The sequence below is a fragment of the Ranitomeya variabilis genome, chromosome 5, assembly GCF_051348905.1.
Source record: "Ranitomeya variabilis isolate aRanVar5 chromosome 5, aRanVar5.hap1, whole genome shotgun sequence".
Lineage (NCBI taxonomy): Eukaryota > Metazoa > Chordata > Amphibia > Anura > Dendrobatidae > Ranitomeya > Ranitomeya variabilis.
Genome location: NC_135236.1, coordinates 37,341,233 through 37,485,411, shown reverse-complemented (window position 1 = coordinate 37,485,411; position 144,179 = coordinate 37,341,233). Strand labels below are relative to the sequence as shown.

The following is a 144,179-nucleotide window of genomic DNA, read 5'->3' as shown; positions in this document are numbered from 1 at the left end:
TAGTTGACGTGGACAGTTATGCCACAAGGGGCCCAAAATAGTCCCAATCAGTTTGCAAAAAAAAATGTGGATGATCTTTTGTTGTGTGCACGAACAGAGCAGGAAGCCATTGCTGCCACTGTTAGCCTCCTCAAGTATCTGGCAGGTCTGAACTGTCGGGTTTCGGCCTCGAAACTTCAGTTCTGCCTTGGTCAAGTGATATTTTTGGCTCACTGTCTCCTTCAGGGTGGCAGACAGCTCACAAAAGAAAGAAAAATAGCCTTCAGCTCCCTTCCTTTCCCAAAAGATGAGACTGAACTCCAGCGTTTTCTTGGACTATGTACTTATTGTCATCAGTGGATATCGGACCATCCCGCATAATGCAACCTCTCTACAATGCCCTGGAAGGCGGTTTAAGATGTGCTGATGATTTGGCAGATTCCACACCGGATACGCTGTTACTATGGAAGATACTGTAGTGCACGGAGCTGCACTCCCTCCCTCACAGTCAGCACAAGAAGTAGAACTTCAGGCTCTGTCTACTGCATGTGTTCTGGCCAAAGACAGGCGAGCTAATATATACACGGACTCACAGTATGCATTTGGTATTGCTCATGATTTTGGAGCCCTCTGGGCCACTCGAGGGTTTATTACCACCGCCGGGACTCCAGTGAAGAATGCTGAAGCTGTAAAAAACCCTCATGGACTCAATCAAATTACCTGCCCAGGTGGCCATTATCAAAATTAAGGCGCACGGTCCTTGGAAAAGTCCACAGACTGTTGGTAACGCCTTTGCGGATATGTAAGCAAAAGCTGCTGCTCTCCTACCCGTTGAACAGACTATACCAGCTATGGTGGCCACACGCTCTCAGCGTAAACAGTTACAAGAAACACTGACTCTACAGGAACCTGATGATCGACGACAGACTGAGGTTTTCTGTCGGACCCCGCGAGACCGCTTAATGACGATGCAGAGAATGTCTCCAAAGGAAGAAGTGAAGCGGTGGAAGGCTGATGGAGCACGTATGGACATGGGCTCTGGAAAAAAGGACCAACTTGTGTGTCTCCCTAAGCGGATGTACCCTGCTATTGCCACGTGGGCACATGGGCCCACACATCAAGGAAAAAAATGTACAAAAATTCTACTGGGCTCCAGGTATTTCTACTGTCCTGACAGCACTCAGCCGTCCATGTAATATCTGTCAGACCTGCAATCCCAGTCAACTTCAATGTGTACCCCCGAAGCACCTTGCTAAGCCCGACTATCCTTTCCAAAGGCTCCAAGTGGACCACATCACGTTGCCTAAGTCTGGAAGGTACGAATATTGTCTGGTGGTTGTCGACATGTTCTCCAGTTGGCCAGAAGCATTCCCCGTTACCAACATGACTGCAAAAACCACAGCGAAGAAACTGGTGATAGAAGTTATATGCAGATATGGTGTTCCAGAAGTCGTCGAAAGTGACCAAGGCCCGGCCTTTTCTTCTTTTATGTATCAGGAGGTTTTGACAAGGTTTGGATCCACTGTAGCCCTCCATACTCCGTACCATCCACAATCCAGTGGAAAAGTTGAGAGGCTGAACGGCACACTGAAGGGACAATTGACCAAAATGATGCAGGAGACTACGGCTCCATGGCCAGAGCTCCTACCCATTGTACTGTACCACATTCGTACTACCTCTAAGGCAAAACATGGCCTGTCCCCATATGAGATATTATTTGGTGCTAGGCCCACAGTTGCAAATTTCCAGCCTCAGTAGTTATCAGAAGAAACTGACAGTGCTGTTCAATATGTTATTCAGCTTAGTAAAAATCTTGCTAACACCCATGTTTTAGTTTTTTTTCTTCCCTTCCAGATTCAGCAGAAACTGACTCTTGTCACAACTTAAAGTCTGGTGGTTTTGTGGTCATGAAAAGGCATGTCAGAAAACACGGACTAGAACCCTTGTATGAAGGTCCCTACCAAGTCCTCCTTATCACTCCTATGTCAGTAAAGCTGGAAGGAAGGTCGACGTGGATCCACGTATCGCACTGCAAGCTGGTTAAACAGACTAGTAGCAAATAAGGGGACATAATGTTTTGGTTTTTCGCTTTGGGGAGACAATATGTAGTAAAGATGGGTATAGCCAATAAAATTGTCAGTTCTGTTTTCATTTACCCTATGATTACACAAATGTGGGATAAATTGGTTAGGGCCACAGAGTAGATGATCAAATTTGGGATATATGGGATATACTTAATACTACTCTTGTTGTCCAAAACCAACTTATCATAGTCACTAATCAATATACTGTAGTACTGTATTACTTAACAGCAGCACAGGGTGGTATGTGTCAGGTTATTGGACCCGCATGCTGTCATTATAAAGATCCCAATAGCACTATGAAGTTAAAAAGTTAGAAGATATTCAAAGACTCAGAGACTAATATGACAAAGACAATGACCGTAATAAGGACAGTTGGTGGGCAGACACCTTCTTCTTTCTCAATCCAGCCAATTGGTTTGAGGGACCTGGGGGCTGGATAGCTGAAATCTTTCAAAGTTTGTTATATATTGTTGCCTTTATCCTTGTTATGTATGTAATACTAAAACTTGTTCTTTGGTGTATTTCTGTATGTATTAGGAAATTCTGCACTGAGACAACTAATGATGAAACCAAGAGCGTTGCCACTCCTGCTCTTCTCTACACCGATTTCACAAAGTTACCTGATGAAGAAGTTGAAGCCAAGCACATGGCTATCTTCAAAAGATCCACACTACTGTTATCAGTAATTGTTATTTGTAAATTCTAGTATACAGGGGGACGGGTGTAATGATCCCAGTGGCTTAGGATCACAAATCTAACCAACTAATTCAGAGATAATAGGACAAGCTCTGGGGATGTGGTAACTGGACTGACCGCAAACCTGATTCTAACCAAACACACTAAAGGTAGCCGTGGAACTTTTCCTGAAATCCTAGACGTCTCTTCACGGCCTGAGAAACTGACTACCCCTAAAGAGAAAGTAAAGACCTCACTTGCCTCAGAGAAATACCCCAAAGATATACAAGCCCCCACAAATAATAACGGTGAGTTAAGAGGAAAAGACAAACGCAGAGATGAAACAGGTTAAGCAAATGAGGCCCGCTAACGCTAGATAGCAGAAAATAGCAAGGGATCTGTGCGGTCAGTAAAAAACCCTATGCAAAAATATCCACGCAGAGAATGTGAGAACCCCCACACCAACTAACGATGTGGGGAGAGCAACTCAGCACCCCAGAGCACCAGCAAGCAGGGAAATCACATATTAGCAAGCTGGACAAAACACATCATATACTAGGACACATCTTGAACACAGATGAGCAAAAATAAGCAAACAAAACTTAGCTTCTCTTGGAGAGACTGAAAACGGATGTAGACAGGAGCAATCAGAATAGCACTGAATACAACGACAGCAGGCAACCACTGAGAGTCCAAGTGAACTAAATAGGAACCAGCTAACAGATAACGAGACAGCTGATCCAACCTCAGACCTGCAGAATGACAAAAGAGCCACCAGAGGGAGCCCAAAGACAGAGTTCACAACAGACGGGTACGCTGCAACAGCCATGGCTGGTAACATGGCACCAGTCATGTGAAGACAAAGTACCCCTTGAGCTTATAGCTTGGGATAGTACCTCTGATGCTGGAAATTAATTAACAAAATTTATCTAGGGGGGAATGTGAAGGAAGAAATTAAGAAAGATTCTCCATTTTGTGCTTTTCGACTCCATTTTCTTGTTGCTTAAAGATAAATTCTGTTATTTAATTAGGTAAAAGGTTACAGCTGCCATGAAATAATTTTATCTTGTTGTTCACAAGCCTGGTATTCATCTAGGCTATGGTTTATAATTGGTATAAAGACCTTGAGTCGGATCACTTTAGATCCTCCCTCAACAGCGTGAGCGGTCACATGAGCCAATCACAAGCCGCGACGTCATCGCAGGTCTTTCACTCGCTCATTCTTAGGAATGGAGGCTGCCGGTTACAGCGGTTACTACCAGGGCGCGTCAGAGGGTGAGTATATCCCTATTTTTTTTTTTTATTCTTTATTTTACACATTAATATGGATCCCAGGGCCTGAAGGAGAGTTTCCTCTCCTTCAGACCCTGGGAACCATCCAGGATACCTTCCGATACTTGTGTCCCATTGACTTGTATTGGTATCGGGTATCGGTATCGGCGATATCCGATATTTTTCGGATATCGGCCGATACCATCCGATACCGATACTTTCAAATATCGGAAGGTATCGCTCAACACTAATAATAAACCAAATGTGGCTGTAGGGTTCCTGTGTCGTTTTTTATGTGTCTCCAAAGAAGCGGGAGAGGATAGAGATCCGTCGGTAGTTTATTTCGGTATGCTGCACAGGGATCCAACGTTGGTGGATTGGTGGGAGCAGGCCGACACAGTCCGTGTCTAGGTTGTAGGACCATACCGAAATAAACTACCGACGGACCTCTATCCTCTCCCGCTTCTTTGGAGACACATAAAAAACGACACAGGAACCCTACAGCCACATTTGGTTTATTATATTTCCCATATGAGACAGCAATACCTTCAAATCCTAAACTAACATTACTGTGTACTTGGCTTGAGCTACATCAGCAATACACTGGTTCATACAACTATGCCCATAACAAAATCATCACGGCCTCACAGTATACCTAGTCTAGTGAAACTTCTCAATAGGCGATATTGTGATCAAGGCCACGAGTTGGCCGAAACGTTTTTGTGCCTATCGCTTCACCACCACTATTGTCTAAATAAACTTTTTCACTTGGAGCAAACAAAAAAACATACGAGTGCAGTGATTATTCTACTTTATACAACATTAATAGACATTCTTTTTCCATAGACACTTCCAAAATCTTGTAGAATAGCTTCACAGAAGTTACCATATTTTTCAGACTATAAAGATCCACAAGACACACCTAGGTTTTAGAGGAGGAAAATAAAAAAAATATTGAAGCAAAAAATATGGTCAATTCTGTACTAATATCCCCCATCCTGGTATATATTGTATATGCCCCAATTCCAGGTATGCATGGCCCCCTCATCCCCATCCTGGTATACATGGTTCCCTCTTCCCCACCCTGATATACATGGTTCTCTCATCCCCATTCTGGTATAGATTGTCCTCTAATCCCCATCCAGGTATACATGGTTCCCTCATCCCAGTCTTTGTAATCATGGCCCCCTTATCCCCATTCTGGTATATATGGTTCTCTCATCCCCATCCTTGTATACATGGCCCCCTCATCTCCATTCTGGTATACATGGTTCTCTCATTCCCATTCTGATATAGATTGTCCTCTAATCCCCATCCTGGTATACATGGTTCCCTCTTTCCCATCCAGGTATACATGGTTCTCTCATCAAAGCCCTTGTATACATGGCCCCCTCATCCCCATCCTTGTATACATGGCCCCCTCATCCCCATCCTGGTATACATGGTTCTCTCATCCCTATCCTGGTATAGATGGTCCTTTCATCCCCATCCTGGTATACATTATACCCTCTTCCCCATCCAGGTATACATGGTTCCCCCATCCTTCTATATATGGCCCCCTCATCTCCATTCTGGTATACATGGTCCTCTCATCCCTAACCTGGTATTCATAACCCCTACTCACAACCTGGCATGCATGGCCCCAATAAGAAAAACAAAAATAAACATAAACCATTCTACTTACCTTCCCTGCTCTCCTTCGCAGTGTCCTGTTCTGATGCCAGCAGCTGATTCATTCTTGTAAGCATCCCAGTGATGCCATGCGCTGCTTACAGGAATAGGACAGCTGCCAGAATACTTACTGCTCCCCATGCCAGTGACTATGGACATGTGGAGCATTAAATATCCATCTTCTTTAATAGCAGGCACACTGTTAGCTGGGCGATCACTTGTGCCTGCTACTAAAGAAAATGAATATTCACTACTCTCTACGTGCATGGAGTGAATATTCATTCTGTTTAATAGCGGTCATACTGTTAGCTGAAGCCGCCAGCTTCCTGAAGCAGCTGGTTGATCATGTGTGCCTGCTACTAAAGAGAATAAATATTCACTGATCTCTACTCGCATGGAGTGAATATTCATTGTTTTTAATAATGGGCACACGTGATCACCCAGCCACTGCAGGAAGCCGACAGCTGTGGCTAACAGTGTGCCCACTATTAAAGATCAATGAATATTCACTGCTCTCCACTACTATAGTCCCTCCCACCTTGCAGCTTTGGCATCAGTGCATACTGTAGATTTGGGAGGAATTATGGGCATGGGGAGAAGTGAATATTCATTTCTCTTTAACAGCAGGAACAGGTGTTAGCTGCAGCAGATGGCTCCTGCCTCCTGTGACCTACTCTTCCTCTGCTGGCGCTCTCGCACGTTCCAGTCCACAGCCACAGCCAATTCATCCAGACTATAAGATGCACCCCCCATTTTACTCCAAAATTTGGGGAGGAAAAAAGTGTGTCTTATACTTGTAGTCCAAAAAATATAGTATATCTGTAGGGAGGAGAGCCAAACTAACGATCTCTCCTGCGTGTCTGGGCCGGGAACTGTCGGGGATGTCACCAGAGTTTCAGGGGGAAGAGATTGCTGACTGGAGCATTTCAAGGCACCTGACTGATGGGGGCGGGTCCGACATATATAGCAGTTTGAGCGGGAAGATGGGACACTTGGCAGGGAATGAGCTTGTGAGTAGCAAGATGGTTAACTCCCTCTCCACGGAGCCATGCCTGCTAGATGTGCCTATACTCCAGCTAGCCAGACTGCCGACACATCCTACCCTCAGCCCAGAGAGACTCCTGCACTGGGTAGTGACCAGGATAGAGTACGTACCTTGGCTCCACTCATCACCGTGGAGGCACCGCTTAGTCCCATCCTTGGGTGCCTGCTAAGGACCGGTGTTGTGAATTCTGCTTTTGGGCTCCCTCCGGTGTTTGTAGGTGGTAATGCAGTTGCCCCTGAGTTGCAGTCCTGGTCAGGTGTATCTGCTGATTGCAGTTCTGACTGGGGTATTTAGGCATGCAGGATTCATTAGTCCTTGCCAGTTGTCAATTGTTGTTGGGAGGTGTTGGACCTCTGCTTGGTTCCTCCTGCCTTTCTGCCAAATCAGCAAAGATAAGTGTCTGTTTTTTTTCCTGTGGCACACATGCTATGTGCTTCACAATTCAGTGCTATTCTTTGTGTTTTCTTGTCCAGCTTAGATTGTGTCAGTATTTTCTCAGTCTTGCTGGATTCTCTGGAGTGGCAGATATACATTCCATGTCTTTAGTTAGATTGTGGAACTTTTTGTATTATCTGCTGTGGATATTTTTGGAAGGGTTTTAATACTGACCGCCTAGTAATCTGTCCTATCCTTTCCTATTTAGCTATAGTGGCCTCTTTTGCTAAATCCTGTTTTCTACCTGCGTGTGTCTATTCTTCTCCACTCACAGTCATTATTCGTGGGGGGCTGCCTATCCTTTGGGGGTCTGCTCTGAGGCAAGGTAGCATTCCTATTTCCATCTATAGGGGTATTTAATCCTCTGGCTGTGTCGAGGTGTCTAGGGTATGTTAGGCACACCCCACGGCTACTTCTAGTTGCGGTGTTAGTTCAGGATTCGCGGTCAGTACAGGTTCCACCGACTCCAGAGAAAGTTTCATGCGGCTCCAAGGTCACCAGATCATAACAGACCGGCCCGTGCCTGTGGATGTGTCTGCTGGACTGTGTCATGGTTCCCAATGGCAGGGACTCAGGCAAAAACGGACTAGCTCTAGGAATGATGGAATCTCAGATGACCGCGACGCTGAACCTAACACGCAACTAATAGTAGCCAGGGGGTGTGCCTACGATTATCCCTAGACACCTCGCACCAGCCGGAGATCTAGTTACCCCCTAGTAGAGGAATACACAGACCTGGCTTGCCTCCAGGGAAACCCCAAAAGTGATAGTAGCCCCCCACATATAATAACGGTTAGGTAAGAGGAAAACACGTACGCAGAATGAATATAGATTCAGCAAAGAGAGGCCCTCTGACTAGATAGCAGAAAATACAAAAGAGGACTTCGCGGTCACCTCAAAACCCTAAACAGCCATCCTGAAATTACTTTAACTCCGTTATCAACTCATGACACCGGAGTAGTAATTTCAGATCACTAGAGCTTCCAGCAGCAAGAGAAATATAAATGCATGCTGGACAAACAAACACAAAAAATGCCAAAGATCCAACTTAGCTGAATTGCAGACTTGGAGCAGGTAGCAAGCAACAGAGGTGCTCTGGTAACATTGATTGCCGGCACTAGAATGACTGAGAAGCCAGACTAAATAGGAAACTCCCAGTTTCCTGATGGGAACAGGTGCAAGACAAAAGTCAGCCAGTACCACCAGTAACCACCAGAGGGAGCCCAAAAACAGAATTCACAACAGTACCCCCCCCTTAAGGAGGGGGCACCGAACCCTCATGAGAACCACCAGGGCGATCTGGATGCGCCCTATGAAAGGCGCGAACCAAATCAGAGGCATGAACATCGGAGGCAGTCACCCAAGAATTATCCTCCTGACCGTATCCCTTCCATTTAACCAAATATTGAAGTCTCCGTCTGGAAATGCGAGAGTCCAAAATCTTCTCCACAACATACTCCAATTCACCCTCCACCAGCACAGGAGCAGGAGGCTCAACAGAAGGAACAACCGGTACCTCGTACCTCCGCAACAACGACCGATGGAAGACATTATGAATGGTGAAAGATGCTGGTAGGTCCAAACGAAAAGATACAGGATTAAGAATCTCCAAAATCTTATAAGGACCTATGAACCGAGGTTTAAACTTAGGAGAAGAGACCTTCATAGGGACAAAACGAGAAGACAACCACACCAAGTCCCCAACGCGGAGATGATGACCCACACGACGATGACGATTAGCAAACTGCTGAGTCTTCTCCTGAGACAACTTCAAATTGTCCACCACATGACCCCAAATCCGGTGCAGTCTATCCACCACCGTGTCCACTCCAGGGCAATCCGAAGATTCCACCTGGCCAGATGAAAAACGAGGGTGAAACCCTGAATTGCAAAAGAAAGGAGAAACCAGAGTGGCAGAACTGGCCCGATTATTGAGGGCAAACTCTGCCAACGGCAAAAAGGCGACCCAATCATCCTGATCAGCAGACACAAAACACCTCAAATAAGTCTCCAAGGTCTGATTAGTTCGCTCCTTCTGGCCATTAGTCTGAGGATGGAATGCAGACGAAAAAGACAAATCAATGCCCATCCTGGCACAGAACGCTCGCCAGAACCTAGACACAAATTGAGACCCCCTGTCAGAAACGATGTTTTCTGGGATACCATGTAAACGAACCACATTCTGAAAAAATAAAGGAACCAACTCAGATGAAGAAGGCAATTTGGGCAAGGGTACCAAATGAACCATCTTAGAAAAATGGTCACACACCACCCAAATGACGGACATTTTCTGAGAAACCGGGAGGTCCGAGATAAAGTCCATAGAGATGTGCGTCCACGGCCTCTTCGGAATAGGCAAGGACAACAACAATCCACTAGCCCGAGAACAGCAAGGCTTGGCCCGAGCACAAACATCACAAGACTGTACAAAGGCACGCACATCCCGAGACAGGGAAGGCCACCAGAAGGACCTGGCCACCAAATCTCTGGTACCAAAAATTCCAGGGTGACCTGCCTACACAGAAGAATGAACCTCCGAGATGACTCTACTGGTCCATTCATCTGGAACAAACAGTCTCCCAGGCGGACAACGATCAGGCCTATCAGTCTGAAACTCCTGCAAAGCACGTCGCAAGTCTGGGGAGACAGCAGACAAAATCACCCCATCCTTAAGGATACCCGTAGGCTCAGAATCACCAGAGGAGTCAGGCTCAAAACTCCTAGAAAGGGCATCTGCCTTCACATTTTTCGAGCCCGGCAAGTATGAAACCAAAAAATTAAACCGGGAGAAAAACAATGACCAGCGCGCCTGTCTAGGATTCAGACGCCTGGCAGACTCAAGGTAAATCAGATTCTTGTGATCAGTCAAGACCACCACCTGATGTCTAGCACCCTCAAGCCAATGACGCCACTCCTCAAATGCCCACTTCATAGCCAAGAGCTCCCGATTACCGACATCATAATTTCGCTCGGTGGGCGAAAACTTTCGAGAGAAGAATGCACATGGTCTCATCACTGAGCAATCGGGACTTCTCTGTGACAAAACCGCCCCCGCTCCAATCTCGGAAGCATCAACCTCGACCTGAAAAGGGAGCGAAACATCAGGCTGGCGCAACACAGGGGCGGAAGAAAAGCGGCGCTTAAGCTCCCGAAAGGCCTCCACAGCCGCAGAGGACCAATTGGCAACATCAGCACCCTTCTTAGTCAAATCAGTCAGAGGTTTAGCAACACTTGAAAACCCAGTTATAAATCGACGATAGAAATTAGCAAAGCCCAAGAACTTCTGAAGACTCTTCAGGGAAGTAGGCTGCGTCCAATCACAAATAGCCCGAACCTTGACAGGATCCATCTCAACAGAAGAAGGGGAAAAAATATACCCCAAAAAGGAGATCTTCTGAACCCCAAAAATACACTTTGAACCCTTTACAAACAAAGAATTGGCCCGCAAAACCTGAAAAACCTTCCTAACCTGTTGAACATGCGACTCCCAGTCATCCGAAAAAATCAAAATATCATCCAAATACACTATCATAAATTTATCCAGGTATTTACGGAAAATATTGTGCATAAAGGACTGAAAGACTGAAGGAGCATTAGAAAGACCAAAAGGCATTACCAAATACTCAAAATGGCCCTCGGGCGTATTAAATGCAGTTTTCCACTCATCCCCCTGTTATGACCCCAATGGCGAGGGTCTCAGAGATATCAGCAAGTCTGCAAAGTACAAAAATCCAGCTCATAGGGCAGTGGTAACTGGGTTGACCATATATCTACTCCTAACGCCAACCCTAGAAGTAGCCGGGGAACATGCCTACGTTGGTCGCTAGATGTCTCGCGCCAGCCGGAGAGCTAACTACCCCTAGAAGAGGAAAACAAAGACCTCTCTTGCCTCCAGAGAAAGGACCCCAAAAGTAGGATACAAGCACCCCACAAATAATAACGGTGAGGTAAGAGGAAATGACAAACACAGAGATGAACTAGGTTTAGCACAGAGAGGCCCACTTACTAATAGCAGAATATAGTAAGATAACTTATATGGTCAACAAAAACCCTATCAAAAATCCACGCTGGAGATTCAAGAACCCCCGAACCGTCTAACGGCCCGGGGGGAGAACACCAGCCGCCCTAGAGCTTCCAGCAAGGTCAGGATACAGATAATATACAAGCTGGACAAAAAATGCAAACAAAAACGAATTGCAAAAAGCAAAAAAGCAGACTTAGCTTAATCAAGCAGGAACCAGGATCAGTAGACAAGAGCACTACAGATTAGCTCTGATATCAACGTTGCCAGGCATTGAACTGAAGGTCCAGGGAGCTTATATAGCAACACCCCTGACCTAACGACCCAGGTGAGCATAAAAGGAATGACTGACAACCCCAGAGTCAAATCACTAGTAGCCACTAGAGGGAGCCAAAAAGTAAATTCACAACAGTACCCCCCCCCCCTTAGTGAGGGGTCACCGAACCCTCACCAAGACCACCAGGGCGATCAGGATGAGCGGCGTGAAAGGCACGAACTAAATCGGCCGCATGCACATCAGAGGCGACCACCCAGGAATTATCCTCCTGACCATAGCCCTTCCACTTGACCAGGTACTGAAGCCTCCGCCTGGAGAGACGAGAATCTAAGATCTTCTCCACCATGTACTCCAACTCGCCCTCAACCAACACCAGAGCAGGAGGCTCAGCAGAAGGAACCACAGGCACAACGTACCGCCGCAACAAGGACCTATGAAATACGTTGTGAATGGCAAACGACACCGGAAGATCCAGGCGAAAGGATACAGGAGTAAGGATCTCCAATATCTTGTAAGGACCAATGAATCGAGGCTTAAATTTGGGAGAGGAGACCTTCATAGGAACAAATCGAGAAGACAGCCATACCAAATCCCCAACACAAAGTCGGGGACCCACACCGCGGCGGCGGTTGGCAAAACGCTGAGCCTTCTCCTGTGACAACTTCAAGTTGTCCACCACATGATTCCAGATCCGCTGCAACCTATCCACCACAGAATCCACCCCAGGACAGTCAGAAGGCTCCACATGTCCCGAGGAAAAACGAGGGTGGAAACCAGAGTTGCAGAAAAATGGCGAAACCAAGGTGGCAGAACTAGCCCGATTATTAAGGGCAAATTCAGCCAACGGCAAGAAGGTCACCCAATCATCCTGATCAGAAGAGACAAAACACCTCAAATACGCCTCCAGAGTCTGATTAGTTCGTTCCGTTTGTCCGTTAGTCTGTGGATGAAAAGCGGACGAAAACGACAAATCTATGCCCATCCTACCACAAAAGGATCGCCAGAACCTGGAAACAAACTGGGATCCTCTGTCCGACACAATATTCTCAGGAATGCCGTGCAAACGAACCACGTTCTGGAAGAACACAGGAACCAGATCAGAAGAGGAAGGCAGTTTGGGCAAAGGAACCAGATGGACCATCTTGGAGAAACGATCACATATCACCCAGATGACAGACATGCCCTGAGACACCGGAAGATCCGAAATGAAATCCATAGAGATGTGTGTCCAAGGTCTCTTCGGGACAGGCAAGGGCAAGAGCAACCCGCTGGCACGAGAACAGCAAGGCTTAGCTCGAGCACAAGTACCACAGGACTGCACAAATGACCGCACATCTCTTGACAAGGAAGGCCACCAAAAGGACCTGGCCACCAGATCTCTGGTGCCAAAAATTCCCGGGTGCCCTGCCAACACTGAGGAATGAACCTCGGAAATGACTCTGCTGGTCCATTTAGCAGGCACAAACAATCTGTCAGGTGGACAAGAGTCAGGCCTACCAGCCTGAAATCTCTGCAACACACGTCGCAGATCTGGAGAAATAGCTGACAGGATAACTCCTTCCTTAAGAATACCCACAGGTTCAGCGACTCCAGGAGCATCAGGCACAAAGCTCCTAGACAGAGCATCGGCCTTCACATTCTTAGAACCTTGTAAATACGAAACCACAAAGTCAAAACGGGAGAAAAACAATGACCAGCGGGCCTGTCTAGGATTCAGGCGTTTAGCAGACTCGAGGTACATCAGATTTTTGTGATCAGTCAAGACCACCACACGATGCTTAGCACCCTCGAGCCAATGACGCCACTCCTCAAATGCCCACTTCATGGCCAACAACTCCCGATTGCCCACATCATAATTTCGCTCTGCCGGCGAAAACTTCCTAGAGAAAAAGGCACAAGGTCTCATAGTAGAGCAACCAGGGCCTCTCTGCGACAAAACGGCCCCTGCCCCAATCTCCGAAGCATCCACTTCAACCTGAAAGGGAAGTGAGACATCAGGCTGGCACAAAACAGGCGCTGAAGTAAACCGGCGCTTCAACTCCTGGAAAGCCTCCACGGCAGCAGGAGCCCAGTTAGCCACATCAGAGCCTTTCTTGGTCATATCCGTCAACGGTTTAACAACGCTAGAAAAATTAGCGATAAAACGACGGTAGAAGTTAGCAAAACCCAAGAACTTCTGAAGACTCTTAACTGACGAGGGTTGAGTCCAATCATGAATAGCTCGAACCTTGACTGGGTCCATCTCCACAGCAGAAGGGGAAAAAATGAACCCTAAAAAGGGAACCTTCTGTACACCAAAGAGACACTTTGAGCCTTTAACAAACAAAGAATTTTCACGCAAAATCTTGAAAACCATCCTGACCTGTTCCACATGCGAGTCCCAATCATCAGAAAAAAACAGAATATCATCCAGATAAACGATCAAAAATTTATCCAGATACTTCCGGAAAATGTCATGCATAAAGGACTGAAAAACTGAAGGTGCATTAGAGAGCCCAAATGGCATCACCAAGTACTCAAAATGACCTTCGGGCGTATTGAATGCGGTTTTCCATTCATCTCCTTGCTTAATGCGCACAAGGTTGTACGCACCGCGAAGGTCTATCTTGGTGAACCACTTGGCACCTTTAATCCGGGCAAACAACAGGGAATCTCCATGAATTCCATGACAGCCCCAATTTGACACTGACATTGCCTTCCAGTCCAAGACTGGATTATGGGTCTGTAACCATGGCAACCCCAAAACAACCAAATCATGCATCTTATGCAGAACAAGAAAACGTATCACCTCCCGATGTTCAGGAGTCATGCACATGGTAACCTGTGTCCAAAACTGCGGCTTATTTTCTGCCAATGGCGTAGCGTCAATACTCCTAAGAGGGATAGGATTTTCTAATGGCTCAACAACAAAACCGCAACGCTTGGCAAATGACAGATCCATAAGACTCAGGGCAGCACCTGAATCTACAAACGCCACGACAGGATACGATGACAGTGAGCAAATCAAAGTTACAGATAGAATGAACTTAGGTTGCAAATTACCAATGGCGACAGGACTAACAACCTTAGTAAGACGCTTAGAGCATGCTGAGATAACATGTGCAGAATCACCACAGTAGTAACACAAGCCATTCTGGCGTCTATGAATTTTCCGCTCATTTCTAGTCAGGATTCTATCACATTGCATTAAATCAGGTGCCTGTTCAGATAACACCATGAGGGAATTTGCGGTTTTGCGCTCCCGCAACCGCCGGTCAATTTGAATCGCCAGGGCCATGGAATCATTCAGACCTGTGGGAATGGGAAAACCCACCATCACATTCTTAATGGCTTCAGAAAGGCCATTTCTAAAATTTGCAGCCAATGCACACTCGTTCCACTGGGTCAGCACGGACCATTTCCGAAATTTTTGGCAATACACCTCAGCCTCGTCCTGGCCCTGAGACATAGCCAGCAAGGCTTTTTCTGCCTGAATCTCAAGATTGGGTTCCTCATAAAGCAATCCGAGCACCAGAAAAAACGCATCAATATCAGCCAATGCTGGATCTCCTGGTGCCAGCGAGAAAGCCCAATCCTGAGGGTCGCCCCGTAAAAAAGAAATAACAATTTTCACTTGCTGAGCGGAGTCTCCAGAGGAACAGGGTCTCAGGGACAAAAACAATTTACAATTATTCCTGAAATTTCTAAACTTAAATCGGTCTCCGGAAAACAGTTCAGGAATCGGTATCTTAGGTTCTGACATAGGATTTCTGGTAACATAATCTTGTATGCCCTGCACACGAGCAGAAAGCTGGTCCACACTTGTAATCAAGGTCTGGACATTCATGTCTGCAGCAATCACAAACCACTCAAAGGTAAAGGGGAAAAGAAAAAAAAATGAGAGAGAGAAAAAAAACTCAGAACTTTCTTTCTTATAATCCCACTTCTGCAATGCATTTAACATTTAGTACTGGCCTGGCAAACTGTTATGACCCCAATGGCAAGGGTCTCAGAGATATCAGCAAGTCTGCAAAGTACAAAAATCCAGCTCATAGGGCAGTGGTAACTGGGTTGACCATATATCTACTCCTAACGCCAACCCTAGAAGTAGCCGGAGAACATGCCTACGTTGGTCGCTAGATGTCTCGCGCCAGCCGGAGAGCTAACTACCCCTAGAAGAGGAAAACAAAGACCTCTCTTTGTCAAATCACTAGTAGCCACTAGAGGGAGCCAAAAAGTAAATTCACAACATCCCCCTGCTTAATCCGCACCAAATTATACGCACCCCGAAGATCAATCTTAGAGAACCACTTTGCCCCTTTAATACGAGCAAATAAATCAGTCAATAGTGGCAAAGGATACTGGTATTTGACTGTAATCTTATTCAACAGGTGATAATCAATACAGGGCCTCAGGGAGCCATCTTTTTTACCCACGAAAAAAAACCCTGCTCCTAAAGGGGATGAGGATGGACGGATATGTCCCTTTTCCAAGGACTCCTTAATATACTCCCGCATAGCAGCATGCTCAGGCACAGACAGATTAAACAAACGACCCTTGGGAAACTTGCTGCCCGGAATCAAGTCTATAGCACAATCACAATCCCTGTGAGGGGGGAGAGAACTAAGTTTGGGCTCCTCAAAAACATCACAATAGTCAGACAAAAATGCCGGAATTTCAGAGGGAGTAGATGAAGCAATGGAAACCAAAGGTACTTCCCCATGAGCCCCCTGACATCCCCAGCTTAACACAGACATTGTTTTCCAGTCAAGGACTGGATTATGAGTTTGCAACCATGGCAATCCAAGCACTAAGACATCATGCAAGTTATGCAACACAAGGAAGCGAATCACCTCCCGATGGTCAGGAGTCATACACATAGTCACTTGTGTCCAGTATTGTGGTTTATTCCTAGCCAATGGTGTGGAGTCGATACCCTTCAGAGGGATAGGAACTTCCAAAGGCTCTAGGCTAAACCCACAGCGTCTGGCAAAGGACAAATCCATAAGACTCAAGGAAGCGCCAGAATCCACATAGGCATCCACAGTAATAGATGATAATGAACAGATCAAAGTTACAGACAAAATAAACTTAGACTGTAAAGTGCCAATTGCAAAAGACTTATCAACCTTTTTTGTGCGTTTAGAGCATGCTGATATAACATGAGCAGAATCACCACAGTAGAAGCACAACCCATTTTTACGCCTATAATTCTGCCGTTCACTTCTGGACAGAATTCTATCACATTGCATAATCTCCGGTGTCTGCTCAGAAGACACCGCCAAATGGTGCACAGGTTTGCGCTCCCGTAAACGCCGATCAATCTGAATAGCCATAGTCATGGATTCATTCAGACCTGCTGGCGTAGGAAACCCCACCATGACATCTTTAACGGCGTCAGAGAGACCTTCTCTGAAATTCGCCGCCAGGGCGCACTCATTCCACTGAGTAAGCACAGACCATTTTTGAAATTTTTGACAATATATTTCAGCTTCATCATGCCCTTGAGAGAGGGCTATCAAGGCCTTTTCAGCCTGAATCTCCAAATTAGGTTCCTCATAGAGCAACCCCAGTGCCAGAAAAAACGCATCCACATTGAGCAGCGCAGGATCCCCTGGTGCCAATGCAAATGCCCAATTCTGGGGGTCACCCCGCAACAAGGAAATCACAATTTTAACCTGCTGAGCGGAGTCTCCAGCGGAGCGAGATCTCAGAGAAAGATACAATTTACAATTGTGCTTAAAATTCAAAAAACGAGATCTATCTCCAGAAAAGAACTCAGGTATAGGAATCTTGGGTTCTGACATAGGAGCATGTATAACATAGTCTTGGATATTTTGAACCTTAGAAGCAAGAGCACTCAGGCCTGTAGCTAAACTCTGAATATCCATTTCTCAACAGCTGAGATCTGAGCCATTCAGGGGTTAAGAGGAGAGAAAAAAGCAGCAGATTGCAATTATGGCTAGACAGAACTTCTGAGTAAAAAAAAAAAAAAAAAAGTGTCAGAAACTACTTTTTTTCTCTCTTTCTTCAGCCAATACCTTTAATACATTTGAGGCCGGCAATACTGTCATGGTTCCCAATGGCAGGGACTCAGGAAAAAACGGACTAGCTCTAGGAATGATGGAATCTCAGATGACCGCGACGCTGAACCTCACGCAACTAATAGTAGCCAGGGGGTGTGCCTACGATTATCCCTAGACACCTCGCACCAGCCGGAGATCTAGTTACCCCCTAGTAGAGGAATACACAGACCTGGCTTGCCTCCAGGGAAACCCCAAATGTGATAGTAGCCCCCCACATATAATAACGGTTAGGTAAGAGGAAAACACGTACGCAGAATGAATATAGATTCAGCAAAGAGAGGCCCTCTGACTAGATAGCAGAAAATACAAAAGAGGACTTCGCGGTCACCTCAAAACCCTAAACAGCCATCCTGAAATTACTTTAACTCCGTTATCAACTCATGACACCGGAGTAGTAATTTCAGATCACTAGAGCTTCCAGCAGCAAGAGAAATATAAATGCATGCTGGACAAACAAACACAAAAAATGCCAAAGATCCAACTTAGCTGAATTGCAGACTTGGAGCAGGTAGCAAGCAACAGAGGTGCTCTGGTAACATTGATTGCCGGCACTAGAATGACTGAGAAGCCAGACTAAATAGGAAACTCCCAGTTTCCTGATGGGAACAGGTGCAAGACAAAAGTCAGCCAGTACCACCAGTAACCACCAGAGGGAGCCCAAAAACAGAATTCACAACAGGACTGTGTGCTTCTACTGCGGCCTTGCCTACTGAAATTTCCGCTTCTTCTTTCAGGCCGACTATCACCTCTACTCCACCATGTGCACGGATCAGGAAATTACGTGCCGAAGAACCTGGAGGATTCGTCGTCACAAGGAGAATGTGCATCACTCATCTGCGGGACTGGATCGGAGACATCTCGAGCCACTGAGGGATCTTCCAGCCACCTTCCTCTAGTGCACAGAGACTGATAAGTTAACCTGTTATATTCTATTGCATTTGACTTTCCCCCATCTTCCAATCACATCCTTTACCCCCCGGCTTGTACCATTACTGTTCCTATATATAAATAACCTGATAAGCCTTGCTCTGCCTCCTGTTATGATCCCAGTGGTAGAGGATCTCTGGAATTCCGGCAAGGTCAACAAAAACAAAAGAACTGCTCTAGGGAGGTGGAAACTGGGCTAACCGCAAAACTGATCCTAACACAACTAGAAGTAGCCGGTGAACGTGCCTACGTTCATTCTAGACGTCTCGAGCCAGCCGGAGAACTGACTACCCCTAGAGGGAAAATAAGACCTCACTTGCCTCCAGAGAAATTGAACCCCAAAGATATAGAAAGCCCCCAACAAATAATAACGGTGAGGCAAGAGGAAAACACAAACGTAGAGATGAACTAGATTCAGCAAAGTGAGGCCCACTAGTCTAGATAGGCAGAAAATAGATAGTGAACTATGCGGTCAGCAGAAAACCCTGCAAAAACATCCACGCTGAATATTTCAAGAACCCCCACACCGACAGACGGTGCGGAGGGAGAATATCAGCACCCTAGAGCTTCCAGCGAGCTAGAAAATCACATATTAAGCAAGCTGGACAAAAACACTGAAAAATGCAAATGATCCAAAGTATTCAAAACGGACTTAGCTTTTCTTGCATGAGACAGACGAAAAGGAATCAGGAGGAGACCTTATAGGACTGGATACAACGATGACAGGCAAGAGACTGAGTCCAGAAGAGACCTAAATAGGGAACACCCGCTGCTTAATGACACAGCTGGAGCCTAGGCCTGCAACAAGACATGCCTCACACAATACCGTTAGTGACCACCAGAGGGAGCCCAGAAACACAGTTCACAACAGTACCCCCCCCCCTTGAGGAGGGGTCACCGAACCCTCACCAAGACCCCCAGGGCGATCAGGATGTGCAGCGTGAAAGGCATGAACCAAATCAGCCGCATGAACATCAGAGGCGACAACCCAGGAATTATCCTCCTGACCATAGCCTTTCCACTTAACTAAATACTGAAGTCTCCGTCTAGAAATACGAGAATCCAAAATCTTCTCCACCACGTACTCCAACTCGCCCTCAACCAAAACCGGGGCAGGAGGCTCAACAGCAGGAACCATAGGCACCACGTACCGCCGCAACAAGGACCTATGGAACACATTATGAATAGCAAATGATGCTGGAAGGTCCAAGCGAAAAGACAACGGGTTAAGGATTTCCAAAATCTTATAAGGACCGATAAAGCGAGGCTTGAACTTAGGAGAGGAGACCTTCAAAGGAACATGCCGAGAAGACAACCAAACCAAATCCCCAACACGAAGTCGGGGACCCACACCGCGGCGGCGGTTGGCAAAACGCTGGGCCTTCTCTTGTGACAATTTCAAATTGTCCACCACATGGTTCCAAATCCGCTGCAACCTATCCACCACAGAATCAACCCCAGGACAGTCAGAGGGTTCAACCTGGCCCGAGGAGAAACGAGGATGAAAACCAGAGTTGCAGAAAAAGGGTGAAACCAAAGTGGCAGAACTAGCCCGATTATTAAGGGCAAACTCGGCCAGTGGCAAAAAGGTAACCCAGTCGTCCTGATCAGCAGAAACAAAACATCTTAAATAAGTCTCCAACGTCTGATTAGTTCGCTCGGTCTGGCCATTAGTCTGAGGATGAAAAGCCGACGAAAAAGACAAATCAATACCCATCTTAGCACAAAAGGATCGCCAGAATCTGGACACAAACTGGGATCCTCTGTCAGACACAATATTCTCAGGGATGCCGTGCAAACGAACCACATTCTGAAAGAACAAAGGAACCAAATCAGAGGAGGAAGGCAACTTAGGCAAGGGCACCAAATGGACCATTTTAGAAAAACGATCACACACCACCCAGATGACAGACATCTTCCGAGATACCAGAAGATCCGAAATGAAATCCATGGAAATGTGCCTCCAAGGCCTCTTCGGGACAGGCAAGGGCAAAAGCAACCCGCTGGCACGAGAACAGCAAGGTTTAGCCCGAGCACAAATCCCACAGGACTGCACAAAAGAACACACATCCTGCGACAAGGAAGGCCACCAAAAGGACCTAGCCACCAAATCTCTGGTACCGAAAATCCCAGGATGCCCCGCCAACACCGAAGAATGAACCTCAGAAATAACTCTGCTAGTCCATCTGTCAGGGACAAACAGTCTCTCTGGTGGGCAACGATCAGGCCTATCAGCCTGAAAATTCTGCAGCACTCTTCGCAAATCTGGGGAAATGGCAGACAAAATCACTCCCTCTCTGAGAATACCAGCCGGCTCCGAGACTGCCGGAGAGTCAGGCACAAAACTCCTAGAAAGTGCATCAGCCTTCACGTTCTTCGAACCAGGCAGGTACGAGACCACAAAGTCAAATGGGAGAAAAACAACGACCAACGAGCCTGTGTAGGATTCAGGCGCTTGGCAGACTCGAGATAAATCAGATTTTTATGATCAGTCAAGACCACCACACGATGTTTAGCACCCTCGAGCCAATGTCGCCACTCCTCCAATGCCCACTTCATAGCCAACAGCTCCCGATTACCAACATCATAGTTCCGCTCAGTAGGCGAAAATTTTCTAGAAAAGAAGGCGCATGGCTTCATCACAGAGCCATCAGAACTTTTTTGCGACAAAACGGCCCCTGCACCAATCTCAGAAGCATCAACTTCAACCTGGAAGGGAAGAGAGACATCCGGCTGGCACAAGACTGGCGCCGAAGTAAACCGACGCTTCAGCTCCCGAAAGGCTTCCACGGCCGCAGGAGACCAATTAGCAACATCAGAACCCTTCTTGGTCATATCCGTCAAAGGTTTAACCACGCTAGAAAAATTTGCGATAAAACGACGGTAAAAATTAGCAAAGCCCAAGAACTTCTGCAGGCTCTTAACAGACGTGGGCTGAGTCCAGTCATGAATGGCGCGGACCTTGACTGGGTCCATCTCCACAGTAGAAGGGGAAAAAATAAAACCCAAAAAAGAAACCTTCTGTACCCCAAAGATACATTTTGAGCCCTTCACAAATAAAGCATTCTCACGCAGAACCTAAAACACCATCCTGACCTGGTTCACATGGGACTCCCAATCATCAGAAAAAACCAAAATATCATCCAGATAAATAATCATAAATTTATCCAGATATTTCCGGAAGATGTCATGCATGAAGGACTGAAACACAGAAGGAGCATTAGAGAGTCCAAAAGGCATCACCAGGTACTCAAAATGACCTTCGGGCGTATTAAATGCTGTTTTCCATTCATCTCCCTGCTTTATGCGCACAAGGTTATACGCACCACGAAGATCTATCTTGGTGAACCAACTGGCACCCTTAATCCGAGCAAACAAATCAGACAACAATGGCAAAGGATACTGAAATTTCACCGTGATCTTATTCAGAAGACGATAATCTATACAAGGTCTCAAAGACCCGTCTTTCTTGCCCACAAAAAAGAATCCTGCACCAAGAGGAGAAGAGGATGGGCGAATATGTCCCTTCTCCAAAGACTCCTTTATATAACTCTGCATCGCGGCATGCTCTGGCACAGATAAATTAAAGAGTCGTCCCTTAGGAAATTTACTACCAGGAATCAAATCTATAGCACAATCACAGTCCCTATGAGGAGGAAGGGCACTGGAACTGGGCTCATTAAATACATCCTGATAGTCTGACAAAAACTCAGGGATCTCAGAAGGAGTAGAAGACGCAATAGACACCAATGGAGAATCGCCATGAATCCCCTGACAACCCCAACTTGACACAGTCATAGCTTTCCAATCTAAAACTGGATTATGGGCCTGCAACCATGGCAGACCCAAAACAACAACATCATGCATTTTATGCAGTACCAGAAAACGAATCACCTCCTGATGTACAGGAGTCATGCACATGGTCACTTGCGTCCAATACTGAGGTTTATTCACTGCCAATGGCGTAGCATCAATTCCTCTAAGAGGAATAGGAAATTCCAAAGGCTCCAGGACAAACCCACAGCGCCTGGCAAACGACAAATCCATCAGACTCAGAGCAGCACCAGAATCCACAAAAGCCATAACTGAGTAAGAAGATAATGAACAAATTAAAGTCACAGACAAAATAAACTTAGGCTGAAAAGTACTAATGGTGACAGGATTAACAATTTTTTTTAAACGTTTAGAGCATGCTGAGATAACATGTGTTGAATCACCACAGTAAAAACACAACCCATTTTGACATCTATGATTTTGCCGCTCGGCTCTGGTCAGAATTCTGTCACATTGCATAGAATCAGGTGACCGTTCAGACAGCACCGCCAAAGGATTAACAGATTTGCGCTCCCGCAAACGACGATCAATTTGAATGGCCAGAGCCATTGAATCATTCACACCTGTAGGGATAGGAAACCCCACCATCACATTCTTAATGGCTTCAGAAAGACCATTTCTGAAATTTGCGGCCAGGGCACACTCATTCCATTGAGTAAGCACGGACCATTTCCGAAATTTTTGACAATACACCTCAGCTTTGTCCTGACCTTGAGAGATAGCCAGCAACATCTTTTCAGCCTGATTTTCAAGATTAGGCTCCTCATAAAGCAAACCAAGTGCCAGAAAAAACGCATCAACATTCACCAATGCAGGATCTCCTGGCACCAGAGAGAAGGCCCAATCTTGAGGGTCGCCGCGCAAGAAGGAGATAACAATTTTTACTTGCTGAGCGGAATCACCAGAGGAACGAGGTTTCAGAGACAGAAACAATTTACAATTATTCCTAAAATTCAGGAACTTAGATCTATCTCCAAAAAATGGCTCAGGAATAGGTATTTTTGGTTCAGACATAGGGCTATGGATAACAAAATCCTGAATGCTTTGCACCCTAGTAGCAAGCTGATCCACACTAGAAGTCAGAGTCTGGACATTCATATCTGCAGCAGAGCTCCAGCCACTCAGAGTAAAAGGGGATGGAAGAAGCTAGGCAAACTGCAGCAACACAAAAAAAAACAAACAAAAAAAACCTCAGAACTTCTTTTAATCCCGCTTCTGCGATGCAATAAACATTTTCGTTTGGCCTGGCATACTGTTATGATCCCAGTGGTAGAGGATCTCTGGAATTCCGGCAAGGTCAACAAAAACAAAAGAACTGCTCTAGGGAGGTGGAAACTGGGCTAACCGCAAAACTGATCCTAACACAACTAGAAGTAGCCGGTGAACGTGCCTACGTTGATTCTAGACATCTCGAGCCAGCCGGAGAACTGACTACCCCTAGAGGGAAAATAAGACCTCACTTGCCTCCAGAGAAATTGAACCCCAAAGATATAGAAAGCCCCCAACAAATAATAACGGTGAGGCAAGAGGAAAACACAAACGTAGAGATGAACTAGATTCAGCAAAGTGAGGCCCACTAGTCTAGATAGGCAGAAAATAGATAGTGAACTATGCGGTCAGCAGAAAACCCTGCAAAAACATCCACGCTGAATATTTCAAGAATCCCCACACCGACTGACGGTGCGGAGGGAGAATATCAGAACCCTAGAGCTTCCAGCGAGCTAGAAAATCACATATTAAGCAAGCTGGACAAAAACACTGAAAAATGCAAATGATCCAAAGTATTCAAAACAGACTTAGCTTTTCTTGCATGAGACAGACGAAAAGGAATCAGGAGGAGACCTTATAGGACTGGATACAACGATGCCAGGCAAGAGACTGAGTCCAGAAGAGACCTAAATAGGGAACACCTTAATGGTGTCGAAGGATGCAAGAATTACCTCCTCCAAATGTAATGTCTCTATTTTTCTTAAGAAATCTGTAGTATCTTTTATATAAGATTTACTTTCTTTAGTAATAGGATTCAATATTTTATCGAGGAAGATACCCATTTTATTAAAAATCGAACCTACTCCTGAGACTATTGGTCGCCCAGGAGGGTCGACCAAAGTCTTATGGATTTTGGGCATTATATATAGCACCGGAGTGCGTGGGTTTTCTTCCAAAAGATAATCATATAATTCTTGATCTATTACAGAATTATCCAATGCTGTTGTGAATTCTGTTCTCGAACTCCCTCCTGTGGTCATGAATGGTACTTTGGCATTATATATAGCACCGGAGTGCGTGGGTTTTCTTCCAAAAGATTATCATATAATTCTTGATCTATTACAGAATTATCCAATGCTGTTGTGAATTCTGTTCTCGAACTCCCTCCTGTGGTCATGAATGGTACTTCGGCGAGTTCTGCCCATGGACTCCCTCTGGTGGCTGTGAGTGGAGCTGCTGGTTCTGAGGTTCCTTCCTCAGCTGACCTTGTTTGGTCCTAGGCTGGCTGCTCTATTTAACTCCACTCAGATCGTTACTTGATGCCAGCTGTCAATGTTCTCGTACTGGTTCAGATCTCTCTTGGATCCTTCTGAGGACCTGTCTACTCCAGCATAAGCTAAGTCCCTGCTAGTTTATTTGCTGATCTTTGTTTTCTTGTCCAGCTTGCTATCATGATATTGCCTTGCTAGCTGGAAGCTCTGGGAGGCAGAGTGGCACCTCCGCACCGTGAGTCGGTGCGGGGGTCTTTTTGCACACTCTGCGTGGCTTTTTGTAGTGTTTTGTGCTGACCGCAAAGATACCTTTTCTATCCTCAGTCTGTTTAGTGAAGTCTGGCCTCCTTTGCTGAAACCTGTTTCATTCTTATGTTTGTGACTTTCATCTTAACTCACAGTCAATATATGTGGGGGGCTGCCTTTTCCTTTGGGGAAATTTCTCTGAGGCAAGTTAGGCTTTATTTCCTATCTTTAGCGTAGTTAGCTCTTAGGCTGTGAAGAGGCATCTAGGCAGAGTTAGGTACGCTCCACGGCTATTTCTAGTGTGTGTGTGATAGGATTAGGCTTGCGGTCAGCAGAGCTCCCACTTCCCAGAGCTTGTCCTGTGTGATAGTTTAACCATCAGGTCATTCCGGGTGCTCCTAACCACCAGGTCCATAAGAGTACAGCTGGCCAATAAAGTGTTAATGCATCTTAATAGAGGGATAAGAGAAGTTCTGAGACCATTTTTTTTTCTGCAGTGTGTTTTGTCTTTCTTTTCCCCTTAATCTTTGGGTGGTTCAGGACACAGGTGTAGATATGGACATTCAAGGTCTGTCCTCTTGTATGGATCAACTCACTGCTAGGGTACAAAGCATTCAAGATTATGTAGTTCAGAATCCGATGTTAGAGCCTAGAATTCCAATTCCTGATTTGTTTTCTGGGGATAGATCTAAGTTCCTGAATTTCAAAAATAATTGTAGACTGTTTCTTGCTTTGAAACCCCGCTCCTCTGGTGACCCCATTCAGCAAGTAAAAATCATTATTTCTTTGTTACGTGGCGACCCTCAAGACTGGGCATTTTCCCTTGCGCCAGGAGATCCTGCATTGCGTAATGTGGATGCGTTTTTCCTGGCGCTTGGATTGCTTTATGATGAACCAAATTTAGTGGATCAGGCAGAGAAAATCTTGCTGGCTTTGTGTCAGGGTCAGGATGAAGAGGAGGTATATTGTCAGAAGTTTAGAAAGTGGTCTGTGCTTACTCAGTGGAATGAATGTGCCCTGGCAGCAATTTTCAGAAAGGGTCTTTCTGAAGCCCTTAAGGATGTTATGGTGGGATTTCCCACGCCTGCTGGTCTGAATGAGTCTATGTCCTTGGCCATTCAGATCGATCGACGCTTGCGTGAGCGCAAAGCTGTGCACCATTTGGCGGTATCTTCTGAGCAGAGGTCTGAGCCTATGCAATGTGATAGAACCTTGACCAGAGCTGAACGGCAAGAACACGACGTCAGAATGGGCTGTGTTTTTACTGTGGTGACTCCACTCATGCTATCTCTGATTGTCCTAAGCGCACTAAGCGGTTCGCTAGGTCTGCCACCATTGGTACGGTACAGCCTAAATTTCTTTTGTCCATTACTCTGATTTGCTCTTTGTCATCCTATTCTGTTATGGCATTTGTGGATTCAGGCACTGCCCTGAATTTGATGGACTTGGAGTTTGCCAGGCGCTGTGGTTTTTTCTTGGAGCCCTTGCAGTATCCTATTCCATTGAGAGGAATTGATGCTACGCCTTTGGCCAAGAATAAGCCTCAGTACTGGACTCAATTGACCATGTGCATGGCTCCTGCACATTAGGAGGATATTCGCTTTTTGGTGTTGCATAATCTGCATGATGTGGTCGTTTTGGGTTTGCCATGGCTACAGGTCCATAATCCAGTATTGGAATGGAAATCAATGTCTGTGTCCAGTTGGGGTTGTCAAGGGGTACATGGAGATGTTCCATTGTTGTCAATTTCGTCTTCCACTCCTTCTGAAGTCCCTGAGTTTTTGTCGGATTACCGGGATGTATTTGATGAGCCCAAATCCACTGCCCTACCTCCTCATAGGGATTGTGATTGTGCTATTAATTTGATTCCTGGTAGTAAGTTTCCTAAAGGCCGACTGTTCAATTTGTCTGTGCCAGAGCATGCCGCTATGCGGAGTTATATAAAGGAGTCCTTGGAGAAAGGGCATATTCGCCCGTCGTCATCACCGTTGGGAGCAGGGTTCTTTTTTGTGGCCAAGAAGGATGGTTCTCTGAGACCTTGTATAGATTACCGCCTTCTTAATAAAATCACGGTCAAATTTCAGTACCCTTTGCCGCTACTGTCTGATTTGTTTGCTCGGATTAAGGGGGCTAGTTGGTTCACCAAGATAGATCTTCGAGGCGCGTTTAATCTTGTGCGTATTAAGCAGGGCGATGAATGGAAAACAGCAGTTAATACGCCCGAGGGCCATTTTGAGTACCTGGTGATGCCATTCGGGCTTTCTAATGCTCCATCTGTGTTTCAGTCCTTTATGCATGACATCTTCCGAAAGTACCTGGATAGATTCATGATTGTATATTTGGATGATATTTTGGTCTTTTCGGATGATTGGGAGTCTCATGTGAAGCAGGTTAGAATGGTGTTCCAGGTCCTTTGTGCTAATTCCTTGTTTGTGAAGGGGTCTAAATGTCTCTTTGGCGTTCAGAAGGTTTCATTTTTGGGCTTCATTTTCTCCCCTTCTACTATCGAGATGGACCCTGTTAAAGTGTAGGCCATTTATGATTGGACTCAGCCTACTTCTGTGAAGAGCCTTCAGAAATTCCTGGGCTTTGCTAATTTTTACCGTCGCTTCATCGCTAATTTTTCTAGTGTTGTTAAACCATTGACTGATTTGACCAAGAAAGGTGCTGATGTGGTCAATTGGTCCTCTGCGGCCGTTGAGGCTTTTCAGGAGTTGAAGTGTCGTTTTTCTTCTGCCCCTGTGTTGTGTCAGCCAGATGTTTCGCTCCCGTTTCAGGTCGAGGTTGATGCTTCTGAGATTGGAGCAGGGGCTGTTTTATCTCAAAGAAGTTCTGATGGCTCTGTGATGAAACCATGTGATTTCTTTTCTAGAAAGTTTTCGCCTGCTGAGCGCAATTATGATGTGGGCAATCGAGAGTTGTTGGCTATGAAGTGGGCATTTGAGGAGTGGCGACATTGGCTTGAAGGAGCCAAGCATCGCGTGGTGGTCTTGACGGATCACAAGAATCTGACTTATCTCGAATCTGCCAAGCGGTTGAATCCTAGACAGGCTCGATGGTCGCTGTTTTTCTCCCCCTTCGATTTTGTGGTTTCATACCTTCCGGGTTCTAAGAATGTGAAGGCTGATGCCCTTTCAAGGAGTTTCGTACCTGATTCTCCGGGAGTTCCTGAGCCGATTGGTATTCTCAAAGAGGGGGTAATTTTGTCTGCCATCTCTCCTGATTTGCGGCGGGTGCTGCAGGAGTTTCAGGCTGATAGACCTGACCGTTGTCCAGCGGAGAAAGTTTGTCCCTGATAGATGGACTAGTAGAGTTATCTCTGAGGTTCATTGTTCGGTGTTGGCTGGTCATCCTGGAATCTTTGGTACCAGAGATTTGGTGGCTAGATCCTTTTGGTGGCCTTCCTTGTCACGGGATGTGCGTTCTTTTGTGCAGTCCTGTGGGACTTGTGCTCGGGCTAAGCCCTGCTGTTCTCGTGCCAGTGGGTTGCTTTTGCCCTTGCCGGTCCCGAAAAGGCCCTGGACGCATATTTCCATGGATTTTATTTCAGATCTCCCTGTCTCTCAAAGGATGTCAGTCATCTGGGTGGTTTGTGATCGCTTTTCTAAGATGGTCCATTTGGTACCCTTGCCTAAATTGCCTTCCTCCTCTGATTTGGTTCCATTATTTTTCCAGCATGTGGTTCGTTTGCATGGCATTCCGGAGAACATCGTGTTGGACAGAGGTTCCCAGTTTGTTTCAAGGTTTTGGCGGTCCTTTTGTGCTAAGATGGGCATTGATTTGTCTTTTTCTTCAGCTTTCCATCCTCAGACAAATGGACAAACTGAACGAACCAATCAGACTTTGGAAACATATCTGAGATGCTTTGTTTCTGCTGATCAGGATGATTGGGTGTCCTTCTTGCCTTTGGCTGAGTTCGCCCTTAATAATCGGGCCAGCTCGGCTACTTTGGTTTCGCCTTTTTTCTGTAATTCTGGTTTCCATCCTCGTTTTTCTTCAGGGCAGGTTGAGCCTTCGGACTGTCCTGGTGTAGATTCTGTGGTGGACAGGTTACAGCAAATTTGGACTCACGTAGTGGACAATTTGACATTGTCCCAGGAGAAGGCTCAACGTTTCGCTAACCGCCGTCGCTGTGTTGGTCCCCGACTTCGTGTTGGAGATTTGGTTTGGTTGTTGTCTCGTTATGTTCCTATGAAGGTTTCTTCTCCTAAGTTTAAGCCTCGTTTCATTGGTCCTTATAAGATTTCTAAAATTCTCAATCCTGTGTCATTTCATTTGGCCCTTCCAGCTTCTTTTGCCATCCATAATGTGTTCCATAGGTCGTTGTTGCGGAGATATGTGGCGCCTATGGTTCCCTCCGTTGACCCTCCTGCCCCAGTGTTGGTTGAGGGGGAGTTGGAGTATGTGGTGAAGATTTTGGATTCTCGTATTTCGAGACGGAAACTTCAGTACCTGGTCAAGTGGAAGGGTTATGGTCAGGAAGATAATTCCTGGGTTGTTGCCTCTGATGTTCATGCTGCCGATCTAGTTCGTGCCTTTCATTTGGCTCGTCCGGATCGGCCTGGGGGCTCTGGTGAGGGTTCGGTGACCCCTCCTCAAGGGGGGGTACTGTTGTGAATTCTGTTCTCGAACTCCCTCCTGTGGTCATGAATGGTACTTCGGCGAGTTCTGCCCATGGACTCCCTCTGGTGGCTGTGAGTGGAGCTGCTGGATCTGAGGTTCCTTCCTCAGCTGACCTCGCTTGGTCCTAGGCTGGCTGCTCTATTTAACTCCACTCAGATCATTACTTGATGCCAGCTGTCAATGTTCTAGTACTGGTTCAGATCTCTCTTGGATCCTTCTGAGGACCTGTCTACTCCAGCATAAGCTAAGTCCCTGCTAGTTTTTTTGCTGATCTTTGTTTTCTTGTCCAGCTTGCTATCATGATATTGCCTTGCTAGCTGGAAGCTCTGGGAGGCAGAGTGGCACCACCGCACCGTGAGTCGGTGCGGGGGTCTTTTTGCACACTCTGTGTGGCTTTTTGTAGTGTTTTGTGCTGACCGCAAAGATACCTTTTCTATCCTCAGTCTGTTTAGTGAAGTCTGGCCTCCTTTGCTGAAACCTGTTTCATTCTTATGTTTGTGACTTTCATCTTAACTCACAGTCAATATATGTGGGGGGCTGCCTTTTCCTTTGGGGAAATTTCTCTGAGGCAAGTTAGGCTTTATTTCCTATATTTATGGGTAGTTAGCTCTTAGGCTGTGAAGAGGCGTCTAGGCAGAGTTAGGTACGCTCCACGGCTATTTCTAGTGTGTGTGTGATAGGATTAGGCTTGCGGTCAGCAGAGCTCCCACTTCCCAGAGCTTGTCCTGTGTGATAGTTTAACTATCAGGTCATTCTGGGTGCTCCTAACCACCAGGTCCATAACACAATGCCTCTTGTAGATACAATTTAATTTCCTCATAGATACTAAACCTTGGATCCCTTTCTAATTTAGCGTACACATTGTCATCATTCAACTGTCTCAAAACCTCTGACACATATGCACACTTGTCCATGACGACGACTGCGCCCCCCTTATCTGCCGGCTTGATGATAATGTCGTCGTCATGGACAAGTTCTTTGAGGGCTTCAACTTCCTCCTTCAGGATATTGGAATATTTATATTGTTTAATACTATTACTCTTCAACTGTTCTAAATCTGCTTTAACAGCTTTTTCAAAAGCTTCAATCACAGCTAAATTTGTTGGTGGAACAAAACTACTCCCCTACTGCTGCTAGCACCTTGTTAGGCCGTCTAGGACACTTAGGACAATTGATCAAGAAGTGGTCAGACTGGCCGCAATAGAAACATAGACTTTCACGAAGGCGATGCTCCCGGCGCTCATTGATCTCGCGCCTCTGAACGGAATTAATTTGCATGGGCACCTCCTCCACCTCCCGAGATGTTTTACCTGCAGGCTCTTTGGAAGGAAGGGAAAATTTAGAAATACAGTTATATGCAGCAAACTTCTCCTGCCTACGCTCAGTAAGGCGAATGTCAATGCACACACAATGCTGTATAAATGTCTCTAGCTCTTGTGGTGACTCAGCGAGCTAGCTCATCTTTTACAATACTAGACAGACCCCTTTTAAAAATAGGCAATTGTGCATAACTGTCCCAATTAGTATCTACCGCTAATCTCCTGAATTCAGTAGCATACTCAATAACAGAACGTTTTGGCTGGCGTAAAGACAGTAAAGCAGATTCAGCAGTTGCACGGTGATTAGGATCATCAAACATTATTGCCATAGCGGCCAAGAAATCCAAGTTATTTAACCGTGGGTCACGAGACTCAATCATCGGATTCGCCCAGGCGAGCAATCGTGCGGTCAGCAGCATTATTACACACAATACTTTGGATCTATCATAAGGAAAACAGTCAGCATGCACATCAAAATATAGCATTGATTCACAAAGCCACGAAATTTGTCGCGATCACCATTAAATCTGAATGGGGGCAACTTAGGTGGGCTAGCTGGTGGCGGTTGCCCAGAGGGAAAAGTCGCTTGTGCAGCTATTTGCGTGCTTATGTCCTGAAAAGCCCATCCATACTGGGACTCTATGCCAGCAAGTTTGTTTTCCTGGGCTGTCATGCGGGTGCTTAAGTCCTGCAAAATCTGTCCAAACACTTGTTGATTGTGTTCAAAGCTTCCAAACTTCTTTTGCAGACCTTCCACATCTTTCTGCAGTGATCTAATTATGGAAAACACCTGCTCTAGTCTGCTTTCTGCAGTCATTGTTCCAGCAGTCTCGGTTTTTTTTTAGGCTAGAGTATCCTGTAATAATTATAGGGGATAACTCAGGAGACTCTTTGCATGGAACAAGACAACTACAGGACACAGTTTTATAAGTGGTAAAGTCTATATTATCACACGGTGATTCAAACAGGTGCAGAGAGAAACTCAAGTCCACAACACTAAAGTAAAGTAAAGTAAATATTAAATGCAGCTTAACAGTCTATAGGAAACGTCAGAGGAAAATGCAATCACGCAGAAATTCTATGAAGCACAATTATTCTTGAGGATACTTGACACGAATAGGTCCTTGCTTAGTCCAAAACACAGATATGCTTATAAGGCAGTTCAAATAATATCTTAGTTCAACCAGGGAGGCCTGGTTATTAGTCTCAGGTTTAAGCAGAGCAGCAACATGTCCAGCAAATGCAGATGGAAGTAAACACGAGCAGCAGATGAAGGAGGATTACTGGAACTGGTGTATGCAGCAGGAACTCAGAGCAGAGTAGCAGGATCACCACACAGGTTCACAGGAGCAGGTATATAGCCAGGGAGTAACCAGAGGTCAGGAGAGCTGGATGCAAGGCAGAATACTCTAGCACAGACTGAAGGTTGGGGTGGAGTTTTATAGCAGGAAGACACAGTGCACATGAGACCAAAGAAGCCATCTTGGAAAAGGGCAGTAATGCACAAAAGGTAGTAAAAAATGTTCAGAATCCTGACAAATGACAGGCGGGGGGCCCACTGCTGGCACCGGGCCCCCTCGCCTGCTCAGGGGCCCCTTAGCGGCTGGCAGCAGAGCAGGGAGATCAATTCTCCCTGCTTTGCAGCAGAAGGTAGCATAGCTCCGGGTGGTCCCCCTCTGAGCATTGGGCCCGGGGCGCCCGCACGCTCTGCCCCCTGGTAGCTACGCTACTGCTTCTCACTAAATTAGAATACCATCAAAAAGTTAATTTATTTCAGTTCTTCAATAAAAAAAGTGAAACTCATATATTATATAGAGTCATTACAGAGTGATCTATTTCAAGTGTATATTTCTGTTGATTATGGCTTACAGCCAATGAAAACCCAAAAGTCATTATCTCAGTAAATTAGAATACTTTATAACACCAGCTTGAAAAATGATTTTAAAATCCAAAATGTTGTCCTACTGAAATGTATTTCAGTAAATGCACTCAATACTTGGTCGGGGCTCCTTTTGCATCAATTACTGCATCAATGCGGCGTGGCATGGAGGCGATCAGCCCTTGGCACTGCTGAGGGGTTGTGGAAGAACAGGTTGCTTTGATAGCAGTCTTCAGCTCATCTGCATTGTTGAGTCTGGTGTCTCATCTTCCTCTTGACAATACCCCATAGATTCTCTATGGGGTTAAGGTTAGGCGAGTTTGCTGGCCAATCAAGCACAGTGATACTGTTGTTTTTAAACCAGGTATTGGTACTTTTGGCAGTGTGAACAGGTGCCAACACCTGCTGGAGAATGAAATTTCCATCTCCAAAAAGATTGTCAGCAGAGGGAAGCATGAAGAGCTCTAAAATTTCCTGGTAGACTGCTGTGCTGACTTTGGTCTTGATAAAACACAGTGGACCTACACCAGCAGATGACATGGCTCCCCAAACCATCACTGATTGTGGAAACTTCACACTATACCTCCAGCATCTTGGATTGTGGCCTCTCCACTCTTCCTCCAGACTCTGGGACCTTGATTTCCAAATGAAATGCAAAATTTACTTTCATCTGAAAATAACACCTTGGACCATTAAGCAACAGTCCAGTTCTTTTTTTCCTTGGCCCAGGTAAAATACTTCTGGCGTCTATTGGTCATAAGTGACTTGACACAAGGAATGCAACACTTGTGGCCCATGTCCTGGATATGTCTGTGTGTGGTGGCTCTTGAAACAATGACTCCAGCAGCAGTCCACTCCTTGTGAATCTTCCCCAAATTTTTGAATTGCCATTTCTTAACAATCCTTTCAAGGCTGTCCTTATCTTGGCTGCTTGTGCACCTGTTCCTACCTGTCTGCCTTTTTTCTGGGCAGATCATGTCAAGGGTTAACTTTTCTCTGCCTCATTCTGGGTTCAGGTTTGCTATTTATCTCCCATGAATCCTGCTATAGTTCTGCCTTCGGCTTGTGATCCTAACTCTGGTAGCTCTTGATTTGTCCTGCTGTGAACCGAGACTTGTCCCGTGTCTGCCCTTTTCCCAGCGTTTCCCTGTCTGTCTGTTTGATTCTCTGATACCTGACTTGGCTCGTATTTCGGACTCCCTTCTGTTTTCTGATGTTTTCTTATCCGCTTCTGACCGATGCTGAACCACCTGGCTTGTCTGACCATGTTTACTTCTTATCCCTTCTTGTACTTCTGCTTCCGATTGTATTTTGACCCGGCTTGTCTCACGACTCTCTCTTGGTTGCGCCTGTGCTGCTGATCTGTGGTGCTTCTCTGTGTACGTAGTCTCACTTCCCTCCCAACCTCCCTCTGGTGGAGGTTGCGTTATACTGCACTGCAGCAGCATGACACTACCACACTTTTTCCTTCCACTCAACTTTCCATTATTATGCTGGATACAGCACTCTATGAACAGCCAGCATCTTTAGCAATGACCTTTTGTGGCTTACCCTCCTTGTGGAGTGTGTCAATGACTGCCTTCTGGACATCTTACAAGTCAACAATCTTCCTCATGATTGTGGAGCCTACTGAAACAGACTAAGGCTACCGTCACACTATCAGTATTTGGTCAGTATTTTACATCAGTATGTGTAAGCCAAAACCAGGAGTGGGTGATAAATGCAGAAGTGGTGCATATGTTTCTATAATACTTTTCCTCTAATTGTTCCACTCTTGGTTTTGGCTTACAAATACTGATGTAAAATACTGACCAAATACTGATAGTGTGATGGCAGCCTAAGGGACGTTTATAAATGCTTAGGAAGCCTTTGCAGGTGTTTTTTGTTAATTATTCTAATTTTCTGAGATAATGACTATTGGGTTTTCATTGCTTAAGCCTTAATCATCAACATTTACAGAAATAAACACTTGAAATAGATCACTCTTTTTGTAATTACTCTATATTATGAGTTTCACTTTTTGTATAGAATAACTGAAATAAATTAATGTTATGATGATATTCTAATTTATTGGGAAGCACTTGTAGTTGCCAGGATCCAAACCATCTAACCATAGCTCAGATATTTGATATATAATTTCAGAGAAGAACACAATGCCCTCTGACAGCAAATCCTTACAATGATAGTGGTTAGTATCTCTGTCTACCATGTGGGAGACCGGGGGTTCAATTCCCCGAAGGGAAAACCTATATATATTTATTACTGATAAGTGTGATGAAGGCTTGATGGCGACCCACTCTACAGCTTTAAAAAAAAATTACTTCAAACAAGATTATAAATTATTAGTTATTTATATAACATTCATTCCATGGTGCTGTACATGAGAAGGGGTTGCATACAAAATACAGATATCTCTTACAGTAAACAAACTAACAATGACAGTCTGGTACAGAGGGAAGAGGACGCTGCTCTTGCAGGCTTACATTCTACAGGATTATGGGGAAGGAGAATGTAGGTTGAGTGTTGCAGTAGATCCAATGGTGTTGAGGTGGTAGCATGGTCATTGCAGGTTGTAAGCTTTTTTCAAGAGATGGGCTTTTAAGTTCTATCTGAAGAATCTGAATGTGGTGGACAATCGGACGTGTTGGGGCACAGAATCCAAGAGGATGGGGAAAATTCAGCAGAAATCTTGGAGGCGATTGGGTGAAAACAAATAAGGGTGGAGGAGAGGAGACCTTAAGAAGACCGGAGATTACATGAGGGAAGGTATCAGGAAATTAGTTGGAAATATACAGGGAAGATAGGTTATGGATGGTTTTGTAGGTCAATGTTAGTAGATGGATACGTTGGGGAATAGGGAGCCAATGAAGAGATTTGCAGAGGGGAAAAGCGGAGGAGTATCAGGGAGAGAGATGTATTAGTCAGGCAGCAGAGTTAAGGATGTTCAGGAGAGGTGAAAGGGTGTTATTAGTTAGGTCACAGAGGATGTTGCAGTAGTCCAGATGGAAGATGATGAGGGTATGCACAAGAATTTTAGTAGATTGAGGGTTGAGGAAAGGACGGATTATGGAAATATTTTTGAATTAGAGGTTACAGGAAGTGGAGAGAGCTTGGATGAAGGACAGGGCAGAGTAAAGGGTTACTCAGAGGCAGTGGATTTCCAGTATAGGGAAAAGCATTGTGTCATTTACTGTAACATAGTAACATAGTTTTTAAGGTTGAAGGAAGACTTTAAGTCCATCTAGTTCAACCCATAGCCTAACCTAACATGCCCTAACATGTTGGTCCAGAGGAAGGCAAAAAACTCATGTGGCAAAGAGTAAGCTCCACATTGGGGAAAAAAATTCCTTCCCGACTCCACATACGGCAATCAGACTAGTTCCCTGGATCAACACCCTATCAAGGAAACTCGTGTAAATAACCTGTAACATTATACTTTTCAAGAAAGGCATCCAGTCTCCTCTTAAATTTTAGTAATGAATCACTTATTACAGCATCATACGGCAGAGAGTTCCATAGTCTCACTACTCTTACAGTAAAGAATCTGCATCTGTTATTATGCTTAAACCTTCTTTCCTCCAGACATAGAGGATGCCCCCTTGATACTGACTCTCGTGTCAACTGGCTTTGGACCTTGTACGGACTCTATGGACAGTTCTTTGTCATCTCCCTACGCTTGTCGTTACCTCTTCTGTGTGTGTGTATCACAGGTGGAATAGCGACCCTGGGAGCTCTGATATATCATCTACCATTATCCCAGGAAGACAACAGAAGAGTAAGACCCTATCATGTGCATTATGCTGGGGTAATTTTGAGTAGCAGGTTCCATGGTGTAATGGTTAGCACTCTGGACTCTGAATCCAGCGATCCGAGTTCAAATCTCGGTGGGACCTTTATTTATCAATTTTATTTTTTTTTTACCCATGAGATATTGAACTTAAAAAAATTCTGCACAACACACCTAAAAAATATTAAAGTTTAAATATATGTTGTCTGTTTTATATTACCATTGAAAGAGGAATTTTCAGTAAAAATAGGTAAAAGTTTACAGAATGTGCTTGAAAGTTTGTATGTATCTTCTCACACAATGTACACATTTACACACACACACAAAAGTTTTGGGCAGATGTGGAAAAATTGTGCAAAATAAGAAAGCTTTAAGAATTATAAGTGTTACTAGTTTCCTTATATCGATTAACAAAATGCAAAGTGAACGTACAAAAGAGAACACTGGGGAGTGAAACCTAAAGATTACGTTTTTTCCATCAAAATGAAGAGCCCAAATGACCCTATTAAGGAAACTGCACCTCTCAAGCAATTAATGTATGGGTGTGGTGAGCATAATGAATCACTGTTGTTTCACACAAATTTATAACATTGGGCTGTGAAAATGAAACATTTTTTTCATGAGACTGTTGCACGATCTGCCAGATTATTCATTTTCAAAAGGTATGACCTCACAGCATTTTATCCTAATTAACCACACATCTGTTTTCAGCAAGCCAGGAGGAAAAAAATGTTATCAATATGTTGACTTTTCAATTTATGTGTTTTGTCTGATTGGTCAAGAAAACACAGACTTTTATTAGTAAAACCTGTAATATTGACGTGTAAGTTGAAATTTGTTGCAACATATTGTGCTGTTATCCTGGATGATAGAGACACAGGCTAATTGAACAATGATGTTTGCGGATATGTTGTGATTACATATTGTCCAGGTCAGCCAGTTTGCTGACTTGCAAAACAGATGAATAAAAACTATGCAAATTGATTAAAAAGTTAAACAATGCGAGTCAAACTCATCACATCTTCATCTTGACCTCTGTATGCTGGCCTGAAGGACAGTTGTTAACTATGAAAAGAATATAAATGTCTTTGTAACATATACAGATATATATCCAAGTCATCCAGACATCTAAAAGATTCAAAGAACCAGAGACTCTTTACAAGACAGCAGCCAAGGCATCATGGCTCCATCACTAGTGACACAGATTTGACATTCTACAGGATGACAGCTTAGGGAACAGCTCAGCCTGAAGGAATACAGATCTTCTCTTTTTACCATCACTGAACCATGGACAGGTTTGGGGTAGTCAGGATTTGGCCCCACAAGTCACCTGCATCCCATGGATACATTTGGAGAAAGCCAAGATTGGAATCCATCGGTCATCTGGCTCCATGGAGATGATTGGAGAAACCAGGTTGTGACCTTCCGGTCACCTGGCCTTGTGCCTCAATTGGCTGTCATCTTTCTAAACTTGTCACTACCTTCTCTCTGTGTTTGCCACAGGTGTGGTAATTTGCCCTGGAAGCTCTGAAATCACAGCTGCTCTTATCCCGGCAAGTAAGCGGAAGAGTGAGGCTCTGTAATTTTGCGTGATCTTGAGAATTGTGCTGGGTCTGCCCTGCTTGTTATTTGATTGTTTTGTGGTTCAATAAAGTTTTGCTACACTGTTTAACATTCAACACTTTGTCGGAGTGGTATTACTCCCACAGTAAAAGGAGAGGAGTTTATTTGATCATCCCTGGTCCATGCACTTTAGCTAGCAGACTGGGGCACCTGCTGACAACCCAAGGGTTGCAGGTGAATGTGTAGTGCAATTTATCTTTAGTATGCCAATACCCCGACTGTGGTAAAAAAAAAAATATTGTTTGGTTACAAGGGAATGAGCTCCATTTGACTTTTTGTGTGCAATTTTTTATTAAATAGATTGTGTATGCCATGTCACATTATGAGAGACTCTGATATTCCAAAACAGCACAAAAAACTCAACTGACCCCATTTTTGGAAACTACAACTCTCTAGCAATTTATCCAGGGTTTATTGAGTATTTTAAACTCACATGTCATTCACAGAATTGTATAACATTGGCCTATGGAAATGAATAGTGATGAGCAAGTGTTCATGCGTTGCGCCTGCTGAACAGCCAGAAGACATGTAGCCATGATGACTTGAGCATAGTTTTTGAGGATGCCGAAGATACTCTTTTAGCACTAGAGCGTGCCCAGGTAACATCTTATCCGAGAATGCTCTCTCATCAATTAGAAATTAACAATTACCTATTTTTCCAATAAAATACAAATTTTAAGTTTTTAATGTTCCGAAGGGTTAACCGGACAGAATGGACCTTATAATTTGTTACGCAAGTTTTCCTGAATACTCCAATATCCCCATATGTGATAAGAAACTACATTTCAGGCACAGTGCAAAGCTAAGGGAAGGAGTGCCATATTGCAGTACAGATTTTGCTGGAATGGAATGTAGATTATGAGCCCTCGTGGGCAGGGACCTCTCTCCTCCTGTACCAGTTGTGACTTGTATTGTTCAAGATTATTGTACTTGTTTTTATTATGTATACCCCTTCTCACATGTAAAGCACCAGGAATAAAGGTCGCTATAATAATATAATATAATAATAATAATAATAATAATAATAATAATAATAATAATAATATTGCATATTGAAACCACAGGTGTTTCAACAACTTTTATACTATGTGAAGAAAAAATAAATACATTTTAATCACTAAAATTATGTTTTAGCCACAGAATTTACATTTTCACAAGGAGAAATATGTAAAACTAACCTCATAGTTTGTTAGACAAATTCTCCTGAACATGGTGATGTATGCTGTGTGGTCATAGAGGACTGTTTGGGTCATAGAGGAGCACAATTTAACTTTTGAAGTTGAAATGTTGGTAAAATAGTTTCCATACTCCATTTGCAGAGCCCCTAAATATCTGAACAGTAGTGTTGAGCATTCCGATACCGCAAGTATCGGGTATCGGACGATATTTGCGGTATCGGAATTCCGATACCGAGATCCGATACTTTTGTGATATCGGGAATCGGTATCGGGATCGATATTAATGTGTAAAATAAAGAATAAAAATAAAAAATATTGATATACTCACCTCTCCGACGCAGCCTGGACCTTACCGATGTAACCGGCAGCTTCCGTTCCTAAGAATGAGCGCTTGAAAGACCTTAGATGACGTCGCGGCTTGTGATTGGTTGCGTGAGCGGTCACGTGACCGCCACGCGACCAATCACAAGCCGGACGTCATCTAAGGTCTTTCAAGCGCTCATTCTTAGGAACGGAAGCTGCCGGTTACATCGGTAAGGTCCAGGCTGCGTCGGAGAGGTGAGTATATCAATATTTTTTATTTGTATTCTTTATTTTACACATTAATATGGATCCCAGGGCCTGAAGGAGAGTTTCCTCTCCTTCAGACCCTGGGAACCATACAGTATACTCTTGTGAACTCCGTTTTCGGGCTCCCTCTTGTGGTCACAGATGGTATTGTGTGACTTTGGTTTTTTGGCTCCCCCTGGTGGTTTGGTTTATTATCCTGCGGGTCTGGCTGGATCAGCTGCCTCGTTATTCACCAGGGAGGCTCCTATTTAGCTCTGCTTCACTTCCACTTGTTGCCGGCTGTCAATGTATTCAGTGCTATTCTGATTACTCCTGATTATCTCGTTTTCTGCCTCTTCAGGATAAGCTAAGTTCTGTTTGAATATTTTTTGCTCATCTGCCTGCAATATGATTTCTGTGTATGATGAGTCTTGTCCAGCTTGCTAATATGTGATTTCTTTTTGCTGGTAAGCTCTGGGGTACGGAGTTGCTTCCCCCGCACCGTTAGTTGGTGCGGGGGCTCGAGCAATCTCTGCGTGGATATTTTGAATAGGTTTTTTTTTATTGACCGCACAGTTCCCTTCCTATTTTCTGCTATCTAGTATTAGCGGGCCTCATTTGCTAAATCTGATTTCATCTCTGCGTTTGTGCTTTCCCCTTAACTCACCGTTAATATTTGTGGGGGGCTATTCTATATCTTTGGGGTCATTCCACTGAGGCAAGAGAGGACTTTCTTTCCCTCCAGGAATAGTCAGTTTCTCAGGCCGTGAAGAGACGTCTAGGATTTTTAGGTAACGTTCCACGGCTGCCTATAGTTGTTTGCGGATAGGATCAGGTTGCGGTCAATCTAGTTACCACTTCCCCAGAGCTAGTAGTCTGTTCAGTTACTTAGCTAGTCCGACCTGCGATCCTTGCCACTAGGATCATAACAGTACAGCCGGCCCGGTAAAGTGTTAATTGCATGGCAGAAGCAGGAGAAAAGAAGCTTGGAGATATTTTTTTTTTTTTTTTGCTGCTGTGTGTCTAGCTGCTGTGTGTCTGGCTTCTCTCCTCCTCTTAATCTTGGTGTGGCTCTGAGTTCAGCTGCTGATATGGATATCCAGAGTTTAGCCTCCAGTGTAGATCATCTTGCTGCAAGGGTACAAAATATTCAGGATTTTGTTGTGCACAGTCCTATGTCAGAGCCTAGAATACCTATTCCGGAGTTGTTTTCTGGAGATAGATCTAGGTTCCTGAATTTTAAGAACAATTGTAAGTTGTTTCTTTCTTTGAAACCTCGTTCCTCTGGGGATTCTGTTCAGCAAGTTAAGATTAATATTTCTTTCTTGCGCGGCGATCCTCAAGATTGGGCTTTCGCATTGGCTCCAGGGGATCCTGCATTGCTCAGTGTGGATGCGTTTTTTCTGGCCCTTGGATTGCTCTATGAGGAACCTAATCTTGAGAACCAGGCTGAAAAAGTGTTGTTGGCCCTCTCTCAGGGGCAAGATGATGCAGAGGTGTACTGCCAGAAATTTCGGAAATGGTCGGTGCTTACTCAATGGAATGAGTGTGCCCTGGCTGCAAATTTCAGAAAAGGTCTTTCTGAAGCCATTAAGAATGTCATGGTGGGGTTCCCTACGCCTGCAGGTCTGAATGAGTCAATGACTCTGGCCATTCAGATTGATCGGCGTTTGCGGGAGCGCAAACCTGCGCACCATTTGGCGGTGTCTTCTGAACAGACACCTGAGTCTATGCAATGTGATAGAATTCTGACCAGAAGTGAACGGCAAAATTATAGACGGCAAAATGGGTTGTGCTTTTACTGTGGTGACTCAGCTCATGCTATCTCAGCATGCTCTAAGCGCACAAAAAAGATTGATAAATCTGTCACCATCGGTACTTTACAGCCTAAGTTTATTTTGTCTGTTACCCTGATTTGTTCCCTGTCATCTTACCTGGTTATGGCTTTTGTGGATTCAGGTGCTGCCCTGAGTCTGATGGATTTGTCATTTGCCAGGTGCTGTGGTTTTGTTTTGGAGCCTTTAAAATTCCCTATTCCACTAAGGGAAATTGATGCTACACCATTGGCTAAGAATAAACCTCAGTACTGGACACAAGTGACCATGTGCATGACTCCTGTTCATCAGGAGGTGATTCGCTTTCTTGTAATGCATAATTTGCATGATGTTGTCGTGTTGGGCCTGCCATGGTTGCAGACTCATAATCCAGTCCTGGATTGGAAAGCAATGTCTGTGTCAAGTTGGGGTTGTCAGGGAATTCATGGCGACGCTCCTGTGGTGTCAATTGCTTCATCCACTCCTTCTGAGGTCCCTGCGTTTTTGTCAGATTACCAGGATGTATTTGATGAGCCCAAACTCAGTTCTCTACCTCCTCATAGGGATTTTGATTGTGCTATAAATTTGATTCCTGGTAGAAAGTTTCCTAAGGGACGACTTTTCAATTTGTCAGTGCCGGAGCATGCTGCTATGCGGAGTTATATAAAGGAGTCTTTGGAGAAAGGACTTATTCGCCCCTCCTCCTCCCCTCTTGGTGCGGGGTTCTTTTTTGTGGCTAAGAAGGATGGTTCCTTGAGACCTTGTATTGATTATCGCCTTCTAAACAAAATCACGGTCAAATTTCAGTATCCTTTGCCATTGTTATCTGATCTGTTTGTTCGCATTAGGGGGTCTAGTTGGTTCACCAAGATAGATCTTCGTGGTGCGTATAACCTTGTGCGTATTAAGCAGGGTGATAAATGGAAAACTGCATTTAATACGCCCGAAGGCCATTTTGAGTACTTGGTGATGCCTTTTGGACTTTCTAACGCTCCTTCTGTCTTTCAGTCCTTTATGCACGACATCTTCCGCGAATATCTGGATAAATTTATGATTGTGTATCTGGATGATATTCTGTTTTTTTCGGATGATTGGGAGTCCCATGTTAAGCAGGTCAGGATGGTGTTTCATGTCCTGCGTGCCAATGCTTTATTTGTGAAGGGCTCAAAATGTATTTTTGGAGTCCAGAAGGTCTCTTTTTTGGGTTTAATTTTTTCTCCTTCTGCTATTGAGATGGACCCAGTCAAGGTTCAGGCTATTCATGACTGGACTCAGCCTACATCTGTTAAGAGTCTTCAGAAGTTCTTGGGTTTTGTTAATTTTTACCGTCGCCTCATCACTAATTTTTCTGGTGTTGTTAAGCCATTGACGGATTTGACCAAGAAGGGTTCTGATGTTGCTAATTGGTCTCCTGCGGCTGTGGAGGCCTTTCGGGAGCTGAAGCGCCGGTTTTCTTCGGCTCCGGTCTTATGTCAGCCAGACGTCTCCCTTCCTTTCCAGGTCGAGGTTGATGCTTCTGAGATTGGAGCGGGGGCTGTTTTGTCGCAGAGAAGCTCTGATGGCTCTGTGATGAAGCCATGTGCTTTCTTTTCAAGAAAGTTTTCGCCTGCCGAGCGGAATTATGATGTTGGTAATCGGGAGTTGTTGGCTATGAAGTGGGCATTTGAGGAGTGGCGACATTGGCTCGAGGGAGCTAAGCATCGTGTGGTGGTCTTGACTGATCACAAGAATTTGATTTATCTCGAGTCGGCCAAGCGGCTGAATCCTAGACAGGCTCGTTGGTCGTTGTTTTTCTCTCGTTTTGATTTCGTGGTCTCATACCTGCCTGGTTCGAAGAATGTGAAGGCTGATGCTCTTTCTAGGAGTTTTGTGCCTGACTCTCCTGGTGATTCAGAGCCAGCTGGTATCCTCAGAGAAGGGGTGATTTTGTCTGCCATCTCCCCAGATTTGCGACGAGTGCTGCAGGAGTTTCAGGCAGATAGACCTGACCGTTGTCCACCGGAGAGACTGTTTGTCCCGGATAGATGGACCAGCAGAGTTATTTCCGAGGTTCATTCTTCGGTGTTGGCAGGCCATCCTGGGATTTTTGGTACCAGAGATTTGGTGGCTAGGTCCTTCTGGTGGCCTTCCTTGTCGCGGGATGTGCATTCCTTTGTGCAGTCTTGTGGAATTTGTGCTCGGGCTAAGCCTTGCTGTTCTCGTGCCAGTGGCTTGTTGTTGCCTTTGCCTGTCCCGAAGAGGCCTTGGACGCACATTTCCATGGATTTTATTTCAGATCTCCCTGTCTCTCAGAGAATGTCAGTCATTTGGGTGGTGTGTGATCGTTTTTCTAAAATGGTCCATTTGGTGCCCTTACCTAAGTTGCCTTCCTCCTCCGAGTTGGTTCCTCTGTTTTTTCAAAATGTGGTTCGTTTGCACGGGATCCCTGAAAATATTGTTTCCGACAGAGGATCCCAGTTTGTGTCTAGATTTTGGCAGACCTTTTGTGCTAAGATGAGCATTAATTTGTCTTTTTCGTCGGCCTTCCATCCTCAGACGAATGGCCAAACCGAGAGCACTAATCAGACTTTGGAAACCTATTTAAGATGTTTTGTTTCTGCTGATCAGGATGACTGGGTGACTTTTTTGCCATTGGCCGAGTTTGCCCTTAATAATCGGGCTAGTTCTGCTACTTTGGTTTCGCCTTTTTTTTGTAATTCAGGGTTTCATCCTCGTTTTTCCTTGGGTCATGTGGAGCCTTCTGACTGTCCTGGAGTGGATGTTGTGGTGGATAGGTTGCATCAGATTTGGAATCATGTGGTGGACAATTTGAAGCTGTCACAAGAGAAGGCTCAGCGCTTTGCCAACCGCCGTCGCTGTGTGGGTCCCCGACTTCGCGTTGGGGATTTGGTGTGGTTGTCTTCTCGCTTTGGTCCTATGAAGGTCTCCTCTCCTAAGTTTAAGCCTCGGTTTATCGGTCCTTATATGATTTTGGAAGTCCTTAACCCTGTGTCTTTTCGTTTGGACCTCCCGGCATCGTTTGCTATTCATAATGTGTTCCATCGGTCGTTGTTGCGGAGGTATGTGGTGCCTGTGGTTCCTTCAGTTGAGCCTCCTACCCCTGTGCTGGTTGAGGGAGAATTGGAATACGTGGTGGAGAAGATCTTGGATTCTCGTATTTCTAGACGGAGGCTTCAGTATTTGGTTAAGTGGAAAGGCTATGGTCAGGAGGATAATTCCTGGGTTGTCGCCTCTGATGTTCATGCGGCCGATTTGGTTCGTGCCTTCCATGTGGCTCACCCTGATCGCCCTGGGGGTTTTGATGAGGGTTCGGTGACCCCTCCTCAAGGGGGGGGTACTGTTGTGAACTCCGTTTTCGGGCTCCCTCTTGTGGTCACAGATGGTATTGTGTGACTTTGGTTTTTTGGCTCCCCCTGGTGGTTTGGTTTATTATCCTGCGGGTCTGGCTGTGATCCTGCCTCGTTATTCACCAGGGAGGCTCCTATTTAGCTCTGTTTCACTTCCACTTGTTGCCTGCTGTCAATGTATTCAGTGCTATTCTGATTACTCCTGATTATCTCGTTTTCTGCCTCTTCAGGATAAGCTAAGTTCTGTTTGAATATTTTTTGCTCATCTGCCTGCAATATGATTTCTGTGTATGATGAGTCTTGTCCAGCTTGCTAATATGTGATTTCTTTTTGCTGGTAAACTCTGGGGTACGGAGTTGCTTCCCCCGCACCGTTAGTTGGTGCGGGGGCTCGAGCAATCTCTGCGTGGATATTTTGAATAGGTTTTTTTTTATTGACCGCACAGTTCCCTTCCTATTTTCTGCTATCTAGTATCAGCGGGCCTCATTTGCTAAATCTGATTTCATCTCTGCGTTTGTGCTTTCCCCTTAACTCACCGTTAATATTTGTGGGGGGCTATTCTATATCTTTGGGGTCATTCCACTGAGGCAAGAGAGGACTTTCTTTCCCTCCAGGAATAGTCAGTTTCTCAGGCCGTGAAGAGACGTCTAGGATTTTTAGGTAACGTTCCACGGCTGCCTATAGTTGTTTGCGGATAGGATCAGGTTGCGGTCAATCTAGTTACCACTTCCCCAGAGCTAGTAGTCTGTTCAGTTACTTAGCTAGTCCGACCTGCGATCCTTGCCACTAGGATCATAACAGGATACCTTCCGATACTTGGTGTCCCATTGACTTGTATTGGTATCGGGTATCGGTATCGGCGATATCCGATACTTTTCGGGTATCAGACGATACTATCCGATACCGATACTTTCAAGTATCGGACGGTATCGCTCAACACTACTGAACAGTGAAACAAAACCCTCTCAAGTGACATTTCTTATAGTAATTACACCTGCCCTGGAATTCATCTACAGGTGTGTTAGGGGTCGAGTTCCCGCATCTGCACAGGGGGAATCTCAGGCCATCTATGCTGCAGTCTTTCATTCTTCTCCTGCCGCAATGGAGCCTGCTCAGTGGAGATGTCGGTCCCAGCGTCTCGCTCAGTCTGACTCTGTGCAAAGGGTTACTGCTGCTTTTCCAGCTTTTGCCATTGAAGCCAGTACTGGGCAGCGGCGAGCAGATGCTTTTGGGACTAAATCCTGCTTTTCCCCTTCTGAGCATGCCCAGGGTAAGATCTCTCATTGGAGATCGAGGGTCACATGCTTGGATACTGCAGCAAAGCCCATTGATTCTCCAGGAAGGTCCTGAAGGTGCTCAGGCTCTGTGGCAGCCTCTCATTGGTCCTTCTAGGAAGGTCCTGTACTTGCTGCAGCTATAAAAGGTTCGCACGGCCATGCACTAGTATCAATCCAAGTATGTGCTTTGCGCCAGTGTGGTTATGTGTGTATGTATTCAGGGACCTGGCTGAAATAAGCCCCTAGACTACCAGCACCTCTGGTGAGGAGATTGTATGAATGTATTCAGGGACCCGGCTGAAATAAGCCCCTAGAATACCGGCACTTCCGGTGAGGAGATTGTATGAATGTATTCAGGGACCCAGCTGAAATAAGCCCCTAGAATACCACCACCTCCGGTGAGGAGACTGCATGTTTGCATAACCACTGACTGCTATCAGTTCGGCAGGGCAAATGGTGAGGAATCTTATTGTTACAGTAATGTCAAAATGTACTTGGGGGGACTATAACATTTTGGATAAATTTTAAGGCTAATTTCACATTTATCCTGTGATATATGCATTGATTAAAAAAATATACCTAGTCTTCATGAATTCCAAATAAGTCATTAAACTATATCAACATTTTGAGGCATAAACAGAAGATGGTCATTTTGAGGCATAAACAGAAGATGGTCAGTTGGATATAGTTTAGAATAGAGAGCATAAAACTTTGCTCTGCCAAAGCTTTGTGGAAATTCAGTGGTTACTCTAGTTGTGAGTTATATACTCAAAAAATAAAGGGAACATTTAAACAACAGAATCTAACTCCAAGTAAATCAAACTTCTGTGAAATCAAACTGTCCACTTAGGAAGCAACACGGACAATCAATTTCACATGCTTTTGTGCAAATGGAATAGACAACAGATGGAAATTATTGGCAATTATCAAGACACTCTCAATAAAGGAGTGGTTCTGCCGGTGGGGACCACAGACCACATCTCAGTCAGTACCAATGCTTTCTGGCTGATGTTTTGATCACTTTTGAATGTTGATTGTGTTTTCACACTCGTGGTAGCATGAGACAGACTCTACAACCCACACAAGTGGCTCAGGTGGTGCAGCTCATCCAGGATGGCACATCTTTCTTTCAACGTTCTTTTTTATTGTGAAAAAGTATAACAAATGAACAGTAATGAAAACAGATCAATTAAAACAGAGCTAGATAACACATTTCCTCATCTAAGTAATATATTCAAAAGGCAAACAAAACAAGCCAGGAGGAATATTTTTGATGACTCAGATATAAACACAAAAACAGGCTAAACATGTAAGTAAAGTTTGGGGAGCGAAGAATCAGGAAGGAAGAGATAGGTGGGAGATCGATAGGAAGGCCAGAAAAGAGGAGGGGGTCAATCCGATGACGAGTAATCAGAGAAATAGTAATTGTTGTAAAGGTATAACTATGTCTCTCCTCCAGAGTCTAAAACTTCAAGAATAAACTCGGTTCTGGATGTAAACTGGACCCAAGGTTCCAGACATTCTGAAAAGAATTGAGTGATTCTTGCGTGTTAGCCACTTATTCGACAGTTTAATATAATACATCAATTTTCTTGAGAACTTGTTTCTTGTAGTGTTAAAATTGGTGATAAAGGAGGAATTGCTCTGAGAAACTCAGACCTCCATATTTTAAAGGGAACCTGTTACCCCCAAAATCGATGGTGAGCTAAGCCCACCGGCATCAGGGGCTTATCTACAGCATTCTGTAATGCTGTAGATAAGCCCCTGATGTATCCAGAAAGATGAGAAAAAGAGGTTAGATTATACTCACCTGGGCGGACGGTCCGATCCGATGGGCGTCGCGGTCCAGTCCGGGGCCTCCCATCTTCTTACGATGATGTCCTCTTCTTGTCTTCACACTGCGGCTCTGGCGCAGGGATACTTTGTCTGCCCTGTTGAGGGCAGAGCAAAGTACTGCAGCGCGCAGGCGCCAGGCCTCTCTGACCTTAACCGGCACCTGCGCACTGCAATACTTTGCTCTGCCCTCAACAGGGCAGACAAAGCACGCCTGCGCCAGAGCCACAGCGTGAAGACAAGAAGAGGACGTCATCGTAAGAAGATGGGAGGCGCTGGACCGGACCGCGACACCCATCGGACCGGACCGCAGCGGAACGCCCCTGGGTGAGTATAATCTAACCTCTTTTTCTCATCTTTCAGGATACATCGGGGGCTTATCTACAGCATTACAGAATGCTGTAGATAAGCCCCTGATTCCGGTGGGTTTAGCTCACTTTCGATTTTGGGGGTGGCAGGTTATTTTTAAGGATAGCTAGCATAATCTCATTCGTTATTAGTTAATTCAAGTTAATCTAATCATACAATAAGGCCAGAGATCTCAGGGTGGTGGGGGCCAAGTGCTCCTCGATAGATAACCATAATTTTTCTGGGGGTTTTCTGATCCAATTCATTACTCTAGTGAGCATAGCAGCTTTATATTTAAAAATATCCAGGGCACCCATGCTTCCTTTGGATCTAGGTAATGCAAGTGTGTTAGCATTAATGCGGGGGTGTTTGTTTTCCCAAATAAAGTTAATGAAGAAGGGATTGATTTTAGGAAGGTAGTGATTTGGAATGTAGATAGGGAGCATCTGGAATAAGTATAAGAATTTGGGAAGGATGATCCTTTTTCAGAAGGTTTATTCTGCCAATCCAAGATAGAAAAGGCGCTTTCCAAATTTATACTGCGGAGATAGCTTTATTCAACATAGGTATAACATTAAGTTCTAGAAGGTCCCCAGCCGACCTCACAATCTTGATACCCAAATTTGTTATGAACCTAGGTGGCCAATTAAAAGGGTAAAAGTTTTCTTAGTTTGTCGACAGAGGATTTGGAGATATTGAGACTAAGAGCTTCCGATTTTATAGGGTTCACTTTAAAATTGGATAGTTTCCCATATAGATCCAATAAATGGACAAAAGCAGGAATGCTCTTATTAGGTTCAGACAGAAACACCAAAAGATCATCTGCGAACGCTGCTAATTTATGGTGGAAACCACCCACTCGGATCCCTCTAATTTCTGCATCCTGTTGGATACTTTGAATAAGAGGTTCCATGGCCAATACATATAGGAGCGGGGAAAGGGGGCATCCCTGTCTTGTGCCGTTCTGGATCTGAAAAGGGTTTGACAAAAGATTGTTAATTTTGAGCCTGGCCGACGGTGTAGTATACATATGAAATATTGCATCAACCATTTGTTTAGGCATATGGAATGTAAAGAGGACAAAAAAGGATTGAGTGTTAATTCTTCTCTGATTCCTTTCTTCCGCCGATTGATTGTGACGTACTTGATATAGATCTTTATAGAAAGTCAGAAAAGTGTCAATTATATGATTATAACGCTGGGTAACCTGGCCGTCTTTAGTTTTAATTTGATGGACAAATGTCTGGGTTTAGCGTTTATTGATTAAGGAAATAATGAGCTTGGAGGATTTATCTCCATGGGCAAAGATCCTATTTTACAAAAAATATATGTTTATTTTGTAGATCCTTGAGAGACTATCTCTTTTCAGTAAGGGTACCGTCACACAGTGCCATTTTCATCGCTACGACGGCACGATTCGTGACGTTGCAGCGTCGTATGATTATCGCTCCAGCGTCGTAGACTGCGGTCACACGTTGCAATACACGGCGCTGGAGCGATAATTTCATGACGTATTTGCGATGTAGAAGCCGTTGGTTACTGTGCGCACATCGAATACAACCTGTGTCACACGATGCAATCATGTCGCCACAGCGGGACACTAGACGACGAAAGAAAGTTTCAAACGATCTGCTACGACGTACGATTCTCAGCGGGGATCCGGATCGCAGTAGCGTGTCAGACACAACGATATCGTAACGATATCGCTAGAACGTCACGAATTGTGCCATCGTAGCGATGAAAATGGCACTGTGTGACGGTACCCTAAGTCGGATAAGGGTGACCTGTGACAACTCCTTTTTGTGGAGGACATCCAAGACAACAATATCGCCGTATAAAAACTGCATTTCTAACTTCCTCTGTTTGTTCAAATATGAAGCTAATTAGGTAAACACACCACATATCGTGGCCTTGTGAGCCTCCCACACCACTGCAGTATATAGGTCAGGATTAATAATGGTTTAAAAAAATTCTTGGAGGGGTTTTTGGATCTGAGCTTTAATGTCTTGCCACTGCAACAATGATTCATTAAGCCTCCAGGTTCTAAAGAAGGAATACGGCTTGTGGAATTCCAGGATAGTCGTCACCATAGAATGATCGAAGTGAAATGCGGGGAGTATATCTGCTTTTGAAGTAGATGGTAAAATGGCTCTAAAAATCAAGATGTAACCTAGATGATGGTAAGAATTTTGCGGATGCGAATAATAAGTAAAATCAATGTCCGATGGATGCAGATATCTCCAAGCATCAATTAATTCTAAGGAATGAAGGAGTGTTTTGAGACAGGCTGTCTCTCAAAGAGATAGAGCTTTTTTCGTTGACATGTCTAGAAGGGGCTCCAGCACTATGTTCAAATCCCCTCCCACAATAACTGCTCCTTCTTGAAAGGAACGCAGCTTGACCAGGGCCCTTCATAGCCAATTTAGATGATGCTTGTTAGGAGCATATAAACTACCTAGGGTCACCATATTACCAGCAATCAAACCTTTAACAAAAATATGATGACCATCGGGATCTGCCAAGAAGCCCAGAAGAAGGAAGGGAATATCTCTAGCAAAGGCTATTGCTACCCCCTTGCGCCTTTTTGAGGGGAAGCTGCACGGTACCATCTATCGAAAAAGCATTTCTCAAAGCAAGCTATTTTTTTCTGGAGTAAAATGAGTTTCTTGTAGAAGTAAAATGTCATACCCAGATTGTTTAACCCCTTCATGACCCAGCCTATTTTGACCTTAATGACCTGGCCATTTTTTGCAATTCTGACCAGTGTCCCTTTATGAGGTAATAACTCAGCAACGCTTCAACGGATCCTAGCGATTCTGAGATAGTTTTTTCGTGACATATTGGGCTTCATGTTAGTGGTAAATTTAGGTCGATAATTTCTGCGTTTATTTGTGGAAAAAAAACGGAAATTTGGCAAAAATTTTGAAAATTTCGCAATTTTCACATTTTTAATTTTTATTCTGTTAAACCAGAGAGTTATGTGACACAAAATAGTTAATAAATAACATTTGCCACATGTTTACACCAGCACAATTTTGGAAACAAATTTTTTTTTTTGCTAGGATGTTATAAGGGTTAAAATTTGACCAGTGATTTCTCATTTTTACAACAAAATTTACAAAACCATTTTTTTTAGGGACCACCTCACATTTGAAGTCAGTTTCAGGGTTCTATATGGCTAAAAATACCCAAAAGTGACACCATTCTAAAAACTGCACCCCTCAAGGTGCTCAAAACCACATTCAAGAAGTTTATTAACACTTCAGGTGTTTCACAGCAGCAGAAGCAACATGGAAGGAAAAAATGAACATTTAACTTTTTAGTCACAAAAATGATCTTTTAGCAACGGTTTTGTTATTTTTCCAAGGGTAAAAGGAGAAACTGGACCCCGAAAGTTGATGTGCAATTTGTCCTGAGTACGCAGATACCTTATATGTGGGGGTAAACCACTGATTGGGCGCACGGCAGGGCTTGGAAGGGAAGGAGCACCATTTGACTTTTTGAATGAAAAATTGGCTCCAATCTTTAGCGGACACCATGTCACGTTTGGAGAGCCCCCGTGTGCCTAAACATTGGAGCTCCCCCACAAGTGACCCCATTTTGGAAACTAGACGCCCCAAGGAACTTATCTAGATGCATAGTGAGCACTTTAAACCCCCAGGTGCTTCACAAATTGATCCGTAAAAATGAAAAAGAACTTTTTTTCACAAAAAAATTCTTTTAGCCTCAATTTTTTGATTTTCACATGGGCAACAGGATAAAATGGATCCTAAAATTTGTTGGGAAATTTCTCCTGAGTACACCAATACCTCACATGTGGGGGTAAACCACTGTTTGGGCACATAATAAGGCTCGGAAGGGAAGGAGCGCCATTTGACTTTTTGAATGAAAAATGATCTCCATCGTTAGCGGACACCATGTCGCGTTTGGAGAGCCCCTGTGTGCCTAAACATTGGAGCTCCCCCACAAGTGACCCCATTTTGGAAACTAGACCCCCCCCAAGGAACTTATCTAGATGCATAGTGAGCACTTTAAACCCTCAGGTGCTTCACAAATTGATCTTTAAAAATGAAAAAGTACTTTTTTTTCACAAAAAAATTCTTTTAGCCTCAATTTTTTCATTTTCACATAGGCAACAGGAAAAAATCGATCCTAAAATTTGTTGGGCAATTTCTCCTGAGTATGCCGATACCTCATATGTGGGGGTAAACCACTGTTTGGGTGCACGGCAAGGCTCGGAAGGGAAGGCGTGCCATTTGACTTTTTGAATGGAAAATTAGCTCCAATCGTTAGCGGACACCATGTCACGTTTGGAGAGCCCCTGTGTACCTAAACATTGGAGCTTCCCCACAAGTAACCCCATTTTGGAAACTAGACCCCCCACGGAACTTATCTAGATGCATAGTGAGCACTTTAAACCCCCAGGTGCTTCACAGAAGTTTATAACGCAGAGCCATGAAAATAAAAAATAATTCTTCTTTCCTCAAAAATGATTTTTTAGCCCGGAATTTTTTATTTTCCCAAGGGTAACAGGAGAAATTGGACCACAAATGTTGTTGTCCAGTTTGTCCTGAGTACGCTGATACCCCATATGTGGGGGTAAACCACTGTTTGGGCGCATGGCACGGCTCGGAAGGGAAGGCATGCCATTTGGCTTTTTGAATGGAAAATTAGCTCCAATCATTAGCGGACACCATGTCGTGTTTGGAGAGCCCCTGTGCGCCTAAACATTGGAGCTCCCCCACAAGTGACCCCATTTTGGAAACTAGACTGTCATGGTTCCCAATGGCAGGGACTCAGGCAAAAATGGACTAGCTCTAGGAATGATGGAATCTCAGATGACCGCGACGCTGAACCTAACACGCAACTAATAGTAGCCAGGGGGTGTGCCTACGATTATCCCTAGACACCTCGCACCAGCCGGAGATCTAGTTACTCCTAGTAGAGGAATACACAGACCTGGCTTGCCTCCAGGGAAACCCCAAAAGTGATAGTAGCCCCCCACATATAATAACGGTTAGGTAAGAGGAAAACACGTACGCAGTATGAATATAGATTCAGCAAAGAGAGGCCCTCTGACTAGATAGCAGAAAATACAAAAGAGGACTTCGCGGTCACCTCAAAAACCCTAAACAGCCATCCTGAAATTACTTTAACTCCGTTATCAACTCATGACACCGGAGTAGTAATTTCAGATCACTAGAGCTTCCAGCAGCAAGAGAAATATAAATGCATGCTGGACAAACAAACACAAAAAATGCCAAAGATCCAACTTAGCTGAATTGCAGACTTGGAGCAGGTAGCAAGCAACAGAGGTGCTCTGGTAACATTGATTGCCGGCACTAGAATGACTGAGAAGCCAGACTAAATAGGAAACTCCCAGATTCCTGATGGGAACAGGTGCAAGACAAAAGTCAGCCAGTACCACCAGTAACCACCAGAGGGAGCCCAAAAACAGAATTCACAACAGTACCCTCCCCTTAAGGAGGGGGCACCGAACCCTCATGAGAACCACCAGGGCGATCTGGATGCGCCCTATGAAAGGCGCGAACCAAATCAGAGGCATGAACATCGGAGGCAGTCACCCAAGAATTATCCTCCTGACCGTATCCCTTCCATTTAACCAAATATTGAAGTCTCCGTCTGGAAACACGAGAGTCCAAAATCTTCTCCACAACATACTCCAATTCACCCTCCACCAACACAGGAGCAGGAGGCTCAACAGAAGGAACAACCGGTACCTCGTACCTCCGCAACAACGACCGATGGAAGACATTATGAATGGTGAAAGATGCTGGTAGGTCCAAACGAAAAGATACAGGATTAAGAATCTCCAAAATCTTATAAGGACCTATGAACCGAGGTTTAAACTTAGGAGAAGAGACCTTCATAGGGACAAAACAAGAAGATAACCACACCAAGTCCCCAACGCGGAGATGATGACCCACACGACGATGACGATTAGCAAACTGCTGAGTCTTCTCCTGAGACAACTTCAAATTGTCCACCACATGACTCCAAATCCGGTGCAGTCTATCCACCACCGTGTCCACTCCAGGGCAATCCGAAGATTCCACCTGGCCAGATGAAAAACGAGGGTGAAACCCTGAATTGCAAAAGAAAGGAGAAACCAGAGTGGCAGAACTGGCCCGATTATTGAGGGCAAACTCTGCCAACGGCAAAAAGGCGACCCAATCATCCTGATCAGCAGACACAAAACACCTCAAATAAGTCTCCAAGGTCTGATTAGTTCACTCCATCTGGCCATTTGTCTGAGGATGGAATGCAGACGAAAAAGACAAATCAATGCCCATCCTGGCACAGAACGCTCGCCAGAACCTAGACACAAATTGAGACCCCCTGTCAGAAACGATGTTTTCCGGGATACCATGTAAACGAACCACATTCTGAAAAAATAAAGGAACCAACTCAGATGAAGAAGGCAATTTGGGCAAGGGTACCAAATGAACCATCTTAGAAAAACGGTCACACACCACCCAAATGACAGACATTTTCTGAGAAACCGGGAGGTCCGAGATAAAGTCCATAGAGATGTGCGTCCACGGCCTCTTCGGAATAGGCAAGGACAACAACAATCCACTAGCCCGAGAACAGCAAGGCTTGGCCCGAGCACAAACATCACAAGACTGTACAAAGGCACGCACATCCCGAGACAGGGAAGGCCACCAGAAGGACCTGGCCACCAAATCTCTGGTACCAAAAATTCCAGGGTGACCTGCCAACACAGAAGAATGAACCTCCAAGGTGACTCTACTGGTCCATTCATCTGGAACAAACAGTCTCCCAGACGGACAACGATCAGGCCTATCAGTCTGAAACTCCTGCAAAGCACGTCGCAAGTCTGGGGAGACAGCAGACAAAATCACTCCATCCTTAAGGATACCCGTAGGCTCAGAATCACCAGAGGAGTCAGACTCAAAACTCCTAGAAAAGGCATTTGCCTTCACATTTTTTGAACCCGGCAAGTATGAAACCACAAAATTAAACCGGGAGAAAAACAACGACCAGCGCGCCTGTCTAGGATTCAGACGCCTGGCAGACTCAAGGTAAATCAGATTCTTGTGATCAGTCAAGACCACCACCTGATGTCTAGCACCCTAAAGCCAATGACGCCACTCCTCAAATGCCCACTTCATAGCCAAGAGCTCCCGATTACCGACATCATAATTTCGCTCGGCGGGCGAAAACTTTCGAGAGAAGAATGCACATGGTCTCATCACTGAGCAATCGGGACTTCTCTGCGACAAAACCGCCCCCGCTCCAATCTCGGAAGCATCAACCTCGACCTGAAAAGGGAGCGAAACATCAGGCTGGCGCAACACAGGGGCGGAAGAAAAGCGGCGCTTAAGCTCCCGAAAGGCCTCCACAGCCGCAGAGGACCAATTGGCAACATCAGCACCCTTCTTAGTCAAATCAGTCAGAGGTTTAGCAACACTTGAAAACCCAGTTATAAATCGACGATAGAAATTAGCAAAGCCCAAGAACTTCTGAAGACTCTTCAGGGAAGTAGGCTGCGTCCAATCACAAATAGCCCGAACCTTGACAGGATCCATCTCAACAGAAGAAGGGGAAAAAATATACCCCAAAAAGGAGATCTTCTGAACCCCAAAAATACACTTTGAACCCTTTACGAACAAAGAATTGGCCCGCAAAACCTGAAAAACCTTCCTAACCTGTTGAACATGCGACTCCCAGTCATCCGAAAAAATCAAAATATCATCCAAATACACAATCATAAATTTATCCAGGTATTTACGGAAAATATCGTGCATAAAGGACTGAAAGACTGAAGGAGCATTAGAAAGACCAAAAGGCATTACCAAATACTCAAAATGGCCCTCGGGCGTATTAAATGCAGTTTTCCACTCATCTCCCTGCTTAATCCGCACCAAATTATACGCACCCCGAAGATCAATCTTAGAGAACCACTTTGCCCCTTTAATACGAGCAAATAAATCAGTCAATAATGGCAAAGGATACTGGTATTTGACTGTAATCTTATTTAACAGGCGATAATCAATACAGGACCTCAGGGAGCCATCTTTTTTACCCACGAAAAAAAAACCTGCTCCTAAAGGGGATGAGGATGGACGGATATGTCCCTTTTCCAAAGACTCCTTAATATACTCTCGCATAGCAGCATGTTCAGTCACAGACAGATTAAACAAACGACTCTTTGGAAACTTGCTGCCCGGAATCAAGTCTATAGCACAATCACAATCCCTGTGAGGGGGAAGAGAACTAAGTTTGGGCTCCTCAAAAACATCACAATAGTCAGACAAAAATGCCGGAATTTCAGAGGGAGTAGATGAAGCAATGGAAACCAAAGGTACTTCCCCATGAGCCCCCTGACATCCCCAGCTTAACACAGACATTGTTTTCCAGTCAAGGACTGGATTATGAGTTTGCAACCATGGCAATCCAAGCACTAAGACATCATGCAAGTTATGCAACACAAGGAAGCGAATCACCTCCCGATGGTCAGGAGTCATACACATAGTCACTTGTGTCCAGTATTGTGGTTTATTCCTAGCCAATGGTGTGGAGTCGATACCCTTCAGAGGGATAGGAACTTTCAAAGGCTCTAGGCTAAACCCACAGCGTCTGGCAAAGGACAAATCCATAAGACTCAAGGAAGCGCCAGAATCCACATAGCCATCCACAGTAATAGATGATAATGAACAGATCAAAGTTACAGACAAAATAAACTTAGACTGTAAAGTGCCAATTGCAAAAGACTTATCAACCTTTTTTGTGCGTTTAGAGCATGCTGATATAACATGAGCAGAATCACCACAGTAGAAGCACAACCCATTTTTACGCCTATAATTCTGCCGTTCACTTCTGGACAGAATTCTATCACATTGCATAATCTCCGGTGTCTGCTCAGAAGACACCGCCAAATGGTGCACAGGTTTGCGCTCCCGAAAAACGCCGATCAATCTGAATAGCCATAGTCATGGATTCATTCAGACCTGTGGGCGTAGGAAACCCCACCATGACATCTTTAACGGCGTCAGAGAGACCTTCTCTGAAATTCGCCGCCAGGGCGCACTCATTCCACTGAGTAAGCACAGACCATTTTAGAAATTTTTGACAATATATTTCAGCTTCATCATGCCCTTGAGAGAGGGCTATCAAGGCCTTTTCAGCCTGAATCTCCAAATTAGGTTCCTCATAGAGCAACCCCAGTGCCAGAAAAAACGCATCCACATTGAGCAGCGCAGGATCCCCTGGTGCCAGTGCAAATGCCCAATTCTGGGGGTCACCCCGCAACAAGGAAATCACAATTTTAACCTGCTGAGCGGAGTCTCCAGCGGAGCGAGATCTCAGAGAAAGATACAATTTACAATTGTGCTTAAAATTCAAAAAACGAGATCTATCTCCAGAAAAGAACTCAGGTATAGGAATCTTGGGTTCTGACATAGGAGCATGTATAACATAGTCTTGGATATTTTGAACCTTAGAAGCAAGAGCACTCAGGCCTGTAGCTAAACTCTGGATATCCATTTCTCAACAGCTGAGATCTGAGCCATTCAGGGTTAAGAGGAGAGAAAAAAGCAGCAGATTGCCATTATGGCTAGACAACTTCTGAGTAAAAAAAAAAAAAAAAAAAAACTTCTTCTTTTCTCTCTTTCTTCAGCCAATACTTTAATACATTTTGGCCGGCAATACTGTCATGGTTCCCAATGGCAGGGACTCAGGCAAAAACGGACTAGCTCTAGGAATGATGGAATCTCAGATGACCGCGACGCTGAACCTAACACGCAACTAATAGTAGCCAGGGGGTGTGCCTACGATTATCCCTAGACACCTCGCACCAGCCAGAGATCTAGTTACTCCTAGTAGAGGAATACACAGACCTGGCTTGCCTCCAGGGAAACCCCAAAAGTGATAGTAGCCCCCACATATAATAACGGTTAGGTAAGAGGAAAACACGTACGCAGTATGAATATAGATTCAGCAAAGAGAGGCCCTCTGACTAGATAGCAGAAAATACAAAAGAGGACTTCGCGGTCACCTCAAAAACCCTAAACAGCCATCCTGAAATTACTTTAACTCCGTTATCAACTCATGACACCGGAGTAGTAATTTCAGATCACTAGAGCTTCCAGCAGCAAGAGAAATATAAATGCATGCTGGACAAACAAACACAAAAAATGCCAAAGATCCAACTTAGCTGAATTGCAGACTTGGAGCAGGTAGCAAGCAACAGAGGTGCTCTGGTAACATTGATTGCCGGCACTAGAATGACTGAGAAGCCAGACTAAATAGGAAACTCCCAGATTCCTGATGGGAACAGGTGCAAGACAAAAGTCAGCCAGTACCACCAGTAACCACCAGAGGGAGCCCAAAAACAGAATTCACAACACTAGACCTCCCAAGGAACTAATCTAGATTTGTGGTGAGCACTTTGAACCCCAAGTGCTTCACGGAAGTTTATAACGCAGAGCCATGAAAATAAAAAATAATTTTTCTTTTCTCAAAAATGATTTTTTAGCCCGCAATTTTTTATTTTCCAAAGGGTAACAGGAGAAATTTGACCCCAAACGTGGTTGTCCAGTTTCACCTGAGTACGCTGATACCCCATATGTGGGGGAAAACCACTGTTTGGGCACACGTCGGGGTTCGGAAGGGAAGTAGTGACGTTTTGAAATGCAGACTTTGATGGAATGCTCTGCGGGCATCAAGTTGCGTTTTCAGAGCCCCTGATGTGCCTAAACAGTAGAAACCCCCCATAAGTGACCCCATTTTGGAAACTAGACCCCCGAAGGAACTTATCTAGATTTGTGGTGAGCACTTTGAACCCCAAGTGCTTCACAGAAGTTTATAACGCAGAGCCATGAAAATAATAAATACGTTTTCTTTCCTCAAAAATAATTTTTTAGCCCAGAATTTTTTATTTTCCCAAGGGTAAAAGGAGAAGTTTGACCCCATAAGTTGTTGTACAGTTTCTCCTGAGTACGCTGATACCCCATATGTGGGGGAAAACCACTGTTTGGGCACATGCCGGTGCTTGGAAGTGAAGTAGTGACGTTTTGAAATGCAGACTTTGATGGAATGCTCTGCGGGCGTCACATTGCGTTTGCAGAGCCCCTGATATGCCTAAACAGTAGAAATCCCCCACAAGTGACCCCATTTTGGAAACTAGACCCCCAAAGGAACTTATCTACATGTGTGGTGAGCACTTTGATCCCCCAAGTGCTTCACAGAAGTTTATAACGCAGAGCCGTGAAAATAAAAAATCATTTTTCTTTCCTCAAAAATAATTTTTTAGCCCGCAATTTTTTATTTTCCCAAGAGTTACAGGAGAAATTGGACCCCAATAGTTGTTGTCCAGTTTCTCCTGAGTACGCTGGTACCCCATATGTGGGTTTAAACCACTGTTTGGGCACACGACTTTGACTTTTTTAACGCAAGATTGGCTGGAAACAATGGTGGCGCCATGTCGCGCTTGGAGACCCCTGATGTGCCTAAACAGTGGAAACCCCTCAATTCTAACTCTAACCCCAACATACCCCTAACCCTAATCCCAACCCTAACCACAACCCTAACCCCAACACACCCCTAACCCTAGTCTTAACCCTAATTCCAACCGTAACTCTAATTCCAACCCTAACCCTAAGGCTATGTGCCCACGTTGCGGATTTGTGTGCGAATTTTTCGGCACCGTTTTTGAAAAATCTGCAGGTAAAACGCACTGCGCTTTACCTATGGATTTACCGCGGATTTCCAGTGTTTTTTTGTGTGGATTTCACCTGCGGATTCCTATTATGGAGCAGGTGTAAAACGCTGCAGAATCCGCACAAAGTATTGACATGCTGCTGAAAATACAACGCAGGGTTTCCGCGCTGTATTTTCCGCACCATGGGCACAGCGGATTTGCTTTTCCATAGGTTTACGTGGTACTGTACACATGATGGAAAACTGCTACGAATCCGCAGCGACCAATCCACTGCGGATCCGCAGCCAAATCCACACTGTGTGCACATAGCCTAATTCTAACCCTAATTCCAACCCTAGCCCTAATTCTAACCCTAATTGTAACCCTAATTCTAACCCTAATTCTAACCCTAACCCTAATTCTAACCCTAGCCCTAATACTAAGCATAGCCCTAAGTGCAACCCTAGCCCTAAGTGCAACCCTAGCCCTAAGTGCAACCCTAACCCTAAGTGCAACCCTATCCAAAAGTGCAACCCTAACCCTAAGTGCAACCCTATCCCTAACTGCAACCCTATCCATTAAGTGCAACCCTATCCCTAAGCGCAACCCTATCCCTAAGCGCAACCCTATCCCTAAGCGCGACCCTATCCCTAAGTGCAACCCTATCCCTAAGTGCAACCCTATCCCTAAGCGCAACCCTATCAAGTGTAACCCTAACCCTACCCCTAAACCTACCCCTAACCCTAATGGAAAAACAAAAATAAATATATTTTCTGTACTTTATTATTGTCCCTACCTATGGGGGTGATAAAGGGGGGGTTTATTTACTATTTTTTTATTTTGATGGCTGTGATAGAACTTATCACAGCGATTAAAATGTACAGGGAACGAATCTGCCGGCCGGCAGATTCGGCGTGCGCACTGCGCATGCGCCCGCCATTTTCCAAGATGGCGGCGCCCATGCGAGGACACCGGGAGGGACATCGGGACAAGGTAAGTATGGGGGGTGCGATCGGACAGCGGAGGGGGGGACGGAGGGAAGGACGGGGAGGGTCGGAGGGGAGAGGAAGGCACTTAGGACAGGACGGAGGGGTAGGGAACACTAACGGCGGCTGCAGATCGCCGCCGTCAGTCATGGGGGGCCAGATCAGGGTCTCCAGCCATGGCCAATGCTATTGCCGCATCGGCCATGGCTGGATTGTAATATTTCACCAATTTTCATAGGTGAAATATTAGATTGCTGATTGGCTGTTTCACTTTCAACAGCCAATCAGAGCGATCTTAGCCACGGGGGGGCGAAGCCACCCCCCTGGGCTGTAGCACCACTTCCCCTGTCCCTGCATGTCGGGTGAAATTGGAGTTAACCCTTTCACCCGGCCTGCAGAAACGCGATCTGGCCATGACGCATATGCTGCATCACAGGTCGGATTGGCACAGGTTTTCATGATGCATACGCTGCGTCAAAGGTCGGGAAGGGGTTAATAAGGTTTAAAGTTTGTGACCTAGGGATTGGAGAGTTCAGACCGTGTGAGTTATGGGAAACAATCTGGAAAGACTTATGAGTTGATGTCATAGTGGTTGAGGTTGAAGATAGTTCAAACGGAAAAATGTCTTGTCCATCGAATCGAACAGAGAATAAGCGAGAGTGGAGGTGACAAGAAAAAGAAATGGTTAGAATGGGAACATGGGTAGAAAGATTTCACCAGAATCAATATACCGGAGCACATAACTTGAAAGAGTAATAAACTCAACAGAACAACATTACATGGGGAGGGAAGAAGAGACAAATCAGGGGAACTTAGCAAACAATAAAGTAACTAAACCTAGAAACATCAACCAAGAGTTAGAATAAGCATTCAAAAGGTAGAGTAGGCATTCAAGTCCTTATCCGCCCGGGTCATCCTCATCATCTCTTGTTGGCATGACTTTAGATGCTCATTGTCTTGATCGCTGAGATTTGGAGGTGGACAAATCCAGCCATGGAGGTGGAAGAGGAAGGGACTTCAAACGGTGGGCATCACAGGCTGTCTCTAGAACTGGAAATTGGTCCAGGTGAATATCCAGCTACTTACAAGTATCACTGATGTCGGTAGTGGATCTTAGAAATGTCTGTTCCTTAGCGGAAATGGACAGACCAAAAGGGAAAAGCCACTGATATTGATAGTGTCTTTGTTGGAGGATAGAGGTAAAGGGTCTTAAGAGGCGTCTCTTGTACAGTGTGGAAGCTGATTGGTATTGGAAGATTTTGACTGGGTTACCTCCATGAACAATTGACTCAGCTTCCTAGCTCTGTTTAATAGGTCTTTGGTCCTGTAATCCAGAAAGAGGCAAAGTACATCTCTAGGTGGCTCCTTCAGTTTCGGTTTGGGCCTCAGCACTCTGTGGACTCTCATCATTTCAATCTCTGTTGGGTCAGAATAAACAAGAATGGACCAAAAGATTTCAGTGACTGTTGGGATCAGAGCTTCCAGAGCAATCCGTTCGGGGATACCCTTTAACCTTAAATTGTTTCTCCTCTCCCTGTTTTCATGTCTTCTAAAATAGTGTGGATCCAGTTAATATGGTCCTCTTGCTGCTTGTGACAGGATAGGAAAGAATTGGAACACTGTATTATTTCTGATTGGGTAGACTTGACCATCTCAATTCTGTGACCCAATTGATTAAGGTCCTGTTTAAAAACTGAACGATCTTTTCCTAGAGGCTCAAATGCTTTACCTAGAATTCTTTTAATAAATGATCTAGTAGCTTGATTGCCCTTATCCTGTTCCTCAGATTCCTCATCACTCTCCGGGTCAGTTTCTGTGTGATCATCCGTAGCAGCCTCTAGTGAATGGGAAGTTTTTATAATGTTTGATGAATTGCCCCGTTTCTTTAAGAACTTGTCCATGTCAGCCTGAGAAGAGGGGTCGTTGAACTTGGCGCTTGAACTTGACAGTTTATGAGAGGATTTAACCATTGTGAGCAGAATGTGTAGAAAATAAGAAGTTCCCACGCTTATCCTCCACATCCCCTTCACTGGCAATTACATCCTGTAGCAGGATGCAATACAAAAGATAATGTTTTGCTTAAGCTCAGGCAATGAAAGAGTGGATTATAGCCAAGTTTGAGTATATGCCCCTTTTACAGTCTGATGGAGGGGTTAAATCTGGACAGGCAGTCAGATACCTTAAGGTGTAGGATAAGAGGACCCAAGATCCGGAGAAAGGCGACAAAAGAGCCCCAGCAGGCTGAGCAATGGATCCCAGGGGTCCAGGAGGAGAAAGAGGGACCCGGTGTCAAAAAAGCGCACAAAGCAGGGAGCAGAAGGGCAGGAGTCCACGCAGGTCAATCAATTCAGCTCAGCTCTGGCCACCAAGCTCCTCCAATCGGCACCCCAAGCCTCCACACCGCACACCTCATCGTTGGCATGGTCGCCCAGTCTACTACTTAAGGCCGCGGTTTTGCCACAAGCGTATACTGCAGCGCAACGTTGGCACCGCAGGACTCACCAGCCGCCTCAGACCCGATTACCACAGCGCTCCGGATGGGAACCAGGAGAGGTAAGTACAGGGTCTCCCTGTCTCCTGATCCCCACAGCAAGAAGGCAGGCAGGGGTAAATGCACCTGAGACCACGCAATCCCAGCAGACTTCGATCCTGTGTGTAGGCCTGTTTTTAACTGCCACCAGGCCAGTCCGGACAGATCAGATGGGAGCTGGAATCCACCTGAATAGCTTCCAGAAGCCCCCCTTGGCTAGATGGATATGCGGATGGGCCCTCAGGAGACAGATATTAGCTGGTTTACAAGATAGGGTTCCAGGAGCTCCAGGATGTACGTCATCTTATCTTGTTTTCTAGCCATGCCCCATCCCAGGATGGCACATCTATGCGAGCTGTGACAAGATTTGCTGTTTGTCAGCGTAGTGTCCTGAGGCTGGAGGCACAACCAGGAGACAGGCCAGTACACCCGGAGACGTGGAGGGGGCTGTAGGAGGGCAAGAACTCAGCAGCAGGACCAATACCTCAGCCTTTGTGCAAGGAGGAACAGGAGTACTGCCAGAGCCCTGCAAAATGACCTCCAGCAGGCCACAAATATGCATGTGTCTGCACAAATGGTTTGAAACCGACTCCATGAGGATGGTCTGAATGCCCAACGTCCACAGATGGGGCTTGTGCTCACAGCCCAACACTGTGCAGGACACTTTGCATTTGCCACAGAAAACCAGGATTGGCAAATTTGCCACTGGCACCCTGTGCTCTTCTCACATGAAAGCAGGTTCACACTGAGCACATGTGACAGACGTGGCAGAGTCTGGAGACGCTGGGGAGAGTGATCAGCTGCCTGCAACATCCTTCCACATGACTGATTTGGCAGTGGGTCAGTAATGGTGTGGGGTGGATTTCATTAGAGGGCTGCACAGCCCTCCATGTCCTCGCAAGAGGTAGCCTGACTGCCATTGGGTACCAAGATAAGATCCTCAGATCCCTTGTGAGACCATATGCTGGTGCGGTTGGCCCTGGGTTCCTCCTAATGCAGGACAATGCCAGACCTCATGTGGCTGGAGTGTGACAGCAGTTCCTGCAAGATGAAGGCACTGAAGCTATGGACTGGCCCGCCCGTTCCCCAGACCTGAATCCGAATGAACACATCTGGGACATCATGTCTCGCACCATCCACCAACGTCACATTGCACCACAGACTGTCCAGGAGTTGGCGGATGCTTTAGTCCAAGTCTGGGAGGAGATCCCTCAGGATCCGCCGCCTCATCGGGAGCATGCCTAGGCATTGTAGGGAGGTCATACAGGCACGTGGAGGCCACACACTACTGAGCATCATTTCCTTGTCTTGAGGCATTTCCACTGAAGTTGGATCTGCCTGTAACTTCATTTTCCACTTTGATTTTGAGCATCATTCCAACTCCAGACCTCCGTGGGATATTAGTTGTGATTTACGTTGATACTTTTTAGGTTTTATTTTTCTCAACACATTCCACTATGTAATAAATAAAGATTAACAACTGGGATATTTCATTCAGTGATATCTAGGATGTGGGATTTTAGTGCCTCCGTTATTGTTTATTTGAGCAGTGTATCTGCACACTACAAAAACATATGAATGGCCGGTTAGCTCAGTTGGTTAGAGCGTGGTGCTAATAACGCCAAGGTCGCGGGTTCGATCCCCGTACGGGCCAGCTATTTTTTTTTTTTTTCAAAATATTGCCTTTTCATGAGAATATTACCTTATTCAGACAGCTGTAAAATGGGCATTTTTTTTATATCTATATACACATGCATGTTTTGACACGATTCTGAGCTTAATTCATGTAAGTAGCAACATCATAAAACCGTGCTATAACTATGAAAGTGTATTTACACTAGATGATTTTGTGTTAAGTGACAGCCGATCAGTAAATATTTACTCATCAGTGATCGTTTAATAGCCAGTTTACACAAGGAGACTGATCTTCAAATGTGCTCTGGTTTACCTGTAACTGAATGGACATTGCCATTGTACTTAACAGTACTGCCAAGAACCATGATATTTCATGCAAACGAAGAGATTTCACCTGATGAATGATAATTTAGCTCGTTTAGCAGGTACTCAGCAGACAGTCTAGAAACCTTTCATGAAACCTAGGAACACTCATTTACAATAATTGAGTAGTGTAAATTGACCTTAAGATCAGGACAAAAAGCCTATAGTAAGGTCCGTACATATGGCATTATTAGACGTTTTATTCACAGACACCTCCAAAATCTTGTAAGTAATATCAGTAAGGTTATGTTCACACTAGGAGTATTTTCAATGCGTATTTTATAAAAATTTTAAGCTGTGCTTTACAGTACCAGGAAAGCCTATGAGATTTCAGAAATCTCATGCACACACATTGTTTTGGTTTTTTTTTACATCAGTATTTTGTGCTTTGCATTTATTTTTTGCATAATAGAGCAAGTCACTTCTTCCAGCATTGTTCATCCACTGAAACCAATGGGTGATGAAAAAAACTGCAAAAACGCAGGTATCCAGTTTCGAGTGTTTAATGAAAAAAAAAACAAGTAGAGCAGCATTTGAAACCCATTTATGTTTGTGATTTTCCCAGATTTACCATCCTGTCTTGGTCACCTAGTATGGCAGTTGGGATTAGTACAGTTTAATTAAATTAGTGCCTGGTAAACATTGGCTGATCAAGGTATAAAATTGAACAATGCCTGTGGCTGACCAAGGTGTGAAATTGAACAATGCCTGAGCAACTCAATCACAGACCAAAGTGTGAAAGCGTGTCCTACAAATTCAATGCAGTGTCAGTGTCTTATTATTATTTATATAGCACCATTAATTCCATGGTGCTGTACATGTGAAAAGGGGTTACATATAGGGTTATACATATCGTTAACAGTAAACAAATTTACAATGACAGCCTGGTACAGAGGGGAGAGGACCCTGTCCTTGCAGACTTACATTCTTAGGTAAGTTATTCCAGATCCATTCACCTCCCTCAGCTGTTACATTTGTATGTGTATTTTTTCATTAACACATGTCTTGCATTGATGACCTGTGTTCATGCGTCTGTGGTGGAAGCAAAGCTGAACTTTGGGATACTGAAAAACGCAGTAAGGGCTCATACTCACCTGCAGGAAACTCGGATGAGTCTCGCACGTCAATACCCGGCGCTGCACCCGGCACTCAGGAGCGGAGTGTGCGGCTGCATGTATTCCTATGCGGCCACACGCTCCGATTTGAGTGCCGGGTGCAGCGCCAGGTAGGGTTGAGCGAAACGGGTCGGCCATTTTCAGAAGTCGCCGACTTTTGGCAAAGTCGGGTTTCATGAAACCCGACCCCTGTGTGGAGTCGGCCATGAGGTCGGCGATCTTCTGAATCTGGTATCGGAATTCCGATACCGAGTTCTGATATATTTGCGATATCGGGAATCGGTATCGGAATCCATATTTAAGTGTAAAATAAAGAATCAAAATAAAAAATATTGATATACTCACCCTCAGACGCGCCCTGGTACTAACCGGCAGCCTTCCTTCCTAAGAATGAGCGCGTGAATGACCTGCGGTGACGTCGCGGCTTGTGATTGGTCGCGTGACCGGTCACATGGGCGGTCACGCGACCAATCACAAGCCGCGACGTCATCTAAGGTCCTTCACGCGCTCATTCTTAGGAAGGAAGGCTGCCGGAAAGAAGGAGGGCGCGTCCGAGGGTAAGTATATACCTAATAGGAATATACTCACCCTCGGACGCGCCCTGCTTCTTTCCGGCAGCCTTCCTTCCTAAGAATGAGCGCGTGAAGGACCTTAGATGACGTCGCAGCTTGTGATTGGTCGCGTGACCGCCCATGTGACCAATCACAAGCCGCGACGTCACCGCAGGTCATTCACATGCTCATTCTTAGGAAGGAAGGCTGCCGGTTAGTACCAGGGCGCGTCCGAGGGTGAGTATATCAATATTTTTTATTTCGATTCTTTATTTTACACATTAATATGGATCCCAGGGCCTGAAGGAGTGTTTCCTCTCCTTCAGACCCTGGGAACCATAGTATCCCATTGCACTGCATTGGGTTTCGTGTTTCGGCCGACCCCGACTTTTTTATAGGATCGGCCAATTTCACTCGACCCGACTTTTGAGAAAGTCGGGTTTCGTGAAACCCGACCCGATCCTATAAAAATAAAAGTCGCTCAACCCTTGCGCCAGGTATTAACATGCGAGACTCATCCGAGTTTCTCACAGGTGAGTATGAGCCCAAAAACTGAGTATTTGACACTGCTTCTTTTCTGCTAAGAGTGCAGGTTTTGTTGCAGAAAATAAACGCCTAGTGTGAACATAGCCTAAAGAGGGAGAATTTCATATTAATGCCTATGGACTTCAGATGTGACAAAAGCTCTTGTACCCGCAATGTACAAAATAACAATACTGTTGTCTATATAGTGTAATTATAATTTACATGCTCACATCTGCAGAGGTTTAACAGCTTCAATCACAGTCATGGCCGAGTAGTTAAAGTGAACCTATCGGCAGGATTTTGTGGTCTCCCCCGTTCACATCCTACATACTACGTTCACATCCTGCCGATAATAACCTTTCACATCAACTCAAATTTAAGTTTTTGCATAACTTACTGTACAATATAATTGAAAATGTTCAAAAAGTCAAATATAATTTTTTTTTCAGCATATAAACCTAGCCTATATTATGAACATAGGAAATAAAACATGAATTCATGGGGGTCTTGGGTATAGTCCTTGGGAGGATAATACTACAGTTATCCTGAGGTCAACCTCTTCGGCTAAGTCCGCATGAGCATATGTAAAAAAAAGTCCAACTCTTATTTAGAAAAAATGGATGTTTCACCTGTATTGTGATCTATATTGAGCCCTCGGGCTTGTATTTTGTATCAGTATGGTATCCATTTTTTTTTAGAAGCAGATATTCAAGTTTACAAGATCAATTAGTTTCCTACTAATTGCATTGTATCCATTAAAATCTAATGCAATACAGATGATTTGCATGGATTAAAATTTATTTTCTGCACTCATAGACTTGATTAGGATCAGTAGGATCTCAATTTTAGCAGCTAGACAGATTTTTGCTTAATGGCAAGGGTTCCATGGTGTAATAATGGTTAGCACTCTGGACTGTGAATCCAGCAATCTGAGTTTGAATCTCGGTGGAACCTCATTCAACTTCTCTTTGTAAAGGGAACCTCTCACCCCGTTTTTTTTCAGTATGAGATAAAAATACCGTTAAATAGGGCCTGAGCTGTGCTGTACAATAGTGCATATTTGTCCCCTGATTCCCCATCAATGCTGCCGAAATACCTTACAAAAGTCGCCGTTTTTGCCTGTCAATCACGCTGGTCTGGTCAAAAGGGCAAGGTGAAATGGCTGTCTCTCCCCCACCTCTTGCTTATCTTCCCGGCATTGGCATAGTGGTTCACGCATGCGCAACAGCAGAAAAAGAGCGCGATCTGCGAACTCGGCTTCAGGAAAATGGCCGCTGCGATCTCCATCTGCGCACACGTGGCATCACGCGGCCATTTTCCTGAAGCCCCAGGAAGCAGAGCACTCCATGTGCGTACGCGTGGACTCAGGAAGATGGCCGCCGCCACCGATAAACCACTGAATAACGCAGATCACGCTCTTTTTCTGCTGTTGCGCATGCGTGAACTACTACGCCAATGCTGGGAAGATAAGCAAGAGGTGGGGGAGAAACAGCCATTTCACCACGCCCTTTTGACCAGACCAGCGTGATTGATAGGCAAAAACGGCAACTTTTGTAAGGTATTTCGGCAGCATAGGTGGGGAATCAGGGGACAAAAAATACACTATTGTAAAGCATAGCTAAGGCCCTATTTAACGGTATTTTTATCTCATACTGAAAAAACGGGGTGAGAGGTTCCCTTTAAGCCCTGAAAATTGCATTGCACATTTCTTATTTCCTAGCATACCAGATAGTCACAAGCCAACGCCTTGTTAATATAGTGGTAAGTATCACTACCTGTCACAAGTGGGATTGGAGCACAATTCACCGACAGAGATAAACTTTCATTTACAAGGATGATGAAAGCACTATGAAAAAAAATAAATGTAAACAAAATTACTGCTGATGTGGTGCACACTTTAATCCAGCAATTTCTGCTTTTTTTTTTTTACACACCTCAGTTTTGTTGTAAAGGTCGGGTTAACCATTTGTCATTCATCTCCAATTAAGATTTCTGAAAATAGACAAAATTACTTAACACTTTCCTTTGAATATCCATGAAAACCTACTGCTAGTGTCAGATTTATCTTGGATTTGCAAATATTATGGAAGTGGTAAAGGTGTTATCCAGCACTGCAATTAATTTTATTTTTTGGTATGAATAATAAAAAAATAGTAAAAGGAGGCGTACTCAAACTTCAACAACATCATCGCCTAGTCACCTGACCGCTGTAGTTAATAGGTTGCAGTGGTTCTCTAACTTCTGAACAAAACAGACATCATTCCAAAGTCAGTGGAGATATTTGGAGAGCCCTGTTCTGGATTCACAAGATACTGGAAGGCAAGTTTGACTTTATTTTAAAGCCATCTATGCCCAAAAAAATATTTCAGTGTCAATCTTTGTCTTTAAAGAGAACCGGACACTTAATACATTCTGTCCAATCCGGGAGCCGTCCAACTCTTATTTAGAAAAAATGGATGATGTTTCACCTGTATTGTGATCAATATTGAGCCAAGATTGAGGCAAGATTGCCTTGCGCAGGCGTGTACTACGGAGGACACAGCATGAACTTCAATCCAATATTGCTGCCAGCATGCAATATAAGGAAAGGGTGAATCAAACACCCGAAAACCCCGCCCATGTGACCGCAAACCTGTCCCGCCAAATTCAGGTGACAGGTTCCCTTTAGGTCGGTTTCACACGTCAGTGGCTCCGGTACATGAGGTGTCAGTTTTCTCACATACCGGAGACACTGACACACATAGACACATTAAAATCAATGTGTCTCTGCACATGTCAGCGTGTTTTCACGGACCTCCCATAGGGGTGGAGCCGCATATTCATCACTGTAATGAGCGGTACCACGTGACCGCTCATACAGGAAGAAGCTGCGGTGCGGAGAGGAAGCGCCGAGGGAGCCAGGTGAGTATTTTACTAACAGCGGCCGGGGGCACAGGGGGTGGGAGGTTGCCGGAAAGTTTATTTTAACCAAAAAAACAATGATTTTTCATTCCTTCTCCCCAGCGAACGCTGCTGGAGAGAAGGGATGAATGGTGGCTTCAGTTCCACGCTGCAGACAGCGCTTACTGTAGCGCTGTCTCCAGCATGGTCCGTGTGGTACCCAGTCGGCACACGGCTGCTGCACGTGTGCCACACTGATGTGCCACGTGAGCTCACGGACACACGAACACGGATAACTCCTGTACCGATTTTTCCGGTACCGGAATTATCTAGACGTGTGGGACAGGCCTTAATGACAGAAAAACCCACAATGGTCACAGAAATAACTTGTACTTGACAAAAGTAATAATAAATAAAAGATCTGTGAAAATTATCAAATGAAAGTCAGACATTGCTTTTTCTTCATGCTCCCACAGAATAAAAAAAAAAAACAACTCATGAAATAGGCCTGGACAAAAATGATGGCACCCCCGAAAATAATGTGACAAAAAGAACAGGTTAAATCAAAGTGTGTTCACTAGCTAGCATCACAGGTGTCTACAATCTTGGACTCAGTGAGTGGGCCTGTATATAGGGCTACAGATACTCACTGTGCTGTTTGGTGACATGGTGTGTATCACAATCAACATGGACCAGAGGAAGCGAAGGAAAGAGTTGTTTCAGGAGATTAGAAAGAAAACTATAGACAAACATGGTAAAGGTAAAAGTTATAATACCATCTCCAAGCAGCTTGATGTTCCTGTGGCTACAGTTGAACATATTATTCAGATGGGACTGTAGGCATGGGTCCATGGGACTGTAGCCAACCTCCCTGGACATGGCCACAGGAGGAAAATTGATGACAAATCAGAGACAGGTAATATGAATGGTAACAAAAGAGCCCAGAAAAACTTCTAAACAGATTAAAGGTGAACTTCAAGCTCAAGGAACATCAGTGTCAGATCACACGATACGTTGTTGTAAGAGCCAAATTAGACTCCATGGGAGATGACCAACGAAGAAACCATTGTTAAAAAAAATCATAAAATGCCAGACTGGAATTTGCCAAACTACTTTTTTACAAGCCACAAAGCTTCTTGGAGAATGTCCTATGGACAGATATGACAAAAATGGAACTTTTTGGCAAGGCACATCAGCTCTATGTTCAAAGACAAAAAAATGAAGCATATCAAGAAAAGAACACTGTCCCTACTGTGAAACATGGAGGCTCTGTTGTTCTGGGGCTGCATTGCTGCATCTGGTACAGTGTCTAGAATCTGTGCAGGGTACAATGAAATCTCAAGACTATCAAGGAATTCGAGAAATGTGCTGCCCAGTCTCAAAAGCTTGGTCTTAACCTAACCTAAAACCTGACCTAAAACAAACAGCTAAAAATACCCAAGAATGGCTAAGTGGAAAACATTGGACTGTTCTGAAGTAGCCTTCTATGAGCCCTGACCTACCATATTTTTCGGACAATAAGGCCTGTCTCACACGTCCAGATAATTCCAGTACCGGAAAAATTGGTACCGCAGTTATCCGTGTCCGCGTGCTCACATGGCACATCAGTGTGGCACACGTGCGGCAGTTGTGTGCCGCCCATGTGCTGACTGGTTACCACACGGACCGTGCAGGAGACAGCGCTACAGTAAGCGCTGTCCCCTGCTTTGGGTGCTGAAGCCGCCATTAATTTCTTCTGTCCAGCAGTGTTCGCTGGAAAGGAATGAAAAATCATTGTTTATTTATTTTTTTTGCAGTTGAAATAAAGTTCCCGGTAACCAACCCCCTCCCACCCCGTGTGCCCGCCCACTGGAAATAAAATACTCACCCAGCTCCCTCGATGCTTCCTCTCAGCGCCACAGCTTGTCCTGTATGAGCGGTCACGTGGTACCGCTCATTACAGTGATGAATATGCGGCTCCACCCCTATGGGAACTTTATTTCAACCGCAAAAAAAATAAAAAAAATGATTTTTCATTCCTTCTATCCAGCGAACGCTACTGGAGAGAAGAAATGAATGCCGGCTTCAGCACAAGCTGGGGGGACAGCGCTTACTGTAGCGCTGTCTCCTGCACGGCACACAGACTGCACACCGACAGCCTCCATGTGCGGTACGTGTTTTACATGGACCCATTGACTTTAATGGGTCCGTGTGATCCGTGCGCTCCCACGAACACTGACATGTCTCCGTGTTTTTCAAACGGACACATGGTCCGTGAAAATACGCTGACATGTGCAGAGACACATTGATTTTAATGTGTCTACGTGAGTCAGTGTCTCCGGTACGTGAGAAAACTGTCACCACACGTACCGGAGCCACTGACATGTGAAACCGCCCTAAGACGCACTTTTTTCCCAATAAATTTCGGGCAAAAAAAATGGAGGTGCATCTTATAGTCAGAATATACTTACGAAATACTGTGGCGGCGGCCCTGGTCTAATGCTGCAGGGCGATGCAGCCTCCCTTCCAAGGCTGATGCGGCGGTGGTGCTCTGTGGTATAGGGGGGCTCTGCCATTTTGTGAAAGGCCAGAAGCCCCCGCAGATCCATTGCTGCGATGCAGTAGCCTTCGGGAAAATGGCTGCAAAGGGCAGAGCATGCTTAGATTGAGATCTCAGCAACAAGATCTCATCCCGAGATCTCAATCTGAGCGTGTGCCGCCCCCCGGAGGCCATTTTCCTGGAGGCCACCGCACCGCAGCAACGGATCTGTGGGGGCCTCCGGGCTTTCACAAAATGCCAGCGGAGCCCCGCTGCACCACAGAGCATCAACGCCACACCTGTCACGAAATGCCAGCGGAGCCTCACCACACCACAGAGCACCACCACCGAACCTGTTGCAAAATACTGACGGAGCCACTGGGAACCTCAGAGCACCACCACCGCACCAGCCTGGGATGGGATTTACTGAAGGCCATTGCACCAGCCTGGACCACTGAACAACCACTGTGACCACACTCCCTTGTGACCACTCCTCCACCTGTGCTGATCCCCCCAGGTAAGCTGAATTCAGACTGTATGATGGACCTCCATTTGACACATTATTTTTTTTCCCTATTTTCCTTCTGAAAATTTGGGGTGCGTCTTATAGTACGAAAAATACAGTAAATCCTATTGAGCATCTTTGGAAAGAGCTGAAACCTGTCATCTGGAAAATGCAGCCTACAAACACGAGACAACTGGAGCAGTTTGCTCTTGAGGAGTGGGCCAAAATGCCTGTCGAGGAGCAGAAGTCTCATTGACAGTTACAGGGCTCATTTGATTGCAGTGATTGCCTCAAAAGGTTGTGCAACAAAATATTAAGGGTAACGTCATTTCTGTCCAGGCCTATTTCATGAGTTTTATTGCTTTTTAAATCCTGTGGAAGCATAGATTTTTTGTTTATTATTACTTTTGTCAGATTCAAGTTATTTCTGTGATCATTGTGGGTTTTTCTATTATTGAGAGGTACCAACAATTTTGACCATGTGTGTATATTGTTTCACTCTCTGATACATGTAATAGTCATGAGCGAATAGCATTGTGCTCGGGTCTCCGCGAGCATGCTCAGGTTATCTCCGATTAATTTGTAGTGCTGGGACATTTAGTTTTCATCGCCTCAGCTGCATGATTTACGGCTGCTAGCCAGGCTGAATACATGTGGGAATTCCCTAACAGGCATTCCTCACATGTATTCAGCCTGGCTAGCAGCCATAAATCATGCAGCTGAGGTGATGAAAACTAAATCTCCGAGCAATACAAAATACTCGATCACCCGAGCATGCTCGGGGAGACCCGAGCACAATGCTATTCGCTCATCACTAGTAATTAACATCTCACCACATATTAGATTTGAGATCTTTCCAGCACATGTGCACATTTGTGGTTGTACATTATTATTTTAATTCTTTTTGGCATATTTCAACTATTCTAGATGTTTGTATTACTTTTCCTATAATTCATTTTATATGGGCAATCTTTTGTGCTATCAGTACTTATAACCAAAAGTGAGTGTACCTTATGTTGCCATTTTTACCTGTGACCCCTGACTAAACTATATATTTTATCATGTTGTGTATTTATTATATGTAAGTGTGGGCACTCTTTTTCAGTAGTGCCACCATTCACTATGTCTGTTCCAATAAAGGTGTTTTATTTCTACCTACGCAAGTTTTAGAATATTTTTGACTACACATTTGGTGTTTCCTCTTTTGGGTTCCCTGTTTAATCTGAATGGTCTGCTATTTACTTTCCTTAGTACACACATATACACTCACTGGCCACTTTATTAGGTACACCTGTCCAACTTCTTGTTAACACTTAATTTCTAATCAGCCAATCACATGGCGGCAACTCAGTGCATTTAGGCATGTAGACATGGTCAAGACAATCTCCTGCAGTTCAAACCGAGCATCAGTATGGGGAAGAAAGGTGATTTGAGTGCCTTTGAACGTGGCATGGTTGTTGGTGCCAGAAGGGCTGGTCTGAGTATTTCAGAAACTGCTGATCTACTGGGATTTTCACGCACAACCATCTCTAGGGTTTACAGAGAATGGTCCGAAAAAGAAAAAAAATCCAGTGAGCGGCAGTTCTGTGGGCGGAAATGCCTTGTTGATGCCAGAAGTCAGAGGAGAATGGGCAGACTGGTTCGAGCTGATAGAAAGGCAACAGTGACTCAAATCGCCACCCGTTACAACCAAGGTAGGCCTAAGAGCATCTCTGAACGCACAGTGCGTCGAACTTTGAGGCAGATGGGCTACAGCAGCAGAAGACCACACCGGGTACCACTCCTTTCAGCTAAGAACAGGAAACTGAGGCTACAATTTGCACAAGCTCATCGAAATTGGACAGTAGAAGATTGGAAAAACGTTGCTTGGTCTGATGAGTCTCGATTTCTGCTGCGACATTCGGATGGTAGGGTCAGAATTTGGTGTAAACAACATGAAAGCATGGATCCATCCTGCCTTGTATGGAGCATCTTTGGGATGTGCAGCCGACAAATCTGCGGCAACTGTGTGATGCCATCATGTCAATATGGACCAAAATCTCTGAGGAATGCTTCCAGCACCTTGTTGAATCTATGCCACGAAGAATTGAGGCAGTTCTGAAGGCAAAAGGGGGTCCAACCCCTTACTAGCATGGTGTACCTAATAAAGTGGCCGGTGAGTGTATATTACTATTTTTACTACATCCTCAATTAGTTTTAAGTTCATATATATGAACTGCTCTCATTCAGCAGGTATTGTCTCCTGAATTATTATATCAGTTATAGCAATTTATTCCATTGCGCTTTACATTTCAAAAATGTATGCGGTTGTGAGAAGGAAGTAGACAAGGAGATAATCTGAAGACCACATGTAGTTAAGTGCTGGGAGACTAGGTCACAGATGTATGGAGACAAGTTAAGGATGATTTTGTGTGCAAAGCAGGGCCTCCATCAGGGAATTACTGACCTTACCTCTATATGGGGCCCGGTGAGCAGAAGTATGGAGAGGGTGGGGGCGGCACCCCCTCTTAAGCTTTTGGTCACAGGGCCCCAGGGTGCAATAAAGTGCTGTGCGTGGCGTACACCTCAGCGCTGGGAGCTTTTCTGGAGCTCCACAGCCATCTAACCTGAACGGTTGTGCAGCTCTAGCTCCCGCCTCCTTTTCTGAACATCTGATAAGGAGATGAAACTTACTCGATGACATCATCATGTATGTACCGGTAAGTACGTGTACATCTTACTCAGTTCTCAGGACACCGGAATCAGAGTTGTACCTGCAAGGGATCATCTGTGAGGCAAGTATGAAAAATGTTTTTTTCTTTATAAAATAAATGGGTGAGGGGGACTACAAATGATGAAGTGGGGGAAGGAGGGAGACTACAAAAGATGAAGTGAGGGGAACTGCAAATGGTGAAGTGGGGAGAGGACTGCAAATGGTTAAGTAGGGGATAGGGTGACTGCAAATGATGAAGTGGTGCAGAGGAGGACTGCAAATTATGAAGTGGAAGGGGACTGCAGATGAAGTGAGGGGGAGGTGGATTGCAAATGATAAACTGTGGGATACTGCAAAGAAAAAATGAATTGAAGATGGGGAGCGCAAATTAAAAATTGAGGGTTGGGGTGGGGAGAGCAAATAAGGACTGGGGGGCAGCAAATGATGAATTTTGAGGGTGGGGGAGTAAATGATGTAGAGATTGGCGGTAGAGAACAGTAAATGATGAATTGAGGGTGAGGGACAACCAATGATGATGAATTGAGGGTGGGGAGAGTAAATGTACTGACTGTGGGGGGAGAGCAATTGATAATCAATTGAGGGTGGGGATAGGAGAAAGACATGACAATGAATTGGGGCGAAGCAGGCGTGTAAATATAATGAATAGGGGTACATAGTGAGGGCATTGAGGATGCAGTGACTGGCATTAAATTAGGGAAAAGGGTACAAGTGCTTATGGATTTATATATTAGATGGGGAAAGTGGCTATAGTTGGGGGCACAGTGGTGGATTACAATTTATATTTGGAATGGTGGGATGCAAAATATATTAATGGTGGGTGCACATCTGTGTTCAGCTGTATAGTGTAGAAGAAAAGGAAAGAGGGAAACTTGCTCTGGAAGTGGGGCTCTAGGTAACCTTATGCAGATAGTTTTGGCTGGAAGTGATGTGGTTTGGTCTGTATGTAAAAGAAACTAGAGACATCACTGGTGAGTCAGTGTATTATTTAATCACTGTGCGGTGGTAATATGTGGTCTGGCCATGGTGTGATATTTGTTCTTTGTATGTGGCATTAATGGTCAATTTAAAAAATGTATAACTCATTCCCTTCAGAAAAATAAATAAAATATCTAAAAAAGTATTGGATACAGGGCCCGGGCAAAAGAGTCCTTGCTGTGGTGGCAGGCTAAAAAAAATATTTTGGCAAAAACAAAAGTTGCTGGCTGTGATCTGGTGTTTGATGGGAACCATTAATGTGTGATTAGTGAGGACGTGATGCAGAAGTGGAGCTTTTCCAAGAGTGGGCAGTGGGACTAAAGTCCACTTTAAGGGAGGATATTAGAGAAGGGAATGAGGATGTCGAGTCCATATGGGTCAAAATACATGGGAAAAATAGTAACACAATTCTCATTGGGGTCTGTTACAAACTCCCAAATATAACAGAAATCATGGAAAGTCTACTAGTAAGCCAGATAGATGAAGCTGCATCCACTGTGCTCTGAAAGCTTGCACACATATTTTCTGGTTAGCCAATAATGGTATCACTGAGAATACTTTTGTCATCATTGGCAGAAAAGTATTCACATCCATCCACTATGATGTAACATCTGGCAGCTGCAGATTGGACGTCCAATCCGCAGCAAATACTGAACATGGAAACATAAATTTAAAGAAAAACAGCACAAGGCCCTCTTTTAGCAGATCCTCGTTAGTATAGTGGTAAGTATCCCCATCTGTCATGTGGGAGACCGGGGTTCGATTCCCCGATGGGAAGGCTAAAACTTTTATTACTGTGTAATTGCAACCCACATTATATCATTAAAAGAACATATCCGGGTGAAGTGTCACCTGATGTGCTGTTGATAAATGAAACAAATATTTTCCTTGAACACTTTATTTTAGCATGTTTACAAGGTCAAATGTTTTCAAGATATACGTTTAATGAATTTATTAGCTGCGCATCAAGTGATACTTCAATGGAATATGTTCTCTCTCTACTTCCTTCAGCAGTTGATACATGCGATTATTACGTTATTATTTATTGTTATAGCGCCATTTATTCCATGGCGCTTTACATGTGAGGGGTATACATAATAAAAAGTACAATAATCTTAAACAATACAAGTCATAACTGCTACAGGAGAGAGGACCCTGCCCGCGAAGGCTCACAAGGCGAAGGCGAGGATAGAGCTGGTCATGCAGCGGTTTGGTCGATCAGTGGTTACTGCAGGTTGTAGGCTTGACGGAAGAGGTGGGTTTTCAGGCTCTTTTTGAAGGTTTCGATGGTAGGCGAGAGTCTGATGTGTTGTGGTAGAGGGTTCTAGAGTAGGGGTGATACGCTTCAAGAGGTAGTCACCGGGAATGGTCTCCAACAATCTTGAAGGAGTTCCCAGAGATGCTTACCACTTGGCCCTTTTGCCTTCAATCTGCTGTCCAGCTCACCCCAAACCATCTCAATTGGGTTCAGGTCCGGTGATTGTGGAGACCAGGACATCTGGCGTAGCACCCCATCACTCTCCTTCTTGGTCAAATAGCCCTTACACAGCCTGGAGGTGTGTTTGGGGTCATTGTCCTGTTGAAAAATAAATGATGGTCTAACTAAACGTAAACCAGATGGAATAGCATGCCGCTGCAAGATGCTGTGGCAGCCATGCTGGTTCAGCATACCTTCAATTTTGAATAAATCCCCAACAGTGTCACCAGCAAAGCCTCCCTACACCTTCTCCTCCATGCTTCACGGTGGGAATGTGGCATGTAGAGTCCATCCGTTCACCTTTTCAGCGTCGCACAAAGACACGGTGGTTGGAACCAAAGATCTCAAATTTGGACTCATCAGACCAAAGCAGATTTCCACTGGTCTAATGTCCATTCCTTGTGTTCTTTAGCCCAAACAAGTCTCTTCTGCTTTTTGCCTGTCTTTAGCAGTGGTTTCCTAGCAGCTATTTTACCATGAAGGCCTGCTGCACAAAGTCTCCTCTTAACAGTTGCTGTAGAGATGTGTCTGCTGCTAGAACTGTGTGGCATTGACCTGGTCTCTAATCTGAGCTGCTGTCAACGTGCGATTTCTGAGGCTGGTGACTCAGATAAACATCCTCAGAAGCAAAGGTGACTTGGTCTTCCTTTCCTGGGGCTGTCCTCATGTGAGCCAGTTTCTTTGTAGTGCTTGATGGTTTTTGCCACTGCACTTGGGGACACTTTCAAAGTTTTCCCAATTTTTCAGACTGACTGACCTTCATTTCTTAAAGTAATGATGGCCACTTGTTTTTCTTTACTTAGAATTTGTATTATGGCAAGAAGAAAGCAGCTAACAGTCTATTCAGTAGGACTATCAGCTGTGTATCCACCAGACTTCTGCTCAACAACTGATGATCCCAACCCCATTAATAAGGCAAGAAATCCCACTAATTAAACCTGACAGGGCACAACTGTGAAGTGAAACCCATTCCCGGTGACTACCTCTTGAAGCTCATCAAGAGAATGCCAAGAGTGTGCAAAGAAGTCATCAAAGCAAAAGGTGGCTACTTTGAAGAGCCTAGAATATAAGACATTTCAGTTGTTTCACACTTTTTTGTTAAGTATATAATTCCACATGTGTTAATTCATAGTTTTGATGCCTTCAGTGTGAATGTACAATTGTCATAGTCATGAAAATACAGAAAAATCTTTAAATGAGGTGTCCAAACTTTTGCTCTGTACTGTATATGCACACAAAGCGGTCCTCTGCCTCATGAATTATTATTAGAGCAACATTTATTCCATTGCGCTTTACATGTCAAAAGGGGGATACATAACAAAAAACAGTACAATTGTGAACAAAATGAGTCACTAACTGGTACAGGAAAGAACAATGGCCACAGTCTACAGGGGATGGGCGAGGACACAGGTGAGGGCAGAGCTGATTGTACAGCGGTATGGTAGAACAAAGGTTACTGCATCTTGTAGGAAAAGTTTTCAGGTTCCTTCTGGTTTCCACGGTAGGCAAGTAATGGGGTATAGAGTTCCAAAGCAGGGGGTGGATGTACGGGCCAAATCTTGTATGCGGTTGTAAGAGGGAAATGGAGATATTGTGAGGATTGGTGGTTATTGCAGGCAAGTACTAGGAGACTAATTCACACATTTATGGAGACACGTTATGGATGCCAAGGTTAGTTTTGAATTGGAATCTCTGGGCAAGTAAAAAAGAGAGGTCAAGGAATATCAAGACAGGTGGATTAGTTGGGCAATGGAGTTTAAGATACATTGGAGGTGTTAGAGAGAAGGCTAAAACGCAGGAAGCTACAGAATGGAGACAGGAGATGAGGGCACGGAGTAATTTTTTCATTGCAGATTCTTAGTTAAGGAATATGTGGATTGAGATATTTTCCAGCTAGCGTCGGCAGGAGTCAAGGGTTACCCAAAGGCAGTGAGCTTGCCAGACTGGGGAGTGGGCAGCCATTGACTTTGATGAATAGGTCTGTTGGGGAGTTGAGATGGTGGAAAGATGATGGTTATATCCATGTTAAATTATAAAAATCTAGCTGAGAAGAGGAAACAGTGGATGGACATTGTGAGATTCTGGTTTGTAAAGAGGTGATATCGGGTCCAGGGGTGTAGATCTGTGTCATTAGCATAGAGCGGATACTGAATTAAACATTGATTTTGTTAGTATAGTGGTATCTCCCGCCTGTCACGCGGGAGATCGGGGTTCAATTCCCCGACGGGGAGACTAAAAATTTTATTATACTTTATCATTGCAAGATCACTTTAAACAAGATTATAAAATATTACACAAACATTTTATATAATGAACTGTAACCAATATTTTACTCAAACAGCGCCTTACAGATACTCTTTCAGAAAAGAACACAAATACCTGTCAGAGCAAATCCTCGTTAGTATAGTGGTAAGTATCCCCGCCTGTCACGCGGGAGACCGGGGTTCGATTCCCCGACGGGGAGGCACATTTTTTTTATTACTTAAAAGTGTAATGAAGACGCCATATGTACACCATATATAACCATAAATTCTAAGGGCATGTGTATACAAGTCTTTTAAAAGCCAGAGAACCTGAAAACTTCTTTTAAGCAGATTGCCAGTTGCTTTTTTCCCTAGACTGCCTTATTTTTTTTAATTCTATAAAACATTTAACAGTTCCCAAGTAGAAGCCACCAGAAAACTGATTAGATCACTTCTTCTAGCCGCTTTACCACTATCGAAGCTTGAAGTTTTTTAAAGCTATTTTTTAAGCGGGCTCCATGCAAAATCTGCCTGATAGACACTGTGTGCATATACCCTCACTTAATTTTGACAATTTTTTCCTTATTAACTGAAGTACTTTAAAATGCAGTATACACTAATGGGGTTAGATCCCGAGACTATACTAGTCGATCAAATGACAGGACATAGCTAAGGTGTTTGGAATTCAGAGGAAAGTCTATGGGTATGTACACGGCTGTGCCTCAAGCCCCACGTTCCACACTACAACATGTCAAAAGATGATCAAACTGTTGGTTACACCTTAAAAATGGTCATGTCTACATAAAATACTACTACAGAATCTTTCTGTAGTCGTTATCGGTCACTATATTGACATTATTTTGCAATCAGTAAACGGCATTACACATCACTATATATAGAGGTGTACATGTAAAAAACACTTTTTAAAAGAAATTAAAATGATCCTAAACCTGAATTTTTTTCTGTGTACTTGCTACAACCTCTTAAGAGATCTGCAGCACAGAAATAAAAATAATACATCTGTTCCCACGATGTTGGTTTTATGTCCTCCAGCGATCATGTGACATTTTTGTCACGTGATCACTACTACCAGTCAGCGTCTGTTTGGCTACATCCTTTTAAAGTGACATAACCACTGGTAACAGGAACAGAGCTGGTCTAAGTAGATTCTAGGGGCTGGAGTAGCACTTCTAGCATACCAACCACTAGCATTTTTTACGAATTTGACAGGTGGATGAACCAAAGCCCCTTCATAGCCTCTGCCATCTGAGTGGAGCTGATTTAAACTTGCATGAAAATGCCAAAAGTCGTAACATTTTACACAACTCCCTCATCATACAAAATATTTTGCAACTTTTCAAAGTTTTTACATCAGTTTTCTAGCTTTGATGTATCAGCCCTTTTGTCACGGGGTCCTTCTCCGGTACCACACAATAAACAGAGCCAGCGAAGAGTGAACAATCCCAAGACCGTTATTTAGGCAAAAATATGAAAGGTCCATTTACGATCCACCACACAAAGCATAAAATACTCCAGAACACAAATGCAGTTCAGTAACAGGATAAAAGTCCAATAATCCAGCAGAGGATCACATAGTCCATACTCTTCTTTCTCTTGGAGATGCTGTAAACCTATCATCATTCCACACAGGACTGATCTGTCTCACCTCCCTGATATTTACAAGACCCTCTCCTCATTCACAGGTCAGGAGGGGGAAGGTCGCAGGGGCTCATTTTTTCAACAAGCTAGGTCAATATGTCATTAGCAAATTAGCAAACAATACTGTGGGGGCTCATATCAGATGGCAGCAACAGCAATTCATCAATTAGCAAATAACTCCTTCTACAAGACAACACCATGAAAATAAGTAAAATAGAAATATACACAAATATGATACCCGCATAGCATATCAAACCATCACACCTTTAAAGGGAACCGGTCAGGTCCCCCGTGTCCCCAGAAACTTTAGCAGTTGTGTCTACATAGCTGAATACCCTTTATAACATTACACACAAACAGATCTTTAGAAAAAGTATTTGTAAAGTCAGTTTATGACATGTAAAAGAAGCCTTTGAGTAGTCAATGGCGCGTTAAGTGTCCACAGCCTAGTCAGTCCATTTAACATGGTATCACGCCCGTAGGTGTAATAACATGACTTAGAAGCACCGACATCGCATGCATGCGCGCGGCTTCTTTACTGCATTAATACTCTAAAGTCGGCATGTGTACACTCAGGTTCAGAGGCGCCCTGCACATGATCAGAAGAGGATCAATACAGTGAGGGTAAGAAGCAGAGCACATGAGCGAGGTATATAGTGCTGGTAATGACGCCGCTGCTTGTAAGTCATGTTATGCCCACAGGGTAGAACATGCTATGTAGGCCGACTAGCCTGGAGACCCGAACACCCCATCGACTAGTCAAAGGCCTCATTTACATATCATAAAACAGACTTTAGAAATACTTTTTCTAAACATCTGTTTATGTGTGTAATGTTATAAAGGGACTGTTAGGCAGGATATTTAGCAATGTAGACACAACTGCTAGTGGTTCTGGGGGGACAGGTCCCCTGTAAGATCCCTATAAGATCTGATCTGCAGAACTATTAAAAAGGGACAGTATTGACAACCCCTTTAGGTTGATTAGGTGACACCAGCACCTTTAAAAACAAGTTTGTGGGTGGAAGCAAATCTCTTGTCGATTATGATTCATTGGAAGGTCAGGACCTTTGACTCATCCCCAAGCAATTTTAAGGGTGGGGGGACAACAATGTAAAGAGCAACAAAGGCTATCCAATCCACTGCAGCAAAGAGAAGCATTTAAAGACACAAACCTGTTCTCTGTAAAACTTGGTAAGGCTATGTTCACATGTTGCTTTTTTGCTGCAGCCAAAATGCAGGTTTTGCTGTATTTTTTAGGATAACAAATTTTAACTTTGCTTCCACCTTGGAAGCATGAAGAATGGCACAGGAACGGTCCTGTCAGACTCTTTCAGAAAAGAACACAAATGACTCTTATAGCAAATCCTCGTTAGTATAGTGGTAAGTATCCCCGCCTGTCACGCGGGAGACCGGGGTTCGATTCCCCGACGGGGAGGCAACATTTTTTTTTATTACTTACAAATGTAATGAAGACGCGATGGCGACCCACACTATATCATGAAAAGATCACTTCAAAGATTATAACTTAGTGCACATGAATATCACTTATATAGCTGTATTCTCAAAGTTGCAGGAGTATGTAAAGTTTACTTTCACATAACCTCTCTCACCACCAGTAATCCTCCATATACACCATATATAACCATAAATTCTATGGGCATGTGCATACAAGTCTTTTAAAAGCCAGAGAACCTGAAAACTTCTTTTAAGCAGATTGCCAGTAGCTTTTTTACTCTGGACTGCCTTTTTATTTTTTTTATTCTATAAAACATTTAACAGTTCCCAAGTAGAAGCCACCAGAAAACTAATTAGATCACTTCTTCTAGCCGCTTTACCACTATCGAAGCTTGAAGAGTTTTTTAAAGCTATTTTTCAAGCGGGCTCCATGCAAAATCTGCCTGAAAGACACTGTGTGCATATACCCTCACTAAATTTTGACAATTTTTTCCTTATTAACTGAAGTACTTTAAAATGCAGTATACACTAATGGGGTTAGATCCCGAGACTATACTAGTCGATCAAATCACAGGACATAGCTAAGGTGTTTGGAATTCAAAGGAAAGTCTATGGGTATGTACACGGCTGTGCCTCAAGCCCCACGTTCCAGACTACAACATATCAAAAGATGATCAAGCTGTTGGTTACACCTTAAACATGGTCATGTCTACATAAAATACTACTATAGAATATTTCTGTAGTCGTTATAGGTCACTATATTGACATTGCTACTTAATAGATCTGCAGCACAGAAATAAAAATAATACATCTGTTCCCCCGATGTTGGTGTTATGATCTCCAGCGATCATGTGACATTGCTGTCACATGATCACTTCTACCAGTCAGCGTCTGTTTGGCTACATCCTTTTAAAGTGACATAACCACTGGTAACAGGAACAGCGCTGGTCTAAGTAGATTCTAGGGGCTGGAGTAGCACTTCTAGCATACCAACCACCAGCATTTTTTACGTATATGACAGGTGGATGAACCAACGCCCCTTCATAGCCCCACCCATCTGAGTGGAACTGATTTAAACTGGCAAGAAAATGGCAAAAGTCGCAAAATTTTGCACAACTCCCCCATCATACATTTTTTGCAACTTTTCAAAGTTTTCACATCAGTTTTCTGGCTTTAAAGGGAACCGGTCAGGTCCCCCGTGCCCCCAGAAACTTTAGCAGTTGTGTCTACATAGCTGAATACCCTTTATAACATTACACACAAACAGATCTTTAGAAAAAGTATTTGTAAAGTCAGTTTATGACATGTAAAAGAAGCCTTTGACTAGTCGAGGGTGCCCTAGTGTCCACAACTTAGTCAGTCCTTTTAGCAGGTTATCACGCCCCTGTGGGTGTAATAACATGACTTACAAGCAACATCATCGCATGCATGCGCACGGCTTCTTTACCCCACTGCATTAATACTCTGAAGTCGGCATGTGTACACTCAGGTTAAGAGAGGCGCCCTGCACATGATCAGAAGAGGATCAATACAGTGAGGGTAAGCAGAGCACACGAGCGAGGTATACAGTGCTGGTAATGACGCCGCTGCTTGTAAGTCATGTTATGCCCATGGGGTAGAACATGCTATGTGGGCTGACTAGTCTGTGGACCCGAACGCCCCATCGACTAGTCAAAGGCCTCATTTTCATATCATAAAACAGACTTTAGGAATACTTTTTCTAAACATCTGTTTATGTGTGTAATGTTATAAAAGGACTGTTAGGCAGGATATTTAGCAATGTAGACACAACTGCTACTGGTTCTGGGGGGACAGGTCCCCTTTAAGATCCCTATAAGATCTGATCTGCAGAACTATTAAAAAGGGACAGTATTGACAACCCCTTTAGGTTGATTAGGTGACACCAGCACCTTTGAAAACAAGTTTGTGGGTGGAAGCAAATCTCTTGTCGTTTATGACGATTCATTGGACGGTCAGGACCTTTGAGTCATCCCCAAGCAATTTTAAGGGTGGGGGGGACAACAACGTAAAGAGCAACAAAGGCCATCGAATCCACTGCAGCAAAGAGAAGCATTTAAGGATACAAACCTGTTCTCTGTAAAACTTGGTAAGGCTATGCTCACATGTTGCTTTTTTGCAGGTTTTGCAGCATTTTTTAGGATAACAAATTTTAACTTTGCTTCCATCTTGGAAGCATGAAGAATACAATATAAGACCTATGTGAAACCATAAATCATTTTTATGTAGAAAAAAAAGGGGGAGGGGGGAATTGAATCGGTAGGGAAAGGTTTACTTAACACATTGGCAGGGATTCAGGATGTTAAGCATTGTTCACTTTCACACATATCACCAATTTAATTAAACTGTACTGTGCTAAGACCGTTTCATATCCAAAAATGCTGCAAAAACAGAGCACTTTTTTACACTTGCTCATTGCTTTCTATAGGTGAAAAAACGCTGCAAGTTTGTGTATGAGATTTCGTGAAATTTCATAGCTTTTGCTGGTACTGTAAAAAGCAGCTTTTAACTTGCAAAAAAGAGCAACATGTGAACATAGCATAAAGGTGTGTGGGAAAACATACATGGAGATCAAGAAGTGCCTTGGCACATTGCCTAGGATGTCCCTACCACTCGTGTATGATGTACTGACATGGAATGCTAGCTTGTGGCCTTTGACACGATTCACTGTTAAAAAGTCAGTAAGCTCACTCTGACAGATTGTAACGGTTACTGAGCTCTTTGCAGATTTATGACCAAATGAAAATTCTGCTCTCTTGTGATGCGGCTTAGGACGATGTATCAGCTGAGAGGAGCAAATAAAAACAAAAACTCCCGTCAGAAAGAGCTCTGATGTGTTTTCAGTTAACTTGCTCTGAAGCCAACAATGAACAGAATAAAACAGCGCAAACCTTTTCATCACTCCTAACTGCAAAAAAATTAATTTTAGTCCCAAAAAATACATAAAAAAAAAATAAAAAATCCCTAATCACTTCAATCAGATCAAATATAGACATTCCAATGTTTTCAGTTACGTCTCTCTGTGTATGTTCAACTATATCTATTCAAGTCATTCACATTTTAGAAGAACACATTCACAAATTATTTAAGATTTAGTGGTCTCTGTAAAACAACAAATAACTCCTTGCCAAATATAATATCCTAATGGTTCCTTGTGTAGTGCAAAAATGTACGTTGGAGGGATACAGAGATTATGGAAATTAAATACTACGTCACAGTAATTTTGCTTCACAAAAAAAGGTTTTATTTTTTTATACAAAATGTTACTTTCCATTAAATAATAATAAATATAGAAAGCAAACATCTGAAATATCATTTCATTATAAAAGATGGCACAACAAAGTTTCATAAAAGGCACTGAAATAAGTTATGACCCCAGAATGACCGTTATGGTGGTAGAATGACATACAGGACAATCAGCTGTCATCTACCTGCAAACCATACACGAGACATCGCAACCCACATGACGCACCTCCTACGATCTACTGCATATCAGATTTCAATTACCTGATACTCTAGCCATTAATTACCTTCCTTGTTAATTTAATGTTTCATGTAGAACACTTACAGGGTGGAGGTAGCAGAGATATTGGGAGCTGCTCGTGGGGTAGAGGGAGTCCTCCATTTAGTGGTCTGGTCACTGACATACCACAGCACAGTTTGCAAACAGTGTTTAGTCCGCTCCTTACCATTACATCACACTGTCGCAGCGGACGGTACTGACCATTCACACACAATATAGAACTCGACCAAATCCTATTTCCAGATACCAGGGCGTCCCCCTCGTGCAGCCACCCTCTTCAGAGATTTGGGGGGACCAGAACGACGCTGACTGGACAGCACCTGAGATGTATAGTGGGCAGGTGGCAAAAAGTATTGAAGAGATGGAAAAAAAAAAGCACATTTCAGTATTTACAGGGGTGGTCTGATATCTATTAAAATGAAATTGAAAACGGCAGATCATTATTATAGGGGTTATCTGGTCTTCTGATAATGTCTGAAGCCTCTCGATGTGCTTGTAGACTTCTGAATCCCAAGAGAGTGACGTGCACACTGTCAGGATTATCCAGTACTGCCGGTGAGAGCGGGCGGTCACGCAATTTGCATACTTGTAGTCACATTCCAAATAGACCGGCCCAAATTATCTTAATACAACTGAATTAAGCGAAAACAGGCACATCTAGGCGGCACGTGACCACACGTATGCAAATCGCAATACTGGTGAATCTTGGCAGAATGAACACTGTTAGGATTCAGACGTCTGCAGTCATTTAGAGTGACGGGACTATAGACTTTTAGCTGAAGCCCAGGCATTCCTTTTAAGATTCTGTAGAAGACATACCTCTTTCTTTACGGCTTCTGGTCCTCTGGCAGGATTTTTCTTGGGATTGGTCAAAAGTTTGGAGACCTCTTCCTCATTCTCATCTGACCTGTAGAAATGGGCATTGTGGCTTTTAATGCGTCCATAGACATTAGACTAATGTTGGCTGAAAGTGCCGATTTCAGTTGGACCAGGTGGCAGTCTCGTGTATGGGTGGCTCCTGTTTTCCCCGGACACATGTTGTTGGGGGAAGAGACTTCTACTTATCCAGCTTGTCAGATTTTCGGCTGCCCATCCTTTAGTTCTCCTTAAGATGAGCCGCCATTAGAGGAGTTTGGTAACTGCTCTCTCAGAGTACAAGGTAGCGTTTGCTAAGCCGAGCATTCTTGTATATGGGAGAGTTGGGGGAAGATGGTTTGGCCAATAACTTATCTATGGGGGTTGTGGAGGGGGAGCTTTAGAATTAAATGACTAGAGTTGAGGAAAAGATTCCTAGGACCGTAGTCCAGTGGCCACGTTAGTAGGCCGTGACCCTGAGAACCACCACCTACCTGCTGGCTTTCCAGGCACCTCTTCTGATTAGTAGACCAGCTGCAATGCCATCACTGAGGAATGATGCCTCACCTGGCCTACTAATCTGAACAGGTGTCGGGGATGCTGGTAGAAATAGTATTGCAGGACTCTGTTCGGGCGGCCAATGACTACTAGGGTCCAGCAAATCTTTTTGTTGAAATCTAGAAATGTCAAAAAAACTATACAACATTAAGGTCTGAAAAGTATAAAATATATAGTACAGACTTATATTACCTGTGAAGGGGCCACTCTCCTCTGCGCTGCAGAGACTGGGACAACTGAGTAGTATCTGGCAGAAGAGAGGATAATTAACCGAGAACATAAGCACAGTAAACAGAGTCTACATGTATATCAGAGATATACAAAGAGCCCCTCTGTCTCTGTACACTACACCCTCATCCAAGTATATACCATATTTACTCCTCAAACCGCCCGTAGACCCAACCGCTTCATCTTACCAGTGTTCACATGTAGCAGACCTTTATTCAGTTCATTGAGGGGGTCTCCCGGAGTTCGATCAAGTAACTGACAGGAAATGAGAGTGCAAATAATGGGAAGTATTCAGATCAACTGTAATCTTACGGCAAAATACACAGGAGTAATGATAATGGCCCTCACCATGCGTATGTAGTACTGCAGAACTGGATTTGGGGTGGCCTCGTCTCCTCCCCAGTTCGATGTCATCTGTCTAGCGTTGGCAGGATCTATGTGACTGGGTTGATTCAGGGAACTTTGAGTTTCAACTGTGGACACTGAGGGAGAAGAGAGACACAGGTATGAATGAGCAGAGTTACCTTCTTGATCTGATCCCCCACTGATGCATTAAACCCCCCACAGACACCTCTGCTCATTAGCTCAACTCCCTGCCGTGCCTTGTTAATAAATAATTTCCTTCCAATCCTTTGAATTAACTTGTTATTTACCATAGACAAAGATTATACTCAGCACAACATTGTGCACCAGAGGCAACAGAAATGAGACTCTGCGACTACCGGATACATCTTCACATCATGTATGACGGCCCTGTACCTCGTCCGATAAGCTGCAGAAAACAACTGCAGATGAGAGGCCAAGAAAAACCTTCCCTGCCAGTTCTCCAAATGTGTTCTACATGTACAAATATTCACTGATCCCCATCCCATCGGGGCGATTTTATGAGACCTGTAACTTTTTATTTTTCTGGCAATGAATCTTGACACCCCCAAGGTTGTTTGCATGTTAATGACAGGGCCAATTTTTACAATTCTGACCACTGTCATCTTATGAGGTAATAACTCTGGAACGCTTCAACTGATCCTGGTGATTCTGAGATTGTTTTTCGTGACATATTGTACTTCATGATAGTGTCAACATTTCTTCTGTAAGGCTAGGTTCACATTGCGTTAGGGCAATCCGTTTAGCGCTAGCCCTAGCGGATTGCGCTAACGCAATGTTTATTTAGGGGCCGCGTTCAGGGGTCGCGTTAACGTCCCCGCTCTCGCAGATCCCCGATCTGCGAGAGCGGGGAACGGACCTCGGGTGCGCCGCAGACGCTGCAAGCAGCGTCCGAGGCGCGTCACAGAAGAACGGCACATCACTAGCGCGAGCCGAAAAAGGCACGCGCTAGTGATGCGCTGCAGGCGAAATTTACATTGCTGTCAATGGGTGCGCTAACGGACCCGTTCCACGGCGTTAATTGCGACATTTTCGCCGTGCAACGCTGTCCGTTAGCGATCACCCACTAACGCAATGTGAACCTAGCCTTAGACTTGTGCTTATGCGTGAAAAAAAAAAAAATGGAAGTTTGGCAAAAATTTAGAAAATGTTGCAATTTTCAAACGTTTATTTTTATGTCCTTAAATTAGAATTATATTACACAAAATAGGTAATCGATACCATTTACCACATGTCTACTTTAAATCTGCATAATTTTTAAACATTTTTTTTTGTTAAGAAGTTATAGGGGTTAAACTTTGATCGTCGATTTCTAATTTTTTCAAAATTTACAAAAACATTTTTTAGTGACCACATCACATTTGAACTGACTTTGAGGGACCTATATGACGCCATTATAAAAGCTGCACCCCTCAAGGTGCTCAAGACCACATTCAAGAAGTTTATTAACCCTTCAGGTAATTCACAGGAATTTTTAGAATGTGTAAGGAAAAAATTAACATTTAACTTTTAAACTTTAAAAATTAATTTAACTTTTTTTTTTCACAAAAATGTTACTTTAGACCCCAATTTTTTTATTTTCACAGGGGTAAATGATAAAATTGGACCCCAATATTTGTTGTGCAATTTCTCCTGACTATAGCGATACACCATATGTGGGGGAAAACTACTGTTTGGGTGCACGGCAGGGCTCGGAAGGGGTGGAGCGCCATTTGACTTTTTGAATGCAAAATTTGATGGACTAATTAGCGGACTCCATGTTGCGTTTGGAGAGCCCCGATGTGCCTTAACAGTGGAAACCCCCCACAAATGACTCCATTTTGGAAACTAGAACCCTAAGAGAACATATCTAGATGTGTAGTAAGCACCTTGAACGCCAAGGTATTTCTCAGAAGTTGATAACATTGAGCCGTGAAGAAAAAACAAAACGAAAAACAAAGAAAAAATTTTTTTCCCACAAAAATGTTATTTTAGCCCCAATTTTTTTTCACAAGGGTATCAGGAGAAAATGGACCCCAAGATTTGTTGAGCAATTTCTCCACAATACACTGATACCCTGTATGTGGTAGTGACGATTTTGACTCCATGGGCGTTTTCCAGAAACAAGCAGCAGTTGATGTTGCAGTGTGAAAATTGCAAACTGATGTGGTAGTGACCAGTAAGTTGTAGTGACCAGTACAATGTGCCCAGCTCATGCTTCTGGAGACACAAACCCATAAATTAGGTGAGGTCTCATTGCTACAGAAATGCCAAACATGTGGACGTTAAATGTGGTTTAGGCACACTGTGTGGGCTTCAAAGGGAGAGGGGCATTTGGATTTGGGAGCACAGAATTTGCTGAATTTCTTTTAGGGGGGCGAGGAGATATTTAAAGCTTTTCCAGAGTCTTTGAGCTACCATGAACATAGAAGCCTCCTATATTTCCATTAACAAATGACTGACCTAGGTGGGGACTTTTACTGTGAACTGAGATGTAAGCCTTTATTGGGAACATTTTATATAATGTTTGGGATCACATTTATTCTGTGCTCTGTGCTGAGCACTTACTTTGAGGTTTCCATGTAAATTTCAGAGTGGCGTGATTCAGATGAAACCCTGATGGATCCTCTTTTTCAGAAGTGCACAAAACTGTGGCAAACTGCATTTTTATGCAAGCCTAAAAGACAGTCTGATCATAGCCCAGACGGCGTCCACAGTGCCTTCATGTGCATCATTATAGGGAATCTGCCACCGTGGGTTCCAGCTGAATCCCATATTTCAGAGTTTTACACGGAAACCCCAAATACACTACCGTTCAAAATAAATGTCCTTATTTTTTAAAGAAAAGCACAGTTTTTTCCAATGAAGCTAACATTAAATGATTCAGAAATACACTCTATACATTGTTAATGTAGTAAATGACTATTTTAGCTGCAAATGTCTGGTTTGTAATGCAATATCTTCATAGGTGTATGGAGGCCCATTTCCAACAACCATCACTCCAGTGTTCTTATGGTACTTTGTGTTTGCTGTGTAAGAAGGCGAATGGATGCTTAGAATACCCATGTCCAAGTATGTTAGCACAGCTGAAAACAGTTTGGCTGATTAGAGAACCTATAAATCTGCCCTTCCTTTGAGCTAGTTGAGAATTTGGAGCATTACATTTGTTGGTTCCATTAAACTCTCAAAATGGCCAGAAAAAAAGAACTTTCATGACAGTCTATTCTTGTTCTTAGAAATGAAGGCCATTCCATGCGAAAAATTGCCAAGAAACTTAAGTTTCCCTACAACGGTGTGAACTACTCCCTTCAGAGGAGAGCACAAACAGGCTCTAACCAGAGTAGAAAGAGAAGTGGGAGGCCCCGCTGCACAACTGAGCAACAAGACAAGTATATTAGGGTCTGTAGTTTGAGAAATCGACGCCTCACAGGTCCTCAACTGGCAGCTTCATTAAATAGTACACGAAAAACGCCAGTGTCAACGTCTACAGTGAAGAGGCGACTCCAGGATGCTAGCCTTCAGGGCAGAGTGGCAAGGAAAAAGCCATATCTGAGACTGGCTGATAAAAGGAAAAGATTAATATGGGCAAAAGAACACAGACATTGGACAGAGGAAGATTTAAAAAAAGTGTTATGGACAGACAAATCCAAGTGTGAGGTGTTTGGCTCACACAGAAGAACATTTGTGAGATGCATAACAAATGAAAAGATGCGGGAAGAGTGCCTGACGCCATCTGTCAGGCATGGTGGAGGTAATGTGATGGTCTGGGGTAGCTTTGGTGCTGATAAAGTGGGAGATTTGTACAAGGTAAAAGGGATATTGAATAAGGAAGGCTATCACTCCATTTTGCAATGCCATGCCATACCTTGTGGACAGCGCTTGATTGGAGCCAATTTCATCCTACAACAGCACAATGACGCAAAGCACACCTCCAAATTATGCAAGAACTATTTAGGGAAGAAGCAGGCAGCTGGTATCTATCTGTAATGGAGTGGCCAGCGCAGTCACCAGATCTCAACCCCATTGATCTGTTGTGGGAGCAGATTGACCGTATGGTGTCAAAAAAGTGCCCATCAAGCCAAACCAACTTGTGGGAGGGGCTTCTGGAAGCATGGGGGGAAATGTCTCAGATTACCTCCGCAAATTAACTGCTAGAATGCCACAGGTCTGCAATGCTGGAATTGCTGCAAAGGGAGCAAAGATTTAAGGAGAAAATTATTATTTCAAATAAAAATCTTTTTTTCAAACCTTGTCAATGTCTGGACTAGATTTTGCATTCATTTGGCAACTCATTGGATTAATAAAAGTATGAGTTTTCATGGAAAACACAAAATTGTGTGGGTGACCCGAAACTTTTGAACGGTAGTGTAAATGTGGGCCAAGCCTTAATGCGATCGTTGGGCGGCAGAATGAACAAAATAACAGCAGGTGAAGAACTGGTTTTATTTATTTTTTACGTTTCTCCTGTGGTATAAGTGATTAGGCGACTTTATTCTTCATATTGGTGCGATTACAGCGATACCAGACTTATATTGTGTCTTTATGTTAGGTTGCTGTCACACACTAAAAGACGCTTTCTTTTTTGCAAAAACTAGCTTGTGCATTGCCATATTTTGAGAGCTATAATCTTTTCATATTTCATCTGACACAGTCATGTGTGGGCTTGTTTTTTGCGGGACAAGTTGACGTTTTTTATTGGTACCATTTTCGGACACATGACATTTTTTGATCGCTTTCTATTCTAATCTTTGGGAGGCAGAATGAACAAAAAACAGCAATTTAGGCTTTTTTTATGTCGTTCCACGCGTGATAAAATTGATAAGGCAGCTTTATTCTTCAGGTCAGTATGACTAGTACGATAACACAGTTATTTTTTTTATGTTTTGGCGCTATTTCACAATAAAAACTTTCACAGAAAAATTATTATTTTTGCATTGCTTTATTCTGAAAGCTATAACTTATATTTTCCCTTTTTTTTTTTTTACTTTGTACCACTATGGGACTTTCACCTTTTGCAGTCTGTTAGCTTGTAAAGCATAGAGATGCAGGAGCAGAAGCATTCCTATGCTTTACAAACTATGAGAGTGGTATTCACAGACAAACTTGCTACATCATGCTATGAGTGCGATCTAGCAAGTTCGCTAGCTGCGGTTACCCGGATCACATCAGGTCACCAAGGAAACGATCGGCCCCTCGCAATGACGACGCGGGGGCGCCAATCATAGAGCAGAGCAGGAAGAAAGTTTAAAACCTATGAGATTTTAAGATAGAAGAGATAACAGTTCAAAATCTCTCCCCCTTTTACCACAAATGTAAATAGAAAAATATAAAAAAATATATATTTGGTATTGCTACATATGTAATTGGGCAAACTATTAATATATGGAAATTTGTATCATTTGAAAAAAAGAAAAAAAATACGAGTCTTAGGAAATAACGACAAATTTTTCAGAATTTTCTTTAACCACTGAGATATGAATAAAAATGTTATAAGTTTGTTATCGCTTTAATAATAGTAACCTGCTGGAGAATCATTTCAGCAAGTCATTTGTACTTCACAATGAACGCCCTCGCTCCTCCAAAATAGATAAATGGTGCTCTGTTTTTTTCTGCACCATTTCACCTTATTTAGAATTCCTTAAATATAATATATGTGTGTGTGTGTGTGTGTGTGTGTGTGTGTGTGTGTGTGTGTGTGTGTGTGTGTGTGTGTGTGTGTGTGTGTATATATATATATATGCACACACACACTCTAGATGGTGGCCAGATTCTAACGCATCGGGTATTCTAGAATATGCATGTCCACGTAGTATATTGCCCAGCCACATAGTATATTGCACAGCCACAGCCCACATAGGATATTGCCCAGCCACATGGTATATTGCACAGCCACGTAGGATATTGCCCAGCCACATGGTATATTGCCCAGCCACAGCCCACGTAGGATATTGCCCAGCCACATAGTATATAGTCCAGCCACAGCCCACGTAGGATATTGCCCAGCCACATGGTATATTGCCCAGCCACATAGTATATAGCCCAGTCACAGCCCACGTAGGATATTGCCCAGCCACATGGTATATTGCACAGCCACGTAGGATATTGCCCAGCCACATAGTATATAGCCCAGCCACAGCCCACGTAGGATATTGCCCAGCCACATGGTATATTGCACAGCCACGTAGGATATTGCCCAGCCACATAGTATATAGTCCAGCTACAGCCCACGTAGGATATTGCCCAGCCACATGGTATATTTCACAGCCACGTAGGATATTGCCCAGCCACATGGTATATTGCCCAGCCACAGCCCACGTAGTATATTGCACAGCAATGTAGTATATAGCACAGCCAGAGTAAATAGCACACCCGAAGTAGTATATACTTACCTTCAGTCCGCCGCTGTCACCGCCGCATGCGCTGCGCTGTTTCCTTGTCGCAGCTGTTATAAATAACCACAGCCGTCATCACTGACCGCGGCCGCAAATTTAGTCACCGGCTTCTGGCGGCAGTAGGCCCAACAGCGTCCATGGTCCCGGCCGGCTCCGCCTTCCTCATGGCAACTCCGCCCCCTTTGCAGCGCTTCTGGCCGGGCCTGTACTGGCTGGCTGCGACCCGTGGCCACTAATTTAGTCCCCGGCTTTTTGCCGGGTTGGCCCAACAGTGCCCATGGTCCCGGCCGGCTCACCTGTCCTCATGGCGACTGCCACCTTCACAGCGCTTCTGACCGGGCCTGTACGGAGTGGGCGGGGACTTGCTCTGCATACTTCCTGGCCTCCCCTGCCCTTTTGTCTACGCCTACTGGCTGGCCGCGACCAATGAATATCCAGGACAGACAGACGGAAGTACCCCTTAGACAATCATATAGTACCGTAAATACTCCTACCTACTTTTTACTGACTTATTAAAGCACTTTATTTGTTTTGTAACCTCATTGAGCTTTGATCTTCATAGCTAGGTGTATACAATCATGAGAAAAGCTACTTAAAGTGGCCACTTGCAAGTTGTTCTCCTGTTTGAATCTCCTCTGAAGAGTGGCATCATGGGCTCCTCAAAACAACTGTCAAATGATCTGAAAACAAAGATTATTCAACATAGTTGTTCAGGGGAAGGATACAAAAAGCTGTCTCAGAGATTTAACCTGTCAATTTCCACTGTGAGGAACATAGTAAAGAAATGGAAGAACACAGGTACAGTTCTTGTGAAGGTCAGAAGTGGCAGGCCAAGAAAAACATCAGAAAGGCAGAGAAGAAGAATGGTGAGATCAGTCAAGGACAATCCTCAGACCACCTCCAGAGAGCTGCAGCATCAACTTGCTGCAGATGGTGTCACTGTGCATCGGTCAACTATACAACGCACTTTGCACAAGGAGAAGCTGTATGGGAGAGTGATGCGAAAGAAGCCGTTTCTGCAAGCACGCCACAAACAGAGTCGGCTGAGGTATGCAAAAGCACATTTGGAGAAGCCAATTTCTTTTTGGAAGAAGGTCCTGTGGACTGATGAAACCAAGATTGAGTTGTTTGGTCATACAAAAAGGCGTTATGCATGGCGGCAAAAAAACACAGCATTCCAAGAAAAACACTTGCTACCCACAGTAAAATTAGGTGGAGGTTCCATCATGCTTTGGGGCTGTGTGGCCAATGCCGGCACCGGGAATCTTGTGAAAGTTGAGGGACACATGGATTCCTCTCAGTATCAGCAGATTCAGGTTAACACATCCGAAACGTTGCCACGCCATTCAGGCTTTAAAGTCCACTTTTTTTCAATTATTTTGTGCCGCTTTTCCTTTTTCTGAGTATATATATATATATATATATATATATATATATATATATATATATATATATATATATATATATATATATATATATATACACACTCACTGGCCACTTTATTAGGTACACCTGTCCAACTTCTTGTTAACACTTAATTTCTAATCAGCCAATCACATGGCGGCAACTCAGTGCATTTAGGCATGTAGACATGGTCAAGACAATCTCCTGCAGTTCAAACCGAGCATCAGTATGGGGAAGAAAGGTGATTTGAGTGCCTTTGAACGTGGCATGGTTGTTGGTGCCAGAAGGGCTGGTCTGAGTATTTCAGAAGCTGCTGATCTACTGGGATTTTCACGCACAACCATCTCTAGGGTTTACAGAGAATGGTCCGAAAAAGAAAAAAAATCCAGTGAGCGGCAGTTCTGTGGGCGGAAATGCCTTGTTGATGCCAGAGGTCAGAGGAGAATGGGCACACTGGTTCGAGCTGATAGAAAGGCAACAGTGACTCAAATCGCCACCCGTTACAACCAAGGTAGGCCTAAGAGCATCTCTGAACGCACAGTGCGTCGAACTTTGAGGCAGATGGGCTACAGCAGCAGAAGACCACACCGGGTACCACTCCTTTCAGCTAAGAACAGGAAACTGAGGCTACAATTTGTACAAGCTCATCGAAATTGGACAGTAGAAGATTGGAAAAACGTTGCTTGGTCTGATGAGTCTTGATTTCTGCTGCGACATTCGGATGGTAGGGTCAGAATTTGGCGTAAACAACATGAAAGCATGGATCCATCCTGCCTTGTATGGAGCATCTTTGGGATGTGCAGCCGACAAATCTGCGGCAACTGTGTGATGCCATCATGTCAATATGGACCAAAATCTCTGAGGAATGCTTCCAGCACCTTGTTGAATCTATGCCACGAAGAATTGAGGCAGTTCTGAAGGCAAAAGGGGTCCAACCCGTTACTAGCATGGTGTACCTAATAAAGTGGCCGGTGAGTGTATATATATATATATATATATATTTCTTCATGACTATGAAAATTGTACATTCACACTGAAGGCATCAAGACTATGAACTAACACATGTGGAATTATATACTAAAAAGTGTGAAACAACTGAAATTATGTCTTATATTATAGGTTCTTCAAAGTAGCCACCTTTTGCTTTGATGACTGCTTTGCACACTCTTGGCATTCTCTTGATGAGCTTCAAGAGGTAGTCACCGGGAATGGTTTTCACTTCACAGGTGTGCCCTGTCAGGTATAATAAGTGGGATTTCTTGCCTTATAAATGGGGCATACATACATGCAATACAGAAATAAAAAAGAGGTATAAAAACACTGTATGTAACCCAGAATTGTATCAATACGAACATCAGCTGATCAGGGAAAAAAAACAAAACGCTGTGGCATGAAGTGGTTAACACGATTATATGATTACATTTGATAAATAATTACATTTAGAAAAAAATATCTAAAGTTATGTAATAACTTGTTTGCAGGATACCAGGGGATGTATGTAAAGTCTACTGGACAAGCGTGCGCAATACTCTGTCTTGTATAGCGAGAAAAAGAGAAGCACAATGTACAATCTAGACAAAAATCTTCACCAACCAAGAGGTCTCCAAGAACCCCTGAATGTCACTTGAGATCCTTCATGGGAGATTGATGATATCACAGACAAAGTAGCCTATCCACTCCCGCAAGACTATTGACATCACAAAGAACGAAGCCTATCCATAGCCAGGGCAATGACATCACTAACCTCCTGCCTCCACAAGCCTGGCGCAATCCCTACAGATCATACTCACCAGTTGTAGTCATTGTGCCATCCGGGTGAGGCTCCAGAGGATAAAATCCATGATGGCTACTGAAGCTGTGGCTCAGGTCTTCCATCTGCATTGGGTAGAAGATTTCTTCTGGGTCACAGACTCTGTTACTTGGCTGGTGACTACCATCTTGGCGTTCTCGATACGTAGAAGGGATTCTAATCTCGCGGCCATTTCCTTGCATAGTCATCTTGGATATAGGACTGAAGTTAGGAACCGTTATCGGAGCCTGATCCAGGCTGGGGTGAACAGCGGGGTTACTAGCTTCCCTCAAATGGTTACTGACCCCAGGGGTGGTGGAAGCAGAGTCTTCTTTCATGTGGTGATGGATTGGTATAGTACTTTGAGGCTGGTTATGATCAGTAGTAAAAGAATGAGCTCCAGAGCTTTTATACTGGCTGAATGTGTTTTTTTCTGAAGATGGGATATGTTGGTTCCCTCGTGTCAATGACTGTTGGATGTCATCCACTAGACGGCTACTGCTATCTCTCTGCGAAAAAAACACGCTTCCTGTGACCGCATTATCGCTGGTATTCTTGCTTTGCTCACTGAAGCTGGTCATCTCTGGGTAGGTGAAACGTTGGCTCTTATCCTCCACCGACTGGCCAGCAATATATATACCTATTGTGTCACTGGCCAGAATGTCCTGAAGTGTGTGGAGGTCCTTGGTCCTAAACAGAGTGGTTGTACCTGGTGTTCCTGGAGCGCTGCCTAAATGCCCAATATGGCCATCTGACTGGGTAAAGCTCAGTCTGGTATTGTTACCCACATGTGCTCCGTCTCCCAGAAATCTCTGACTTGATCCATGTACAGAACTTGGCTTGATGAAACTTTTGCTTTTGTCATCCATAATTCGATTGAAGTGGATTAAGTCGGTGCCGCTGCTGTCTGTAAGAAATCCGCCACCAACTCGACTGCCTCCATGACTATCCTCTAAAGGTTGGCTTCCGCCCCTCTGAAAGTGTCCATCAGTCTCTTTCCTTGAGTCAGTGCTGTCTTTCAGATGCAGGTTTCCGATCCCCGTAAGGTTTTCAGCCTCGACTTTTCCTGGTCTTGCAGGGACGCTGGTTTCATCCCCGTAGACGCCTTCTCTCGGTAGCTGGGATGTCCTCTGGTCATAGGTCTCAGTCTGCTGGTGGAATCCGGCAATGGTGGAGCTCTCGGAAGGAACCTACGTGGGTGATGAAAATAGAAGGATATGGCTTCAAATATTGTGTTGTGTTAGGGACATAAAATATTTCCACATCACAGTGGAGGGAACAGCAGCACAGAGTACTTCAGATAAGGTGTCAGAACAGTAAGCAGTTCTATTGTAAAACGTTCACATGTCAGGGTCAGACCTTGGCAGCAAGGACTCGTAAGGTCTGACTCCAGTGACTCTTCATAACGTCCTGAAGCTGCGACAACATGTCTGCTCTCTCGCTCTCCAACCGCCGAAGGGACCGAGACAGTTCTTGGCAATGTTCCTCTGAGCGAGACAGCCTGCAAAGAGAAAGGGGAGAGGACTTTAAAAGGGGACAATATATTTATATTTTTTAGTTAACTGCATCTATTTTAGGCTAGAAGTTAGTTTTTTTCGGTTGGATTTCATTTAAACTTTTGGCTCCTTTCATTTTTTACAGGCTCTGTTGTTTTGCTGCATTGTGTTGTGTGGTATTAAATCAGCTGAGAGGAGCTCATAAAAGACAAATAAAAGGAGCTACAAACTCTCCAGTTAGAAAGAGCTCGCTGGTGGATTCTCCGCTAACTCATTCTGCGGCCAGCAATAGACTAAAATAAATAAATAATAATAAATCTAATAAAAAAAAGCCTAAATCCTCATTTTTCTCTTGTTAAAAAAAAATTAAACATATCGACAGAAAAGTCGTTTTTTGGATCTCATTAATTGAAGCAGCGTCGCACTTCCCCAAAAATGGTCTCGATAAAAAAACATCACCTTAGATCGCAAAACAAAAAAAAGCCATCACATGGTGTCAGATGGAAACATTTAAGAAAGGCAAACAACTAATCTGCATTTGAAATCTGTTTTACAAAAATTGGATTTTTTTAACTTTTAAAAAAAAAATAATAACAATAAAAAGAACTTTCCAAGATTGGTGTCAGCGTAATTGTACTGACCTGGACAACCACGTTACTGGATCACTTTTACTGCACAGTGAACACCGTAAAAATAAAATCCGAAGAAGAATAAAACTCCAAAGCTCATTGAGGGAACCAAAAAAAAAAAAAGCGTGAAAGAAGGGAGAGGAAGAACAAACAAAAAACCCCACAAACGCAGAAAAGTAGCCTAGTCATGAAGGGATAAGGAGAAAGAGTTTAGGAGAACGGAGAGGGACACAGACGGATCAGATGGCCCCGATTCCTGACACAAGGACATGTCAGCCACGACAGCACATGGCCCGGTGATGGACTCACTTCAGCTCCAAGTCCACGACGATGTCTCGCTGGCGTCGCTCTCGCTCCTGTAATTCGCCCTTGAACTGGGACATCTGGCGGCACAGTTCTGCCTCATGCTGGGAGGTCAGATCCAGCAGCTGCTTCCTGGGACACAACATTCAGGATGCGGTAAGTCTAGGGCTAAGTTCCCACTATGAATACTTGGGGCGCTTTTCATGCTGCTTTTCTGTACCCATTAGTCATTGTAGGTTACTTGTGTTTTTTCTAGTTGTTTTTTTTCCCCCACTTCTCTTTTTCATATCAGGTTTTAACTTCTCTTTGATAAAGTTATGTACAAGCATTAAAAAGACAACAAAAACCAGCATTTTTTATCTAATAAGGTGCAATTTTGGTCCATGACAATACTCAGCAGAAAAAGCGCCTCAAATACTCATAGTGAGAACACAGCCTCATTTACTGCTGCTGTAATTCAGGTTGTGTGCCCAGTAATCTGGATGGAAGCTCCGCAGCATTTCCAGTGTGTACGCAGCCATCCGCACACTCATAGCCCCTCAGCTCCCTACCTGTGATGGTCCCGAACTGCGCACAAGTGTTGGGCGCTTTCTTCCTGAATCGCACCCAGTCTCTCCGTCATCATCTCTTCCAGCCTCATTTTGTGCTCGCTTTCAATCCGCACTTTCTCGGACTCGTTTCGTGCCTATAATGAGAAATGCCAAAAGTAGTCATTCTTACCCCCTACTGACATCAGACGTAATAATCTGTCCCTGCGCCAATGTGATTATTACTTCATTTTGATTGCCTACGCACATGGGTGGTGTACGGGCAATTACCGCCAGGTGTCGCTGATCCGGTCATGCACCGCTCCCGGAACTTTAACCCCTGAAATGCTGCGATCTAAATGCATTCGAAGCATTCCGGGAGGCAGCAGAGGGCTGACATTTCTGAAGCGATGAAAGCTCACCTAAATTACGGGTGCATTCCTCCAGAAGCACGGGTTGGGCATAGCGTACTGGTCACTGCAGCGTACTGGTCACTACAACCGCAGTTTGCAATTTTCACACGGCAACATCCACTGCTGCTTGTTTCTGGTAAATACCCATGGAGTCAAAATCATCACATCTGTAGATAAATTCCCAAAGGGGTATAATTTCCAAAATGGGGTCACTTGAGGGGGGGGGGGGATTCTGCTCTCCTAGCAATTAGGGGCGCTGTATATGGAGTCCACAAACTGTTCTAGGAAAATTTGCCCTCCAGGAGGCAAATAGTGCTCCGACCTCCCGAGTCTCTCCTTATGGCTAAGCAGTACTGTACAGCCACATATGGGGTATTACCACATTCAGTAGAAATTGTGGGACAAATTTTGGTGCCATTTTTACCCACTTCTTGTGTGAAAATGTAAAATCTTTGGCTAAAACTAAATTTTGTTGGTAAAAATTTATTTTTGTCTTCACTGCCCAATGGTATAAAATTCTATGACACACCCATGGTGTCAATATGACCACTGCACCCCTAGATGAATTCACTGAGAGGTGTAGTTTGTAAAATGGGGGTCACTTATGGGGGTTTCTGTTGTTCTGGCACCTCATGGGCTCACCTAGTGGGTCATGGCACCTGCAAACCATAACCGTAAAATCTGGCGCTCCTTGCATTCTTAGCTTTGCACTGTGCCTGAAAAATATTTCCCGTTTACATGTAGGGTATTAGCACACTGAAGAAAAAATGGACCACTACTTGTTGTAAAAAAAAAATTCCTATTAGCCCTTAGGAAAATTAAAAACTTGGGGCTAAAACAACATTTTAGTGGTAAAAATTTAATTTTTTCTTTCTTCACCGCTCAGTGGTATAAAATTCTGTGAGGCAAATGTGATGTCAATATGATCACTGAACCACTAGATGATTTCATTGGTGAGTGTAGTTTGTAAAATGAATTCAAATATAGGGGGTTAATATAGGGGGTTTTGGTTGTTCTGGCACCTCAGAAGCTCTGCCAATGTGACATGGCACCCTCAAACCATTCCAGCAAAATCTGAACTCGAATATGGTGCCTCTTCCCTTTTGAGCTTTGCACTGCGTCTCACTGCGTAGTTTTCCCACACATATGGAGTATCGGCGTACTCAGGAGAAATTGTACAACAAAATGTATGGTGCAATTTCTCCTGTTACCCTTATGAAAATGCAAAAATTGGGGCTAAAAACATTTTTTTTCGAGGAAAATGTGATTTTATTTTTTTCACGGCTCAATATTATTAACGTCTGTGAAGCACCTGGGGTTCAAGGTGCTCACCACGCATCAAAATACATTCCTTGAGGGGTTTAGTTTCCAAAATAGTGTCACTTGTGGGGTTTCCACTGTTTAGGCACAACAGGGGCTCTCCAAATGGGACATGGCGTCTCCTAATGATTTCAGGAAATGTTACATTCAAAAAGTCAAATGATGCTCCTTCCCTTCCGAGCCCTGCTGTGCGCCCAAACAGTAGTTTTCTCCCTCATATTGGGTATCGGCGTGCTCAGAATAAATTACACTACAAATTGTATGGCGCATTTTCTCCTGTTACTCTTATGAAAATGTAATATTTTGTGCTAAAAACACATGTGGGGAAAATTAGACATTATTTTGGCTCAAAGTCATAAACATCTGTGAAGCACCTAAGGGTTCAATGTTCTCAGCACACATCTAAATTAGTTCCCTGAGGAGTGTAGTTTCCAAAATGGTGTCACTTGTGGGGGGGGTTCTCACTGGATAGGCACATCAGAGGCTCTCCAAATGCGACATGGCATCCGCCAATTGTTCCAGCAAATTTTGTGTTAAAAAAAAAAAATCAAATGGCGCTCCTTCCATTCCGAGCTCTGCCATGTGCCCAAACAGTGGTTTTCTCCCTCATATGTGGTATCGGCGTAAATCAGGAGATATTACACAACAAATTTTGTGGTCCATTTTTTCCTGTTACCCAAATAGTCAAAATAAAAAAAAAATGCATCTGAAGTAAAAAGTTAAATGTTCATTTTTTTCCCACATTCCAAAAATTCCTGTGAAACACCTGAAGGGTTAATAAACTTCTTGAATGTGGTTTTGAGCACATTGAGGGGTGGAGTTTTTAGAATGGTGTCACACTTGGTTATTTTCTATCATATAGACCCCTCAAAGTGACTTCAAATGAGATGTGGTCCCTAAAAAAAAATTATGTTGTAAAAATGAGAAATCGCTGGACATCTTTTAACCCTTATAACTTTCTAATAAAAAAAAAATGTGGTTCCAAAATTGTGCTGATGTAAAGTAGACATGTGGAAAATGTTACTTATTAAGTATTTTGTGTGACACATCTCTGTGATTTAAGGGCATGAAAATTCAAAGTTGGAAAATTGAAAAATTTTCTGCAAATTTCCGTTTTATTTCACAAATAAACACAAGTCATATCGAAGAAATTTTACCGCTATGGGGAAGTACAATATGGCACGGAAAAACAATGTCAGAATCACCAGGATCCATGAAAGCGTTCCAGAGTTATTACCTCATAAAGGGACAGTGGTCAGATTTGTAAAAATTGGCCCGGTCATTAACGTGCAAACCACCCTCGGGGGTAAAGGGGTTAAAGTGTCTCCCCCTCCATCTTCACAATTGGGCATTTTTGGGTAGTGCTGGTAAATACAAATACATTTACAATTTACTGTTTATTAAAATTTGCAGCAGTTTTTCAGATACTAAACACTTCACATTTGTTAGGAGACCGACCAACCTAGAAGAAAGACCAACTCTGCTGTCTAGCTTATAAGCACTGAGTGGGATTCGAAAGAAACATGCTCTGGCGATCCTAGTTGGCTTACAAGCTTAATATAAAAGAGCCTGTAGGCACTGTGCGTGTTCTGCTGTCTAGCAGTGGTGGTCGGTCTCCAAGGCAATGAGAGGTAAACAAAAAACAAAATTGTCAATATCTCAAGAAGTGTTAAAAATTTGCCGTGGAAACCAATTGCAAAGTTGCTAGTATTTACAAGCACTATCCAACAATACGCATTTATGAAATAGGGATTTTTGTGTGTACTCACCGTAAAATCCTTTTCTCCGAGCCACTCATTGGGGGACACAGGACCATGGGTTATGCTGCTGTCTCTAGGAGGCTGACACTAAGCTGAGACAAAAAAAGGTTAGCTCCTCCCCTGCAGTATACACCCTCATACTGGCTTCCAGACACCCAGTTCAGTGCAAAAGCAGTAGGATAATAACAATAAAATATGAAGAAACATTAGAATATAACATGTCAAACAAACAGTCAAAGACCAAAAAATGTAACGAGCCGCAAGGCTACCAGGGTGGGTGCTGTGTCCCCCAATGAGTGGCTCGGAGAAAAGGATTTTACAGTGAGTACACACAAAAATCCCTATTTCTCCTTCGCCTCATTGGGGGACACAGGACCATGGGACGTCCCAAAGCAGTCCCTGGGAGGGAAACAATACAACCAAATAACTCCGTGCACCATCTGACTACAAATGCGCAACAGCCGCTTGCAGAATACGCCTGCCAAGGGCCGCGTCCGCAGAGGATTGGATGTGGACATTGTAATGCTTTGTGAAGGTATGCAGGCTGGACCACGTTGCGGCCTTGCAAACCTGCTCCGCTGTTGCCTGGTGCCGGATGGCCCAGGAAGCACCCATCGACCGAGTGGAGTGAGCTCTAATCCCCGCCGGGATAGGGCTGCCCCTGACCCGATAGGATTCCTGGATAGCAGATCGAATCCATCTGGCTATCGTGGATTTAGACGCAGCCAAACCCTTTCTGTGACCCTCAGGGAGCACGAAAAGGGCATCCGATTTTCTGAAATGAGCCGTTCTGGAGATGTACCTTCTGAGGGCCCGTACGACGTCTAGAGCAGAGGTCCCCAACCTTTTTTGCACCAGGGACCGGCTTTAAGCAAGACCAGTTTTCCATGGCCCGGTGGGGGTGGGGCAGGGGCGGGGCTTTGGTCATATGGGGGTGGGGTTATGGAGGGATGGAGCTTAGTGCATACTTATCATATAATTATGACATTTATAATGAGAAAGTGATTCAACTTACCATAGGTTCAGAATGAGTGGGAGCACCATGCTTGTTTCCCTGGTGCTCTGCACCATTATTGCCCCATAGCTGTGCCATATAGTGCTCTGCACCATTATTGCCCCATAGCTGTGCCATACAGTGCTCTGCACCATTATTGCCCCATAGCTGTGCCATACAGTGCTCTGCACTGTTTATTATTGCCCCATAGCTGTGCCATACAGTGCTCTGCACCGTTTATTATTGCCCCATAGCTGTGCCATACAGTGCTCTGCACCGTTCATAATTGCCCCATAGCTGTGCCATATAGTGCTCTGCACCGTTCATAATTGCCCCATAGCTGTGCCATATAGTGCTCTGCACCATTATTGCCCCATAGCTGTGCCATATAGTGCTCTGCACCATTATTGCCCCATAGCTGTGCCATATAGTGCTCTGCACCATTATTGCCCCATAGCTGTGCCATATAGTGCTCTGCACCATTATTGCCCCATAGCTGTGCCATATAGTGCTCTGCACCATTATTGCCCCATAGCTGTGCCATATAGTGCTCTGCACCATTATTGCCCCATAGCTGTGCCATACAGTGCTCTGCACCATTATTGCCCCATAGCTGTGCCATACAGTGCTCTGCACTGTTTATTATTGCCCCATAGCTGTGCCATACAGTGCTCTGCACCGTTCATAATTGCCCCATAGCTGTGCCATATAGTGCTCTGCACCGTTCATAATTGCCCCATAGCTGTGCCATATAGTGCTCTGCACCATTATTGCCCCATAGCTGTGCCATACAGTGCTCTGCACCATTATTGCCCCATAGCTGTGCCATATAGTGCTCTGCACCATTTATTATTGCCCCATAGCTGTGCCATATAGTGCTCTGCACCGTCCATTATTGCCCCATAGCTGTGCTGCTGCTGCAATAAAAATAATAAAACACATACTCACCTGTCTTGCTTGCAGCTCCCCAGCGTCCGGTCCCGGCGTCTCTCTGCACTGACTGATCAGGCAGAGGGCGGCGCGCACACTATATGCGTCATCGCGCCCTCTGACCTGCACAGTCAGTGAGGAGAGACGCCGGGAAGATGGAGACAGCGCCCGGCGTGTGGAACGCGGACAGGTGAATATGCGATACTTACCTGCTCCCGGAGTCCCGCTCCTTCCCCCGGACAGCTGGTCTTCGGTGCCGCAGCCTCTTCCTCTATCAGCGGTCACCGGCACCGCTTCATTAGAGAAATGAATTATGCGGCTCCGCCCCTATGGGAGGTGGAGCAGCCTATTCATTTCTCTAATGAGCGGTCCCACGTGACCGCTGAACAGGGGCGCCGCGGACCGGCTGAAAAACCCCAACGGCCCGGTCCTGGTCCGCGGACCGGCGGTTGGGGACCTCTGGTCTAGAGTATGGAGAGCCTTCTCGACCCTATGCTTGGGCTGCGGGCAAAAAGAAGGGAGGATGATGTCCTCGTTAAGATGAAACGGCGAGACTACCTTCGGAAGAAAAGCCGGAGAAGGGCGTAAGACCACTTTGTCCTGATGAAAGGCTAGAAACGGTGCCCGGCAGGACAAGGCGGCGAGCTCTGAAACCCTTCTGATGGACGTCACCGCTACCAGGAAGGCAACCTTCCAAGAGAGGACAGAGAGCGAAACGTCTTGAAGGGGTTCGAACGGGGGTTCCTGAAGAACCCCCAGGACCAAGTTGAGATCCCAGGTTTCTATCGGCATCCTATAAGGGGGAACCACATGGGAGACTCCCTGGATGAAGGTCTTGACTTGGAGGTTGGCGGCGATCCTGCGCTGAAACAGCACGGATAACGCTGAGACCTGGCCTTTGAGGGAACTGAGTGCCAAACCGGAGTCAAGACCGGACTGAAGGAAATTCAAGATGCAAGGGATAGAGAAAACGAGCGGAGGAAGCCCTCGGAGCCTGCACCATGAGAAGAAGGTTTTCCAGACGCGGTGGTAAATGGAGGCGGAAGACGCCTTACGAGCACTTAACATGGTGGGAATGACCTGCTGAGAGAAACCGGCACGAGTTAGAATCCAGGTTTCAACAGCCACGCCGTTAAACGTAGGGCCCCTGAGCTCTGATGGTAGATCGGTCCCTGGCGAAGTAGATCTGGGCGGTCTGGTAGCCGCAAGGGCACGTCGGCTACGAGCTGGACGAGTTCCGCGTACCACGCGCGACGAGGCCAGTCTGGAGCGACCAGGATGACCGGAACTCCCTCCGTCTTGATCTTTCGGATCACCTTCGGCAGTAAGGGAAGAGGAGGAAACACGTATGGGAGCTGAAACTGATGCCACGGGAATATCAGCGCGTCCACTCCGATGGCCTGGGGATCCCGAGAACGAGCAACAAAGTTGTGAACCTTGGCGTTCAATCTGGACGCCATCAGATCCACGTCCGGGGTCCCCCAGCGAAGACAGATCTGTCGAAAGACCTCTGGGTGGAGTTCCCACTCCCCCGAGGCAAGGCCCTGGCGGCTCAGGAAGTCCGCCGCCCAGTTCTCGACTCCCGGAATGTGCACCGCGGAGATGATGGAATGGTTGATTTCGGCCCAACGAAGGATGTGAGAGACTTCCTGCATCGCTGCCCTGCTGCGGGTACCCCCCTGGTGGTTGATGTAAGCCACCGCCGTGACGTTGTCCGATTGGACACGTATAGGGTGACCCGCAAGCAGGGTGTGAAAGTGACTCAGGGCAAGTCTGATAGCCCGAATCTCCAGGATGTTGATGGGGAGACTGGATTCCCGACCTATCCAACGGCCCTGGGCAGAGTGATGAAGAAACACCGCCCCCCAGCCGAGGAGGCTGGCGTCGGTAGTTACCACTAACCAGCGGATCGGGAGGAAGGACTTCCCCTGGAGAAGAGATGGACCCAGGGTCCACCATATGAGGGATTGTCTGACCCGCGGAGACAGCGGGCAAGGACGGTCGAGAGATGGGAGACTCCTGTCCCAGTTGTCCAGAGCCTGTTGTAAGGGGCGGAGATGGAGTTGAGCGAAAGGAACCGCTTCGATTGCTGCAACCATCTTTCCCAGGATCTTCATGGCGAACCGAATGGTTCGCGGGCGAAGATGACGGAGCGTTCGGGCTCCCTGCTGAAGCGCTTGAGCCTTGGACCGAGGAAGCAAAACCAGCCCCCTTGAAGTGTCCAGGATCATTCCCAGAAAGGAGATCCGACGGGCAGGAACGGGAGAGGACTTGTCCAAGTTGATCAGCCAGCCCAGGCGCGAGAGAGAATCCAGGGTAATGTGGACGCTTGACTCGCAGGTTTGGAAAGACGGACCCTTTATGAGGAGATCGTCTAAGTAAGGTAACACGACGACTCCTCGCGAGTGAAGGATGGCCATGACAGCCGCCATGACCTTGGTGAATACCCTGGGCGCTGTGGCAAGACCGAAGGGTAAGGCCGTGAACTGGAAGTGGTCGTTCAGAATGGCAAAGCGGAGGAACCTTTGATGAGGCGGGAAAATAGGGATGTGAAGATAGGCATCCTTGATGTCTATCGAGGCCAAGAATTCCCCTCTTTCCAACGAAGAGATGACCGATCTGAGTGATTCCATCCTGAAGTGCCGGACTCTTACACACTTGTTCAGGAGTTTCAGATCCAAAATGGGGCGCACTGTTCCGTCCTTTTTTGGCACTACGAAGAGGTTTGAGTAGAAACCTTTGAACCTCTCGTGTTCCGGGACCGGAACAATGACCCCGCTCTGGCGGAGGGAGTGGATAGCGCAAAGAAGGGCGCGAGACTGAGCTCCCGAGCTGGGGAGACGAGAGGGGAAAAACCGGGTTGGAGGAGGAGAGGAGAACTCTATTTTGTAGCCCGACGATACCAGGTCCCTGACCCATCCGTCTTGAACGACGGAGAGCCAGGCCTGCTGAAAAAGGAGTAGACGTCCGCCTACTCTGGTGGTATCGACTGGCGCCGTTCCCGAGTCATTGAGACGGGAATCTGGGAGGTCTGGAACCTCTGGTTCTGGGCTGCCTAGGTTTTCCGCGCCAGGAAGGGATCGGCCTGAAGGAGGGGCGAACGTCTCTGTCTGTGCGAGCGGATCGGTCCGATCTGGGGCGACCGGTAGGATTGGACCAGGCTGGGCTGGTACGAAATGACCGAAAGCGAAAATAAGGTTGACGCTGGAAAGCCGCCTTGGGCCTCTGTTGGGGAAGAAACTTGCTCTTTCCTCCCGTGGCGTCGGAAATAAGCTGGTCAAGCCTTTCGCCAAAAAGGCGCCCGCTTTGAAAAGGGAGAGAGATCAGAGATTTTTTAGAGGAGGAGTCTGCGCGCCACTCTCTGAGCCAAAGAGTCCTTCTAATAGCGATGGCGTTAGTGGCCGCCGATGCTGCGCAATTCGCCGCATCAAGAGATGCGTACATCACATAATCACTAGCCATGGCTAACTGCTTAGTCAGGTCCGCCATCTCAGACGGGAGGTCCTGTTCGTGAATAGATTTCGCTAGAGCCTCCGCCCAGGAAACCATTGCCTTAGCCACCCAAGCCGCGGCGAATGAGGGGGACAGGGAAGAGCCTGAGGCCTCATACACTGAGCGAGCTAGGGAGTCTAGCTGGCGTTCAGTGGGACTCTTAATTGAAGCGCCGTCCGGGACTGAGAGAAGTGTTTTAGAGGCCAGGCGCGAGACCGGAGGGTCTACTATAGGGGGATCCGTCCAGTCTTTCACGAGATCTGTTGAGAAGGGATACTTCGATACCAGATCCTTCTTACCCGAGAAACGGTTATCTGGACGCTCCCTGTGACGCTTGACTATATCAAGAAAAGCTGGGTGAGAGGCAAAAGTCTTGTGGGAACGCTTGGTTCTGGTAAAAGAAACCGCGTGTTCCGGAGCGGAATTAGGGTCATCATCCACCCTAAGCGCGTGATTGACTGCTACAATGAGGGAGTTAACCGTAGCTCTGAACTCCGGAGCCTCCGGGTCCAATGATACCTCGGACTCATGTTCAGAGTCTTGAACGCTGCGAGCCCCCAAAGAGGGTGAGCGAGAGGTGGAGCTGCCAGAAACTGAGTGGCGAGGTGAACGCCCAGGAGAGGTAGTACGGATCCGTTTTCTGGACGACCGTGCCTCTATAAGTGGAGAGCGGCCCCTGCTGGTAGACGAATCCCCTGCTACGTAGGGATCCCTTAGGACCTGTAACGGATTGCCCTGTTCCCCGGGAGGATTTTGAATGGATTTGATGGCGTTGGCTAAAAAATCCACGGACTGCGAAAGTGAAACAACCCACGGGGGGGGGGCTAGGTACACCGGAGTCGGTGGAGGGCTCCTGGGCACCTGGGGCATCGCAGGCAGAGCAGAGGGGAGAGCTTTGAGGGCGGGGAAGTGGAGCCTGGCAGGTGGTACACGCAGAAAAAAAGGTCGAATGCACCTTTGTGGATTTCTTAGTCTTAGACTGAGACATGGTGTAAACTAATGCCAGGGGCTAGCCTGATTCCCTGGGAGGGGAAGCGAGAGCGAGACTGCAGGAGAGCGCTGACGGTCTCCTTACCCTGGTCCTGTGACCCAACGAGGAAGAGGGAGGCGGCAGGAGAACTAGGCGACAGCCGGCGTGCACAGAGCAGCACGTGGGGGACGCTGCAGCTGGGAGACCTGGTGCTGCGGCGAGCATATGAGATCCAAGATGGCCGCCGAGACCTGGGGGAAGATCTCGCACAGCGAGAAGCGCCAGGACCGGTGGGCGGAGCCACGTGATGACGCGAAAAGGGGGCGGAGCCGTGCGATGACACGAAAAGGGGGTGGAGCCTAGCGAAAAGGGGCGGAGCCTAGCGAGAAGCGCCACTAGAGGTGGGCGGAGCCGCTCGATGACGCGAAAAAAGGGGGCGGAGCCTATCGGGAAGCGCCAGGTTCCCGGTCGTCTAGGCCGAAGCCGGGGACTAAATTTGTACCATCGGCCTGGCGCGCTGCCGCTGAAGGCCGCGGTATCAAGAGGCCCAAGAATAAGGAGTGCCACTAGAAATATGGGGAGCCCTCCGGACCGCCGGACCAGTGACCACCCCCCCCTACCCCCGAGACACTTACCCTGATGGAGCAGCGCACCGGGACTGAGGTAATTGGGGTGGAAGACAGGGACGGTGCAGGGGATGGGAAGCCTCCATCCACCAGCCCCAGAAACGGGGGGTGGAGAGGAACCGTCCACCCCTGAATCAGCCGCATGCAGTGGTGATGCAGGGAATATCGCACGGACGCCACGGGTACTAGTGCCTCTGTACAGCCGAGGGTGAAACCTGGTGGACAGGGCAGTCCGGCATAAAAAGGCCTGGCTGCAGAAGAGGGTACTGGAGGAAAACACCAGTGCTCGTCTGGACTAAGTGGGGAGAACGGTGCCCTTCTGGGGAAAAAACCGTCGCCCCAAAAAAGATCAGCTCAGGCAGTGGCTCCCACGTCGCAGGAGAGGATACGGTGAGGTGAAACTCCCGTGCTCGCCTGTTGTTGGTTCGGGGGAGATCGGACCATGAAAGAATCCGTCGCCCCCTTCGTCCGGAATAGATTAAAAAGAAAAAATCCATGAGAATAAAAATAAGTGTGCCTCCTACGGACACTAAGCTTGAACTGGGTGTCTGGAAGCCAGTATGAGGGTGTATACTGCAGGGGAGGAGCTAACCTTTTTTTGTCTCAGCTTAGTGTCAGCCTCCTAGAGACAGCAGCATAACCCATGGTCCTGTGTCCCCCAATGAGGCGAAGGAGAAAATGGGAATAACCCCCTTTAACCTTTTGCCATGTAGCCAATGGAAAGAATGATAGAGACTGCAGATAGTCATTACCTTCTCCAAGTTGAGCTCCATCTGCAGAGTATCTCTCTCTCTGTGAGATGTTTGCAGCTCGCGCTCCAAACGCAAGACGTCTCCATGTTGGGCGGCGAGTGCCAGCTGTAGCTGCTGAGACTTTTGGGTCTCCTGTTGAGAGAAAGCCTGTAGGAAGAAAGGGGAGAGAATCATGGATGGAAATAAGGTGAGGAAGAACCAACCTTAGTTTCACCAGCGACAATCAGAAAAGTAACACGATTCCTTGCCATTGTGTTATGTGTACAGAACAGGAAGCCTGCCAGGCAAGGAATCTCACAGCTCTTCTGGTCAGAAGAGATAGGGGGCGCTGTGCAGCTCGCTTACCCCTTCATTCTGGTGAGTGGTGAGGGCCGCGGGGCACGGATGTCCACTACAGAGATCGCAGTGACAAGTTGCAATGTGTCCAACTCCTTCTCATCGTGGCCAATTCTCATTTTTCCACATTTGTTTATTTTCCTCCTTTTCTTCCAGAGGCCAAAACTTGTGAAATGTTATGTCGTCATCGCCCTACGGGGGCTCGTTTTATGAGGGGCACTCTTTTTTTTGGAAGATGTGACGAGTAAATAAACTGCACTTCTGGAGTTGAGATGTTTTTTTTCTTTTCTCTTTAAGGCATTTAATACAATTTATATTTTGATAGATTGCACTTTTCTGCATTTAGTAACAGAGGAGGGGGGGGGGGGGATACAAAATTTAGTTTAACAACAATTTTTTTTTTTTACATTTGATGTCTATTTATTAGATGCCAGAGGGGCACCTGAACTGTAAGGAGTCGATTCATATCTTGTTCTACTCTCTGCAGTAGTTTTCTGTTGTACTTTATAGTCAACATGGCTTTCTCTTATGAAGCCCACGGGCCGTTATAAACGTGGCAGCCACTATGGCATTCAGTAGCCCCACAGTAACCCAATGGTAGTCTTCGATCAAGTTGTGGTGGGGAAGCAACAGCAGGGGACAGAGCGCAGCACCTCTGTGAGATGGAAAGCCTAGATCAGGGCATATTGACAGAATGATTGTAGGACATGGGGGAGGGGTGCCTGGATTTGTGCCCTTTTTGCGGTGCGGTTACCTTCTCCTTCTCCAGCTCCCTCGTTCCTCTGTCCTGCGCTTGTCTGCACTCCTCCTGCAGCTCCAGCTCCCGCTGCTCCCAGGATCTCTGCTGCTCCTGTGCTCGCTGCTGAAATGTCTCCAGCTCTCGCCTTTCCTGCTCTCTCGCTTCTTCCTCCGCTTTCCGTTCTTTTTGGAGCTGCGAAACATGAGCCGTCTGCTCCTCGATCTGTAGAAGACGTCATCAGATCAGAAAGGCGCAGAGGCACAGCGCTGGTATCGATCTTACACAACAGCAGTACAACGCTCACCTGTCTCTGCAGTTCTGTCTGCTGCTCCTTGGCGGCAACCTGCTCTCGACCCAACGACTCCATGGCCTCGGCCAGACGCTGCTCCACTTGTGCCAGGATCTGTCGAGTGAGGAGACATCAGAAGTGGCACTGAGCAGAAAAAAGGCACCTTGATCACTACTCTCAGATAAGGGGGTAGCTAAGAATTCTTTTCACCATCCTTTAAAGGGACATTCCAGTCTAATTGTATCCACTGTATGGAGGCATACCATTAGGTCAGTGAGGGGTCCCACTAATCATAAGAAAGGGGTACTTGTGTCCTCAATTTTTCACTGGAAAAAAAAGAAAAAGCGTATGGACCCGGAGAATTTGGGATCTGCAGCTCCAATTAGGTCGGCATTGGGCCATCTGCTCTGCCACAGAATTTGAAATTCACTTGTTTTTGTAGTGATTTAGCGATCAGGAGAAAAGGGGACTCTTTTCCAAAGATTGGGGACAAAAATGGACCTTTAAGTCAGGTTTTGTGTTAACCCTCGTTTCTCTGCTGGGTGACTGAAGCTCACGTTTTGGTAGCTTCGGTGGTCATGTGATTTCTCACCTCCTGGTCCCTGGTACGGGCCTGTTCGGCCTCCTCCTTCTCCTGCCGGAGTCTGTGCATGGTCTCTTCTCTCTGACATTCCTGCTGCTTCCAACCTCCGACCACCAGCGCCAGAGTCTGAGGGCACCAAAATTTGTACACGTTCAGAAACCTCAGCCAGGATGCATCGCCCCACTTGTCGGACTGGACAGAACCATGTCCAAAATTAAACCCGGGACAGCAAAAAGGTTAACAGATCTGAAGCTTAACACTTTCAGGGATCATATGGGCTGCCAGGTCCATGCCTCCATGGGCCAGAGTGGAAACTACACGATATCATGCAGAACTTGGCTATCGATGAGCTATCCTTCGAATAATTGATCAATATCAGGTTGTTAGAAGTCTGACAACCGGCCTGATATAAAAGGCCTAAGAGGCCAGAACATTGCGGCTCCACACACATGTAGTAGCCATTCTGGGGTAAGGCAGTTTAGAACACAGGAAAGTGAATGGGAGCAGAGCTGCAGCACTGAGAACGGACACCACACTGTGTACATCCAGCCGCCCTTGGGAGCATTATCTAGCCAATCGGCGGAGGCTGCCAAGTAACGGATCCCCGGCCACCAAACGCAAGGATAGGCCATCAAAACATCAGCCCTGGACTATCCCTTTATGGTTATGGCTGATCGGCGTATGCTGCAGAGTTAATATGGAGGGTGTCGTCATCTAAGAATTTCTCCTTCACTGTTGTGACAGCACAGATTTCCTTATGAAGCGGAATGACAAGAGGCGAAGCTCCTCTCATTATCTTAAAGGGATTGTCCAGTGCGTTTCACTTCAGGTGCTGAGAGATGCCTCGAAGGTAGTGACCTCCAGACAGCCAACAGGTAGGACAAGTGTGTGATACCTGCCACACCTCTCCGCCATTTGGGAGCAGAGCACACCGGCAGGTGTTAGTGGGTGGAGGACGCCCCACTGTGGTAGGTAGTGGTATGACAGAGGTCACCTGGTCCAGCTGCTGGATCATACAGTCCTTCCTGCGGTCGGCCGCCAGCATCACGGACGCCCCCTGCTGGAGCTCCAGCATCTCACTCTGCAGGTTCTGGATGTGACGCTCGAGGTGCTGCGGAGAGAGACACTGACATTGGGGGATGGGCCGTCGGGGAACAAGGAGGTAGATGAGCCAGCCACCACATGACTGGCTAACAGGATTACATCACAATGAGGCTTAGCCGCTGATCCACAGTCATGACAGATGACGGAGTCACTGAAGAGATCGGGGGGGAGAGACAAGTAGAGACGGGGGAATCACAGAGAGCGAGGCAGGAGAAGAGACGGGGGAATCACAGAGAGCTAGGCAGGAGAAGAGACGGAGGAATCATAGAGCGAGGCAGGGGAAGAGACGGGGGATTCACAGAGAGCGAGGCGGGGGAATCACAGAGAGCTAGGCAGGGCTAGAGACGGGGGAATCACAGAGAGCAAGGCAGGGGAAGAGACGGGGAAATCACAGAGAGCGAGGCAGGGGAAGAGACGGGGGAATCACAGAGCGAGGCAGGGGAAGAGACAGGGGAATCACAGAGAGCGAGGCAGGGGAAGAGACGGGGGAATCACAGAGAGCGAGGCAGGGGAAGAGACAGGGGAATCACAGAGAGCGAGGCAGGGGAAGAGACAGGGGAATCACAGAGAGCGAGGCAGGGGAAGAGATGGGGGAATCACAGAGCGAGGCAGGGGAAGAGATGGGGGAATCACAGAGAGCGAGGCAGGAGAAGAGACGGGGGAATCACAGAGAAATAGGCAGGGGAAGAGACTGGGGAATCACAGAGAGCTAGGCAGGGCTAGAGACGGGGGAATCACAGAGAGCAAGGCAGGGGAAGAGACAGGGGAATCACAGAGAGCGAGGCGGGGGAATCACAGACAGAGAGGCAGGGGAAGAGATGGGGAAATCACAGAGAGCGAGGCAGGGGAAGAGATGGGGGCATCACAGAGAGAGAGGAAGGGGAAGAGACAGGAGAATCACAGAGAGCGAGGCAAGAGAAGAGATGGGGAAATCACAGAGAGCTAGGCACGGGAAGAGAAGGGGAAATCACAGAGAGCGAGACGGGTTACGGGTTTGACCGCTTACAATCTGGCTTCCGGTCATACCACTCCACTGAAACTGCCCTAACTAAGGTCACCAATGACCTATTAACCGCCAAGAGCAAGCGGCACTACTGTGTCCTCCTCCTCCTTGACCTGTCCTCTGCCTTTGACACAGTGGACCATTCCCTATTACTACAGACCCTCTCATCCCTTGGCATCACAGACTTGGCCCTATCCTGGATCTCGTCATACCTAACAGACCGGACTTTCAGCATCTCCCACTCACACACCACCTCCTCACCTCGCCCCCTATCTGTCGGAGTCCCGCAAGGTTCAGTTCTAGGGCCCCTGCTCTTCTCCATTTACACCTTTGGCCTCGGACAGCTCATAGAATCTCACGGCTTTCAGTATCACCTCTATGCTGATGACACACAGATCTACATCTCTGGACCAGATATCACCACCCTACTAACCAGAATCCCTCAATGTCTATCCACTATTTCATCCTTCTTCTCCGCTAGATTTCTTAAACTTAACATGGACAAAACAGAATTCATCATCTTTCCCCCATCTCACGCGACCCCCCCAACGAACCTATCCATTACAGTACATGGCTGCCCACTCTCCCCAGTCCCACAAGCCCGCTGTCTTGGGGTAATCCTTGACACTGATCTCTCTTTCAAACCACATATCCAAGCCCTTTCCATTTCCTGCCGCCTTTAACTCAAAAATATTTCATGGATCCGTACATTCCTAAATCAAGAATCTGCAAAAACCCTAGTCCATGCCCTCATCATCTCCTGCCTCGACTACTGTAACCTCCTGCTCTGTGGCCTCCCTGTTGTGAGCTCTGTTTTCAGGCTCCCTCTTGTGGTCACTGGTGGTATGGTGTGACTTTTGCTTTGGGCTCCCCCTGGTGGCTTTGTCTGTTATCCTGCTGGTCTCTGGCTATCAGCTGGTTTGTTATCCTCTGGGAGGTTCCTATATAGCTCTGTTTTACTTCCACTTGTGGCCGGCTGTCGATGTAATCAGTGCTACTCAGATTCCTTCTGACTACCTTGCTCCCAGTCCATCCAGGATAAGCTAAGTTTTGTTTGCTCATTTTTTGATCAGCCGTGTTTATCATGTTTTCTTGTCCAGCTTGCTAAAATGTAATGCCCTCGCTTGCTGGTTGCTCTAGTGGGCTGAGTTTCTCCCCACACACCGTTAGTTGGTGTGTGGGTTCTTGAAATCTCAGGATGGATATTTTGTAAGGGTTTTTTATTGATCGCATAGACCCCTGCTCTATTTTCTGCTTTCTAGTACTAGTGGGCCTCTTTTGCTGAATCTGATTTCATCCCTATGTATGTGCCTTCTTCTTACTTCACCGTTAATATTTGTTGGGGGCTTCGATATCTTTGGGGATTATTTCTCTGGAGGCAAGCGAGGTCTTTCTTTCTCTTTAGGGGTAGCTAGTTCCTCAGGCTGGCTCGAGACGTCTAGGAATTTTTTAGGCACGTTCACCGGCTACCTCTAGTTGTGTTGGATAGGTTCAGATTTGCGGTCAGTCCAGTTACCATCTCCCTAGAGCTCGTCCTTAGTTTATTCACTTGCTGGTCTATTTGTGTTCCTCAGCCATTAAGGATCATAACACCTCCCCTCTAACACTCTCGCACCCCTCCAATCTATTCTAAACTCTGCTGCCCGACTAATCCACCTGTCCCCCCGCTATTCCCCGGCCTCTCCCCTCTGTCAATCCCTGCACTGGCTACCCATTGCCAAGAGACTCCAGTACAAAAGCCTAACCATGACGTACAAAGCCATCCACAACCTGTCTCCTCCATACATCTGTGACCTCGTCTCCCGGTACTTACCTACACGCAACCTCAGATCCTCACAAGATCTCCTTCTCTACTCCCCTCTTATCTCCTCTTCCCACAATCACATACTAGATTTCTCTCGCGTATCACCCCATACTCTGGAACCCTCTACCACAACACATCAGACTTTCGCCTACCATCGAAACCTTCAAAAAGAACCTGAAGACCTACCTCTTCCAACAAGCCTACAACCTGCAGTAACCACCGATCGACGAAACCACTGCACGACCAGCTCTATCCTCACCTACTGTATTCTCACCCATCCCTTGTAGATTGTGAGCCCTCGCGGGCAGGGTCCTCTCTCCTCCAGTACCAGTGGTGACTTGTATTGTTTAAGATTATTGTACTTGTTTTTATTATGTATACCCCTCCTCACATGTAAAGCGCCATGGAATAAATGGCGCTATAATAATAATAATCACAGAGAGCGAGGCAGGAGAAGAGACGGGGGAATCACAGAGAGCGAGGCAGGAGAAGAGACGGTGGAATCACAGAGAGCGAGGCAGGAGAAGAGACGGGGGAATCACAGAGAGCGAGGCAGGAGAAGAGACGGTGGAATCACAGAGAGCGAGGCAGGGGTAGAGACGGTGGAATCACAGAGAGCGAGGCAGGGGTAGAGACGGTGGAATCACAGAGAGCGAGGCAGGGGTAGAGACGGTGGAATCACAGAGAGCGAGACCGGGGAAAGAAACGGGGGAATCACAGAGAGCGAGACAGGGGAAGAGACGGGGGAAACACAAAGATAGGCAGGGGTAGAGACGGGGGAATCACAGAGAGCGAGGCAGGGGAAGAGATGGGGGAAACACAAAGATAGGCAGGGGTAGAGACGGGGGAATCACAGAGAGCGAGGCAGGGGTAGAGACGGGGGAATCACAGAGAGCGAGGCAGGGGTAGAGACGGGGGAATCACAGAGAGCGAGGCAGGGGTAGAGACGGGGGAATCACAGAGAGCGAGGCAGGGGTAGAGACGGGGGAATCACAGAGAGCGAGGCAGGGGTAGAGACGGGGGAATCACAGAGAGCGAGACAGGGGTAGAGACGGGGGAATCACAGAGAGCGAGACAGGGGAAGAGACGGGGGAATCAAAGAGCGAGGCAGGAGAAGAGACAGTGGAATCAAAGAGCAAGGCAGGGGAAGAGACGGGGGAATCACAGAGAGAGAGAGGCAGGGGAAGAGACGGGGGAAACACAAAGATAGGCAGGGGTAGAGACGGGGGAATCACAGAGAGCGAGGCAGGGGTAGAGACGGGGGAATCACAGAGCGAGGCAGGGGCAGAGATGGGGGAATCACAGAGAGCGAGGCAGGGGTAGAGACGGGGGAATCACAGAGAGCGAGGCAGGGGTAGAGATGGTGAGTCACAGTAACGGATGATGAGCGATTGAGGAGATAGAAACGGCTAATGGAAAAAACAAAGGAGACAGAGATAAAAGAATAAAGAAAGGGGAGAAAGACAATAAAAAAAGAGTGATGTAGGAAAAAAGAGAAAGAGAGGAATGGAGTGAGAGCATTGCAGAAAAAAAGAGGGACAGGAGAAAAAAAAAGAAACCACTAATGAAAAAGAGGCGTGGAATGCAAGAAAAAAAAAAAAAAAAAAAAGCAAAAGAGAAAATTAGTGAGCGCACAGAGCAGTCCATGGACGGCTTTACCTTGCGACGTGCCGTCTCTTTTTCCAGGGCGTCTCTCAGTTGGAGGTCAGGTAAGGGGGCATTGTACAGGGTAGAGTATCGAGGGAAGAGACCTTCCAAGCCAGCGAGAGACAGGGGCGGCGAGAGGTCCTGGCCAGGATGGGCACTGAGAAATAGAGGTACGTTATCCGCAGGTCAGTACCAGATGCACAGCACCATACTGTTGTACACAAAGGGGCCTCCTGTATGTGATTACATACAGCACACATGGATGACTCTTACCTGAGCAAGGTGCTCGTGGTGTCGCTCTGCTGCTCCAGTCTCTTTTCAGCGGCCTCACCTACAAGAAGAAAGTAATGACAACTGAGATGAAGCTGAACATCCCCCCGTGGTTTCCCTCCGTCCGGTCTCACCCACCGTGTGACATCCCAGTGCTTCCCAGGCTGAGCATCGTCTTCAGGTGGCACCGTAGAGACTCCATCTGCGTGATGTACGGAGAGGGCTCCTGTGGAGGAACGCACTGCGGTTATAGTGACGGAGGGGACCAAAAACAAGGCGGAAATCCAGTGGACACTCAGCTTCAAGCATAAGATCACATGGGTGGAGTTGGCCGGTGCGGACCAGTTACTGAACAGTCAGCACTGTGGACTACTCGCCTCAGGAGCCCCAGAGATATCACAATGTCGCAGCGACCAAAAAGAACCTAATTCTGGTGTTTTGAATCTTTTTCTTGTTACACGGCTTAGCGATCGGGTTAATTCTTTTTTTTTTTTTATTGATAGATCGGGCGACACGTCACACAGCGATACCAAATATGTGTATGTTTGATTTTTTTTTTATTGTTTTATTTTGAATGGAGCAAAATGGGGCGATTTGAACTTTTATATATTTTTTATTTTTAAAAACTTTTTTTTTTTCTTTTGGCATGCTTCCATGGGAGACTAGAAGCTGCCATAACCCGATCGGCTCCGCTACATAGAGGCAATTATCAGACTTGCTGACTTGCTGTGAGCGCTAATCACCGGGCGGCGCTCATAGCAATGCGGCAGTGACAACCATAGAGGTCTGCAGGAGACCTCTGGTTGACATGCCGAAACATCAGTGACCCGCGATCACATGACGGGGGTCACCGATGGGTGGATTTCCGGCGAGATTGCCAGAAGCGCGTGCATTAAATGCCGCATTTAACGGGTTAACAGTCGTGGGTCCATTGCGATTCCACCCGCAGCTGTTCCAGGCACATGTCCATTGTTCAAAACAGCCGACATGTGCCAGGAAAGATGTGGGCTCAGCGCCAGAGCCCACATCAAAAGGGAAGACACGACATGCGCTGTACATGTACGGCGCATGTCGTAAAGGGGTTAGGTAAAAATTAATATCGTATTTTTTTTTTTTTATATAAAACGCACTTTTTGCCTCCAAATTTGGGAGGAAGTCAGCTTATCGGGGGCCAGCGGAACGAGGTCACAGGGTTGCTGCTTCATGAAGCCGGCAGCGGCAGGTGATGCTGTGGTGACGGAGATCACAGGTGTTGGTACCGAGTCCATTTTCCCTATGATATCCCTGCGGTGGGCTTTGGGAAAATGGGCGCATCCGGCGGCAGATGCGCAGATGGAGATCTCGGCCCCGGCACCTTCTGTGACCCCCAGGCACCGCCCCTGCTGTCGCTGGCCTCCTGTTACCCTGATCTACCACCGATGACCCTAGGTAAGATATCGTTAAAAGAGAATATAAGACGTACCGCCAATTTATATAACAAAAAAATTTAAAAATACTATTTTGCACCCCAAAATCTGGGATGCGTCTTGTGGTCCGGTGAGTCTTATAATCAGCAAAATACAGTACATTTGCCACAGAGGTGGACAACCGCTTGGAACAGGGATAAAGACAGCCAGAGGTGTTTGGCAGACGCTCCCCATCCCCCACATTTCAGTATGGTGATGGCGATACCGTGCATATTGGGCAGCGGGGGTCTCATCAAAACATACCCTTCTCCCGGTAGTCTCCACGCCCTCCTGGAGCCTCCTGGACAACTCATCAGCTAGCTCCTCCACCTCGGAGGTCATGGCTGGACCCTGGGCCGGCTCTGCTCTTCCTGAGACTTGGCGAATCTCCTCGTCTTCATCCACTTCTTGGCTGCGTCTCAGGGAAGCGTAGAGCTGAGCGGTGACCTGGGAGGAGACGGCGCGTCGGAGGGACGGAGACAGGAGGAGAGGAGGCGAGCACAGATCGGTGATGGCGTGACGCGGAGAGGGAGGAGAGGACAGAGGAAGGGGCTCAATGCCGCTGAGGAGGGAGGCGTCCTGGAGAGAGAAGGCGTGAGGGAGCGCCATGGACAGTGGGGAGAGAGAAGCTGCAGAGAGAGGAGAGAGCACACGGATTACTAATATTGTAACAGAAGGGTTAAGTATCTGCCCCCCCCCCCCCCCCCGGACAGCATTACAGTCACAAGTATATGGCAGCAGATCCTGAAAACAGGGCCAGTGATTGGCTGCAGCGGTCATGTGGGTGCATGGGACATGATGGCAGCTGCAAAGTATACAGAGACTGGAGACTTACAGGGGTTGTCCGGGACCAAGTCATGGATGACCTGTAGTTAGGAGAGGTCATCAGATTGATGGGGGTCTGACACCTGCCCCCCGCACTGAGCCGCTGTCCTCAGCTCCTACAAGTGGAGCGCACAACTCAGTGCTGCGTCTAGTGGACGCTCTCAGGTACTGCAGGTCACAGCCTATTGAAGTGAATGAGATAAGAGCTGCAATTCCGAGACCGGCCACTTCACGGTGCACGGCGCTGTCCCTACAGCCGATCAGTGGGGTCTCCGATGTCACACACATCCCATATTAGAGGGGCTTTACAAGAAGAGTGATTCCAAAGGATTGGATACTTGTAAGACGACAGACAGTGGTCTGCATGTCCTGGGACCAGCCCTGGCCCCCGCTGCTCTTCTGGCTGTAGCCGTGATGTCATGACTACAGCACATGTCACCGCTGCAGCCAATTACTGCCTCTGTAGAAGTAGACGACATGTCACCAAGTTCACTGATTGTCTGCAGCGGTGATGTCATCGCTGCACAGTGGCTGGGGACGACGATGGCCCCGGGGGAGGGGGGTTACTATCATAGTTTATTGTTTTACACGTCTGCGATTCCTTGGGAAAGTGGACAACCCCTTTAATAAGCTAACATAAGGCAGGGGGATAACTATCCGAGTCATGGACAACCCCTTTAAGGCTCTCCGTACTGTATCGTGGACACCTATGGATAGGCCGTCAATATTAGATCTATGGGGGTCCGACACCGACCGGCTGCAATCTGCAGGGGCCTGATATTAGTGACTGGCGATGGAGGGCCGCACGTGGCCCCTGGGCAGTTCTGGAGCGGACCCCCACGGATCTCCTACTGAGGACCCTTCCCATGGATACCTCACTCCTGGGGACCCCCTATATGCAGCAGACCCCAATGCCACATCCTTATAGGGGCGACCTCAGGGGGTCTGCAGACCAGGAGAGCGGTCATAGGGGGTCACAGGGGAACCTCAAAACCCAAGCTATGGCTACTAAGGAGGTCACATGACGAGATCCCCTCTTCAAGGGGAGGTCCAGTAAATAACAACCCCTAGAATACCTCATAATACCGCAATGTGAAGACGCGCTCACCGCACACTCCCGGCGCCTCCTCACTCTCCAAACGTCTTCTGTCTTTGAACCCCGCTCCCAGAGCCGCCGTGTGACGTCACTCTCCCGCGCCGCACTAGCTAACCGACTCACCATGGCAACCGCCCCTCCTCAGTCGCCATCTTTGTACTCCCCGGATAGTCACGAGCGTCAGGACCACACATAACGCTGCTCGGGGCGGCTCCGGTGTCTCCTCCGCCTCACATGCCTGCGTGCGCCAAACGCTGAGGGGGAACGCGCAACAGGCGCCGCGATAGTCGCTGGCATGGCGTAATGACGTAACGGAGAAGGCGGGGCGTGTACGCGCATGCGCAGACGTGACGTAACTGGAGAGACGGAAGTGAGGCTGCGGCGTTGTCTGGAGGAGGTAGGTGTCCCTGCTGCTGGCGCGGGTAGGCAGGGCTGTCATGTGACCCCCTGCCAGGCTGGTACTTGTAGTCCTTTCTCACGTTGGCCTTGTATAGTCCTCATACATTGTCATTATTAGGCTACCAAAAACTGTAGAACTATCACATCTGCACCACCGTAATTGGCTAGACCCTTGTACCTCAGTTTACTTGCTTGTAATATACCGTATATGCCTTTTTGTCAGACAAAACCTTTGTTATCACCAAAATCGTTCCACCTGGGGGCCGCTTTTGAGAAAAAAACAAGTTCATGTGAAAGTCCCAATAGAAAAAAGTAAAAGCGCACTCCCCGGTGATGAACAATGCAGTTTCTTCGCACGTATTTATGTGGTGCACGCTCCGTGTGTGTTCACTGCCCTCCCTGCCCCACATAAATAGGTGCCAATAAACTGCATTGTTCATCACCGGTGACTGCGCTTTTACTTTTTTCTATTGGGACTTTCACATTATTAGGCTACGTTCACATTTGCGTTGTTGTGTGTTGCGTCGGCGACGCATCGGCAACGCACAACGCATGCAAAACGCATTGTTTTGTGACGCATGCGTCCGTTTTTTGCATGATTTTGGACGCAAAAAAAATGCAACTTGCTGCGTCCTCTGCGCCCTGACGCGTGTGCCCAAAAAGACGCATGTGTCACAAAACGCAGCACAACGCATGTCCATGCGTCCCCATGTTAAATATAGGGACGCATGCGGAGACGCTGCAGCACCCGACGCTGCGGCGCACAACGCTAATGTGAACGTAGCCTTACGTGGAGGTTTGTCCACAACGCGCCGCTTCTCTTGACGACAGCGGTAGCAGCGCCCAATGTCGGTAATAGCTGCGGGTCGGAGGCTGCGTACATCCGCAGTGTCCAGATGTTACAGCATAGTGGACGGGGGGGCAAGAAGCCTCATGTCTATGTGTGCAGCGGCTCCCTGCAGAGACGGACATGAGGCACGTCTTTCCAGACCGCAGCAGGGCGATTTATCTTGTGGAAACGCTCAGTGTGGGACGCGGTGATTCAGCACGGTTCAGTGATCACAGAGGAGTCGGCTGCGCTCAGAAGGCAGCAGAGGACGTGTGCCGCGTAATCCTGACTGGGGAACATACCCTGATACAGCCACTATGGGAGGGACGCAGGCACGTGGCCGGGTGTCAGTGGGGGCTGTTGTCAGACGTCCATCGTTACATCGGCCCCGTGCATGCCCCCCCTGTCATCTCCTGCTCTGTGCACAGGTTCTAGGGACACCATCATGGGAGACATCAGTACCAACCCAGGCTGTGCGCCCTCTCCTCCACAGAGCAGTCACCGCTCACCTCAGGCTCCTACAGATGGCGGATAGTCATAACGGCAGGAAAATGCTGCGGAGGGAGAAACGGCCAGACATAGAAGGGTTAATGGTGCTATCACAGTGCAAAGAGCCTGGAGAGAAATGTCAATCCCATCAGTATCTGAAGAAGACGGTCGGTCACCAGATACTGATGATGGAGGTGACGGTCGGTCACCAGATACTGATGATGGAGGTGACAGGCGGCGACCAGATACTGACGATGGAGGAGACATGCAGTCACCAGATACCGATGATGGAGGAGACATGTGGTCACCAGGTACTGACGATGGAGGAGATATGCGGTCACCAGATACTGATGATGGAGGTGACGGGCGGTCACCAGATACTGACGATGGAGGAGACATGCGGTCACCAGGTACTGACGATGGAGGAGACGGGCGGTCACCAGATACTGACGATGGAGGAGACGGGCGGTCACCAGATACTGACGATGGAGGAGACGATCGGTCACCAGATACTGACGATGGAGGAGACATGTGGTCACCAGATACTGATGATGGAGGTGACGGGCGGTCACCAGATACTGACAATGGAGGAGACGGGCGGTCACCAGATACTGACGATGGAGGAGACATGTGGTCACCAGGTATTGACGATGGAGGAGACATGCGGTCACCAGATACTGATGATGGAGGCGGTGGGCGGTCACCAGATACTGACAATGGAGGAGACGGGCGGTCACCAGATACTGACGATGGAGGAGACATGTGGTCACCAGGTATTGACGATGGAGGAGACATGCGGTCACCAGATACTGATGATGGAGGTGATGGGCGGTCACCAGATACTGATGATGGAGGTGACCGGCAGTCACCAGATACTGATGATGGAGGTGACGGGCGGCCACCAGATACCGATGATGGAGGAGACATGTGGTCACCAGATACTGATGATGGAGGTGACGGGCGGTCACCAGATACCGATGGTGGAGGAGACATGTCGTCACCAGATACTGATGATGGAGGAGATTGGCGGTCACCAGATACCGATGATGGAGGAGACATGTGGTCACCACATACTGACAATGGAGGCGATGGGCAATTTGTTAATTCATAAAAATAAACTAACCCGTACGTTTTTTCACCCCCGGAGCTTTTTTCGTTTTTCGCTCCCCTCCTTCCCAGAGCCATAACTTTTTTATATTTCCGTCAATATGGCCATGTGAGGGCTTATTTTTTGCGAAACAAGTTGTACTTTTTAACGATACCATTGGTTTTACCATGTCGTGTAACAGAAAACGGGAAAAAAATTCCAAGTGCTGTGAAATTGCAAAAAAGTGCAATCCCACACTTGTTTTTTGTTTGGCTTTTTGCTAGGTTCACTAAATGCTAAAACTATTATGATTCTCCAGGTCAGTACGAGTTCATAGACACCAAACATGTGTAGGTTCTCTTTTATCTAAGGCTACTTTCACACTAGCGTCGGGCTCGGCCCGTCGCTGTGCGTCGGGCCGACATTCCCGACGCTAGCGTTGTCTCCGCCGCACAACGGGGGCAGCGGATGCATTTTTCCAGCGCATCTGCTGCCCCATTGTGAGGTGCGGGGAGGTGGGGGCGGAGTTCCGGCCGCGCATGCGCGGTCGGAAAAAGCGGACCGTCGTGAGCAAAAAACGTTACATGTAGCGTTTTTTGCTCCCGATGGTCCGCCACTGCACGACGCATCCGTCGCACGGAATGCAGTTAACGCTAGTGTGAAAGTAGCCTAAGTGGTAAAAAAAAAATTTCCAAAGTTTGCTAAGAAAAAAAAAAATTGTGCCATATTCCGATACCCGTAGCGTCTCCATTTTTCGTGATCTGGGGTCAGGTGATGGTTTATTTTTTTGCGTGCCGAGCTGGCGTTTTTATTGGTACCACTTTTGCGCAGATACGTTCTTTTGATTGCCCGTTATTGCATTTTAATGCAATCTCGCGGCGACCAAAAAACCTTAATTTTGGCGTTTTGATTTTTTTTCTCTCTACGCCATTTAGCGATCAGGTTATTCCTTTTTTATTGATAGATCGGGCGTTTCTGAACTCGGCGATAACAAATATGTGTCGGTTTGATTTTTTTGTATTGTGTTATTTTGATCGGGACGAAAGGGGGTGATTTGAACTTTTTTTTATATATATATTTTTAAACACTTTTTTAAAAATGTTGGCATTCTTCAATAGTCTCCACGGGAGACTAGAAGCGTGCACTACTCGATCGGCTCAGCTACATAGCGGTGAAGCTCAGATCGCCTCTATGTAGTAGAATTATAGCCTTGCTATGAGCGCCGACCACAGGGTGGCGCTCATAGCCATCTGCCATCAACAACCATGGCAATGCCCCCATAACCCCTGATCATGTGACGGGGGTCTGCGGTGCTAGCACTTGTGGCCTGGAGCGCTAGTTAAATGCCGCTGTCAGAGTTTGACAGCGGCATTTAACTGGTTAATGAGCGGGCGGATAGCTGACATGTCGCGGCTTTGAGGTGGGCTCACCGCCGGAGCCCACTTCAAAGCGGGGGATACTGCTAGCTGACGTACTACTATTCCGTCAGCTGGCAGAAAGGGGTTAAAGCGTTCCAGCTTTGCTAGATTTTTTCCACACCTGACTAAAACTTTTGTACATTGTTATTTGAGAGCGGAGGGTTTTTCGTTTTGTTTTTTATGGTTGGAGTGCAAAGGGGTCATTCAGCCACCAAAAGACACATGGCGCTCCTTCCCTTCTGAGCCCTGCCGTCCGCCCAAACTGTAGTATTCCCTCATATACAGGGTGTCTGTGCACTCAGGCGAAATTGCACAACACATTGTAGGGTCCATTTCCTCCTGTTACCCTTGTGGAAACGAAACATTTTGAGATGAAGCAACATTTTTGTAGGAAAAAAAATTTTTTTTTTTCATTTTCACGGCTCAGCGGTATCAACTTCTGTGAAGCACCTGGGGGTTCAAGGTGCTCCCCACACATCTAGATAATTAACCTAGCAGGGACTAGTTTTCAAAATGGGGTCACTTATGGGAGTTTTCCACTGTTTCGGGACATCAGGGGCTCTGCAGATTCTCCTAAAGTCAAACAGTGCTACCCGAGCGATAGTTTTCCACCCCATGTGAGGTACCAGTGTACTCAGGAGAAATCGCACCACAAACTGTACGGCCCATTTTCTCCTGTTACTGTTATGTGCGGGAATAACTACTCTGTAGCGATCCGCACCTGACCAGCACATGCACAGACGCACTTTGCTCAGGCTGCCAGGGCCAGGATATTCTTCACCCAGTGTCGCAGGGATGATGAGGAGTCAGGTACAAGGGTAAACTGGGCTGTGGAGTCAGTGTCATGGAAATTGAGGAGTCGGAGGTTTGGCTTACCGACTCCACAGCCCTGAGGGTAAATCCAAATCTAGAAAAAAACAAATGAAAACGCCGGGGCAATAGCTAATAAAAAAAATAACCATTAATGAGTATTATCATCTGCTGAGAAGCAACCAGAACCCGACCAGGAACCGGACACCATACCAGTACGCAAGGGAACGGAATAAACCGCACTGAACTGGATTAGAAGCCGGCCTTATACCGCCAGCCCAAATCTAAGGACAACAATGGGGTGATGCATTCCTCCCAGTCATGTCCAGGGAGCCATTCCCTGCTCACCGGAACAGCATGGTGCACACTTTCCCAGAATTGGCCAACACCAGGCAAGGCAGAGTCCTGCGTTCTTTGGCAACAGGGAGATCCAGCGTCCCATATCTCGCGGTCCTAGAAACCAGTGGGGCGCACGGCGTCCTGTGTTCCCACATGGCTCTCCACTTCCATACACGAGGCACCACCCAACTGCGGGACAGCACCGCCACCAGCACGGACAGACCGGCGGAGCAGTCAGGAAACCGGAGGAGGACAGTTGTGTCCATGGCAGATATTCCTAACAGTTATCCTTTTAGAAAATGCAAAATTTGGGGCTAAATGAACATTTTAGTGGGAAAAAGGAAAATGAGAAATTGCTTATAAACTTTTAACCCTTCTGATGTAAAGTAGACACATGCAAAATGTTATTAATTATTTTGTGTGGTTTGACTCTCCGGTTTAAAAATTCAGTTTGAAAATTGAAAAACATTCACGTTTTTAATATTGATGTGATATTTTTCTACATAAACACAAATCATATCGACCACAATTTACCACTAACATAAAGTACAATGTGTCATGAAAAAAACAAAAAAAAAAACAATCTTAAAATCACTGGGATCTGTTGAAGCATTTTGAGTTAGGCTATGTGCACACGTTCAGGATTTTTCGCGTTTTTTCGGCCGTTTACCGCTTAAAAAAACGCATACATGAGCATCCCATCATTTTTAATGCATTCTGCAATTTTTGTGCACATGATGCGTTTTTTTCCTTGAAAAAAAAACGCATCGCGGTAAAAAACGCAGCATGTTCATTAATTTTCCGGATTTTTCGCGTTTTTGCCGCTATTTAATGCATTGGGAAGCTCCGGAAAAAAACACGAAAAAAACGCATGGGGATTTCTTGCAGAAAATGTCCGGTTTTGTTCAGGAAATTTCTGCAAGAAATCTTGACGTGTGCACATAGCCTTATAGTTTCATAAAGCGATACTGGTCGGGAAGGTGAAAGCAGGCTGGGGGTGAAGGGGTTAAAGGGAACCTGTCACCCCCCCATCATGTGATGGGAGCCGAAGGGCAGCGCAAACTGCGCATGGCCGAAAAAAAACTTACAGCGCAGGCGTCGGGGACGTTAATAAAGGAAGTAGAGGCGGTGCCTTGAGTGATGGCTGGGAAGCGTTTGTGTCAGGGGAGAAAAGACATGCTCCCCTGACAAACTACAGGTAGGAAAGGCAAATTCTAAAAACTAGTAGTTCAGCGTTGGCAGGGACCCCAACTAAAAGAGCCACCTTGACAGAATGCAGCATTAGTGCTGCACAAGGTGGTTCTTTTAGTTAAAAATGCCTGGGGGGGTGACAGGTTCCCTTTAATGGCTGTGGGAGGAGCTCCACCTCTGGCTGTTAGAGGCAGATGATTGCTGATTAAATCAGCCATCATCTGCTGGGAAAGTTACAGCCTCCAACGTGCAAGAGCACATCTAAGTAAGTGACTCGACCTGTGATGTAACTGTGAGTCAAAGGTTGTGAAGGCGAAAGACGGGTGACCAGTGGTAGAGCGCACTGTACAGAGCAAGCTGTTCTAAAACAGCAAAAATCCTCCCCATTAATCCTCCCCTTCCGGCACCGATCTTGATCCAATGCAGTCGGCACTGTAATCTGTGTCGGCATGGACAGAGAAGGACTTTACCCGTCTGGCAGCCTCAGGACAGTAACGCATCATTGGATGTTTTTCTGATGACACACTGCTCAGTCACCTGACCACTGCTGCAAATGTCAAGCCACAGCGGTCCAGGTGGGTGTTGGTAGGTTAAAATTAATGAGTTTATTCCTTTTTGTAAATTATTTTAGTAATACTGATTGCTTGTTGCCTAAGGTTACGACCTGTAGGTCCAGCTTAGATTCCTGGTTGACCATACGCTGCTCCAGACTCATCAGTCACTTCCTCCTCCCTACTGCTCCCAGCCTCGCTGCATTCGTTCCTCGCACTTACCGTATTTTTCGGACTATAAGATGCATCGGACCATAAGGCGCACCCCAAATTTTGGTGGAAGTAGCAGAAAAAAAAGATTTTTATAAGACGGGGGTCTGTCTTATTGTCCGAATTTAAGGTATCTTACCTGAGGGCTGGTGGTGGTACAGCAGGGACACAGTAGGCATGGTGGTGGCTGAGGCGCAGTGGGCGGAACGGCATGCACCTGAGCAGGGTCCCTTCCTGCTAAGGTGGGCGACTCCGTGGCCTGGTGTCTACGGGGGGGAGGAGGGGTGCGGAAGTGGTGTGGCTGAGGTGCAGTGGGTGGTGCGACGTGCACCTGAGCAGGGTCCCTTCCTAAGGAGAGGTGAGGCCACGGCCCGGTATCTAAGGCGAGCAGCAGAGCCGGGTTAATCACGGGTTTCTCGGTGGCAACTGCCATCTTTCTGAGGCCCCGCAGATTGAGTACTCTGCTTCCCGGGGCTTCAGAAAAATGGCCGCAGGAAGCAGAGAACTCAATCTGCGCATGCAGGGCATCAGGAAGATGGCCAACGCCACCGAGAAACCCGTGATTCACCCGGCTCTGCTGCTCACCTTGAATACCGGGCCGCGGCGTCACCTCACCTGAGGAAGGGACCCTGCTCAGGTGCACGTTGCTCCGCCCACCGCACCTCAGCATTACCGCACCTCTGCTGCCGCCACACCACTGCCGCAACCAACCGGTAAGCCTGCGAAAAATACGGTACCTTCTGGCACAGTTTTTTTTTTTCCATGCACCTTGTTTGCCTCATCACATTTAGGCATTTCATTTTCCATTTCCCAGATGACTATCCACAACCTGTACATATTCGACCGCAATGGGACCTGTCTTCACTACAGCGAGTGGAACCGCAGGAAACAAGCCGGAATCTCGAAAGATGAGGTGACATATTATAACTATGACACCCACATTACTTTTATTGCTCCCAGCACCTTTCACATTGTGCAATGATCTACATTGTCTTTCTAGCAATGTTCCTTCTCTCTCTAGGAATTCAAGCTGATGTACGGAATGCTCTTCTCCATCCGCTCCTTCGTCAGCAAAATGAGCCCCGTGGACATGTATCCTGACCTGTCACACTTGTGCACAGCTGCCTATGCACCCCAATATAGCTGCCGTAATACTGCCCACTATGTACAAGAATATAACTGCTATAATACTGCCCCTATGTACAAGAATATAACTACTGTAATACTGCCCACTATGTACAAGAATATAAATACTATAATACTGCCCCTATATACAAGAATATAACTACTATAATACTGCTCCTATGTAAAAGAATATAACTACTATAATACTGCTCCTATATACAAGAATATAACTACTATAATACTGCCTCTATGTACAAGAATATAACTACTATAATACTGCCTCTATGTACAAGAATATAACTACTATAATACTGCTCCCCTATGTACAAGAATATAACTACTATAATACTGCCCTCTATGTACAAGAATATACTATAATACTGCCCCCTATGTACAAGAATATAACTACTATAATACTGCCCCCTATGTAGAAGAATATAACTACTATAATACTGCTCCCTATGTACAAGAATATAACTACTATAATACTGCCCCTATGTACATGAATATAACTACTATAGTACTGCTCCTATGTACAAGAATATAACTACTATAATACTGCTCCTATGTACAAGAATATAACTACTATAATACTGCCTCTATGTACAAGAATATAACTACTATAATACTGCCTCTATGTACAAGAATATAACTACTATAATACTGCTCCCTATGTACAAGAATGTAACTACTATAATACTGCCCCCTATGTACAAGAATATAACTACTATAATACTGCTCCCCTATGTACAAGAATATAACTACTATAATACTGCCCTCTATGTACAAGAATATACTATAATACTGCCCCCTATGTACAAGAATATAACTACTATAATACTGCTCCTATGTACAAGAATATAACTACTATAATACTGCCCCTATGTACAAGAATATAACTACTATAATACTGCCCGTATATACAAGAATATAACTACTATAATACTGCCCCCTATGTACAAAAATATAACTACTATAATACTGCCCTATGTACAAGAATATAACTACTATAATACAGCTCCTATGTACAAGAATATAACTACTATAATACTGCTCCTATGTACAAGAATATAACTACTATAATACTGCCCCTATGTACAAGAATATAACTACTATAATACTGCCCTATGTACAAGAATATAACTACTATAATACTGCCCCTATGTACAAGAATATAACTACTATAATACTGCCCTATGTACAAGAATATAACTACTATAATACTGCCCCTATGTACAAGAATATGACTACTATAATACTGCTCTTATGTACAAGAATATAACTACTATAATACTGCCCCTATGTACAAGAATATAACTACTATAATACTGCCCCTATGTACAAGAATATAACTACTATAATACTGCTCCTATGTACAAGAATATAACTACTATAATACTGCTCCTATGTACAAGAATATAACTACTATAATACTGCCCTATGTACAAGAATATAACTACTATAATACTGCCCTATGTACAAGAATATAACTACTATAATACTGCCCTATGTACAAGAATATAACTACTATAATACTGCCCTATGTACAAGAATATAACTACTATAATACTGCTCCTATGTACAAGAATATAACTACTATAATACTGCCCTATGTACAAGAATATAACTACTATAATACTGCCCTATGTACAAGAATATAACTACTATAATACTGCCCCTATGTAGAAGAATATAACTACTATAATACTGCCCCTATGTACAAGAATATAACTACTATAATACTGCTCCTATGTACAAGAATATAACTACTATAATACTGCTCCTATGTACAAGAATATAACTACTATAATACTGCCCCTATGTACAAGAATATAACTACTATAATATTGCTCCTATGTACAAGAATATAACTACTATAATACTGCCCTATGTACAAGAATATAACTACTATAATACTGCCCTATGTACAAGAATATAACTACTATAATACTGCCCCTATGTACAAGAATATAACTGCTATAATACTGCCCCTATGTACAGGAATATAACTACTATAATACTGCCCCTATGTACAAGAATATAACTACTATAATACTGCCCCTATGTACAAGAATATAACTACTATAATACTGCCCCTATGTACAAGAATATAACTACTATAATACTGCCCCTATGTACAAGAATATAACTACTATAATACTGCCCCTATGTACAAGAATATAACTACTATAGTACTGCCCCTATGTACAAGAATATAACTACTATAATACTGCCCCTATGTACAAGAATATAACTACTATAATACTGCCCCTATGTACAAGAATATAACTACTATAATACTGCCCCTATGTACAAGAATATAACTACTATAATACTGCCCCTATGTACAAGAATATAACTACTATAATACTGCTCCTATGTACAAGAATATAACTACTATAATACTGCTCCTATGTACAAGAATATAACTACTATAATACTGCTCCTATGTACAAGAATATAACTACTATAATACTGCCCTATGTACAAGAATATAACTACTATAATACTGCCCTATGTACAAAAGTATAACTACTATAATACTGCCCCTATGTACAAGAATATAACTGCTATAATACTGCCCCTATGTACAGGAATATAACTACTATAATACTGCCCCTATGTACAAGAATATAACTACTATAATACTGCCCCTATGTACAAGAATATAACTACTATAATACTGCCCCTATGTACAAGAATATAACTACTATAATACTGCTCCTATGTACAAGAATATAACCACTATAATACTGCTCCTATGTACAAGAATATAACTACTATAATACTGCTCCTATGTACAAGAATATAACTACTATAATACTGCCCCTATGTACAAGAATATAACCACTATAATACTGCTCCTATGTACAAGAATATAACTACTATAATACTGCCCCTATGTACAAGAATATAACTACTATAATACTGCTCCTATGTACAAGAATATAACCACTATAATACTGCCCCTATGTACAAGAATATAACTACTTTAACCCCTTTCTGACATCGGACGTACTATCCCGTCGAGGTGGGGTGGGCCCGTATGACCACCGACGGGATAGTACATCCAGCGCGATCGGCCTCGTTCACTGGGGGAGCGCGGCCGGGTGTCAGCTGACTATCGCAGCTGACATCCTGCACTATGTGCCAGGAGCGGTCAGGGACCGCCCCCGGCACACTGCGATCAAACATGATCGCAGTGTTCCGGCGGTATAGGGAAGCATCACGCAGGGAGGGGGCTCCCTGCGGGCTTCCCTGAGACCCCCGAGGGTCTCTTACCTCCTCCTCCCTGCAGCAGGCCCGGATCCAAGATGGCCGCGGCATCCGGGTCCTGCAGGGAGGTGGCTTCACTGCGCCTGCTCAGAGCAGGCACCGGGAAGCCTCCAGGAGCTGTGCACGTCGGATCGCCGATCTGACACAGTGCACAGCAAAGTGTCAGATCGGCGATCTTACACTATAACATGATGCCCCCTCCTGGGGCAATGCTGTAGTGTAAAAAAAAAAAAATTTCACATGTGTTAAAAAAAAAAAAAAATCCCCCAAAAAATGCAAAAAAAAAATATATATATATTCTTCCTATAAATACATTTCATTATCTAAATAAAAAAAAAACAATAAAAGTACACATATTTAGTATCGCCGCGTCCATAGCGACCCGACCTATAAAACTGTCCCACTAGTTAACCCCTTCAGTGAACACCGTAAAAAAATAAAAAAAAAACCGAGGCAAAAAACAACGCTTTATTATCATACCGCCAAATAAAAAGTGGAATAACACGCGATCAAAAAGATGGATATAAATAACCATGATACCGCTGAAAACGTCATCTTGTCCCGCAAAAAACGAGCCGCCTTACAGCGTCATCAAAGAAAAAATAAAAAAGTTATAGTCCTCAGAATAAAGCGATGCCAAAATAATTTATTCTATAAAATAGTTTTTATCGTATAAAAGCACCAAAACATAAAAAAATGATATAAATGAGGCATCGCTGTAATCGTACTGACCCGACGAATAAAACTGCTTTATCAATTTTACCAAACGCGGAACGGTATAAACGCCTCCCCCAAAAGAAATTCATGAATAGCTGGTTTTTGGTCATTCTGCCTCACAAAAATCGGAATAAAAAGTGATCAAAAAATGTCACGTGCCCGAAAATGTTACAAATAAAAATGTCAACTCGTCCCGCAAAAAACAAGATCTCACATGACTCTGTGGACCAAAATATGGAAAATTTATAGCTCTCAAAATGTGGTAACGCAAAAAATATTTTTTGCAATAAAAAGCGTCTTTCAGTGTGTGACGGCTGCCAATCATAAAAATCCGCTAAAAAACCCGCTATAAAAGTAAATCAAACCCCCCTTCATCACCCCCTTAGTTAGGGAAAAATTAAAAAAATGTATTTATTTCCATTTTCCTATTAGGGCTAGGGTTAGGGCAACAGTTAGGGTTTAGATTACATTTACGGTTGGGAATAGGGTTGGGATTAGGGTTAGGGGTGTGTCAGGGTTAGGGGTGTGGTTAGGGTTACAGTTGGGATTAGGGTTAGGGGTGTGTTTGGATTAGGGTTTCAGTTATAATTGGGGGGTTTCCACTGTTTCGGCATATCAGGGGCTCTCCAAACGCGACATGGCGTCCGATCTCAATTCCAGCCAATTCTGCATTGAAAAAGCAAAGCAGTGCTCCTTCCCTTCCGAACTCTCCCGTGTGCCCAAACAGGGGTTTACCCCAACATATGGGGTATCAGCGTACTCAGGACAAATAGGACAACAACCTTTGGAGTCCAATTTCTCCTGTTACCCTTGGAAAAATACAAAACTGGGGGCTAAAAAATAATTTTTGTGGGAAAAAAGGATTTTATTTTCACGGCTCTGCGTTATAAACTGTAGTGAAATACTTGGGGGTTAAAAGTTCTCACAACACATCTAGATAAGTTCCTTAGGGGGTCTACTTCCCAAAATGGTGTCACTTGTGGGGGTTTTCAATGTTTAGGTGCATCAGGGGCTCTCCAAACGCAACATGGCATCCCATCTCAATTCCTGTCAATTTTGCATTGAAAAGTCAAACGGCGCTCCTTCCCTTCCGATCTCTACCATGCACCCAAACAGTGGTTTACCCCCACATATGGGGTATCAGCGTACTCAGGACAAACTGTACAACAACTTTTGGGGTCCAATTTCTTCTCTTACCCTTGGGAAAATAAAAAATTGGGGGCGAAAAGATCATTTTTGTGAAAAAATATGATTTTTTGTTTTTACAGCTCTGCATTATAAACGTCTGTGAATCACTTAATGGGTCAAAGTGCTCACCACACATCTAGATAAGTTCCTTAGGGGGTCTACTTTCCAAAATGGTGTCACTTGTGGGGGGTTTCAATGTTTAGGCACATCAGAGGCTCTCCAAACGCAACATGGCGTCCCATCTCAATTCCTGTCAATTTTGCATTGAAAAGTCAAATGGCGCTCCTTCGCTTCCGAGCTCTGTCATGCGCCCAAACAGTGGTTTACCCCCACATATGGGGTATCGGCGTACTCAGGACAAATTGTACAACAACTTTTGCGGTCCATTTTCTCCTGTTACCCTTGGTAAAATAAAACAAATTGGAGCTGAAGTAAATTTTTTGTGAAAAAAAGTTAAATGTTCATTTTTATTTAAACATACCAAAAATTCCTGTGAAACACCTGAAGGGTTAATAAACTTCTTGAATGTGGTTTTGAGCACCGTGAGGGGTGCAGTTTTTAGAATGGTGTCACACTTGGTTATTTTCTATCATATAGACCCCTCAAAATGACTTCAAATGAGATGTGGTCCCTAAAAAAAATGATGTTGTAAAAATGAGAAATTGCTGGTCAACTTTTAACCCTTATAACTCCCTAACAAAAAAAAAATTTTGGTTACAAAATTGTGCTGATGTAAAGTAGACATGTGGGAAATGTTACTTAATAAGTATTTTGTGTGACATATCTCTGTGATTTAATTGCATAAAAATTCAAAGTTGGAAAATTGCGAAATTTTCAACATTTTCGCCAAATTTCCGTTTTTTTCACAAATAAACGCAGGTAATATCAAAGAAATTTTACCACTATCATGAAGTACAATATGTCACGAGAAAACAATGTCAGAATCACCGGGATCTTTTGAAGCTTTCCAGAGTTATAACCTCATAAAAGGACAGTGGTCAGAATTGTAAAAATTGGCCCGGTCATTAACATGCAAACCACCCTTGGGGGTAAAGGGGTTAATACTGCTCCTATGTACAAGTATATAACTACTATAATACTGCCCCTATGTACAAGAATATAACCACTATAATACTGCCCCCTATGTACAAGAATATAACCACTATAATACTGCCCCTATGTACAAGAATATAACTACTATAATACTGCTCCTATGTACAATAATATAACTACTATAATACTGCTTCTATGTACAAGAATATAACTACTATAATACCGCTCCTATGGACAAGAATATAACTACTATAATACTGCTCCTATGTACAAGAATATAACTACTATAATACCGCTCCTATGTACAAGTATATAACTACTATAATACTGCCCCTATGTACAAGAATATAACCACTATAATACTGCCCCTATGTACAAGAATATAACTACTATAATACTGCCGCTATGTGCAAGAATGCAACTACTATAATACTGCTCCTATGTACAAGTATATAACTACTATAATACTGCCCCTATGTAGAAGAATGTAACTACTATAATACTGCTCCTATGTACAAGTATATAACTACTATAATACTGCCCCTATGTTCAAGAATATAACTACTATAATACTGCTCCTATGTACAAGAATATAACTACTATAATACTGCTCCTATGTACAAGAATATAATTACTATAATACTGCTCCTATGTACAAGAATATAATTACTATAATACTGCCCCTATGTACAAGAATATAACTACTATCATACTGCTCCTATGTACAAGAATATAACTACTATAATACTGCTCCTATGTACAAGAATATAACTACTATAATACTGCTCCTATGTACAAGAATATAATTACTATAATACTGCTCCTATGTACAAGAATATAATTACTATAATACTGCCCCTATGTACAAGAATATAACTACTATAATACTGCCCCTATGTACAGGAATATAACTGCTATAATACTGCTCCTATGTACAAGAATATAACTACTATAATACCGCTCCTATGTACAAGTATATAACTACTATAATACTGCCCCTATGTACAAGAATATAACCACTATAATACTGCCCCTATGTACAAGAATATAACTACTATAATACTGCCGCTATGTGCAAGAATGTAACTACTATAATACTGCTCCTATGTACAAGTATATAACTACTATAATACTGCCCCTATGTACAAGAATATAACTACTATAATACTGCCCCTATGTAGAAGAATGTAACTACTATAATACTGCTCCTATGTACAAGTATATAACTACTATAATACTGCCCCTATGTTCAAGAATATAACTACTATAATACTGCTCCTATGTACAAGAATATAACTACTATAATACTGCCCCTATGTACAAGAATATAACTACTATAATACTGCTCCTATGTACAGGAATATAACTACTATAATACTGCTCCTATGTACAAGAATATACCTACTATAATACTGCCCCTATGTACAAGAATATAACTACTATAATACTGCCCCTATGTACAGGAATATAACTGCTATAATACTGCTCCTATGTATAAGAATATAACTACTATATTACTGCTCCTATGTACAAGAATATAACTAATATAATACTGCTCCTGTGTACAAGAATATAACTACTATAATTCTGCCCCTATGTACAAGAATATAACTACTATAATACTGCCTCCTATGTACAAGAATATAACTACTATAATACTGCTCCTATGTACAGGAATATAACTACTATAATACTGCTCCTATGTACATATAACCACTATAATACTGCCCTATGTACAAGAATATAACTACTATAATACTGCTCCTATGTACAAGAATATAACTACTATAATACTGCCCTATGTACAAGAATATAACTACTATAATACTGCTCCTATGTACAAGAATATAACTACTATAATACTTCCCTCTATATACAAGAATATAACTACTATAATACTGCCCCTATGTACAAGAATATAACTACTATAATACTGCCTCCTATGTACAAGAATATAACTACTATAATACTGCTCCTATGTACAAGAATATAACTACTATAATACTGCCCCTATGTACAAGAATATAACTACTATAATATTGCCCTCTATGTACAAGAATATAACTACTATAATACTGCCCCTATGTACAAGAATATAACTACTATAATATTGCCCTCTATGTACAAGAATATAACTACTATAATACTGCCCCTATGTACAAGAATATAACTACTATAATACTGCCCCTGTATACAAGAATATAACTACTATAATACTGCCCCTATATACAAGAATATAACTACTATAATACTGCTCCTATGTACAAGAATATAACTACTATAATACTGCTCCTATGTACAAGAATATAACTACTATAATACTGCCCCTATGTACAAGAATATAACTACTATAATATTGCTCCTATGTACAAGAATATAACTACTATAATACTGCCCCTATGTACAAGAATATAACTACTATAATACTGCTCCCTATATACAAGAATGTAACTACTATAATACTGCCCCTATGTACAAGAATATAACTACTATAATACTGCCCCTATGTACAAGAATATAACTACTATAATACTGCCCCTATGTACAAGAATATAACTACTATAATACTGCCGCTATGTGCAAGAATGTAACTACTATAATACTGCTCCTATGTGCAAGAATATAACTACTATAATACTGCCCCTATGTACAAGAATGTAACTACTATAATACTGCCCCTGTGTACAAGAATATAACTACTATAATACTGCTCCTATGTACAAGAATATAACTACTATAATATTGCTCCCTATGTACAAGAATATAACTACTATAATACTGCTCCTATGTACAAAAATATAATTACTATAATACTGCTCCTACGTAGAAGAATCTGTGAGACTTGAGGCATTATGGTCTTTAACCAGTTTCCGTTAGGAAAGATGGCTTCCTTTGCTTCCAAACGAGCAAGTATAAGCTTCACTACTATGAAACGCCGAGTGGTCTGAAGATGGTGATGAATACCGATCTGAGTGTAGGCGGCACAAGGGACGTCTTGCATCAGATCTACAGCACGGTGAGAAAACATGGACTATGTAGTGGAAAGAAATCTCGGTTCACAAGGTTCAGTTTAGGATAAGGTGACTGTAGATGAAAAGTGAATATCTTTGCATGTTTTTGGTTAGATGTTTAAGATACTGGTGGTCCTTTTGGTGTCTACTCAGATAATCAGTAATTTGTCAAGGTGGGTTTGGGCAGGTCTACTGTCCCCTGTAGGTCAATACGGAATATATAGTAGCCATTGATTTAAGAGGACATTGTTTGTGGGCCAAAGCCGAGGACCTCACAATGTGATTCATAGTCCAGGTTGTAGACTGAGCCCTCTTTATAGGAGGCCGGGCTCTAGTTGACCTTCGTGTTAATACTGTAATATTGACTGAACCTGTAGACGATCTTTTGGTGATGTGAAATGGATATTTACTGTTTTCTTTCCTTCAGATCTACGTGGAATATGTGGTGAAGAATTCCCTCTGTTCCCTCAATGAACCCATTCAAAGTGAGCTTTTTAAAAGCAAACTGGACAGCTTTATCCGCAGCCTCCCTTACTTCTCTGCACGAGCAGGTTAGGCCCAATCGGCCGGTTGTACTGCACCAACCCTGAGCAGCCACCAAGCCTCGCAGTAGACGAGTTGTCTTGGAAGCTCCTCTGCATCCAACCTCAACGGCAGAAGACTTTCCGTCAATAACTGAGAATCTACCGTCCCACCGTCATTACTATTGTCTCCCGCTTACACGTACGAATGATTATACGCACGTTACATGAGGATTTTGGATAACGGTCGGTCCTCATGTTTGTAGAGTGATGAAGTGTTTTCAGATATGGCCCAGGTATAGAGAGAAGAGGCTCCAATGATTCAGGACCGACACCTAAAAGCAGTGGTTTGTTTTCTTTCCTGCAATATGAACTCTGATGTGTGATGTCTACCTGTGATCTCTAGCAGCTGTGTAATGGGGATAGGGACAAAGAGGAAAATCGGGTGTATTGTTACATGTTTATTAAACTATAATATGTGAAAGTGCAGGTGGAATAAAGAGCAATGTGTGGAGTAGAGAACGGTTTCGCCTGCCCCTCATGGAAGCTGCAGACAAAGCCACTAGCTGAGAGTCTCCTCCCCCTGCAAGGTGATACTGATAGGAGGAGCTACGGGTCTCCTCCTCCCGCAGGGGCCTACAGATGGGAGGAGCTACGAGTCTCCTCCCCCTGCAGAGTGTTTACAGATAGGAGGAGCTATGGGTCTCCTCCCGCAAGGGCTACAGATGGGAGGAGCTACGAGTCTCCTCCCCCTGCAGGGTGTTTACAGATAGGAGGAGCTATGGGTCTCCTCCTCCCGCAGAGGCCTACAGATGGGAGAAGCTACGAGTCTCCTCCCCCTGCAGGGTGTTTACAGATAGGAGCTGTGGGTCTCCTCCCGCAGGGGCTACAGATGGGAGGAGCTATTAGTCTCCTCCCCCCTGCAGGGTGTTTACATATTCTTATTTATTTATATAGCACCATTAATTCCATGGTGCTGTACATATAGGGTTATAGATATCATTTACAGTACACAAATTTACAATGACAGACTGGTATAGAGGAGAGAGGACCCTATTCTTGTGGACTTACAATCTGT

The 144,179-nt window shown here is 45.1% G+C and overlaps 2 protein-coding genes and 4 non-coding genes across 6 annotated transcripts; 5 read left to right on the top strand and 1 right to left on the bottom strand.

Annotated features, from left to right (window-relative positions):
* Positions 1-36,653: 36,653 nt before the first annotated feature.
* On the top strand, positions 36,654-36,725 carry TRNAQ-CUG (transfer RNA glutamine (anticodon CUG)). Its single transcript has one exon. It is a non-coding gene; the product is annotated as a tRNA-Gln (tRNA).
* Positions 36,726-65,370: 28,645 nt separating this feature from the next.
* Positions 65,371-65,444, top strand: TRNAI-AAU (transfer RNA isoleucine (anticodon AAU)). The gene has a single exon. It is a non-coding gene; the product is annotated as a tRNA-Ile (tRNA).
* Positions 65,445-81,439: 15,995 nt separating this feature from the next.
* Positions 81,440-81,511, top strand: TRNAD-GUC (transfer RNA aspartic acid (anticodon GUC)). The gene has a single exon. It is a non-coding gene; the product is annotated as a tRNA-Asp (tRNA).
* A 2,801-nt stretch (positions 81,512-84,312) lies between these two features.
* Positions 84,313-84,384, top strand: TRNAD-GUC (transfer RNA aspartic acid (anticodon GUC)). Its single transcript has one exon. It is a non-coding gene; the product is annotated as a tRNA-Asp (tRNA).
* A 3,262-nt stretch (positions 84,385-87,646) lies between these two features.
* On the bottom strand, positions 87,647-125,161 carry CNTROB (centrobin, centriole duplication and spindle assembly protein). Its single transcript, XM_077261662.1, has 19 exons — positions 125,011-125,161; positions 123,231-123,595; positions 121,660-121,747; positions 121,525-121,582; positions 121,264-121,408; positions 116,688-116,804; positions 115,703-115,819; positions 115,126-115,224; positions 114,837-115,043; positions 113,747-113,893; positions 102,514-102,647; positions 101,969-102,094; positions 100,894-101,035; positions 99,536-100,724; positions 89,935-90,068; positions 89,775-89,841; positions 89,551-89,605; positions 88,765-88,852; positions 87,647-88,265 (listed from the first exon to the last, which is right to left on the bottom strand). The coding sequence occupies exons 2-19, from the start codon at positions 123,573-123,575 to the stop codon at positions 88,179-88,181; spliced, it is 3,345 nt and encodes a 1,114-aa protein (XP_077117777.1). The 5' UTR covers positions 123,576-123,595; positions 125,011-125,161; the 3' UTR covers positions 87,647-88,178.
* On the top strand, positions 125,128-143,590 carry TRAPPC1 (trafficking protein particle complex subunit 1). The gene is made up of 5 exons (XM_077261663.1): positions 125,128-125,284; positions 133,025-133,123; positions 133,232-133,302; positions 142,447-142,585; positions 143,008-143,590. The coding sequence occupies exons 1-5, from the start codon at positions 125,225-125,227 to the stop codon at positions 143,134-143,136; spliced, it is 498 nt and encodes a 165-aa protein (XP_077117778.1). The 5' UTR covers positions 125,128-125,224; the 3' UTR covers positions 143,137-143,590.
* The last annotated feature ends 589 nt before the right edge of the window (positions 143,591-144,179 follow it).

Excerpts from the sequence above, each read along its gene's own strand:
- TRAPPC1 (XM_077261663.1), top strand. The coding sequence starts at position 125,225 with ATGCGCAGACGTGACGTAACTGGAGAGACGGAAGTGAGGCTGCGGCGT. Across the intron at positions 133,124-133,231 it reads CCGGAATCTCGAAAGATGAG|GAATTCAAGCTGATGTACGG; the intron begins GTGACATATTAT and ends TTCTCTCTCTAG. Across the intron at positions 142,586-143,007 it reads TGCATCAGATCTACAGCACG|ATCTACGTGGAATATGTGGT; the intron begins GTGAGAAAACAT and ends TCTTTCCTTCAG.
- CNTROB (XM_077261662.1), bottom strand. The coding sequence starts at position 123,575 with ATGGCGCTCCCTCACGCCTTCTCTCTCCAGGACGCCTCCCTCCTCAGC. Across the intron at positions 102,648-113,746 it reads TGGAGCTCAACTTGGAGAAG|GCACGAAACGAGTCCGAGAA; the intron begins GTAATGACTATC and ends TTCTCATTATAG. Across the intron at positions 101,036-101,968 it reads GTCGTGGACTTGGAGCTGAA|GCTGTCTCGCTCAGAGGAAC; the intron begins GTGAGTCCATCA and ends TTCTCTTTGCAG.